Source organism: Perissodus microlepis, chromosome 11 (genome assembly GCF_051167445.1).
Source record: "Perissodus microlepis isolate ML-2025 ecotype Zambia chromosome 11, ASM5116744v1, whole genome shotgun sequence".
Lineage (NCBI taxonomy): Eukaryota > Metazoa > Chordata > Actinopteri > Cichliformes > Cichlidae > Perissodus > Perissodus microlepis.
The window spans coordinates 10,889,449-11,033,627 of NC_140471.1; the positions used below are offsets into that span (position 1 = coordinate 10,889,449).

At 37.6% G+C, this 144,179-nt stretch overlaps 4 protein-coding genes across 4 annotated transcripts; 1 reads left to right on the forward strand and 3 right to left on the reverse strand.

The window, feature by feature from the left end:
* Nucleotides 1-44,979: 44,979 nt before the first annotated feature.
* nrsn1 (neurensin 1) lies at nucleotides 44,980-52,432 on the forward strand. Its single transcript, XM_084943718.1, has 6 exons — nucleotides 44,980-45,090; nucleotides 48,661-48,776; nucleotides 48,946-49,038; nucleotides 49,167-49,285; nucleotides 49,555-49,742; nucleotides 49,881-52,432. The coding sequence occupies exons 2-6, from the start codon at nucleotides 48,678-48,680 to the stop codon at nucleotides 49,982-49,984; spliced, it is 603 nt and encodes a 200-aa protein (XP_084799844.1). The 5' UTR covers nucleotides 44,980-45,090; nucleotides 48,661-48,677; the 3' UTR covers nucleotides 49,985-52,432.
* A 1,819-nt stretch (nucleotides 52,433-54,251) lies between these two features.
* Nucleotides 54,252-74,159, reverse strand: LOC146377291 (doublecortin domain-containing protein 2-like). Its single transcript, XM_084943717.1, has 9 exons — nucleotides 73,401-74,159; nucleotides 72,480-72,534; nucleotides 70,207-70,283; nucleotides 69,835-69,969; nucleotides 69,055-69,204; nucleotides 67,997-68,051; nucleotides 67,385-67,562; nucleotides 57,608-57,678; nucleotides 54,252-56,245 (listed from the first exon to the last, which is right to left on the reverse strand). Exons 1-9 carry the CDS (start codon nucleotides 73,685-73,687, stop codon nucleotides 55,721-55,723), a joined length of 1,533 nt encoding a protein of 510 aa, XP_084799843.1. The 5' UTR covers nucleotides 73,688-74,159; the 3' UTR covers nucleotides 54,252-55,720.
* A 4,537-nt stretch (nucleotides 74,160-78,696) lies between these two features.
* Nucleotides 78,697-92,670, reverse strand: slc6a3 (solute carrier family 6 member 3). Its single transcript, XM_084944047.1, has 16 exons — nucleotides 92,352-92,670; nucleotides 91,591-91,698; nucleotides 91,071-91,281; nucleotides 89,972-90,103; nucleotides 88,292-88,508; nucleotides 86,801-86,939; nucleotides 86,465-86,599; nucleotides 85,047-85,150; nucleotides 84,288-84,412; nucleotides 83,925-84,037; nucleotides 83,590-83,718; nucleotides 83,286-83,385; nucleotides 81,598-81,698; nucleotides 80,747-80,914; nucleotides 80,528-80,599; nucleotides 78,697-80,431 (listed from the first exon to the last, which is right to left on the reverse strand). The coding sequence occupies exons 2-16, from the start codon at nucleotides 91,645-91,647 to the stop codon at nucleotides 80,408-80,410; spliced, it is 1,827 nt and encodes a 608-aa protein (XP_084800173.1). The 5' UTR covers nucleotides 91,648-91,698; nucleotides 92,352-92,670; the 3' UTR covers nucleotides 78,697-80,407.
* Nucleotides 92,671-96,155: 3,485 nt separating this feature from the next.
* LOC146377293 (lysophosphatidylcholine acyltransferase 1) lies at nucleotides 96,156-115,183 on the reverse strand. The gene is made up of 14 exons (XM_084943862.1): nucleotides 114,713-115,183; nucleotides 110,306-110,445; nucleotides 109,013-109,227; nucleotides 104,476-104,588; nucleotides 104,288-104,348; nucleotides 104,071-104,129; nucleotides 102,690-102,724; nucleotides 102,227-102,281; nucleotides 102,028-102,110; nucleotides 101,344-101,469; nucleotides 100,827-100,980; nucleotides 100,317-100,415; nucleotides 99,815-99,956; nucleotides 96,156-99,610 (listed from the first exon to the last, which is right to left on the reverse strand). The coding sequence occupies exons 1-14, from the start codon at nucleotides 114,833-114,835 to the stop codon at nucleotides 99,387-99,389; spliced, it is 1,629 nt and encodes a 542-aa protein (XP_084799988.1). The 5' UTR covers nucleotides 114,836-115,183; the 3' UTR covers nucleotides 96,156-99,386.
* Nucleotides 115,184-144,179: the final 28,996 nt, after the last annotated feature.

Below are 144,179 nucleotides of genomic sequence, written 5' to 3' on the forward strand. Positions count from 1 at the left end.
ACTGCTATTTGTCGCCACCCTTTTGTATTTACTCAATGGATTTTCAGGCAGTCACTACCCTTTTAGAAATGAATCAGAAGCTATGAATGGGATTCACTGCACTGCACAAAAGCAACTGACAAGGATGGAAAACCAGGGAAACAGAATTCATATAACTTTGTTTACTGTATGTGTTATTATTTGAAAGAAACAAAAAACGACTCCCTCTTTTCTTTCTTTTGCTATTTAAAACACTTAAATTTTTTTGTTCATTTGCTTTTTTTGTAATAATAAGACACTTCTAAACTCATAAGGTAAAGCACACAATATAAATTGGACACAGCTTACATTCTGGAGAATTGAAATGACTCAGTGGACAACTACAAAACTGTTTTTCCAACTTAGCTATTGTCCTTTTACATGAGGTGTCCACAAATTGATGCCACCTTTATCACAGATTTATTGCCTGTGTCCTGGCTAAAACCCATGGGTGTAAAGAAATACTGGAAAAATAATGCTTGCTAATGGGAGGGGAATGCTAATTTATGCAAATCAATCTATCAGCCATTAATGGACATTTTTTTATACATATAAATTTGAGGTTATTGTTTTCTCTCCTCTGTTAAAAGGCCATTTAGTTTTCACCTTGAATCTGTAGGGCAGGTGTGTTTAAATTAATTGCATCTCTTGTTCATGTTATTGTGGGCTGTTTAGGTTCCAGTGAGAAATACATTACTGCAAACTTCTGGGTATGTTAATAGGGGACAATAAAATACATTGGGGACATAGCATCTGATGTGACAGAGCAATTAGGGCTATGTTTTATGAGTGTCTTGCTGTCTTAAAATGTGGCCTACACTGTGGAGGATTGCTAATTTGGAAACATCCTTAGCCATATCCTAAGCATTGGAGCTCCTAAGAACATAAATTGCTGGCAGTCTTGTTATTCAGCTTCTCTTTAACATTTTGCTGGAACATGCATTTCAGGGCATGTTTGGTAAGATTATTTCATATTTTTTTTATTCAAGAATAATGCATTTTTTGCAGGAAGGTGTGTTGTTTGCTGTTGTTGTACTGTCAAAAGTTTTTTTTTGTTTCATTTTTGTACAATTTGTGCAGCAGCAGCTGCACATAGTGTGCTGATTATAAGCTGATGTTTTACCATCTACAGAACCGTGGACTGAAGCCTCACAAGATGTGTTCTCCTATGAAAGTGATCTTGGCAGACTCCCATAAAATACAGGCATCTCTTAAGATTAAAGTACTTTTTAAAAATGCAGTTTCCATTATTTGGGATTTTATTAATAAAAAGAGAAACATTAGGAAAAATCTGTGAAGAAGCAAAAGCAGGAATTTTCATAGTAAAGTTTGTTAAACCTTTTACAGTGTGTGAGATAATGTGAGAAACTACATCCTGGCATTCATGTAGATGATATGTAACTACATGTAATATTGCCTCAGATCAAGTAAACACCTCCATGGAAAAGGCACTTCCAGCAGCAACTGCCTCTACCAGCAAAATTAGGTCAGGAAACTCTCAAGGAACATGGCAACAATGCCTAGCAGGGAGTTTATGCTCAGTGTTATTGCCCCAGCAATCGGTTAGGTCTGCCAGAAATGACATCACAAGTACTGGCACCCAGTGTGCATTGGTGTCTTTTCAGCTTACGTAGCATGGCTGGTACGGCTGGCATGGCTGAGCTTCAGGCTTGAATGTGAGATTGGGTAGGTCCCTAGAGGCTTTTTTAATTATATATCAATGAAGAAGTATAGGGATTTCCAGATCGCATACAGAGAGGTTGCTGCAAAAGTTGTAAAAAACAAGCTGTATTACAGAAAACTGTTTCCTGTTTGGGGTTCTACTATTCTCACTTCAACACAAAGCACTGTTTTGTTTTTGTTTGATTTCAGATTTGTGAGACCTGTCTTTTAGAAACAGAGTATAAGGTTGAAGCATCAGTAAATGTTACTGGGCTATGTTAGGCAATGACCAACATGTCAAACATAACTGTGGCATGAGGCTTTCAAACTGTTGCTTTGTGCCAGGGCAAGCCTGATTCCTAGAGGCTTGAGCCAATATCCTGATGCCAGATATCACAGGACAAACTCAGTGCTCTTATATCAGTGCCCTGATGTGTTGTGGCTATTTTGGTGAAACCTACATAGCTTGAGATGGGAGATTTTAATCTAGCGGCTGATGGATTAATCCTGTTTCATTTAGTCACACCAAACTTGGAGTATGGAAGTGATCTTGCCTTCTGAGGTTGTTTGACAAAAAAAAAATCAGTGTGGCTTTTCCTGAAATGTTTTTACATTTGCAGTGAAATATATATTTGATATATCATCATAGATATTTTGTGCGGTTTAGCATTTGCCTTATGTGTGCTTTTCTCAGTTTACTACCTTTTGCTGTCATTTGATATGTGATGAATTTCACTCCGTAATCTTGTCATGGCAGAACAAACCCAAATAATCTGTAGGAGGCAGAACACAAGACTGTAATCCTCTACCCAAGAGCCAATCAATCCCTCTACTGCAAGTTCGATGACTCTACAAAATCATTATAAACATTACTTGCATGTGTTTCATATAAGACTGAACTTTTTTTTATAACCCAAGGGACATTTTAAGATATAAATAGATGCTTGGTTCTGTTTTGTTAATATATATATATTTTTTGCATGTATAATTATTTGTCTTCTTGTTTTTTAAAGGTAATCACAGTATCAAATTTAGTGTCAAGAACTAAGACAGAGAGTAAACTGTTTGGGTTTCTAAGATGCTAATGACAGTTGACATTTCACTGACATATCAGTCCACAATAACTGCAGTCTTTTGTGAATGAAAACTCAGTTTAAATGGGTTTTGAGCTTCAGGGAACATACCAGATTAGGTGAAGGTCAATTTTTCCACTAAGGAGCTGAAAGTAAATTTCACTCTGCCATTTCTGGTATTGGTCTGCCTTTGGATGCTATTTTATTCACAAAATTTTGTTTGTGTGGTGCAACTCCCCAGGCATTTTGAATAACCAACAAATACATGTTTAATAACTTTTCAGGATTTTCGTGTTGGTGTGTAAAGGTGTTTGGAGTTCTGGTTTTCTCCAGTGCATACAGTGCAAATGGTCCATCTATTTTTCTCATAATCCTGAACTCTCTGAAACCTTTAAACACACGTTTATAACAAAAATGTCTGGTGAGTACCTGATGATGCATAGAGGGAACATTTTGTAGCTAAACTTCAAAACAGATTATACACCAGAAAATTTGTAGTCTTCTGTTAGTTTTGCAACTAAGGGTTCACAAAACATAATTCAGCGAAAAAGCATGTGTAGATCCAGCATCTGGTTTAAAACCTCTAATCTCTAACAGATGCATTGTGTGACAAACTGTGCGGAAAGAGTTTGTGTGTTTGGTGACCATTCTTGGTCTTTAAAAGTTGCATTTACAATTACCTGCCAGAAAACAAACAAACAAAAACACAAAAAACTGTTTTTACATCTACCTCATGAAGGCATCTCAAGGATGAGACAAAAAAGGATAATGTTTTAAAGGTTTTAAAAGGCCATGGGATGCCATTATTTTCTTATTACTGGGCAAGTATCTCCATGCCGTTACAATAAGTTACGTCAGACTGTAGCAAAAAAAAAAAAAAAAAATTTGACATTAATATGCATAACCTGCCTATCAGATCAGAAGTATTATAAGGTGAAGGTGCAGACTGCTATCATGCTGGCCAATTTAACCCCTGCCTGTCTGGAAAACTTGTTCTTTTCCCGTTATTGCCTAATGGAGCATATTTAAGTATCAAGTTGAACATCCACAGACACACAAAAATACCTCTATGCAGAAAGGATGTATTTTGCCTTGGCAGATGAATCCTCCAACCATGATCATATCTGAATGAATTTAAATCCCCAAATCATCTGAAAGAAAGTAGGACGCAAAACAGCTGTAGTCATCTGTTTAGCTGTACCACTAAAAGCAATACCAATCCCCATTTCAAAAAGGAGAGTTTACTTGGAAGAATGGAATATGATTTATTGAATTAGAGAAGTTAATATATTTGAGGATTAGACTCTGATGACCCATCATGGCAGAAAGGAATCCCATTGATGATAGGATGTAGGACAGGAACCCCTGAATTATAGAACCTGGTGGTGGTGGTGAAGATGAAGACTGAGACTTGAACACAGCTCTGGCTGAGGTGTTTGAGGTGGAGATAGGGACAAGGTGGGTTGCACAAGAGAGTGTGAAAGGGAGAATAATGGACAGCACAGTTTTAAACCATGTGAAGCGGAGGTTAATTGTTCCAAGTGTGTGTGTGTGTGTGTGTGTGTGTGTGTGGGGGGGGGGTGACTGGACTACAATAATGTCAATTTTGAGACTGACAGCGTGGGAAAGTGGCAGACATGTAAACAGGAAAGCAGCTGAACACCCAAGAAAGCAGGCAGATGAGTGATTACAGATCTTCCTCGTTGAACCTATGCATAAGCTTCATTTTAAAATATCAACAAAAGTTGAATCTACAAAAACTTCAGATCGGAATACTTTTGTTGTTTTTGTTGTTGATTGTTTGACTGATTGGTAGTCCTATCTCTTCATTACTTTCTCTGCCTGCTCCATAAGCAGTATCTACATTTAATTCTTCCATCTTTGGCAAAAGTAAATGCCTTGGCTACAACAGTACTTAGTATAGCAGTAATTGAATCTTTACAATCTTTACAGAAGTCTTGGGTACTTTCTAGTTGTTTTTTAGAGAATACATTTGCATGAAGACTCATAGTTTAATGGAATGGAAAACTATAAGTTGGAGCAGCCATTTGTGTCATGTACTGTTACAAAGGATTTACTTTTTATTTGAGAAATACAATAAAATAAAAAATACAAATCAAATGTATGTATGTATCATACATTTCCTCTCTGTGTGTTAAATATAACATGTTTAACTAAAAGATAAGAGTACAACTTCAAATACTGTGGTTTACACAATGCAGAATATTTTAAAGTGAAGAGTGAATGAGAAAGGTTTAACTGGATTCAGCTGAATTGAACATTCAATGTATATTAGCCTAAAATCTAAATATAAAAAAACTAATTATAACTATGAATGTTAGATGTACATTTTTGATCTAAAGGACTGTTTAAAGATTTCTAAGACATCTGTAACCAAAAAGTCTGGATGTTCAACTATCTGAATTAACCTGTTTCATTGATCACAGCAGCATCAACAAAGAAAAAGGTGCTTTTGTAATTCACAATGATTTCTTTTCTGTAAGATCAATTTAGGCTATTTACTAATTGTAATGGAAATGAGTTGACCACTATTGTCATAAGCATCCATTGAGGCACAGTTCCAATCTCACTGTTTTTTTGCTGATGGCTAATTGTTGGTCTGATTGCTTGGCCTTCCAGTGCTGTGGTTTCCATGCTAATAAGCTAATTATTGAACAACAATGTAGTCTCAGATAATTCAATCACACTAGCCACTAATGAACATGGTGTCCAATAAGAACTTGATTTTTTAATTCTACTTGCTTCTGTACTTGACAAGATTCACTGCTCATTTTAGTGTAGATGTAATTTTATGGTGAGGTTAAAAAACATGCCCTGTAGTCAAATGAAATTTTAACATTTCAGAAATTGGCTTTGGAAAAGAGCTTGGATATTATCCATGTAGTGTATTAAATTTATATATTACTATGCATTGTTTTTTAATACTGAGGCAAAAACAATTTGTCATGATTTGAAGAATAGAAAAAGAACTTTGGGAAGAATATATATTTAAGTAAGTGTATTTTAAATACTTTCATTGGGATCATACAGGAAAGATTTTAGCTTGAACTCAAACAGTAAAGGATCCTAGGGGCTATGTTGTCGGGGGGATTAGCCCCCGGTAGGGTCTCCCCTGGCAAATTGGTCCTGGGTGAGGGACCAGACAAAGAGCGATTCAAAAAAACCCTATAAACAAAAGATCCAGGGAACAGTTCACCATGCTTAGGATAGGGTTATTGGGGCCCCGCCCGGGAGCCAGGCCGAGAGAGTGTGGCCGAGGGTGAGCATCTAAGCCCAGGGCTTAGTCGATGGGCCCCAGCTGGGCAAAGCAGGAAAAAGGGACATGGGCCTACCCTCCTGTACACCCACCACCCGCAGGAAGCGCCGTAAAGCTCAGGTCGAGTGTGTGCTGGGCAGCAGCCAGGGGAGGAAACCCAGGCGCACTAATCCTCAGATACCAAGACTAGCAACTGGGACATGGAAACGTCACCTCTTTGGTGGGGAAGGAGCCTGAGCTAATGTGTGAGGTTAAAAGGTGCCGGCTAGATATAGTCAGGCTCACCCAAAAGCATTGCTTGGGCTCTGGAACCAGTCTCCTGGAGAAGGGCTGGACTCTGTCTCAGTCTGGAGTTGCCCTTGGTGAGAGGTAGTGGGCTGGGGAGGGTATCTTGGTATCCTCTCGGGTTGCTGCCTGAATGTTGGAGTTTTTCACAGTGGACGAGAGGGTTGCTCCTTACAAAAGACAGTTCAAAGTACCCAGCCTTTCTGGAATCCATGGATGGGTTAGTTGAGGGTGCGCCACCTGGGGACTCTGTCGTCTTACTGGGAGACTTTAATGCTCATGTGGGCAACGACAGTGAGCTTGATGGGGGTGCTTGGGAGGAACGACCTGCCAGATCTGAACCCTTTTAAAGGACTTCTGTGCATAGACTGTACACAGACTGTCCATAACAAACACAATGTTCAAACATAAGGGTGTCCATAAGTGCACATTGCACCTGGACACCATAGGCTGCAGTTCAATGACTGCTTTTGTAATCATATTATCAGATCGGCAGCTGTATGTTCTGGACAGTGGGGTGAGCTGTCAATTGATCACCATCTGGTGGTGAGTTAGATTAGGTGGCAGGCAGGATACTGGACGGGCCTGGGGCCATTAAACGTATAGTTAGGGTGTGCTGGGAACGCCTAACAGAGGACCCTGTCCACAACATCTTAACTCCGGCAGAGCTTAATGGACCATGTTCAGCATCTCCATTGCTTAAGCTGCTGCATTGAGCTGCGGCCCCAAGGTGGTTGGTGCCTGTTGTGGTGGTAACCCCAGAACCAGATGGTGGACACCAGAGGTGAAGGCAACCATCAGGCTGAAGAAGGAGTCCTATTGGGCTTGGCTAGCCTGCGAGACTTTGGAGGCAGCCAGTAGGTACCAACAGGCCAAGCAGGACGTGCTTGGGCAGTGGCTGAAGCAAAAACTCGAGTGGTTGGTGGTTCGATCCCTGACTTTCCCCAGTCTGCATGCCAAATATCCCTGGGCAAGATACTAACCCCAAGTTGCCTCTGATGCATCCATCGGAGTATGAATGTTAGTTGGAAAGCACTTAAAAGTATAGAAGAAAGTGCTTGTGTGAATGGGTGAATGTGGCATGTTGCATAAAGAGCATTAAGTGCTCTGGGAGAGTAGAATAGCGCTATTTAAGAATAAGTCCATTTACCATTTCAGAGAGGCCATGGAAAAAGACTTTCGGACTGCCTTGAAGACATTCTCGCAAACCGCCAGCCCGCTCAAGAGGGGAAATTTGGTGTTCTACCTGCACTGTGTAATTTGCGGGTGGAGCGCTTCAGACTTCAACTGAGGATATTTTGGGGTGGTGGAAGGAATACTTCGAGGACCTCCTTAATCCCACTGACACGTCTTCTGAAGAGGTGTCTAGGGTTGCTGTTCCCTCGGACAAGCTAGGGGAGGGGCCAAGGGAAGGTCTGGGCTTCTCTTCTTAGGCTGCTACCCTGTAACTCAGCCCCAGATAAATGGAAGAAGATGGATCGATGCATATACGAACTACCAAGACATAGGCAACTTTTTAATATGTTAAGTTACAGTCAAAGTAGTGCTCTACACTCTAAAAAGCTCTTGAAATATATACTTTGTTTTTAGATTGAGGTTGAATGACTTGATAACTTAATGAAAAACTATAGATTTCAGTTGTTTACTTTGTTGGTATTTGGTGTGTTAAGAAACACAGTTTTTAACATTCAACAATAATGTCTATGCATTATTCAACACTGTTCCGTGAGAACGAGTTTATTTAATGCAGATATGTAGTAACTTGATCATTGTTGAGGCAAACTCTAAAGCTGCCACATTTACCTCATAATAAAGCTGAATGGGTCATACCAGGGTTTAAAAAGGATAAAGATTCAGGGCCTATCAAAAAAGAAACTCATCCTCTGACTCTACAAAGCAGAGTGCTGCAAAGAGAACAAAAAAAGGGATTTGGGGTCTGGGGATGTGTTCTAAAAGCTCCTGTTAATATTAAATACATTTAGTTCCAATTTCCTAGCACAGAGGGATTTAGTGTCACAGGGGTTCATTTCATTGGCCTTTTGACATGACTAAATCAAATGCTGAAAAATTCATTTTACTATTATTTGATGGGCAGGCATGATTCAGACTGGTGGCTGCTGGCAAAGGCATGCTAAAGCTTTATCCAGTATTTCATGTATTTTATTTGATATTGGAAAAAGAGAGAGAAACAAGAACAAAGGAATGAAAGAGAAGAAGAAAGAAAAAAAGTTTAGAACCAGAGAGTGAGAAAGAACTTCTCCAAAGAAATACACCAAACCAAAGACCAATGGCAATGGCATATTTATAATGAAAGCAAAGGAAAGCAAGCATGAGAGACTTTTTGGCTTTAGATGATGTCCCACCTCGCTGCTGGAAGCCAAATGAACATTCTGCTTTTTTTAACCATAAAATGGCTGATTCTGAAGCTTTTCTCTGGCACAGAGAGAATTAAGTTGGTTTGACTGGGCTTAGGCTGAGTTATCACATCCCCCAGCCGGACACTACACATACAGGCTGAGACCAGCAGAGAGGAGAGAGGAAGAAGTCTTAAAAGCAGGTGCATGATTCCTATGGCATAATGCTGAGTTGAAAAGGACTAGCTGTCTGTACTTTAGGCTTTATGGGTCTCTGTCATACAAAGCACAGCCAGAGGCCGTGTATCAGAGGTATGAGGTGGAAGGGTTGTGGTTTCAATACTTACTGTAATATAACTTGGAAGTTGTTGGTTGGCACCCGTGATCTTACTTAAACTAAAGGTGCTTTTAATTTCATGTGCACCAATACAGTTTTTCAAGCACTGAGACAATTAAATCCCCTCCCCCCCCCACACACACACAAAAAAACAAAGCATTAGTCTATTTTTTACTCAACTACACTTAAATAGTCGAAAAATACCTTTGACCAGGCAAAAAACCCAAATTATAAGCATGCATGCATATCCACGAGTAAAACAAACAATTTTGACATTATAGGCATAGTCAGTCATTCTGTTGAGGTTATTTAAGAAAAAAGGAATGATTAGCATTGATTAGAGTGTAATTACAAATTCAGAGCAGCCTTGAATGGTCTCTTTTACTAAAAAAAGTGAACATGCAAAGGAAAGAGACAACAAGGCCAGTATCTTAATAAAATATCATCCTCTTCCTCCTCACCTCAACCCTCATCTCCTGAAGTGATGTCAGGGCTCTTTCACAAGAAAACGTGCACAAACATGTTTATTTATTCCTGATATTGTCAGAGTTACTTACTGTCAGCAGATTAGACATGTGACCCTCCCGTCTTTGGACAGCTGACAAAGAGCTGGCTACACAACAACAACAACAACAGAAAATCACACTTTCTCTCTGATATACTGCTTACAGTCACTACAGATGAATGACGGAGTCTGTGAGTCTGTGAGGTAACTCGTGGATAAAAACATAAAATACCACAAATATTAAATTACATATCTGTTTTTTGAGGTAAGAAACAGAGGTAAGAAACAGAATCCACAAATCTACTGATATCTAGCAGCATTATTTTATACCCTTAATGCAAACACCAACACTGTGCTGGACACAGTAAGACAGTGTATTTAGTCACTAGCACTGGGTTATATCAGTCAGAGATGGTTACTTTTCCTCAGGCCACTGATTAGACATTAATAAATGATACTGACACACAAAACTACACACTGTGCCTCCTGAGGCACATGTCATAACCATAATCTATTTAAGAACAAACCTTGCCATTTTTTTCTTTTATCTCAACAATGTTGATGCTTTGTCCTGCAAGACCCAAATATCTGTATTTTGTACTTCATATATCAGCTCATCATTCACACAGGCCCAGCACATTTTCCCTTCAAAATGAAGACATAGTATAATCAGTTAGGTTTGATGGGCCGGATTTCGTTATGGTCTTTCATTTGCAAATTCTGCTGTTTCTTAAAGGTCCTGTGAATAACTCCTATGAAATCCTTTTTCATTATGGTCAATGTCCACAACCATTAAGTTTACACAGATCACAAATGGCTCAGTGAAAGTATGGGAATTGTGTGCACTTTAAAATCCTATTTGGACCAATTTAGCTTCTCCTTTTCTCCACCTCTGATGCTCTTATGATTGTGTTTTTGTCTGTGGAAAAAGCATTTGCAACCATAGAGTCACATATTTGTGTCCTGCGGGAATGCTTCTGTGGAATATTAACATTTTTTTCTCTGTAGGCTGGTTTACTGTAATGGGAAACTCTGTTGACCATGAAAATATATTCACAACTTTACATCAAATGCCTCTATATATGTTTTGTTGGAAGATACAAACTATACAAATGAGTATCTGTTTTGACTGTGAGTTTCTGTGTCCAGGTCTGCAAAAAATGCCAATCTATTTTGTTTAAATTTAGAGTTTATGAAATAGCTGTGTTTGTTTCTGACGTGAATGAGATCATATAATTGTCATTTTTCTTCATTTTTCTGTGCATTCTTCTATAAGAAGCTGTAATGGGTAAGAACAACATGAAGAGTTCTCTTTCATTGGAGGTTTTATATTTTTACTGTATTTATGTATTGACCTCAACTAGTTCACCACTATATCATGAATGGGTAAAAGGAAAGTGTCCTTTCTAATTTGAGATAGATTATAATTGTGCACAATATTAATTTAGCATGAGAAAAGACATCGTAAGTTGTTTTACCTAATGACTTTATAGTGTCATGTTATTTGCATATTTTCATATCAGATGAAGCTTTTCACTATTCCTGCTTTGTGTCGTGTAAATTATTAGATGTTTTTCAGGCCAGCCTGAAAGTCATAGTCATATAAATCATAAACAAACCAAGAATTATTATTCAGAGTGTATGTCTCACTAATAACGTTCAGTGGGAAATTATGTTTCCTTTTATTATAACCACATATATTTGATTAGGTTATAAACATTATTTCTATGTGCTTCTAGGTCCAGAAATGATTAACTTCCATCGGGGAGCATTAATCACACCATTAAAAACAGTAATAAATATTGCAGAACAACAATAAAGAAACAGAAGCTAACGACGTATAATGTGGTATATGACGGATTATGTGTCTTTTGTTTTTTAAACGATCTTCTAAAGCTAAATCTCTGCATGTAATTGTACTGTATTAGTCAGAGCACACATAACACCAACAGTACTGTCACACGGAATGAAAGTCTAAATTGACTTTTTTTGACAGGAAATAAACCTTAATATTTTCATGAAATTGAGCAAAATGACTGAATGAATCAATCAATAAAAAATGAGCAGTGATACAAAAGGATGAATATGCAGGTAAGCTGAATCTAGAGATATAGCAGTACCAGTAGTATGACAAATCAAAGGCAGTCCATGTAAATGACACTGCATATGTTTCCCAACGTACTGTACCATATTAACTCTTTCTGTACAGTCTGAAAGTGCTGAGTGTTCTGACTGCAGAGATAAAAGATTTCCATTAAGTCACTTAAGAGGAATTTAGTCACTCTCCCATTGGGTTTCACTCGAAGAGGCCAGATAATTCTTAAATATGCAGGAGTGGTTGATATTTTAAGAAAGTCATTTGTGTGAAATTTGACTTTGCTTGAAAAACCGCAGACAGCAAGGAATAAGTAAGAAAATGGAAGATCCAAGGGAGACAGTGTGTGGCGGAATAAATGATGGCGGTGGTGGTGAAGAGATGAAGCAAAAAAAAAAAAAAAAAAAAAATAGATGCAGAAAGGGAGCAAAATAGATGACATGAAGTATATAACTGATATACAATATATAAATCTTTGAAAGATTTTGGTTTTTTTTTTTTGCCAAGGACATTGATTGACAGCTCTCATGTTACCCCAAACAGTATGAATGATTTTAAATATGTGAATGATTTTTTTTTTCATAGATTTTAAGACATGTCAAACATCTGAACTCTGCATAATCAGGGAAATAGGATTTTTCTAGGATTTGATGACTAAGGATGAAGTATACTGCTGAATGAGTTGAGTTAAAGGCAATGCTGAAATTTTTGAAGGACCACGCTTGATTAAAAACACATTGTGAAGCATTACTTTTGTTTGTTTCCAAAATACAAAAAAAGGCTACAAACATTAAAAAAAAAAAAGTATTTTGTTATTTACTTTACCTTTAAGATTGCGATGCAGAACATCAGTAAAGCTAATCAAAGATGTAGAACAAGCATCCTAGTTGCAAACAAAAAATCAACTAAATGATGACACAATCAAGAACAGCTAGACTTTCCAGTATGTTTTGTCTTAACTTTACTGTGTGCAGTATTTCTCAATGCCATGTCTGAAAAATGCAATTTATTGAACATTTTCTAATGCATGGTGTGTAAACTGGTAAGTTAGCAAAATCCCTTTGTGTCCCATGGCAACTTTTCTGTTCTTAGCCTGTGTTGATAACATTGTGTAGACTGTGACCGATTGACGCTTTCTTCCCACTACAAATTTGCCAAAAATAAGCATTTATCTATTTGCAACATTACCAAACTACAATTATTCAAAGATCAGACGTAGTTTGACATCATCACATTTAAAAAAGTCATCGAAAACAAACAAAAATAGATAAATGTGGTTTTGCATGTTAATCCTGAAATTTTTTGATTTTTAGAAATGGATTGGGCTTTGCGTTCCACTTTTCAATTATTTATTTCCTCACATGTTTTTCCTGGGGATTTCGTATCTGACACGGTTTATCTAACAAAATCAGATTCAAGAGTATCAATGAGCTGGTGACATTCCAAGATTTTCTTCACAACCTGATGCTTGAGCCGTATAAATAAGGAAGGGTAAGTGAAAAAAGATAAAAGATTACAACTATATTAAAGGAATTTAATATACATGAGCAGTGTTGGGAAGGTTACTTTTCAAATGTACTCCACTACAGATTACAGAATACATGCCCCAAAATTTATTTTGAAACATATTCTGTTACGTTACTCAATGAGAGTAACGTATTCTGAATACTTTGGATTACTTAATATATTATGATGTACTATTGCTGTGTGATTTATTACTATTACTGAAGGTTATTTGCCATACCAATACCAACTAGATTTTAAATTCTTAATATGAGTAACAAGATGAGTAACAGTAGGGTGGACATTAGGTAAGGCTGCACTTTTTGCAGCGATCTCGTATAGATAACTATTCTGCACATATATAAAACAGGTCCGCGGATCCGAACCATAAAAGCATAAAACCGTAAAGGGACCTCTGGCTAATACGTCGGGTTCCGTAGCCAAAAACTAGCTTTATTTTGTTGTCTGGGTCAACTTTGCTAGCGAGAGACAGAGAGAGGCGTTGAAAGGCTGCTCCAACGGAACTTATTGTTTCGGAGGAAAACACGAACACAGTGTACAGTCGAGTCTTAATAGCTTACTTACAACTGGGCTCGTCAGGCACTCTTTTTGGCTGCAGTGGTTATTATTATATTTACATGCTTCCATCTCCCGTTTCTAGTTGGTGAAAACTCGTACTTTTGGACTCTCCTTTTTCTCCCTCCCTCGCGCTCACAGACACAGAACTGGTATGGCAGTCCATTCTCCCTGCAGCACTGACTACACTGCCCATGAGGCTACATTCTTTAGGGCTATGCCTGTAACACTCTGCCTATTGCCTTCATATTAAATCATTTTTTGAAAATTAAAAAAAAAAAATTCTTCACATCATTATGCGGGCCGCAAGTAGGGGTGACATGGGCTGCGGGATTGAGACCCAGGGATTAGAGCCTCTTAATGTGTGTTTTGTTTGGGTTTCCACCAGAAATTGGAATTGCCAAAATATGAAAAGAGGAAAATACCGCTGTATAATCCATTTATTTCAACAAAGTAACTGTATTCTGAATACCACCCTTTTAAACGGTAACTGTAACAGAATACAGTTACTCATATTTTGTATTTTAAATACATAAAGGCGGTACATGTATTCCGTTACGCCCCAACACTGTACATGAGTGTATTATGTGTCTGCAGAAGTGAATGTGTGACGTAACGGAGAGAAAGAAGGAGGGATAGTATGACTTTGTGCAGGCCTGAAAATGTATTTATTTATGTGGGGCACTTTGTGATATTAAACATTAGGTATTTCTCAATGAGCTTTATAAAGACACTCCCACTCATGAATACTATACACACATGGACATACACACACAGACACAAGCACAAACACATCTGCTATGTTCCTGTTCAGGCCAAATACCATTATTCTAATTCAAGACTCAAGCAGTTTTGGACCACAAGAGGCAGTTGTTGGATAGCCATACCCTTCAAATCCAGTGACACACAATCTGCCTCACACATACACATATGTGCACACATGGCTAGACACCCCACTCAACCCCCCATCATGCCATCTCCCCACCTTACCCCCAAAACACCCGAAAACAAAATTTATTCATTCATTTATTCATTCATCCAATCATTTTGGCCCCTTCACTATTTGAGAGGAGGTGAATAGGCCCATTGTGCTGCAACCTGTGTACCTCAACGCCTCAAGCACTCTGGCCAATTTTTGCTCCCATGCTGTCCCCTTAAGAGGAAAGAGCTGAAATGAAAAGCCTCGTCCTTATTTCTCCCTCCTGCTCTCCTTCCCCCCTGCCATCATCCTCCCATCCTCCTCTCCTCTCCAAAAACAACCCATAATGGGGGACTGGAGGCTGTCTATCTATTTTTTTTTACTGCCAAAAGAAGCGAAAGAGAAAGAGAGTAAGGGAGAGAGAGAGAGACAGAGAGAGAGACCAACAGTGAGCTCATCATCCTTGATTAGGCCTGTCACCACCAGGTAGGAGGCAGCAATTAGCCTTGGCCAGGCCTGTTCCACTGAGACATACGCATGCACACATGCCCACACGTGCTCCCTCACACACACATGCTTAATTACGCCGACACAACAGACACTCGTTCAGACACACACCCATACACTTGGGGGACCAACTGAATGAGTGCGGCATCTGTTAGAGAGTGATTTGGCTGGTGAAGTGAAAGAAAGGATGGATGAATGTGCAGTGAGGAGGAGAACAGCAGTGGCTCACCCGCATGGAGGGATGAGAACAGCAAAAGAAGTCATGGTGAAGGACAGGAGAGGAAAATGATGGAGGGAGGAAAAGTTTTTTTATAAAGCTAGGAGAAAGGTAAGAGGACAGGTGGAAAAGGACAATGTGCAAAGCAGGGGAGTAAATAGAATTCAATTCATGAATGTATAAAATGCTCAAATTTGGTAATGTGGTGAATAGTCCAGGAAGGAGCAAAAGAAACACTAAGCGTAGGAGTGGCTAAAGCAGAAAAAAACAAAACAAAAGAGCGGAAATAAAAAAGAGTAAGGCTGCATAGATTGATAGTATAGTTTGTAATGGGACAAAAGGAAGGGCCAAGCAAGGCATGAAGGGAAATGAGGAATGAGGAGGGGAAGGGGGAGTGGGGCAAATGTGCAAGTGAAAGAAGAAATGAGAGATGGAGGAGTAGAAGGGAGGACAGATGGAGTGAGGAAAGGGAAAGGAAAGCAGGCATGTAGCAAATGAGAGGTGGGGAGAGATGGGAAGAAAGAGCAAGGGCTGAGATGGACGAGGGAGAGGAGATTGGCTGTTTGGTTTTGATAGCATGTGCCAAATCGATTGTGGCTGACTAATCCAGTTAGTTATGGCAGAGGCATGCAGAAAAGGCGCTTATGGGGGTGTTAGGTTATTGGGTAGGGGTACGGGTGTGTGCGTGCATGCACGTGTATATGTGTGTGTGTGTGTGTGTCTGCGTGCATGTGCATGTATGTCCATCTGTAGTGGTGCGGCTGGTGTATATTTCCTGCCCTGTGTTTCTACATGTGTTTGCACGCGTGTTTGTGTGAAGCATGTCCAAAACAGCCGTGCTAGGAAAATTTGTTATCTGAGAAAATAATTAAATAAATGAATAACACAGCACACAACAGTTATTATTCGCTCATACATATTAATTAAAAGTGTTCCAACATAAAACTCATTTAAATGACTTTTATTATAAATGAAAGGACTGGCAACAAAAAAAATAAAGGGATTACCTTTAACATGGTATGACTCTTTTCATTCTTTTTTGACTAAATGATAGATTAATTAGATTCTTCAGTGCAAACAGACATGGACAGATGGACTCTGTTGGCAAATAACCACTTGCAAAGGATTTTCTTAAGGTGTCCAGTCAACTAAACATTTTCAGGAATTGCTGTATGTTAAAGAACAAGGAATTTCTTTGTCAGATTTCTTAAAAAAAAAAATACATGGTAAAATATTATTGCTAAACAGCAGTAGTGCTACTTGGTGCTTACCATGCACTGCCCTGGTAGGCTGCTCTTAACAATGAGCCACTTATATAGAAAAGGAACGCAGGCATGTTAAATCAATTCTATAAATGCCTGCATTTACTTCTCCTTAGAGGGGAAAAAAAGAAATTCTCTTAGGTCTAATAAATGCTGCCACTGACCATATTTCTGATTAGGGGCTTTGGGTGGAGGAAGGGGTTTGACACTCATTTTTCACAAACAATTTTTCCATTTTTCTTCACAGGCAGACAGTTGGCATTAGATTAGCACAGGCCTAACAGAGACAGGGCTGCTAGCAAATTGTGCAGCTTGAAGGGCAAACGCCCCTCTGAATTTATCAACTTATGGCTCCAGTGAGCTGCAAGGGATGGTGATGACCTTAAGATACCCTCCTTTTACCGTCAGTCCAAGCTACATGCAGAGGTTTGTTAGAGAGCCATAGGCTACCACCCTGAATGGGTAGATTGTTTTCTGTAATTTCATATTTAATAAATCTGTATGTGCTGCACTATGGTACAACTATGACATATGTCTCTGGCTTAATTAAATAATGAATACACATTTACAGCTTCTTACTATGTTGTTATTTAAAGGTACAGTCAGTTGTTTTGGTTTATTTAATAGAAAACCAAATATTATACTCATAAATATAGGCTACATTGATTTCTCTGTAATTATGTCTTCTAACAAATAAATTCAGTCTCATGAACTTAGAATTAAATACATGGTAGGGAGTGCCAGTTTGTGAAAGCTGCCAGTGGCAGAGATGGCCATTCCACCTAATCATATTTTATGTATGTGGTTAGAGATCTATATATGGAGAATAAGCGCCAAGTTTGTGTGCTGTAGAGGCAAATGTTAATTTGTTGCTGCATTTTGAGACTCAAGATATAAAGGGTCATATCTTCACATAATGGGTCTCCTTCACCAAAGAAGCAAAAACACAAAGGGAAAAGAGTGCAAACAATATTTTAATAAAACAAGTTCCCCTTTTTCCTCATCTAAAACCTCATCTCCTGAACAGAAGTCAGACAAAAATGTGCATAAATATGCTTATTTATGCTGATATTGTTGCAATTATTTATGGTCAGATTAGACATTTGATTAGTTAATAAACCAGCAAACAGTGGCTAACAGCAGCAAAAACGCAAGAACAGAAAAGTTCATTATATGATCAACAATTCACAAGTATCATTGCCATTGGTCAGAAGTGAGCTTCACTGACTCATCGACTTGTTTTGGACTTCTTTCAAAAAGTTTTGCATCCTTCTTCAGAAGTAAACTGACACCCTACACCAGGGCTGGACTGGGACAAAAAATCGGCCTGGGCATTTTGACTAGAGACCGGCCCACCAGGTATTATAGGAAAAGCCATAAAGCCTTTGAATGAAAACAAATGCTGTTGTGACTGTGATGTACACTGTCTCGTTGGTATATGCATGATTTCTATACATTTTACATCAGATGAAAACGTTTGTTGTAAGATTCAGATAATTTTTAATTTAAAGCTAGACATTTTACATGAGAATAAGAAAGAAAAGTATTTCTTTGTGCCCCCCTTTCCCCGTTAATGCCCTACCTGGCCCCCTGGCAAAACTTTGCTAGATCCGCCCCTGCACAGTTACCAGCTGTCAGCTACTTAGAAAAGGATCCTGGTGTTATTTGTCTCTCAGAAACAGTTCGTAACTTCCCTTCAACTCATTCATGTCACCTAAAAGGTAAACCTGTATCTCCATCACCTGTTCAGCTCTGATGATTCAGTAAGGACATCTCCTGGTTTCATCCTCAAAGAAAACAAAAAACATTGGCCCATAAAAACGAAAAATCACCATCAGCCCACCAGTGCCCTCACATACAGAGCACTAAAGGGCCAGACTCCAGACTTCTTCTTTTCAATCTCTGGCACTAAGTCTTTGGAACAGAAATTATGTTATGCTGACTCTGTGGAAAAACCTGTAAAGACTCTTTAAAAAAAACTCTATTAAAACCTTGTTTAACCAGGATTTTTTTTGAAATTGCTGATTTTATATTTATTCTGTATCAAAATAAATTTTACTTATTTTATACTTTATGGATAATTATGGATAATGTAAAATACAATTTTATTGATAGATCCAATGTTGTTCAGAATGTTGTTTAAAGTAAAAACTTTGAATATTATAATATGCAAGCTCCTTTGACTACGATGACCTGGATGACTGAGAACCTTCACAGACATTACATGCATATAATTTAACCATTTTCTGATCCTTTTTTTCATACTGTAAAGTAATTATCACCCAGTCTAGATAATCAAAAGACTTGTTTTTAGTCTAAAAGTCATTCTTACTACTTACTTACTTACTTACTACTCTTACTACTAAATGAAAACATAGTTGTTAAAATGGCAATGTCACAAATAGCACCAGTCTTTGTGGAAACCTGTAATGTTTTTTAATGTTTAAAGAATGAGTAGAGTCAAAGTTAACATTTTATTTTCACAGATAAAGTTGCATCAAATGAAAGACAAGGACGGCATCAGGCAACATTTTTACAAACAATAAAAAGAGACAGACAGGGAACAAGTTAACATAATGAACAAACGCTCTGAAAACCCATATGGTTTACCTCAATATAACATTTTGCACTTAACTTTGAAAGCATGGTGTAATGGCCATGGATAAATTGGGCTATTACAGAGGAAATACACTAAGCTTTTATGTTGTTTTTTTTTATTTCCGTTTGTTCCAAATTGACTTAAAGCGTAAAGGATTACCTCTATCAAAATGGGAAAGGAACTTCCTCAATTGCCATCTGCTGCACTGAACGACTACTTTGTTACTTGCTGCTATTTCAGAATAACAACATCATATTCCCTTTCCTGATCATTTAAGTTCTTATTAAAATAATGATTTTCGTAATGGTAAACATTTTGAACAGGTATGTACTGTAAGCTAAATGTAAAATAAACATTTTTGTTGTTGGTTTGACCTTGGGGTCAAGAACAATGTTAATATTTTGCTAGAATGACTATGACTCCTATCTGTCCACATGCAGTTGAGATGTGTGCACATGATGTACAGTGTTTTTTCCAATGACGTTTTCTGAGGTTTTGACTTGTGTCTGTGTGCGACTCTGTGGGATATAATTTATTCTTAATGTAACCAACTCCACCTCATCCTGTTTCTCCTCACCTGAAGCCTCAGAACTCGGGACTTTAACATGCTAAAACATTCATAAACATGCTTTTTTATTTCAGATATTGCCACACTTGCTTATTAGCATTAGAATTAATATGTGACTCTCCCATCTACTGACAGCTGATAAATCTGCTAGTAACAGCTGTTTATAAGCTAAAATAACATTAGGCTAGTGCCCCAAAAATCACACTTTCCATCTGATAAACTGATTGATTACATTCTTATATTGTATGGGAGTTCATTTGTTAATTGTAAAAGTCTGACATTAGATCCATTTTCTATTTACTTTAGAACTAGTTTCAGCAACACCATCTAACAGTGGCTAACACCGGCAAAAATAGCAGCACTTACAGAAAATTTCATGATCTTCAGGATCTTCAACAGCTCACCTCAATCACTGTCATCAGTCCAAAAGGAGTCTAAGCCATATTAGACTCCTTTCATAAAGTTTTATCATCTCCTTTATTTACTCTGACTGGACCCACATTTCATACAGATGCATGATGGTCAGAGAGTTTGAGTTAACTTGGAGTAAAAATGCAAAATATTGTAAAATATTTGAAACAAATGCTTTTTTTCATAATTTGCTATTAAGTGTTGAAATTGTTCAAATGCCTTAAAACAGTGTTTACAAAAAAATATTTTTATATACAGCTGTAGAAACTTGCTGGGCATCCTCATTTGTTATTGGGAAAACAGAGTGGCCAGAGTCAGTGTGACCCTTTTAAGTCTGATGGATCAGAATCTTTGTTTAGTCAGAATAACATCAGTTAGACTGCACTCTTAATACTGTATTAGTTTGGATTATTTCTGCTCAGTGAGAATTAATTGGGAGGCTCACCTTTTTTAGGAATTGCTGATTTCTATTCAATGGATTTTCACCTACAAAAAACCCTGACCTGCAGTGAACCCAAAGCTTAAAAATGCTTATATAATGTCACAATTATTAAACAAAAACAATCATATTAATGAATAATAATAAATAATCTTAATCTATTTTCTCCACCATACTTACGGTAAGGTGTCAATCCGTGAGTCAAACCTCCTCTCAGTTGGGTGAATATAGTGGTAGTCAACATGTTGATATGTTAATGAGTTGTATAAAAAGGTAAATAATTAAAAATTCATAAAAAGTACTGCACTGTAATGAAAAACATTGGACATTTCATGAGTTGAAAGTGGGTCAACATAAAATTTGCACTGCTACTGTCCCTGTATTAAATCATCCTGAACCTTACAAAGTAAATGTTGACTCAGAGTTAATCTATTTCATAAAATTTGAAAATTCAAATTGTGTTTTTGATTGCTTCTTTGTCAGACTGCATTTCCCTTCTGACTCATATCTGGCAGGACGCTGAGAGGGAGAAAGCAAGTGAGAGAGACAAGGAGAGAGCTTTGTGCATTACAATGGCTGGAGCCAAGAGCTCGAATTGATATGGCTCGGGACCACCATGGTCCTCCACCAAACTAATGGCTGCTTCAGAGGATGCTAGAGAAGAAAAGTCCATCCATCAATCTATTTTCTTAACCGTTTATCCAACTAGAGTCTTGGGAGAGCTGGAGCCTATCTTGGCTGAAATTTGCCGGGAGGTGGGGTACACCCTGGACTGGTTGCCAATCCATCATAGGAAAGGAAAAGTCCTTCACCTCAAAAGAGCTTTCTGTGTCACTTTCAACTGTTCTATGGCCCGGGGATCACTATTTAACTCTTGCCACACATATTCACCCAAATTTCAAGCCTCGTTTAATTTAAACTATCTATGCAGTGCCAATCTGATCAAACAGATCAGTTAATTGAATTTTGCTCTTTGATGGTGACACTACAATAGACTATGTATTAAAAATAATAGGGCTTCAGGAACAAAGCATACAAATGTTCTTTCACCTTCAAACTTTTCCTGCTTCCTTTTTATTAATGAAGCACTGAAAGCAAGCTATAAAAATATCTTGGAGTCCAAACATGTTTTGTAGAATCCTTAGAACATACAATAGCATTGAGATGACCTCAGCAGATTGGCTATCCTATTTTAGCTTAACTACTGTACATTTAGTTGGCATCACAGATTATGAAATGCCTACCGAACACCTTTAAATGTCAGTTTGAAGAGTATCAATTAATCACAAATCTTTGGCTATACAATTACAAAGGAAAGACAGGCAGTACAGATGAAAAAAAGAAGAAGGATGGGGATTATGGATATAGAAAAATGCACCAAAAAGATGCACAGGATTTCAATTTAATAGTTTGAGATGACACTTTAAATCCATTTAATTCACCATTGCAACACAGTTTCAATTTTCATCAGATATTGAGAATAAATAAGTGTTTCTACTCCTTTTTTGATTTACAAAAAGACAGAATAGTATATAAATAGCATATAGTATATAAAAATGACACAAGACTAACCAAACCCTTGCTCTCAAACATAATTATAACACATCATGGCCATGAATCATGGCTAGTAAAGCTATTCAGCCTGGTGTCACTTGGAATGTGACACATAAAGAAGCATAGCTGCTATCTCTTTGCATCACATTTGAATATTTAGTGTTACATCTCGATTTTTTCCTGTCCAGTTTTAATGGTGTGTTAAGCTTCATGCAAGCAAGACTGATCTACTGTTTTTTTCCTAAACTAAATAGGTGTTTTTTAATGTAAAAACCTGATCCTAACAGTGAGAGAAATGTAAGGTCAATTGAAAAATTGGCCATTTTTGATTCCTTGGGAGTGTTAAAGGTTGCATCTTTTGATAATAATCAATATAATTATTGTAATGAACACAACATAGCTATCGCCATGGACCTCTGGGAATTCAGTGGGCCAAATATAGAAGTTCTAAACTATGTGATTGCTTTTGCTGTTATGGCTGCATTCAATTATGAACTCTCCCTCATAACCTCAGGTATTGCGAAGCACAGCAAAACCATGGCTGATTCAATTCACTACAAATAAAACCTGGGACAGGGTGCCCGCAATCAATGGATAATTTCCACGTTACATGTCCTGTGGAGTTCTGTGGTGTCAGATGCAATCAAAAGTGTCAGAACCTGTAAAACTTCCTCTCACCTTGTGTGTATATAGGAAAGCGGGTGTGCTCAGAGGGTATGTGTGCACATGTTGCCTTGCCACTCAATAACCACACTGTCGCGCACTGCTCTCTCAACAACAAATGGTACCAACCACTGTGTTGTGAATCCAATTTTCAACACCCAGTAGGTGTCATTCTGTACTTTATGTCAATAAATCCGTTTCATTTGCATCATTATAAGTATTTATATTGACACTAAAATACTTTTACTTCTCAGAAGGCAGAGTGTTCCACCTGTGCTATTGTGCTATGGCTTTACCAGAACATAACTTTAACAGAACATGCTACGTTTAAGATAACATCACATGCTGCAGGTGCATTAATGAGCACCTCAAATGCTCTTACAGTTATTTGCAAAAAGCGCACATCGTCATTGCAAAGACTCTTTTATTAAAATACTGCTAGAAATTGCACAAAACCTTAACAGTAATGTCTTCTCTGAGTTTTAACATTAAAACCTCTCACAGCAAAGGGGTTTTTTGGTTGATTATTGACCCTAACATAGTAAGAATGTTATATTAACATAGTGCTATGTATCTGTCACTCTAAAAAACATAATGACCGATTCTAATATTAATCATCAAGAGGTGCTATATCTCTAATAGTTATGAGGTGTATCTTTGCTTAACTCTTGGAAGACATAAGAATAAGAGAAATGATTAAATTTCTTTCCTTTTCCTGTGCTTGCTAATGGCATTACATCTCTTTGTTATGCCTTGCTGGTGCAGACAGCAGTCCCTTGGTAATTAAGTACAAATGCTAGAGAGAGAAAGAGAGCGAGGGAGGGAGAGGACGAGAAAGAGGAAGGCTCAGCTGGTTCCTTGAACATAAAAACAGGTCTAATTAACAGCGCTGGCTTCACACATGAGATTGACTCAAAGGGGAGTGAATTGCAGGCAATTACTCATACAGCAGAATATCATTTATAGACAGTTCATCTGGAAACTTCTCCCAGTTTATTAATTTTACTGCTATGATACTGGAAAATGTTAAGCATGGATATATTGCAATTTATAAAATGATGTAACAATGTTAGAACGACCGAGAATCTTCTGTTGTGAAGACAAAAGTACAAATCTGTTTTCCGTACAATGTGGGCTAATTACCCCTCCTTATTTTGACTTTAGGATTAAGTTGTTCCATTTTTACAATGTGGATGTTACCTGATGTGAGGATATTGCTTCGTCATCAGGTTTGTCTGACAAAAGATGGAGAAAAAAACCAACGAAAAAAACCTCTCCACTCTCCCTGTCTCTTATTTTCTTTTCACAGTGAGACATAATAAATGGCTAGTCAGCATCCCACCAGAGAATAATATAACTCCAGCTGTTGCTTTCTGTCCATGTCTTCCATGTCTACCTCCACCAGTATTTTCCTTTTCCCTACATCTTTTTTTTTTTCTGAACATGTAGTCACTGGCAGACACTCCCCACCTCATCCCACATACACACATACACCTCCCACCCTTCACTCCCATCTTAACTCTATCAGTCCCCCCCGTCTGGAACACTCTCCTTTCCCTTGTACCAACCCTTTCCCCTCTCACTCCATCGTCAGCACTCAGCATCCTCCCCCACAGAACAGAGAGAGAAGCCAACATTATTCTAGCAGAGGAGCAGGTGAGGGTTAAAAGGCGACCATGGCCCAGTCTTCCAGGAATTAAAGGGAAAGAGCTCGGGGAAGCTGGGGATAAAGACAGGGCCTGTTTAAAATTCTGACACCTCTCTGCTATAAAGTAGGATTTCTGAGCCACTTGGGGCACAGAGAGGAGGAAAAGCGACTTAAGCAGATGCAGAGGGTAAATGCAGGGCTTTGTTATTTCTGACAAGCCCACAGAATGGAAATGTCATTAACTGACTGTAAATATTCAAACTCCATCTCTTCCATTCCCACTGTCTGATGGAGGTTTTTACAATGTTATTTTGTCTTTAGGCATTTGCATAGATAATACAAATTGTGCACTGAGAAGAAATTCTCTTAAACCTACATCAATAATTCAAGCATATAGGTTAAAAAAAAAAAGGAAACAAAAAAAAAGATAGGAATATGAAAGCCTCCGTACAAGAATTATTCATTTGCATTAATTTTGTGTGAGGTTTGCTGAATTATGCAACTAAAAAAGAGGGAACAATGTCTTCCATAGTGTAGTTGCAGTGTACAGTTTTGTGTAGGCAACCGTATTACATTTTGCTGAAACTGCTTCATAAGAATTTTATTCAATTTCTCTAGAAGACTTTTTGAGTCAAACGTTTTTTCCACCAAGTGTATGTTATTTCGTTTGTAATGTGCATTATTTTATTGACCTGTTATGCATATATTATGTTAAATTATTTACTTTTAAAGATTCTATTTAAAACCTGCAAAAATTCAAACAACAAATCTCAAGATTCGGGGTTTGGGCAACTGTAAAGCCTTTGCATGTAAGATCAGACATTGCTCTGCTCTTACATGGAGTAGAAGTGCATGTTTGCCTGTCTACCATAGCGTGTCCATATATTGCACAGGGCAACATGATAGTAATACAGATTTCCCCTAAGGATATATAACAAGATAGCAAGAAATACAGGAAAGGGTGAAAAAAAGCAGCAAAGAAGTGGGACTCCCAAGTCCAAACCAAGACAAGACTAGCCTAGGTAATGTACACAAACAAACTAGCCACAAAAGACAACCCAAGCAGATGACAACATTTGCAGCCAACACCTTCAAGGACAAATGGAATACTGCTGGCAGCCACAGAGCACCTCAGGGCAGCCAGTGGAATCACTCTACCACCAACAACATATATTTATCATTTAGCCCTTGGCAATTCAGCCTCCAGAGACATTTGGAATGCCTCATCAAATGATGCCGATGTTCCCTTTCAGTGGTTTTGTGTTGTTTGCCCAAAAGCTGCAAGGCACATTCATCTTTGGAATAAGCCAATCCCCTTTCTTCCTTTCTCCCCTTGTGGATATGTTGAGAAGCCTGCTGATGTGGGTTATTTGTCCCCCTCATACTGAACACAAGGAGTGAGTGTATTTGGGTTGATTTTGTTGCAATGTATTCTACGCTACTGCATGAGATGGTTATTGGGAGACTTAAAACAAAAAAGAAAATGAATGTTTTTCTAGCCTGTTTATTTATTTATTTACTTTGTAGAGTTAGTTAGAGATATCACTGCATCAGTCAGTAAGTGATTGCTTTGACAAGACTGAGAAATACCAGAAACTTTATCACTAGAAGGTTCTGTACAGTAATATTTAGCAGACATGAATAATCATCTGAATTTTTCTTTATCAAAACTTATTGTGTGGATTGCCATAAAATGTTATATTCAAACCCCCCAGCGAATGAATCAGTGACTTTTGTGGCTGTGACCAATGACAGGCCTAGTTTTCACCTAGTTTTCAGTGAAATATCCTCATAAAATGACAGAACACTTTGACCATTCCCCTTACTATGTTTCCCCATAACTTTTGCAGTTTTGTTACTTCTAAGATTGATATGTATGATGAAATAACTAATATCTAATAAATGCACTGCCTTGAAACTTGTTATACACACTCATGTTTCCCTAAAGATAACACGCATATATTAAGTGGTTCCTTAACTTAAAAGGTATGGTAAGGTGTCAAAAGAAAAAGAAAAGAAATTGAGAATTTAGTATTTTTTAACTAAATACAAAAATTTTCACACGACTTTGTCCTTCTTAAATAAATACCAAGACCTACTGCCATTCAAACTCCTGCACTAACATGCTAAAGTAAGGCTTTAGCCTGTAAACTAAGATGACGAGGTTATCATTTTACCAGCTGATCAGCATGCATTTCAATACTAATGTTAAAATGTAGTACACTGAAAATTTTGATTTCTAAGTATGACTCCCAATCATGGCATTACCTGCCTTTTATCTTATCTTGCCAAACCAGGAGAGTAAAAAATAGACAAATAAGGGTTAAAAAAAAATCTTTATCTGTAGCAAGCAGACACAAAATTGTAATGAAATAGGCATGCTCATTACTCGTCCATTTAAAGTCCAAAGATTTCCATTGTACATGCTGCAGTTCCCTGGAAGCAGCTCGTTATAAAGAATGGAAAGGTACTGAACATCAATAGCATGCATGACTTCTTTTATGAGCCTTGCACACAGTTAAATTGGTGACATTTGGCCTTTAATGGGCTGGCTGAAAACTCATATCCTTTCTAACTACTGAATGAGGACTTCTAATGAACACCCAACCAGCTAAGAGAGTTAGTGGCCAGTACTCAGTGAACTGAAAAACCAGGAAAGGCAATTATCAGCGCTCCCAAACAGCACTGATCGAGGATTGCTGCCCAGAGCAATGTTTTTAACCTTGATTTTAGAACCCTAGATTTACTGCAGCTGCTATGCAGCAATTTTTATTATTAATCATATAAAATTTAATCATACTCTTTTTGAGGACATACTAACAGCACTAAATTGAAATTTAAAAAAATATACAGCCACAGAAAAATAACTACTGCAATATAATAATTATAATGATGATGATGATGATGATTAGAACTCCAGTTTGGGCTTATCGTAGGTTTTAGCCTGCAATCATAGCATAAACAACTAAACCTCGAGATCAGCTAATTCATAAGCTGAAAGGTCACGAAACCCTAGCTTACTGACCCAGCTAAAAACTTGCTGAGGGGGAACATATACCATGTTTTATACTTCAGCATTACTTTTCATGCCTTCATTTCAAGCACAGGACTTTGCTATTGATCTATGAGCCTGAAGATTGGACGTTGCGATTAATGACCTTAGATGAAAGAAGTATTCCTCTGAGGTCCATTCCTTGAAATGCCACTAGATTACCTCCCACCTTCCACCAGAGCTTCATCATGAGTGTGAGTGATGCAGGGGCAGGAGGACTGAAAAAATGATGGCCCCTGAGTCGCAAGAGAGCTGTGTAAGTATAAGATAAGGTAATTTTTGCGAAGAGCTATCTCCATCTCTCTTTTCGTGTCATTTACTCATTCTCTAAATTTTCCTTCTTCATCTTTCCTCTTCTTTCTGCCTTGCATCCTCACTCCCTCTTTTTACTCACCCCATCCCATTTTGCTTGGCTCAAGTCCTCAATTATTTTCAGACTGCCAGGCAAGGCAGTGCAGGGGCACAGGGGACCATTTGGACTTAGTACATTAAAGAATTCATGATTTGAAACCACCACAGCCCACGCTGACGACTCTATGATATGACTTTTCAGTGCCTGAAGCTCCTTCCTTCTTCCCCCCTTTTCCACCAGACTGGCTTTCATTCCCCCTGACGACTGACATTGATCTATCCTTGAGTCTTTTAGCTCCAGGACTCCCATACCTTAAACTTCTAAGTCTTGACCATTAAAAGAACAGAGAAGCCAATATTTATGAATCTGTCTGCAATGATTTCCTGGTCCGTTTCTTGTGTCACCATCTGTAAATTGGCTTGTTGGTATTAGGCACATACAGCGACAGACTTGACAGCAAACTGCTGAAAAAGTGATGAAATGTCTCAGGGAAACACGATGTAATGGTGTTAAAGAGAAGAAGGGATAACACAACACTGAGCAGTGTGTGCTGGACAAACAGAGTTTAACATATTTGGAAAAGGCAAAGTAAAACAATACAGGTCATATCTACTGACACATTAATGTTTTCATTTCTTTTTTTTCTTTCTAATGATATAAGTTGAGTATTCAATAATTAACATTACACTCTAATAGATTAACTTGAATGGTTTTGTATTAAGCATCCTGTACCAGTGGACTCAAACAACGACAGCTTATCAAAAAGACAAGTAGGAGGGGGGTATTAATTTAGTCAAATTCACAAAATTGAGCTTTTTAAAGTTGAGGTTTGCTTGAAAAATGTGACTTCCTCAGGTTTATGTACACATTAGCTAAATTAGGGTTAATTATTGCACAAACAGTAGGTTTAACATTATGTTCAGAGTGTCAACATCACAGCCAGTACCTGTTCTCTGCGGGAGAGACTTCAGATTTCGCTCTCAGTGGGACGGTGCTGACACTGCACACATCTAACGTCGCTACTCTACTTGTAGTGACTTCATTCATAAACTGCAATGTGTGAAATAACACATTCAAAATATTTGTATTATCAGAGTCCCAACAATATCTAAATGCCACAGCCGTAAAATGTATAGTCTTTTACACACTTAGCCATTCACCCTTCACAATTTCATTCAAGCCCCACTGTGTATCCTGCTTTTAATGTTTTGTGTGTGTGTTTGAACGACCTGCTCTTCTGTGAATACAGTAAAGAGCATGGTCTGAGCAATGTGATGGGAACATAGTGCCATCTTCTGCCCAGACTTGTTACTGCTATTTTCTTGATTACACTGGTTCATGTCTGCGACATCTGGTTGCAGGGACATAATGTGATGTTAATCTCCTGAGACCTGGTCTTATTTTTACCTCAATATTCTGTTCAACCTGGTGCTTTTATTTACTTGTGTGAAATAAGAAGAACTCAGACAGACACCATCTCTGCTACGCACACCTAGTCAACATACTGAATGTCCTAACATGTGTTTCCAGACTGCAGGGGTATTCTTCCATTGCTTGGCTACAACATCCAATACCAAACAAGCCTTCCTCACTGTGGGCGGCATGCTGCTCACAGTGTGAGCTCCCTAATGGCTATAATGGAGGACAAGACCATTTATTATTACTGGCGGGATGAGGTATGTATATGGCTACAATTAAGGAGAAAAACATCCTGGTGCTTGTAAAGGGCAGTAATGTGACTCTGGGAGTGATGGATGCAGGAGGAATGAGTCTCGCAGGCCTGTGGGAGTATCTTATTATCTGAGGCAGGTGGGGGATCCGTCATTGAGGAAAATTAGAAAAGGGAGCCAGAATGAGCGGGAAAAGAAAGACATGGGGGAGAAAGAGGCTGGAAAGATAGGTATCTTGAAATTGGAGAGAAGGAAAAGGAGATGAGCCAAGAAACAAAGTAAGAGATGTTAAAACAAGAGAAGGTAAAACACAGGTTTGCTCTGCTGGTCAGTTGCATAGTGACAGTAGGCAAGATAAGTGTAGCTAAACTTGCTTTGAAGCAAATTCATCTGTTATTACAGATAATTGGAAATCAAATTGAAGAACTGCCCTTGATGTAATGCTTTCCATGTGGAATTCACTTATTTACTATTCCAATAATTAGATTATTAGTAAAGTTACTGACGATCCTTTCAAATTGCTGGTAATAACGCCCCCTTCTTGCCATGTATGTGCTCTATGTGGAAAAGGATTTCTCTCTCTCTCTCTCTCTCTCTCTCTCTATCTCTCTCTCTCTCATCATTTTTCCTATTCAGAAATCTGTTTCCTTAAAGAACAGGAAATATTGTCTATCCTGCATCCATTTGTTTATATTTTGGTATCACTGCAGATATAAAGCCATTAATCTGCGCCTAAGAACGCATTATTGTATGCATGAAAAGGACAGGCACCACTATCTGTGTGAATTATTACAAACACCAGGGTCCATGTTCACTACTAGCAAGCAAATCTCAATTAAACTGGCAGGTGAAAGTGAAATGCATAAAATACCATGCTTGCAGAGTTACAGCCAAATGTATTACTAACTGTAAGTGTGTTTGTTTCTGTATGTGCCTGTTCACATGGTCCCCTATTTGGGATGAACAGCCATATGCATGAATTCATTCTGTGGGGCAGCAAATGCCAACGAGCTGCCTAATAGCACCATTAGGCTCTGACAAATGAAAAAACAAACTTACTCTAAAATGGAGATTCATACGTTTCAGTGCCTTTGGTTTCTTAACCATCACTCCTGGGTCGATCTTACAATTATCTATGGCTGTGACATTTGAACTGCAATTGATTCAAATGGAACATTCATGCCCATGGATCACTGTTATTCAAATTGTACGACAGATGAAATTGTAGAATCTAATGTGGACTGATTTCATTATCATTGGCGCTTGGAAATGTCCAGTTGGAATACTTAACATAATCAGGCAATCAGGGAAGGTTAACTCTACACTGTACTTAGACTTTCAAATACCAATATTTTATTAAGCTATGATTGGCTGTTTGAGCTAAAATCAAACTGATAAAATAATGGGTGCACTGTTTCACAAATACTGCTACTCTTTTTAACTCTACATTATAGATATGTGTGAGTCAAATGCATTACAGAATTACTGCCTAATGTGAATTTTTGCTAAACGTAGTAGACCGTCTGTGTATTCTTGAGGCTTAAATGCATGATGGGCAATAAAGATTATTGCATCACAGATTTTAATAATTTTTCAATACAAGTCAATTTTAAAATAACAGAAATACACACACAAAAAAAAGATATTTTCCCGTTGCTTATGTAAGAAAAATGCAGTTATATAATCTCAAAAAAGTAGTTTGTACACAAAAAGAAAAAGATGCATTCCTTTTTCCCTTATCTTTTACTTATCTGGATAATCTGAAAATTCCTAAAAATGTCAATAAAATGTCAGGGTCCCCTATCTCATGTACATACTCCTGACATTTCGTGAGGATGTGGTGGAAACTTTATACAGTATATACCTCTGTCTGCGTGCACTGGGCTTGATTCTGTGTATGTGCACAAGTGTCGCCGTGCCCATGTGGACTTGTTAAATCGATTTTCTGGAAGATGTACGTGATTTGCAGTGTCAGTTGTACACATTGACAGGCAGCCTAGTCTAATGTAAAAATGGATAATCCCCAGCCATGGATGCTCCATGATAAGAAATTTATTGTCATTTTAATGTGTTTTCATTGATATAATCATCTGCCAAAAGCAGGGAGGTGAAATTGAGAGAAACAGAACAGCACAAAGAAACACATAGAAAAGCACACTGAGACAATTAGTCATAAAATAAGGCAAAGTGAACATGAGCAAGACTAAAAATCTATTTATTTATGCAGAAAGAAAAAAACTACAACAGTCAGACAGAAGGAGCAAGTGATAGAAAGAGGCAGATGGGGGACATTAAGTCAAAGTTAAGTAACCATCGTCTGCTTCTTTATCTCACCCAGATATGGTAATCCAGTGAGCCTCTGATATTTGTTTAACAGCCTGGCTTGTGTGTGTGTGTGTGTGTGTGTGTGTGTGTGTGTGTGTGTGTGTGTGTGCGTGCGCATATGTGTGAGATTGAGAATAAGAGTGAGAAAAGGCCCAATCGTGCTTTTTCATCTTGCTCCCAGTTACACCAGCTCAGCTTAGCCAATGCTGAATGAAACAGTTATAATCTCATTGTGATGGAAAAGTGAGTATAAACTACTTCTAAGGCATTCAGAAAAAACACAGCTGTGCATATGTGTGTTAAAGTAATCTCAGTAAACAGATATCTGCATATAAATTTGCAGGATCCGTAGGCAAGGGACATGACTTTTTATTACTGATGTGCTTTCTGATGTGTGGTTGCAGTGCCACTACTATTGAACAGTCAAGTCTGAACAGACTCTGGTTGCATAAACAGGTCTAAGGGAGAATTAAAGAAAAAAAATAGCTTGCAACATAGTAAAAATTCTACTCACTGGTCACATGATGAGTCTCTGCAGCATTTGTAAAATGATGCATGGAAATATCAGCCATTTGAACCAAGGCCATTGGTCCCAGAAGCCAAATGCATGTTTTAGCTAGGTTTGTTGACTCTTCAGACACAGAGGTCTAAAGAGCTGACTGGCTTTTTTCAGCTTGCTCAGTCACCATGGTAACTTTTTTTCTAGCATTAGGCTGATAGTAATATAAATTCTTAGCTGAGGAAAGACTTTTTGATACTACAGACTTTATTTGTCTGCCAAGTAAACACACTCAACCTAAATTGTATCACACACATTTAGTTGTTGATGGTAGTGATTTTATGTAACTTGTACTTGATAATACATATAAATACACTGCGGTGAACACATTTAGACGCCCTGCATTCTTGTTTTGTTCCTGGAAATATATGGGCATTTCCAGGAATGGTATACTGTCAATGAGTGGTTAAAAATATGAAAAATAAATAGAGGATGCTTAATTTTAAAATGGTAGATTGTACTGTTTTGTTTGTTTGTTTGTTTGTTTGTTTGTTTGTTTGTTTGTTTGTTTGTTTGTTTGTTCTTTTCAAAACATATTCAATTTACATTTAATATATAACCAGACTTCGGTTATATTTCTTTTGAACCTAATTTTGTTTCTGTGAATCAAATGAATTTTTTATATCATAGGGCATCCATGTGAATCCTCCTTGGAAGAAAAACAAAAGTCAATAAAAGCATGAAAGTTAATAAACACATGTGTAATGATGTTTGATTTTCTGTTTTTAATTGCCAACTTGATTTTGTCTGTCCCAGGTCAGATAAAAAGTATGTTAAGTGTGAATGAAAAACCTACTCTTGCAGCTATAATGTATTGAGGGATTTCACAACCAATCCTGTTTTATTTCCATGCACAGATTTTTTGAGTTTTAATTCTAGGGATTTAATAAAAGTACCGCTTTAACTATTTAGGAATTGCCTGATGTCTAGAGCCCATGGACATCACCAATTGCTGATTTTTTTCCCCTTTGAGATGCTCTGCTAGGCCTTTACTGCAGCCACCTTCAGCTTCTGCTCATTTGTTTGTCTCTTTGCATTTAATTTTGTATTTAATAAGAGCCATCTCTACTGGATTAAGATCAGATGAATGACTCAGAGTTTGAAGTATCATCATAGTCACAACACTACCGCCTCCTCCATGTTTCACAAATAATGTGCTACTGTCATTGTCAGGATATCGTGTTTGTTTTTTCCTCCTCTGTGCTTTGGTTTCCCTCTCTGGAGTTGGTTACGGTGGGTTCGCCTGTGGATGAGTTTGGATGCAGATACCATTCATTTCCCCTGGTCTTAAATGCAGCAGACTCATTGAGTTTGCTGTATTTAGGATTGATAATTGTCCCAAGAGCATCATACACCCTTGTGGTGGTAGTGACTACTCTGTGATCCATAGCTCAGTAATAATAATTCTCTTTCCGTTCCAGCTCGCCTTTTCCAAGCTTGGCTCCTCGATTCCAGCCCATTTTTCTCCGTGGCTCATCCTCAGTGCCTCCAGTGTGCTCCCCGCTGTCTCACTAGGATTCTGTAAGCTGCTTTCACTAACTGCTGTCCGCCTGCCCACTCTCCGCCACAGCTGCTCACCTAGCCTGTTGAGTAGATGTACCAAACCCCTCCCAACCTTGGATCCCCCTCACAGAAAAGTAAGAGTGTCTAAACTCACAAGGCAAATCTGTCTCTCAGAAAATTCAGCTAACTGTCTCCTCTCCTTCCCCAGCACCTCCTCGAGTCTCACTGGTTTCTATTAAAAGGAGTACCTGGTACCTATCAGTCTGTTCGAGATGGTGTTCTGCTGCCAGTCTGGTAAATGGTGGAGAAGATCAGTCAGTATTATCGATGATGGGCAACAGTTTGGTCATTAACCTTCTCTCGACCACAGCTTCAAAAATGTCTTGTTTGAAGCCAATCACAGACCCATTCCTAGTAGTTTCATTCTGTCTATTTTTGTCACCAGCGCCATCGCTGGTCTCCCGTAGACTACAGCAAAGTATGCTGCACTCGCCACAAATGAGTGATGAAAAATCACCAACATTTTGTGGACACAATGAAGCATCCCAGCTTCCTTAAGAAACAGAGCCTTCTCATCCTCTTTTCATTCACCAGTGCTCTGTACTCCTTCATAGAGAGTATTTCTCTAAATTGCATGACCCTAGGTTGTGCTGAACCTGAGGCGTACAAGGTTGACATGGATGGAAATGGCACAGCCCCTTGTGAAGCACTGCTTGTGCACATCACCAAATCAGAAGAACATTGATCAATCTGACATTGGCCTGTCAGGAAGTCAGTAATCCATAAGAAAGTTGACATCTACACTGATATTTTCTGTAGCTTCTCTCTCAGTAGCAGGGCCTGATGATGTTGAATGAGAAATCAATGGTGATCTTCATCATACAGCTGTTACTATCTTGATTGGAGAACAATCTCTGCAGCATGGAGATTATTGGGTCATCCACTCCCATGTTTGGTCTATATGCAAACTTCAGAGGATCAAGAGATTTTTATTTTTTTTTACCTGAGACAGCTATGTGGGGCCAAGACTAATCTCTCCAAGTTAGTTGATAATCATTAAGTGAGGCTGACAGTGTTAACTTTTTTAACACTAGTATCTTCTCCTGTTTGAGTTAATAGTAAATGTGACAGAGGATCACAGACATTTGGCTAGCACAGGTCCTTGGAGCCTTGAGAATGATACGGTACCATGAAGCCCAGCAACCTTGCCCTTTATTCACATGTGTAGTGCGAGAGATCATTTGTTTTCTGTGACTTGTGTATTAGTGGGGCATGGACTTACAATGATTATGTGTATCCCATTATTGCATTGCCATAACAATTGGATGAATATATAACAAAGTTCAGTATAAACACAGGCCCATTTCAACATGCTGTTGATGGCACACTTGCAAGTTCAGACATGGAAAAAGACCCATTCTTACTCACTGGCTTACACATGTGATTATGGCCACACTCACCCTTTGCTGGCAAAATGACTTTTTGCAGGCCCTGATGGCTAAAGTGAATAAACCTCCATTAACTTTATTTTTTTCTTCCCTCTACAGTTCTCTCAGATTTTCTCCCATCTCTTCTGTTTATTTCTTAGTTCTTTCTTTGTCCCTTAACCCTCTTTTCTTTCTTACCACTCCCTTCTATCCATCTAACTCTCCTTCTGAGCCCTCTCTCTAATATCTCCCCTGCAGCCATTTTTGGGACCCTACAGGGAGGGAAGCAATCTTAGATTTATTTTACCTCCAATTTCCAATTTGAGAGACCCCTGCTGCTCGAGGCGAATCTTCAAAGGGCCTGATGTGAGTCGTACTGTTAAATTAAAGTCTGTAAAAAATGGCAAAATATTTCAACCCCCCCATGTTCCTAAATAGAGCAACAAGAACCAGAACATCATCTACGCTCTGTACACAGAACAGCATGTATTACCTCCCTGAATAGTTTCTAGGGATACAATCCCTGGCAAGGAACATGACTTAAAGTGAACATGAGACAGAAATGTGCCAAAAGTGAATAATAATAATAGAAAAAACATAACTTGAACTGTAATCAGAACTTTTCATGTAAATAGTAAATCCCTTCAACAGGACAGTTAACATAACAAGAAGCATTTCAGCTACATAAATGACTTTCATGCCACTATATTAAATACCGTGTTGGGAAAATGCTATATACTTGCAGTCAGTGCCACAGTGATACATTCAACAGTTACAGTAGGTGGCATTAAAAGACAAATTAAAGCTCTCCTGGCCTTATTTCATAGCTGATCCGACCCCATGCAAAATAAGACCCAAACTATTGCCCGAATGTCCTTTGATGTGCCATCACCACTGAAAAGAATACAGTCTGCCTTGTAGTCTCCATATGTCAGTTCTCAAATCCTTCCACAAAAGAGCCACATACACGCCATTTCTTTTTTGTTCTTGATCTCTCAGAAACACAAACTGTCTCTCTCTCTCCCTCTCTTTCTTTCAAAAACAAACACTCTCTCTTTGACTGGCCTATACACACACTGTACTCTTGCATTTACACTCGCGCAGCACACAGTCCTCTTCTCACAGTATAAAGCCTGAAGACAGGTGTTGGATTAGCTTTCTGGAAGAAAAGAGCTCAGCTCCTTTCATAGGAGTTGAGCTGGCCTGGAGAGCCGGGGAGGCAGGTGCACCATGAGAAGAGGGAACGGGAAAGAAGTGCGTGTATGCATGTGCGTTTGTGTGTCAGAGGATGCAGCCCAGTCATCCTATCTATTGAGAGGAAAAGAAGGGGCTTTTGGCAAAGCTGGCTCCTGTAATTGGAGATCCTGGCGTGGCCAGAAGTGAAGCGTGGTTGGCTGTTGCCACGTGGTGACAGTTGCTTGCCAGCCATCCTGTCTATACACATATACAAGCACACTTTCATACACACAGAGAGACAAATGCACACTTGGACGTTTAAACTTTTGAATGCCTTCCACTGACTAACAGTTGCTCTAATCTGTTTAGATTTTCCCCACAAAAATTGTTATGTTCATCATGAGAATCAGATCATTTCTGCATCATCTCTAAAATGAAAAACAATCTTTTTATTATTAATTGTAAATCCAACAATCATGCAATCAGGAACCTGGCCAACCTAGCAAATACTTACATTGCAGACTCACAGACTTTGCAAACATGCACAAGCTGCCAGCTTGTAACCAGGGTAACAGAGAGAGCAAAGGAGGCCTCTTCCAGATGCTTTTGTTCTTAAGGACAACCCTTGGAGACTGTCTGCCATATTACCATGGGACTCTAGCCCTCTCTCTCACTCACCCTCTCCCTCGCGCTCTCTTCTCTCTCTCTATCACCTTTAATCCTCCAATTTGAGGCTTTTTTCATTTAAATGACCAATTACAGAGATGCAGAGAAAAGGGGGAAGCGCAACAAAGTAGAGGGGGTTTGAGGAGGGGAGTAAACTGAAGGGCAGATGGAAAAGTACAAAAAGAGCTGAAGATAGGCAAGCATACTGCAGTGTGGTTGTGTGTGTTTGTGTGTGTCTGTGTGTGCATGTGTGTGTGGGTGGGTGGATGGGTGGGTTGTGTGTTGGTGTGTCATATTAAAACCCAGAGGAACCCAACCTTACCCTGCCAGCTGTGAGGCAGGTGCAAGGTTACATTCTACACTCAAGTTGCACTCCAAAAAAACTCTTGCATTTGTGTTTAGCAAATAAGTGTGTGTGTGTGTGTGTGTGTGTGTGTGTGTGTGTGTGTGTGTGTGTGTGTGTGTGTGTGTAGGTGTGTGTGTGTGTGTGTGTGTGTGTGTGAGGCACTTGAATTTTGTCTGAACATTCAAACATAAAGTAAAGTAGTAGCTTTTGTTCATACATTTGCTTATCATAAAAGCAAAAGAAGTTTGGATCTTCACATTTACGGTAGCTCATGAAATAAAGTCTTCAGCATAGCGTGGCTCCTGTGATTTTACCTGGTTTTTTTTGCATTCTGATCTTCATTTAATTGGGAATGGAAGATAAACTCAAAGTGCTTAAGGTAATAACACACAACCACACACTTATTAATTAATAACAGGTCCTCCTTTAGCCCTGAATAAATAGCTGCAGATTTGAAATCATGTTTTTCCCTCCGCTGTATTTCAGCTATGGGTTGATCTTTTCATGTTTGCTTGCAGTGCTCTTTTTGCTACATGCTACGTGTTCTTCCTAAATTAAGAAACTTAATAAACCAAACCTTTCTGGGGAACTGCTCTATCCTTTAAAAAAAAAATCTTATATTTATTATACTTTTTTGGCAGTTCTCAGTTAAATGGCTTGAAACAAGTGTGTGAGAGAGAGTGTGACCCTGTGGGGTGTGATTCAGCGTGATTAATTGTTGTTAAGTGCGCTTCTTATAAGAGATGTTGTGCCTGCAGAGGAAAGAGACTATTACAGCTGAGACCCATACATCAAGCCTGATAGACCAGTGAAAGATGACCACCATCAGTGCACATGTGCACAAATGGTACAATTAAAACAGCTAAAAATGTGGGGGTAGGTAACTACAGGGACATCAGGCTATTGACCCAGCAATCTGTGTTCATAACTGTGTGCGTGGCAGGGCATGTGCATTAAGTGTTACTGGCTATTAATAATTTTGTGTTGGACGATGTATAAGATGTATACCTGACAGCTCCTTTCAGATGAGGAGATCATATTTCCTCTCTATTTGCCTTCAAACCCATAACTTTGAAAATCCCAGTCTTCTCTGTTTATTAAAGCATGATGGGAGCATATGGATAATTATAATTAAGGATAAACATCATTATTAGTTTACTGAAAATGATGTAAAACTGATCCTTTTTTGGTCACAATACATTACATGGATGCCATTACTGAAGGGCCTCTGTCAGAATTACATTAGCATTTATAGATATGGGATTTCTCTCAATTACTTCTTCCCATATTACCATATTAGGGCTCATGGCCCATATAAGAATGAAGCTAAAGATAAACCAATTAATTTAACCAAAGATTACCACTCTATCTTACTTTTTTTTTTCTCACCACAATTCTTTCCAACTGAATAAATGCTGCCTTGGTTTAATGTCTGTACAGCTATAACTTTGACAGCTTTTTCTCCAAAGAGAAAGATCACCTCCATCACAATGGCACTTTTGCCCCCTCCAGTCAGTGGTTTATGAAATACAGCATGGTCCAAGTCCAAGTGGAAAGTCCAAGCTTCCAGCTGTGGAATGGCAGATTGACTGAGGAATCAATAAGATGACAAATAGGCCACAACACCAAGGCTAAGGATTCAAGATGGATAAATCTGGTCTTCCTTCTCTCCATCTATCATACAATATAAGAGAGGTAGGGAGAGCAAATGCAATGCAGCTACGATCACTACTACAAAATCTTTCTTATCTTTTGTCTCACTTGAAAAAAAAAATAACAAGAAAACATTAATTAGTTTCTGTGTAAGAAATCTTGAAACTTCAGTTCAGAAATGTTGAATTATGGATGCACACTTCACAATTGTAATAGCTTTTGCAAAGAATCAGCTTTCATTTCCTCTGTGCCTCCAATTCTCATCATAATATAATATAACAGGAAATAAATAAATCACATTATATCAAAGAGCTATTGCACAAGCCTTGACATCGAGGAAAAGCTCCAGTTGCAGATTATTTTATTTCATGAGCAGAATGTTTCAAGTTTTCATTGGCTGCACCAACATCAAATGCTGTAATACTTTTTTAAAACTTAATTTAAGTATTAAAATCATAGTCTACCTTAAAATGACTGTCAAACAGTACACATAATAATATCAGTAAATGTTTGACGAATGTAGGTCAGTGTCTAGATAGTATGTAATGGTGCTGAGGCTAGATAGTATGTAATGGTGCTGAGGCTAGGCTGAATTTGTTCACTGTTATTGCAGTTCCCACGAAGTCCAGTAGATGTCAGGCTTGTTAGCAGAAAGTTAATATTGACTGCAGTGTGGGTGTTGACGTTGGTAGATTAATGGCAAATAATGTATTGCCATGAGATGCTTAAATTATTTATCTGATATTTTCATTTATAACATCTCTGTCACCATGGGATTTTTTTCTTGTTAAGATTTAGTGGCTAATGGAAGATAGATTTGTATGTTGTACAGATAGCAAAGCCAATTGATTGAAATTGTGATTTTTTTAGACTGGGTTATAAAAATATAACTGACTTGATTTGCTTATATTATGTCTATTAGATCAAATTATCCAGAATTATCCAATCATAATGAGCCTTACTGTGTAGTATGAAAAATATTTATTTAAGGTTGTGCCACTTGAACACTCCATCATGAAATGAATGGTTGGTAGAAAAAAAGGCTAATTGGACAACATTTTCCTATACATGACCAGTAACTTACAGAGAAGGTTCACCATATAAATCAGAGTATAATGAAATAAATTTGCAGCGGAAGAACACAAGACCACAGACGAGAACAGGGGAAATCATAGAGCAAAGGAGAATGAAATGGCTTCTGTTGCAGCCACAACACTGAATCAGCCATGAACATCTCTGTATACCAAAGTACTCTAGAATCAAATGTGAGGCCATCTGTCCAACAGCTGAAGCTTGGTCAAAACTGAGTCATGCAACAGGACAATGATGCCAAGCACAGCAGAAAATCTACAACAGAATGGCCAAAAAGGAAAAGAATCAAGATGTTGCAGAGGTCCAAAGTCCAGACCTCAACCTTATTAAAATGCCTAGAATTAAACCTTAAGAGAGGTGCATAAACAAATGCCTGTAAACATTTAAAACAGGCATTTGTCCCTTCACTTGCTTGCCAAGTGAAGGGACACTTCAGTAAAATCTTTTTAAAATGTTATTGTTCCACTTTCCAATGAGAAACAATACACCGGCTTATTAACAAGTGAAAGTTTATCTTGAAACATTTGACTTTTAACATGGTAACAATGACACCCTGCTAACAGCACAATATTATAGCTATGGTGCTGTTTTACTCTGTAACTAGATAATGAGAACTTTCCAAACTTTATTATTTATTTTTTATTTTTTTACATTTCATTGAAAATTTACACCCGTCAGCCACAACATTAAAACTACTTGCCCAATATTGTACTGTTCCCCACCATGCCTATCATGGTGTTCCGTTCAGTTTAGTTCAATTCAGTTTATAAAGCTGCCAACAGATAATATTATTGCCATGGGTTTGTGATCTGCAACAAAATTTACATGGATGGTGGGTTTTCTCAGAGTAACATCATCATGAATGCCTGGACATACTGTAAGACTTCCAAACAGAATAATACACAGAGTATCACGCTCCATCTCCACAGCTTGTGTCTTGTGTTCCTTCCTATCTTGCTACTATCTCAGATTAAAAAAAAGTAATTAAGTGTACCATGTTGCTATTAACATAATACACAGGGAAAAGTCCATACATCTTTGTGTGATTCTTTCAAGAAATGGGTGTGAAGCTTGGATGCACAGTGTGAAGTAGACAAGGGTGTAACCAGTTTGCAGCTTTTCAGGCAACACACAGTAAGTGGTAATGCATATCTTAGAGAGCATTCTTCTATAACCAGCAGAAAGCACAAGAAAAAAGCACTGTCTGCTTTTGAAATTTAATGCTAATGTATATGCCATTATGCTTCCTAAATGTACTCCCATGCAGCTTAGTTTTTTAATACAACATTTCATTGTATCTTATATCTGTGTCATGAAAATTTTATGGATAAATTTGAGCATCTAATAAAATGCATTATACAAACTTTACAAAACATAACCTCAGTTTTACTCTGCATGAGAAATGTCCACCTCAGTAGTACTTAAATCTGCATGCAAATCCCTTTTTATTTAAATAAACACAAAGTTGTACTTTTTAAAATACTGTAGTATATTTACAGGGGATGAGGCAGTTAACCTTGAGGTGAAGGCAAAACTCTGGAAGTCCCCAAAAGTATCTTTACTCTGATTTAGCAAACCTGTTATCATTACTGTCAAACCATTTCAGGGCTGCAGGATAGCTTGTGGTAAAATTGGAGTTTCCTTCATAATCAGCTGTCATACACTTATACACAAAAGGCATCTTGAGTCATAATAATGTTGGCAGTATCACTGCTAATGTAGGTCACAATGTCCTGCCGGGTTGCCAGGTACCATCACCCTATATATCAGTTAACTTAAGTGATATGCCAAGAAGCAAACATGAGCAATATGAGATGCTTTCTTTCTTATATATATTTCTTATACTATTTACTGTAGTGTTAAAAGCTACGTGCCTTCTATAGCTACACAACCTGCATCCATTTAGTAATTATTGTACTGTATTTCACACTAAGTGTGTTGTAGGTGAACAACCTGTTAGCCAAACAAACACCAGACACACAGTATTTAAGTAGCATACCTTTAATATAAACATTTTATTATTTTATTCTACTGTGACCAATAATCCGCCCTGCTCTCTGCAGCTCAGTGCTGTCTCTCTCTAATGAGCTATGGTTTGCCATCAGTCATTACAGGAAGCCTGATTATCCAACTGGCATTCTGCACAGCTCACAGAGAACTTCCTGAAGGTGACCTTCTCAGGTTGCCATAGAAACCTCTCTCTCAGTGAGATAGAGAGAGAGAGTGAGAGAAAGGCAAAGAGAGGGAGGGACAGAGACAGAGCAATACAGAGAACAATAACAGAACATTTTGTCCAAATAAAAAAGCATTAGTATGCTGTGGTGTCATTACACAGGCACATCATCTGGCAGTAGAGTTGTCTTGTTAACCAGTGGTAAACAGATAAAAAAAAAAAATCTCCTATCATTATTCAACAGCCTTCCATTTACTTTATTTATTGCATTCATTACCTTAAAAATGTTACTGTGAAGGTTCATTATTTGTCATCAGGTTAGAAGGTATTCTTTTCCTTTTTCCTTTTTGTGTTTTTGGGGGTGACGTGCACACCTTATACACCATGTTTATCAATGAGCTGCACCATAGAACTGAAAAACAAAACAGCTGCTGGAGTTTGGGGAGAAGTATGTTGTTCCCATTCTTGACTGATATATAACTTAAGCTTGTCTTCTTTGTCATATTATTTGTTTCATGATGTGCCAAAAGCTTTGATTTGATGAAGGGTTTGAACTGCACACAGGCCAGTTCAGCACCCAGACCCTTGGACTATGAACCTGATGCAAAAGATAGTTTAACATTGTCTTGCTGAAATGTGAAAGGCCTTCCCTGAAAAAGATCACATCTGCAAAGGAGCTGTGTGTTGCTTTAAATACAGGTTGCTGTTAATATACTTTTGAGCACTGATGATATCTTTTTCAAATGTGCAAGCTGCCAGTTTCATAGGCACTAATGCAACCCCATTCCATCAGAGATGCAGCCTTTTGAACAGAGCGCAGAAAAAAGACAGATGGTCCCTTTCCTTTTTTATAGTCTGGAGGATGTGGCCTCCATGTTTTCCCAAAAAGAATTTCAAATTTCAATTAATCTGACCACAGAACAGTTTTCCACTTTGCCTCAGTCAATGTTAAATGAGCTTTAACCCAAAGAATCCAGAAGTGTTTCTGCTTCATGTTCACATATCATGGCTTCTTTTTTTTTTCATAATAGAGCTTTTACCTCCACATGTGGATTGCACAATGAACAGAGTCTGTGCATTCATTTGTATAACTGACACAGAGTCTTTGGAAGTTTATGTTGAGGAACATTATGCTGAAACTATTCCACAATTTCCATGCATTTCTTTGAGATTGGTGAACTTCTGCCTATCTTAACTTCAGAGGAACTCAGCTTCTCTAAGATGCTCTTTTTATACACAGTCATTTAACTGACCTTTTGCCAGTTAACCTTATTAGTTTCAAAATGTTCCTCCAGGTGTTTCTTTTTGCTACCATCTACTTTTCCAGTTTTTGCTGTCTCTATCCAAACTTTTTTGAAGTATCACTGCCAGCAAATTCTAGTTTTTTTTTTTCAGTTTAAAAAACTGATGAGGTTCCAAGTCACTGGATTCAATTTTAATAATGCTGTGCACAGCATCGCAACATTTTTGCGATGCTGGTTGTACATGTAATACTTTGATCTTACATTATTACATTTCCAGTGCAACAAAAGCATGAAGGCAACTTTACTTTCCTAATACAGGTAAAAAAAAAACATGTTGATTTGAAGCATAAGGTAACTTGACCTCTTTTTCAAGACATTACAGCATCACTTCATATATATCCAATGACTTTCATAGTGGATATTTCACTAACTTTCCACTAGAAAAACTTAAGAATTCCTTTACTGTGATTTGCCTGCGGCACAGAGACTTTTCAGCGTGCACTATCAGTCATTCAAAATAAAGAGATGAATTTTCTCAGTTACCTTTCTGCCAAATCACTCTTTAAAATTTGAATGGTCCAGCCTTTGTTTGTTCTCCTGTTGTTTCTCTGCTCCAGTCACTTACAATTACGCCTTTTGACCAAGAAAAGACAAATTTTATTAAACCTGTTCTGCCTTTCTCCACAACCACGTCAACAAAACAAACAATGACAGGTTTTCTTTATACAACTTAAATTCCAAAGCCTGTATCAAAAAAAGCTAACATTTTTCTAAAAGTTGAAATAAAAATGTCATTACATTATTAAAGCAAGGCATGAGCAAGGCAAATGGGGAACTCAGTCTCCCATTCTTATTCTTTCTTTATTCCGCATTGACTTTATTTCTGAGGCGCAATATAGTTTGCTCTTTTAGATTCCACCTCCTTCATGATGATAGCTGATATGGTGACTAACACTTCCTTCAGCCATTTATGTCACCAAGTGAGCTAAAAATAGAGAGCTCTGGAATGTGACCAGAAAATATATGTTTTACATCACTCTGTACCATTGCATGTTCTCTGACTTTGTTCTGACTTGTTCCCCTTGAACTCTATCTATCTATCTATCTATCTATCTATCTATCTATCTATCTATCTATCTATCTATCTATCTATCTATCTATAAAATTATGAATGAAATTCTTTTTTTCTAATCCTTCCATCCCTCCTGCCTAGTTATTTATAATCGTTACTGAATCATATACTGTCATGGATGGAACGCCTGCGCAGTAGACAGCGTAAAAATGTGAATCATCGACAGAGAGAGAGGGGTGACTGTAGAGTGATGGGACCCGGCTAAGGGAAGAGCAGCGAATGATCACTCTCCGAGCTGGTAATGACAGGTAAATGGCGATTTATCATCATCATTATCATTATTATTATTTGGAAATATGGGGATAGTGCTGTAGCATCGGTGCGGGTTGTTGTTTTTTTAGTAGCACACCGAGAATTCACATTTTCTAAGAAGACTCCTTCAGTCGTGTCCTCCTTGCACCGCTGCACATCTGGAAGAAGCTTCCGTGTTGACAATGTCAAAGTAATGTTTGTTTTACTCACCGTACATTCATTTGTATCTCATTTTTTCTATGTCGAGTATTTCTGTCTTACTTTAAACTCGTTTCGGGCGTTGCTGTCTTAATGACATGGAACAACGTTTCCCCAATACGTTTCTTCGGCGTATGTCATTTCATGCTAAAGGATTAGCTACTTTTTCTCAAGTGGTTACAACATCAGCCAACTTGATTTGGACGTTTTTTGTGTTGTTTTTTTACGTGAAGTCCACATTTGCAAGGTTAAGCTTCAACGGTGCAGTGGGTCTCAATCTCATAGGGGGTTGGGAGGGCGAATGGATGAAGTCTATTTTCAGACTGGCGTCACATATTACGTCTGTGTGTTTTCCTGCTGGGTTAAGGCTGAATGATTTTCAGCACCACGGTCAGTGGTGCTGATATGTTTGGACCGTTATATCAAGACATTCTGGTTTGATTTGTCCTAACAGCTCTGATTTTTAACCGAGATGGGTTAAAATGTTTGTGTTTGATTTACTTTTATTTTTATGTCTTGTTTTATCTGTTGTAGAAAGGAAACACACAACAGCTGATTGAAGATTAGTTAAAGATTGGATGTTGTTTAAAGTTATTCAAGCCATTCTAATTAAAAATGTTTGTTTTCTTAAAAGCTATTATAACAAGTTCCCATTAAAGTTAACAGACTGAATTAAATTTGAATTACACCTTGTTGTTGACTCAACAACTAAGAAAACAGAAAATTAAAACTAACAGTCAGTCAGCAAACTCAAGCTTTCATTGTTCATTTTTCAGGTACATGATATATGAGTACAATATAAATATTCTTCTTTACTGTGTACAATTAAGCTGTGTGTGACAAAGGTAAACGTACTAGGGAAGAGTGTGCCTCATCTGTATGCAGCATTTCAGATAAGAGGCACTGGCTGGGTAGAATAGCAACATGAGAGCTGTTGTTTGCACAGAGAGAGAATGTGTCCTTTATCTACTTACTTATAATTACAACAATGAAGAGAAAGTGAACTAACCCTTTGTTGATATTTGTCATATGGTTAGTTTACGCCAATTAAAAACTTTTTGAACTATTTTGTGACTATGGAATACATAAATAAAACAGACTAAAGTATAAACATCATCAGGTCCACTGATTATGTAATGGTAACTATAAAAGCTAAGTAAAAATAAGCATACCAACAGTTTAAACAAGAGTTGTGTAACAATATTAATAGCACTGTGGGTTGGAGGTTAAAAAATACTTGACATGTCCACTCAAATTTCCTCCTGTAGGACTCATATTCATATTGCACTATCACTGTACACTTTGCATTAGTAAATTGATTTAATATGATTTACTCTACAACTCATCCACATATAATTTGGCTGTAGAACTTTCATTTAAAAATGTTGTTTAGATATTAACTATAAAGCTTCAGATTACGACTGATAATATTGTTTACTGCCTCTATTAACATTATTTGAATGACTATTACAAAGGTGAACATCAGGTTTATAATATATGTGAAGTGTAACAGGAGTTTGAACATTAAGATCACAATCTGTTTCAATTACTGTTAACGTTTTCTTCGCTAGATGGTTAGGTTTGGGCAGCTTAATGTTGTGGTTTACACCATTAACCCTGCATATTATAAATGTCCAGTGCATGCAAATGTGAGCAAGAGGTCCTTCACAAGAGGTTTGGATCACTGATCTGCAAATAAACCATTATTACCTAAGAATGATAGCATCTAGGAATGATTAAAACCAAACTAACAAACAAACAACCAATATGTTTTATAAAATGCAATGTGTGCTGATGTGTGTGAGGTGTTATCGTCTGACATTGACTATGATGTAATGCACAATACTATATTATTAATGATTTTTTAAATTTGATATCATAGAAACTGATGGAAAAAAAGCATATGATATAAGATTACTAATTAGTTAAAAGTGAAGTTATTTAGTAATTTAGTAACTATGAATTTATATAGATGATTACTATATATTACTATATACTATTATTATTGTCATTATTATTTTATAGTATTGTTCTGTTTGTTTATATCCTGCTGCTAAACTAAACTAATTTCCCCTTGTGGGACAATAAGGAAATTGAATTGAATTGAAAAAAATAATGTTTTTCTTTTAATAACAATATTGTAAATAATTTACTCGCTAGTTTGGTATAATGTGGTTCCAGCTACAAGAGGTATGTAATTTCATGTACTATTATGTCTGACATCTAACTGATGAGTTTTACTATATCAGGCCAGTGGTTTTCTTATGAGGTTAGACACTTAGTTTTTTTTTTTTTTCATTATTCCAACCACAATGCATTGTATACCAGTGTCTTACTGGAAAGAGCATGATCACATTTTAACATATATGGACTCAATATTTCCTTCCCACAATTATACCCTTTTCTTATTTTAATTCAGTCCAGCAGAAATAGTTGATTTAGTATTAGCTAACAAAAACATGAAGCATAATTGGTTTGTACAGAGCAGAACTGTGCAATGCAGTTAGCTCTCAGTCAGTGGGGGATTAATGTTCATCAAATCTATTCACATATGGTCACAGATATTATTAGTTTTTAACTAAAACCTAATAGTTACATATTTCACATATTTCACTGTTGAGGCAAAGTCCAATATGCAGTTATGTTTGTTAATATTTTTTCTTTAAACATTACAAAAAAGATTTTTCTATGTATGTCAGCACCCTTTGCATTTAGCTGAAACATTATTGGATCCAAAGAGTAATATGTCATGCTTTATTTTATAACAGCAGACAAGCAGAATGCATCATTAAACTCAATGCCCTATGGCACCCATTCCTTCAGTACATTGTTACATAACAACAGTGACTACATGCTTATGTGTACAAAAGCATAAATGTACTGCACATGTGTATGCAACGATGCATTTAAACAGTTTGTCCAGAAACTGTGTATGCAAACAACAACAAAAAATAAAATAAACAAACTGCCTTTTTTAACTCCTACTGCAAGTATGATGTATAAAAACAGAAATAGCCTCACCCATGCGGCTTTGGCTGTGGTGAGCAGAAGGCTGTACTATTAGGCTTTAGTAATGCCACTGATATCAGGCTGCTTTCATGGTAAATCTAAATCTTTGAATATGAAGATACATCCCATTATATTTAAATCCACACTTTCCTTTTGACTGTCATTTTTTTTCTTGCCTTGCTGAATTGAGAAGTTTGTGAGCTAGATTTTCCCCCATTGAAATGAGGTTTCCAATATTGGGAGATATGTACATTATATAATTAAGAAGAGGTGCAAAAGTTTAGTTTCCTCCCAGATCTCTTGAATTAAATCAGGCTTAAAGGTTATTGGAGATGTGTGTTTTTTATGTGTGTTCTCAGGTAGACAGACGTGAAGGATGACTTCTTGCTCAGAGATCTGTGGGTCAGAATATAGTGAGCAAGTTCAAACCGGTGGGAACTACCAGCAGTATGGAGTCCGCTCCTACCTACACCAGGTAACAGTGTAACCAGACTCAGCACCCACACAAAGTAAGACGTCTCCTATGAAACTCACAAACGGATAAACACTTAAGCACAAAATCACCAAACCTTCATTTCTTGTAGGTTTAGGTTCAAGATATGAATTTTAAGAAAGCCTGTACTTTTCTTTGATTCCTTATCCAGTTTTATGAGGACTGCACAGCTTCTATCTGGGAACGTGATGAAGATTTTCAGATTCAGAGATTGCCTAGCAGGTGGAGCTCTTTACTCTGGAAGGTCAGATTAACCCTTAGCTTGTTCAAAACAACACCAATATAATGGAACTAAAAATAAACCAAATTATTTATAACTATAATAATATATGTTTTTGACTTTCGTTGTTTTTTGACTTTTTCTTTTCACAGGTCTGTCTCACGTTCGGTACCTTGATCTTGTTTGCGGGCCTCATTGTTGTTTTGGTAGGTTATGCCACTCCAGCCAAGATTGAAGCATTTGGTGAAGATGATCTACTCTTTGTTGACAGGTATAGAAACAGTACAATGTACGAGTGGGAAAGAATTTAGGTAACCTTTGCTATTCTGAAATAGTAAAGGTTACATAGACTTAAAATTAACAGATCATGAACTTTATTTGAAGTGTTACTTCTTAGTCTTGACAATAATGTCCAAGAACAGTGTTCTAGTAGGACATGCATATGTTTAAATTTAGAAATAACTCTAAATAGTTGTATAAATATTGAACAAAAACACTTGGTGGCAAATAAATGATTGCTTTGAACTGTTCTTGTAACAGCCATGCCGTCAGTTTCAACCGTGCACTGGATGTTTGTAAGCTGACTGGTGCAGTGCTGTTCTGTGTGGGAGGCACCTCCATGGCTGTGGGTCTCCTGCTGTCTGCCTTTGCCAAAAGCTACTCCAAAGAAGAATTGTTTCTGCAACAGAAGTTTAAGGAGAGGTTGGCAGATCTGCAAGCAACAGTTGGTAAGTTTTCATTCTCTTCTTTCCCAGTATAACACGTTCAAATTAATGTAAGCAGAATAAATGTAAAGGTTGTTGAAATGGCTCTGCGTTTGTATATGAATATGAATATCTAAATCACAGTAACTGCTTATGCCACAGGTACTCCAATAATGAGAGCACCAACTCCCGGAGAAGGAAAGGTGCCAGTCACACTTACCAAAGTTCAGAACATCCAGCCAGTGACCACAAAGTCAGAGCCCTGATCAAGGCTAAGATCAAGGCATAAAGTGAAAGTTGTAAGAGGACCGGTGTGTGTATGTCGATCCATGTGTGCAGTTTATCTTTTTAAAAGGTCAGCTTACATAACAGATAGTATTGGTTCCTCATCTTATTTTGTTTGACATTAAAATGAAATTTAAAAACTTAGAAAGGATGAACAAAATATAGGGGATTTATTTATCAGATGTTATGAAACAATAAAAAAACACTCACTTTAATATTAAGAAAACATTTTCTTTTTATTTCAATGGAAAAGACATCTGCAGAATAGTGACACAGTGCAGTAGTTTCCACAGAGCTTGTTTTCTGTTTGTTTACTGTTGAGAGAATTCTTACTTTTGTAAAAGGCAATGCTGTTACTGCTGGAGGGCGATGGGCAGCAAGTGGCATATTTGAAATTTTTGTCCCCCATTCCCAGAAATGATCAAATGTACCAGTTAACACTCATTACCTCTGACTAGTGACCATCAGGATGAGTGCATGTTTGGAATTATTAGCTGTTAAAAGTGTAAATGTACTATATTTACCTGAAACGTTCATCCAGGCTGACAAAGCACGACATCATTTTATAATACCTTTTTTTCTCCTTTCCAATAAAGTAGTAACTCAAAGGTCTTAACCTTTCTAAAGGTTCACAGTGTCCTAACAGATTAGACATAAATGCAGATTAGAAGAGACAGTATGGGGAGATTCTGTGTCTATCTTCTGTCTTATTAGGCCAGTGACCTTGTTTCCTTCAGTAAATCTTCAGACAGAATCAATACACAAGAGCAGACAGGCTGATGAAAGTTACATTGAACCGGACAGAGCATGCAGAACAGCAATGATATGTCAGATTACTTCCAACATACAGCAAATAAGACATTCATCATGTCTTCTATCTTTATTTTTAAGTTTTTAATACCTAAACACTGGCTTTCCTTTCCCTTTCCATTGTTTCCTTTTCACCCTGTGACAAAAGGCTCATAGACACACACAGATCCATCAGAGCAGACGCTGTTTTGAATCAAAATGCTAATAGCTACCAGACATGAGTCAGTGCTACTCATGAAAATGAAGATGGGTGCATCGAGAGAGACAATGTGACACACAGGTTACATAACAGAGGGAAGATGAGAGCACGTTCAGCTCTCCAATGGGATCGCAGCAACATCGTATCTGACAGCACTAATGGATGAATTAAAGAGATTCAATAAATGCCTTCCTACTATCACACACAAAATTTGAAACTCCATAATTTATATCACAGTCAGCAATGTTTAACACCGGAGAGCTGATAGATTAGAGAATTTGCTTATGTACTGGATGTGAAACTGAAGGAGTGATTATTAAGACGGTTCCTGTTTTATTCATTCCTTTATGTTATACAAGTATTCACACTGTAACTGTAACTTAGAAGCACAATAAGCTGGTAACGGCCACGTTTTTCTGCTTTTTAATACACTGTGTCCACATGTGTTGTACATATATTTATTACAATTACTGTAATCCTACCCTACCACTTTAAAAGCTTGTTTTTGTTTGTTTTTCTTAACATGTATCTTTTGTTTCATCATTATAAACAAACCTGTACTGTAAAAAAAATCTGTACTTGGTTAGAACAATTCTACTGTCCAAGATACAAGCTTCAGTTTTTTTTTAAACCATATCTCATCATCGAATTCTTGCAGCACAGCTTGTATATTTACTCTATAAGATGTTGATTTGCTGTGCTGACTACTATTGTCAATGTAAGTTGACCTTTTCAATATTATTCTAATTACCTCCAATCTTCTTTCTACTATTATTTAAAAAGTCCTGGTGTCATTTTAACACATTTACTCTCAGATGCAACACAGAAGCATAGCTGTAACTACAAAAAAACAACAACCTAGTAATAAGCAAGGCATTTCATTTTCAAGATACACAGCCACTGAGCTGCGGGCCTTCAGTACATGAAGAAAAGCCAAGCTGTTAAACAAGCCATTATGGACAAACCTTCTAGTGCGGCCAGGACTTTAACAGGCAGTGCTGGTTTGTAATGTTATGCTGTTTCCTGCTGCATTACAAACTCTAATCCATAATGGATATTTTTTTCTGCTATATATCTAACTTGAAGTCTTTCCTGATGTAACAGTGGATCATCCCACTAAATAAAAAACGATGCTACCCTTATTTGCGAACAGATCGGATAAAGAACACATATAAATCAGTGTCTACATGCAGTATGTCTATTTTTCGAACAGCACAATAAAACTGACATATCGGTGGATCGAAAATGTGTGAAAACTGTATTGCAGCACACTGTGCAGTAAACTGACACACTGGTGGCTTAATTGTTGATAAAACTTTATACCTCCCAACAGAAGTGAGAGGTATAAAGTGGTATAAAGTGGGAGTAGAAAGTGGCTTAGTTTATGTCTCCCTACAGAAATAAAAAATACTTCACTGTTGTCACAAGGGTCAAATGTTTTTGATCTTATTTTAATCTTTAATCTTCCCTGCTGTTTTCATTTAATATCTCACAGTTGCCATCTATGTGTGCCAAACAACTGACACTTTTACTTCCTAAATTCCCTGCAGGGTTATTTAAATATACTGTACAATACTAGCTAAGCAGGACTTTGTGTTCTTTAAAATCTGGTGCCTTCCCTTTTTTTCTTAATCAAGAAAAAATTATAATTTATAATTATTGATTCAAACCAATGTTTAAATAATTATATATTTAAATTAATTCAAACAATATGTTAATAATGTTCATTTTTACATTGTAGAAGCCCCCCTTGTAATCAGTCTGAAGGGTGTGTTATTTAGGGCCTTACTGAACACGCCCACATGCGTACACACTCAGAAAACAGAGTAGCTGGTGGAGGAGATAACACAGAATTAATGGTGACGCCAGAAATAGCATCTTGAGGATCATCACCTCAACCAGGCAGGCCTTATGACTCACACACTCCTGCCCCCACCTCCTTTGCTTTCTGCGTCTCCTGCTCTTTGCTCTCTCGTTCTTCCTCCTCCCTCTCAGCCAGGTTCCTTATCTCTCTTGGGATGGTGACTCACAAACACATCGACTGCATGAATCCCAATTTGAACAGCTGCAGGGATGAGCGGGCAGTGGGGCCATCATACATACTGAATTAGATCAGAGTTCATATTTCCTGCCTGCAGCTGGTGGTTTATAGGGGATTTATGGAACTTTGTTTCAGGAAAAAAATGACAAATTAAAATCACTGAATGAGAGTGAGAAGAGTGGCTCTCCAAAAATATCACTTTTCTTCCTGTCAGGATGAAAGCAGCTAAAGACCAAAGTGCAGTTTCACAAAGACAGACTGAAGATCTAGATCTAATGCATAATGAGACATTAGTTATAGTAGGTCTCTAAGTCCATATTAGTCTATCTAAGTCTTCATAACAACAACATAATGACCCATGCCTAGAGTTTTAAGGGTTTTAAGAATGTTCTGTTAGGAAAATTCAACCAAGAGCGTCCCACAAAAAGTTGGGACGCTGTAAATAAAAACAGAATCCGATGATTTGAAAATCTCATAAACCGATATTTTATTCACCAAAGAGAAAAGAGAACATAGTTGTTTTACTATTTCAGGAAAAATAGTATTTTGACTTTGGCAGCAACACATCTCAAAAAGTTGTGATGGGGTTGGAAATATAAATGCTACTAAAAAAAGAAACAGCAGGAGGAACATTTTGCAACTAAGTAGGTTAATTGGCAACAGGTCAGTAAAACGACTGAGCATTTTACAGAGGCAGTGACAAATTGTCCAATTTGTAAAAAAAAAGACTCTGAATAACGTCCCTGAATGTAAAATTGCAAAGACTTTAAATATCACATCTACTACACAGAATCTGGTGAAATCTCTGTGCGGATGGGACAGGAATGTGATATTCGAGACCTCAGGCAGCACTGCATTAAAAACAGGATGGATTCTGCATGGGCTCAGGAAAACTTCCAGAACGTGTTGCTGATCCACAAATGGAGGTTAAAGAAAAATCTACATCTGTGAACATGATCCAAATACACTGAGTCAAAGTGGAAAGCTGTTCCACCATGAAACGAATTGAACTTTGAGATTCTTTTTGAAAAGCATGGACATCACATCCTCCAGAGTATAGAGGAGAGGGACCATCCAGGTTGTTACCGATACTTAGTTACAGCCTGCATCACTGATGGTGTGGAGGTGCATTAGTGCCCATGCTTCTATGCAGATGGAATCTTTTTCAGATTGTATAAGACAACACTAAACTGCATACTGCATCTACTACAACAAGGCCTTCTAATAGAAAAGTCCAGGTGCTAAACATTTGGCCCATCATGAAAAGAAAAGTGAGAAAAGTAGGACTGAAAACTACTGAGCAGTTAGAATCCTGACTCTTTTTTCTTCTTCTTTTGCGAAATAGTTTTCTCAGTTTAAATATTTGATATCAATCTATGTTCTAAAGTGAATGAAAAATGGGCTTATGGGACATTAAAACATTTAAATCTCTTGTATTTACATTTTACACGTACATCTCAACTCTTGTGGAATGGAGAGTGTAGTTCCATCTCAGTGAACCTTTTAAAAAAGCTTTACGCCTGCTGTGAAATTAATTTCCAATATCATACATCATCATCACTTTTTTTAAATGATTTTATTTTTACTATTCCCATTGACAGATACATTTCATCACTGAAGTATCAGTTACAGAAGACAAAAAAACTGTCTTTTTTTTCCCTCAGTTTAATTTTTCTGGAAGCAGATGGACATTGGCATAGCAGCAACATTACAAAATAATATGACATGAAACTGCCTTTAAAAATTAGACATTGAAAATATGGTTCAGTGACAGAAATCAACATTAGGCGTAACAGTAAGGTTCTGGGCCTCCACTTGCACTTGTAGACTGGGAATAATTCTGTAAGTCTCTGGAACTGCATTACAGGGATGAAACATCATTGTTATAAAAGATATTGACTATTGTGATGTGTTGATCCTGGCGTTAGAGGGGACTAAAAATATAATGGACAAAAATCTTGCACGAGTGTTCTGGGTATGTTAAATTTATATGATGCACATCACTTTGATGCTAACCGAATCATTCAGTGACAACTTTAGCCCTACAGATGGAAGCACTCATTTAGGAAGAAGATCGGAATTTTTTATAAATTAGCTTACCATTCAAAAACAAACAATAATATATGTCTCGTTAAATACATTTGTATGAGTTTCTATGAGAGGCATAATCATTCTTTCAAAAAATTTCAAAGGATAAATATATTATCATTTCTCTGCATCACTCACAACAGTGCTCACAGACAGTGTGTAAAGAAACAATAAAGCAACCTATTAGTTAAGAACATTTTAATGCAAAAATAAGAATATATTACTATGGATTTTATATGTGTATTCTGTTTCAAACATGAAAGTTATAAAGTTTTGATCCATATGGTGTTTCTGTACTTGTGCCATTTAACAGACAACCATTTAAAGATTTAGGTTACATGCTCAGCATTGCAAAACTGCTTTTATATAGGAAGAAAAAAATTCTCAGAGTGCGCTCTGATCTTGCTTTGTTTTCTATAAATTTCATCTGTCACTTTCATTATATAAATAGATTTTGTAACTTCATATTTTCAGTATAAAGAACTTGGTGTTTTTTCCTATTCTTTAAATTTTTCACTTTCGTCTTGCCTCTCTTGATCACCATCTTCCCCTGTGTGTGCACTCGGCATCTTTGCTGGTTCATTTTTTCTCATCTGTATTGAGCTCTGCTTCACCTTCTACCTCATTATCTTCTCCACTGACCTCAGCATTCACCTTGCTCTCTTCTTCTTCACCTGACTCTTTGGTAGTGCCCTCTTTTGTTTCGTTCTCATCCTCTTCTTGATTACTGTTGCCTCTGCTACTTCTACTGCTATCGTTCTCTTTAGTCTCGTTATCTGACTGAGTCGTCTCTGGATCGTTGCCGTTTCCCGTCTTTTTCTGTTCCTCCACTGTGTCTACATCATTAGTGTGATCCGTAGTGCTTTTTTCCACCTCAGTGTGGTCTTTATCTTCCTTCTCATCTTCCACAATTTTCCTCCTTTCACCTTGAGAAGACATATTGTTTCCATCCTCAATCTCCTTACTGTCCAGAGCCTTATCACTGCTAGATCCATGCTCTTCACCATTAAACACCTCCTTATTCTTTTCTGGATCCTCCTTCTTTTCCTCTTCTGGCTTTTCAACATTCTCCTCTGTTTCATTTGTATCAGTAGCATCAAGTTTCTGTAATGCAGTATAACCACAGAAGCAATTAATATCTCTAAATATTTTAACAGTCGCAATATGTTGAATTCTTTCTGTGATTTACACTGTTCTGTTGATGCTGGTGCTATCTGCCTCTGTACACCCGCACAGTAGATTTTAAATCAAACATCAAGAATCAAGAAACAATAAACAGCAATCAATTATTGCCATACTGTAACTGTTTAGGAATTACAGCCATTTTTATACATAGTTTTTAGACGCCTGAAGTAATTGAACAGTTAACTGACAAGGGGTTTCATGCCAAGGTGAAACCAGTCCGTCCCCTCATAATCTTATCAAAAATTAAGCAGAAAAAGATCTGGAGATGAATCCAAGTATTTGGTATCTTTTCCCTCGAATTCTCAATGTGATGTCCCAAAGACATGAAAAAAACATGTGAAACAAAAACCTATGAGACCTATGCACTGGCCAGCTCAGCAAAACCAAAAGGCCTGGAACACCATCGTTTGTTGGTTACGAAAAAGGCCTTCACGACTTCTAGACCAGTCAAGAAAACTATCAAGGAGCTTAGTCTAAAATGAAGAGATGCTTTCATAAATGGAAAGAGAAGGTGCAAATCTGTGGTTCCACTGAAGAATGGGAAGAACATATCAGACTTTTTGCAAATATCTAAAAGAGCCTACACAGTTCTGGAACAATGTTTTCATCTGTTCTTTGGTCAGATGAAATCAAGAATCATGGAAAGGAGCATGGAGAAGAAAAGGAATAGCCCATGTTCCGAAGCATACCACATCATCTGTCAAACATGATGGACATATGGGAATGTATGGCTACTGAAACCAGGTCACTAGTGTTTATTTATGATGTGAATGACAAAGTAGCAGGATAAACTGTGAAGTGTACAGGGTTGTACTCTCTGCTCCGATTCAGCCAAATGCTGCAAAACTGATCAGACAGTGCTTCACAGTGCAAACTGCAAAAGCAACCCAAGAATATGTCAAGACAAAAAAAATTGATATTTTTCAATGGCCAAGTGAGTCACCTGACCCCAACCAAATAAAGCATGTTTTTCAGTTAACTGAAGAAAAAGCAGAGAGACCCACAAACAAGCAACTACTGAATGTGGCTGGAGTAAAAACCTGCCACCTCAAGAAGGAGGAAGAACAGCATTTGGTGATGTCCATGGGTTCTAGACTTCAGGCTGTCAGTCAGGTAGACTAGACTACCACCACTGACTTTCATTATTAGTATTAAGAACAATCCTATTTAAAAATGCTTTGTTTAATAACTTGTGAGTCTGAAAATGAGGGATTATGTATAAAAATGACTGTAAATATATATGTAAAATAAAAAGAGAGACTGAGTAGTGTATGTTTATACCGCTTCAGCTCCATTGTCTTGTAGTGTTTGGCAATCAGCATTTCCTTCATCAAACTTCTGTTCCAGTTCATCTAGGAAAAACAGACAATTTTAGCTCTGCATGCAAAATCAGAAGCTCATTTTACAGAGAGGTATTTGATTCCTTAAAGTACAGAAAAAAAACAAGTTAAAGCATGTTTTCCACTTGTGTTCCATCTTAATGTGCAATATTGAATACTGAAAAGGCTTGTTGTGGCCAGTACAACATAAAGGAAAGGTAAATAAAGAGTGTCCTACTATCCTGGTATAGATGCAGTAGACTTAACTGGACTCATTCAGAAAAAAAAATGTAAAATACAGTAAAATAATAATAATTGACAATGTTAATGATTACATGTAAAAAAAAAAAGCAGATGAATATAGTGTCACACCTGTAAAAACTTGCCCTCAAATCTTGTCATTCTTTGGGCATAAAAGAGCCAAAGTGTTCCTTTATGTGCCCACTGCTCATCTTTTCAAGACCCTGAAACCAAAATTTTCGCACTCACTGCAAATTAATTCATTTTACAAACCCAGAAAATCTGTCCCATAAATATGGGTGCTTTTATTCATCCTTCAGTGGAAGACTTGTTGAAATTATTCAGCATTTATTCAGCAGATGTTGCCAAATTTGAATACATGCAGCACAAGAGTGACACCTGCTGGTCTAAAGGAAAAGCACCCAAGATAATTTGTTGCAAGTAAACAACTTTCCCTAGACAATGGGAAGTGTGCAGGAGAGAGCCAGTAAACATTTTATAAGCTCATTTAGTGATCTAAATTTTACACTGAATGTCTAACATTGTCTTCATCTTTATTATCACCACTGCAGTAATCATCCTAATCATCACCACAGGTATGCAAGGTAGATGGTTTTCTCCTTTAACCATTGCTTTTGTATGATATCACAAAACAAATATGATGACCCATGATAATCATCCAACAGACTAGAGGCCTGTAGAAGAAATCCTCCAGTTCCCCCTGAAGAAACACCGTTTCATCATTCACAATACAAACAACTGTAAAGTGAGACTGGGAGTCCAGGAATTTAAATGAAGACATCGTACTACAACTCCAAACAAGCTCAGCTCAGCAAGGCAGTTCTGTTGGAGTGTGAAAATGGATACGGGGCTTTTCTATTTTCATGTGAGCATGTGCTTCAAAGACCTTGGAGTAATTAACCCTAAACATAAGAGGAAGACAAGTATACGCTCTGATAAACAACATAATTACACACTTGTTTTGAAACACTGGATGAGACTGAAATTTCTAATCAGGAATGAAAAAAAGAACAGTGCAATTAATATCTTTAATATTAGTTTTCCTTTCTACACATACCGGTTAAGGAAGAAAAATGACTCCAGTAGAGATTAGAAGAGTTTATGGAGACATTTAATGCATTTCAAATGCAAAACTGATTGAAGTTTAGCCATGGTGGGAGATGAAACGTTATGGTAATAATAACAGACCTCTTTAAGAATATTTTATGGAAATCACCCCACATTCATTAGGAGTGAGGGCCAAGCGATTGAGTGTAAGCAGTAAGCAGAGGAGGAGCTGCTATGACTCTAAACATCTTAACATGATTTAAGGATGAGGAACAGGCTCATGAAAATGCTAAATCAAATTAAATATGATATTTAGAATCTCCCCCTTCTTTCTCATTCCAGTATATCCGGAGAGTCTAGCTTTGCAAATGGTTGGACTGCATTATGTATGTGTGTGCAACTGAGTGTAAAATGTGTCTGACTTTTCCTTTCATAATCAGGCAAACACACACACTCCCTCCTCCACAAGGCATAAGCAGACAGAGCACACCCACATTTCAGATGATGTGCTGCATCCATTAGTAAGAAGTAAAATTGCATGCAACTGCAAGCAGATATAATTACTCATATAAACGACTCTTGCTGGCATTATCTTGGAAGGTAAAGTTACAGATGATTGTCGCTCCAGAGAAATGCAATAAAACACAACTCAAGATGAAGTGAAAGGCTAGATAGATTGCACATGTGCATACACAAATACAGTCTGCTTTTAGCGATGCAGGGTTTTTTGCTGATCTAAATCCTGAAATGCATTGTTAAAAAGTTGCCAAAGGACATTTCACCAAATTCAAGTCTTAGCACAGTAGCAAAGCAGGTATTTTATCATTTTGCCTACCAGATGTAAAGGATTGCTGAAATCATGTGATGTTCTTAGAAGGTGTAGTGAAGAGGTTAATACAGAATTTAATAGTCAAACATGAGCAAAGAGATGCATTCTACAAGAATGTTTCAAAGATTTTCCACTCCTTCAGGAAGCACTTCAAAGTCCAATAAACTTCTCCACAGGACATTTTTAACCACTATTGCAAAGGAATCTGTGAGTGAGTGGTATAATCTCTACACTGTTCTTTTTGTTGTTCTGCAAATTATTCTCTAATTTGTGTTGGGACTTTTTAGAAAACCCATTAACCCAGGTAAAACTCTTCTTTACCTTGTTTTTTTAACCAAATCTTCCTTACAGAAAAAAAACTACTGTGCTCTGTCTAGTATCTGCGGATACTAGGTAGGATAGACACTTGTTATTGCAACATTTTCAGTGCTGATGATCACCAGGCATAATAACCTCTGACAGGGTGACACTTGCAGTAGGTTGTAACTCAGAGCAAAACAAATCACTGCTTTACACAGTAAAGCCAGTTTCTGCTGATCCCTTATTCACAAGGGGGTCACTCTGCATGTTTGATTTAGCGAGATGCCCTTCCTGACACAACCCTCGAGGGACTCGTGTCTCCTCTCAGGATCAAGCTGTAGCGCTTTTGTTAAGCGAGTGTGTAAACTACTACACTGTGGATGCACCACACTACATCACACAGTGTGTGCTTTTATTTATTTATTTGCTTGGCCTCCACAAGCCTGGTCTACTTTAGCATTAACTGTACTGCAGCTAATAAATTCTCAAGTCTTGAAATACTACTTAATGGACCTAAATCACTTCACACATCACTCCTTGTATTTCACTGGACAGTACAGTAAATTGCATATTTACACCCAGATGATTTAATCCACTCAGCATGTACTTGAGTTATAGTTGGGTGTAAAACAACATGCACAGTGATTTGGAATGCTGCCACTCTGCATGTGCGCTCCGGTCACTGACCAGGGTCCTGTTAAAACATGCAATGACTGTATGGCTACATGGGAGACCCAGCTGCTGCTGGCTTTACATAAATCTGAAACACAGAAAAGCTGAACAGCTGAGAATAAAAATGGTTGGTCTAACTCTTTCATTCTGTGATACCACACTAACATGACTTGATACTTATAATGCTAATGATTTGTAAATGAAGATTTGGTGACTCATATGTCACTTTCTCCAAATCAACCCTAAAGACTTTCCTCATAAAGACAGCTGGAATCTCCCTTTGTTGGTATTATTAGAATGGTAAGATCCACCAGTTTCGGAGCTTGACTCAGTACAATGGATCACTAGCTTGGCATTTGTTGCCATTGCTAAATATTATTGTTATATAATGGAAGTGCAAAACCTTGCCATGTCATTTTAAAAGATATGGTATATTGAAATGTCTTGCATTAAGAATAGACACAAGCTGTCTACACTGTGGCATTAAGTATTTCTTATGTATAGCCTTTATCTTTGAGATTTGTTTCCAAGATACATCTGGAAAAAAAAATGCCATGCACTTTTGCGTAGAAAATTCCTCATATGCTCTGTGCTTAGATAGCTTTGACATTAAATCAAAGAAAACCTTTGCTTAACAATGTTGCAACCAGACAGCCAAAGTAATATTTATAAAGGTCACAGCTTCTGTTAAATGTTTAAATAATTCATGGAGCTTTTTCCCCTGCACTGTTCTCAAAGTTGCCTGAAATCTTGCCATTGACCGTTTTCATTAAACAAAGGTTTTAATCTGAATGAATGTCTAAGTGCAATATGAACACATATTAAAATCTGATTTCTTTTCATTTCTACACAACTGAAAAAAACATGAGAGCATGACCATTTTTATTCCAAGTCCAAGTACTTATGCTGTTGAGTTGTAATCATCAAATCTAAGAAAACACTGAACGCAATTCCTTTCTCTAATAATTCAAGCACTGATAGTCTTCTGTAAATTTATTTAATTACTAATTGATTTATATCTTTTCTGATAGTTGTTCATGTTCTCTTTATCCTCTAAACTACATTATATGGACTAGAACTAGAAGAAAAGACAGAAAAACACATTTTAAAATGTATCGTTGATGCCATTTTCTTGCATTCCTAAACCTCTCTTTAACAAATAATATAAACTTTAGCTAACCACCAATGTCAGTTATTTACCTTTGCCATTTACAGTGTAAGTCAAAGCTGTTTCAGTCTCTCAGACTAGTATTAACCCCACGAAGACTTGTGATCATATCACAATCACTCACACCAAGCTTTGAGAAATGCTAAAAAAAGGCAAGCCTGAAAAGTAGAGATTGAACATGATAGACATGAGGAATATTTGTGTCAATAAGAGTGTCACACATCACCTTAACACACAGCACATGTTGTAAGAACTTAGCAAATGAAAAAAAAAAGTGGTGCCATCATTCATCCCTCACTGCTTAGCCTCTTTTTTGACACAGGCACACGATTTGAGATGCACACTCTCTTTGTGTACATGTCTCCTGCCTCCTAACACTGGGTTGAACCCTATTTCACCCTGACAAGCATTATAGATACATATGCTAACAGGGCTAATTCCCCCCAGCAGAATCACATTTTATGACACCAGAGGCTGAGGTTTGATCTGGTTGGTTGGCTTGTGCATACGCAAAGGCATGCAGAGACAAGCATAATCACACAAACACACATGCACACAAGCTCATTCACTCATGTCCAGCAATTTTTATTTCTCTCACATTCAACTTTCAAATAATACAAAGAATGGTTTTGTTCCCTTTCTTATTTAAAACTGACTTCAAATCAAAGCCCTTTTGAGAAAATGTATGCTGTACATCCTTCATAAAACATACTTAAATACAACAGAAATTCAACTGGCTTCTGCTACCTTCAAAAAGATAAAGTACAAGAAAAGAAGGGAGCCATGCTATTCAGACATGAAGGTTCTGTGTAAAGTGAATGACCTTGAAGTATTAATGCAAGTGCAGAAATCATGTGTGCGAAATTCAACATCTCTAGATTTATATTTTTAAATAAAAGGCATGATGACCCATGTTGAAATATTGGCTGCTCTGTAAGTAAATAGAAGTAGAAATAGAAAGCCCATTCTTAGCTAAGCTGATGCGTTTTTTTTACCCTATTTCTGAGGGTTTCAAGCTGCAAAGAATCCAGATTTTCCACAAATTTTCCTATAGTAACTTCCTATAGTAACTAACTACAAAGTGGAAAACAATGTTTGGCTTCCACTTCTAATCATTATTTGTACTGTAGCTTGCATTACATCCACTATTTATTGCAGTGTGTGCTATTATTTCTTCCTACAAGAAAAAGCATCCTGGATTAAATGTATTCCACAAATTTAATCACACAAAAAGTTCTTTAGGGAACAAAATAAACTTTTCAGTACCACCTGACCCTTTAATTAGTGCCCCATCCACCCCCCACCAACAGTGTTAATGTAATAAGTAGGCATGTACACAGCATGTAAAAGTTCAGATAATCAGTAGAACCCTGCTCTGCCTTTACCTTTCCTCTCTCTCCTCTTGTGCATACCTTTTTATCAGTAATTTCTTCTTGAAGTACAAGGCTCTTTTGTTGATTTTCAGAGCAGCAATTTGGCTCCAGCGAGGGGCCCAGGCAACTAAAAATCTGCTTTGATGACTCTAAATGGAGAGATTATCCAAATGAAAGGCAATTATCCAAACCCCACCAATCCCTCTACCTGTTAATATCTCTCTGAGCTTTTTTTTTTTTTATTCCATCCAGTACTCATGCTTCATCATCCCTTGGTTATTCATCAAATTCACTGTTTGATTCCACCTGTTTTCCCTTTTCCTCCCTTCTCCACCTCCATAATGTTCTACTCACTTCATCATCTCAGCTATTCCCTCTTCTCTCCTTCTTTATCCCCAATCACCTGTCTAAACACATCCTTTTCTCCTTTTTCGGTTACGCTTTTCTTTGTCTCCCCTTTTGGTTCTGCTGCATTCCCCTTCTTTTCCCAGGAGAGCCATCAACTGAATTAGCCACAGAGGCCATTTAAGAAAGAGAACACTGATAAACATCCCATTTCTATTTTGAGGCTAGCAACAACTGCTAATTGCTTCCATTCAAGCTGTTTTTGAAAGAAAAGGCTAACACTGACTAAATTGGACCAATAAGTTTAAAGAATAATAAAGACCAAACCAACAAGCCATGTGTCTTTTTGGTTAAGTCTTTTAACCCACAGATACTGGTTATGTTTCATGCCTTCACAGTATAGTCTGGGTTAATTCCCTTCATATTAAGTGTGTTTTGAACTACAGGTCAATTTAGAATGTCTAAATAGCATCTCTGAAATGAACAAATTGTTAATAATCCTTAATTAATGTTTCAGAGAGCAGGAAGAATGTATCGTTTAGGCTACTGGATGGTATCTACCATCACACAATAGCATGCCCTGTTTTACTCAACACATGAAAACATAACAAATATAATGAATTTAAACATATTTTATCAAAAGCGGAAATCACGAGAACATTCTGGAACAGTTGGGAGTTATTATGCCTAACCACTAAAACCTTACGTATGTGGCATTTTCACATATGCTTCCCACATTCACTGAAATGGCAGCTCAGCCGCATTTCAGTGAATACTACATAACTGCATGATGCTTGATTTAAATATCCTCCTCCTTATATTTTATGACTTGAGAAAGGAAATCCCAGAAATATGACACAACAGGTTCTGGTGCAAAAATCTTTGAGCTCCCACCTCTTCCAAACAATCTTATCACTGCACTCTCTTTGAAAATGCCAAGAGTACTTTTTTAATGCTAAAACCCAGATCGCACTGGCATAAGACATTAGCAAATTTGACCTTATGTCTCTTGGCTGGCTGGGAATACTTTGGTGAATATTAATATATATCCAAAATCGTTTGGGTCAAATTTGACCCTGAACAGTCTCAGGGTACAACAATTTATATTATACTATACAATTTTTAAATACATCTCGTGTATTTTGGGTCACTTTATAAAAAGTCTTTAATTCAGGTCAAAAGCATGACATTTAGGGTACGTTTTCTGCTGTCAAATGTCAAAAAAGGCTACATTTGACCTGAACAGGATGCAAGGGTTAAGCTGGGTGTCTTTGTTATATTAAGGTCAAATTAATTTCATTCATTCCACGTTTGCTGCACGAGATGTCACACCTCCTCTCCCTTCTCTCTGCTCTCACTGACCATTGTGTTCCCTAATGAAACAGCAAAGGTAAAGGCTTTACAATAGACGGTGAGTAATGGGGACTGGTGAACACACACACACACAGACACACGCACTCAAAAACTAAACTCCATGTTGTAAACACAGTGAGTGCACTGCAGAGGGAGAATCTCCGGTTACAGGGTCACTCGGTCTCATTCGTCTTTTTTTCCTGCTGTTATCGGCTTGCTTGTCCTTTCAGTCTCATCCCTCATTCCAAAGCCATCTTTGACAAATACATTTATAATGAATTGATGCTTTTATAATCATATAATATCTTTTGTCTTGGTTCCAATGTTCCAACACATCAGAGATCTGAAGTGTGGGTTTCATGCTTTGTACTTTCCACAGCCTCTGCCAATCTGGCAACCTTTTGGCTGTGTTCCTTTTGGCACCAGAGCGGGGTGTATTTACCTCATGCCCGGCCAGGGCAGGATTTCCCAAAGGGAAAATAACACCAAACACCTCTGTGCTGCTTACAATCACCATAAAAGGTGATATGAACACTGTGTTCCTGTTGCAAAGCCAAATATTAACACAACACTGAATTTAACCTGCCTAAGATAGTAGGCTAAAGGGACATTTTTATTGTTGTTGTTGTTGTTGTTGTTGTTGTTGTTGTTGTTGTTGTTGTGTAAGCCAGTATTTGTTCATGTTTCATTTGAGAACCCAAAAAACAAAACAAAACAAAAAAAAGCAATAAATAAAAAGAATAAAGATGTCTTTGGGAATTAAATATACTGCTTAGAGTGAATTCAGGACCATGGACAGAGACAAACACTCTGTCTTTCTATGAAACCAAACAAATAAGGAAAATATTGTGTCTCACTAACATGAAAGGACTAAGAAAGCATTGTACAGGTCAAACGGTGAGGACTGCATGAGAAAGTGAAATGTCCTCAAAGCCATTTAAAGATCTTTTATGTCAGATTTTGTTTTCTGAGATGTCTGTCTGTTAATGTAATTTTTGCTCAATGTCATCCAAAGGGACCAATAATGCAGTATGCTTTTCTGTGCCTGTAATATGACGTGCCACACAATCTGATACAGGCAATTTTGAGGGTGACATTACAGGCTGCAAATGCAGACATGAACATACCGACACAGAGAACACACACACACACACGCACACATGTTCCTCAGTTCTCTCGTTTGATGCAAAAAGCCACCTCCTCTGAACCACAGTCACAAATTCTCCATGCTCTTTTGGGGGTTCTGCTGTCAAATCCCCTGCCAGAGAGCAAACAGGCAAAATCTATTAAGAGCCACAACATGACGTAATGTGGTTCATGCCACAGAATCAGTTATAACAAGGTCAGCAGCAGTCTGCAGAAGATTTGCTTGCCTTTGACTGTAAAAAACTGATAATCATAAAGACAATGGATGAATGGATAGATGGATGAATAATAATAATAATGAGATTAAGAGTCCCAGAGCAGCAAAACCTCCTAATTTCCAAAAAAAAGGATGGCAGGTGCCAAACTTTATGTAGGACATTATTATATACGTATCACAAGAAGATGACGTAATGTGTTTGTTGTAATAAAGGTTAATGTCATCATGTTAGACCTACTTTTAATATTTCATGGCAAATATTTTGCAGAGCAACAGTGCCACTGTGTGGACATTTATGAATGCAGCAGGTTACATAAGATTCCAGTGACAAAGCATTACATCATATTTTTGTGTATGTTAAACTCTCAGCAGTACATAAACACCACTTGTGAAACATGGGATGGCAAATTCTTAAAGAAGTAGATTATTCTGATACCTTCCACTTGCACACATCTACCATACTCTATAGATGAAAAATGAATACAGAAAGTGGTGATGATGATGATGACAGAATCACAGGAGCATGAGTGTTGCTAACTATTGGTTCTTGGGTATATTGTTACCCATGAACTAAACTATTTTAGTTCTTGGGTATTAATATGTCAAACAAACTTTGATTAGATTCCTTTTGTATGATTTTCATTCACTAGCTCATTTTTATTAAAATGTGACTTTTTTGACGGTGTTGAAACAAGTAAACACTACTGATTATAACTCTATGTTTAAATATATATTACAAACAAACTACTTAAGGATATAATTACAAATGCAAGCCCCAGAACAATATGAGCAAGAGGAGATATGACATTAAACTAATTAAAGCAGCATTTCACTGCTATATTTTTTATCCAGTGTAGTCAAACCCTTAAATATAAACCTATACTATATACAGTAGCAATGCTTTCCTTTTTTTGACTTCGGGATGAATACAGCCCCGCTGAGCTTAATAGCCACCATGAAAACAAACAGGTGTAGATATTAAAATTTCACTTCTATTCACGGTGATCTTTTTCGTGTTTTTGCATTACCATTGTCAGATGCACCAGGAGTCAAGCTCTGTCTGCTCTTAATCTTCTTTAAGGAGAGCAGTTTGGCCTGAGAAATCTCTCTTACAATGGAGGACAGGTGTTCCTTGTTGTGGCTTGGAGGCGAGGCCTTAGGAGACTCTCCATCTCCACTGTCACTGCTCTGGACCATTGACTTACCCTGCAGAAAGTAGCAGTCAGATTTAGTTAGTAAGAAACTTCTCAAAATCATGACGATGGAGAGTAAAAAAAAGACTTACGTCTTGGGTTTGCTGCATCAGTTTATCCAAAGGTGGGATTTTGAAATGAATGGTAACGGGGTTTTTTTAGAAACATGACTAAATATTTTATATTCACAATGAAATACAATTCTGCAAGTCCACTTGATCCTAAATTTAATTCAGGCTTAAAATTTAGGACTGGGGAGTCTAGACCACCATGTTTTTACATCATTATTTGCTAGCCATCCCTAAATAATTAAACCAGCAGAATTTTTCAGAGAAAATTTTTTTCTCTGTGCTTTGCATGTTAAAGAATCCTGGAAAAGTTTTGGATTATAAAATATAAATAAATAACAGCTCACAAAATATTGGAAACGGTATGTGGAGTACTGACATTTTCACTCTGTTTTGAGAACCTGTAGATGGGTGGCAAAGAATAAGATTTCATTCTGTGAAAAAAAGAAAACAGACAAAAAGTGTTGACATATATATTTGATACTGCAAAAATGATTAACGAATATTGACTTACATACATGAAACCCACACATAAAGGATTGCAGTGTAATACATTTGAACATGACGTGTGCAGGTATATATCTATGTATATTTAGTGTGTACATGTGTGTGTGCATGTACATGTCTATAAATAGGAATAGTAGTGGCAGAAAAGTTATTTTAAGCTATATAGTTTATGTCTTGCATATTTCCACAACCATATCCATAATCACATACTGTGTATGCTACCGTTGTATATAGTGTATTATCTTACTTCTTTTTTATTTGTTTGTATTTTATTTGTATTTTTGTATTTTCCTTCTGATATCTGTACCTCAGCTGAGGTAACGCAAAAATTTCCCCGTCGTGGAATCAATAAAGTCTTATCTTATCTTAAATAACATCTGTTCACAAACTTCCTAATATCTATGTTTGTTTTTTAGTCTGTCTATAATTAAGAAGCTCTTCATAGTTGTGTGTACGTGCCTATAATATCTATCTTTAATCATAATCATTTCAAACAGAACACCTTCATACAGATGGAACATGCGTGAGGATTGTAGTTTTCAAGAGAATTAAAAGCAGATTTGTAGCCCTAAAGGAGTAATTAGTTGCCCCAGTGGAAAAGATCTAAACACAAACTGTACGGTTTCCAAGAAGCATCCCTGGTCACCATAGTATTCTATTTTTAAAGTTCCACAGCTCTTCGTGAATGAGTCAAGACTACACATAGTGATGGATATTAACGGTGTTCATGACTCACTGCTATTCGTGTGCAATTCTATTGTAAAAATGCTTGTGTTTATTTTTAATGCAGGCTAAATCAAATGCAAAATTTCAAACCTAATGACATCATTTTGCAGATCTTAGATGTGTGACAGTTTGGTAAATGTCAAGTCTTCATTTTTGTTTTTAAATCAAGCACTCAGTGTTAAGATAAAGTGTTACTTTCTTTACCCTCTGACTCGCCTCGTCCCTCTGGGTTTGGTGAAGAGCAGATCACTGTAAGGAAGCTTCTTAAACTTTTCTCTTCCCACAGCCACATAAAGCTGACCGCTCTCTAGCTGACTCCCCTCAGCCACCTGTTGGCCTTCATAGGTAAAGAGACTAGAACACACAAAGAGAATCAAAAGCCTTATTGTTTACATCATGTGCTGGCTCCATGTGATCGTTTATTGACCTGGTTGAAAAATGAAGCATACCGACTTTTGTTGTGCCAGTAGAATGTATGTTTCATATAGTGTCAGAGCAGATAGACTACCAGTTAAAAGTTTAGACACAGCTTCTCATTTAATGGTTTTTCTTTATTTTTCTGACTATTTACATTATAGATTCTCACTGAAGGCATCAACACTATGAATGAACACATATGGAATTGTATCGTAAACAAAAAAGTTAAATAACTCAAAACATGTTTTATATTTTAAATTCTTATATTTGGTGTCTTTAGCATATACCTACAATATAACTGAATGAGAAGGTGTGTCCAAATTTTTGACTGGTAGTGTATATTTTTACTTAACAAAAGAAAATCCGTTTTAGCATCGGTAGTAAATACATTTTGAGATCAAAAATCAAATCAAAATTCAATAATGCAAATATATGAAATTGGGAATAATGTGCTGTAACGGAAGTGCATGTGTTGAAAGTCTGATGCAAATTAGTTTATATAATAAAGTTTGCAAAGAAATGCAGTACATTTATGCAGTTTTTTGTTTTTTGAAATTGTCCACCTACCTTCTAACTCCCCCGAGGACTTTTAAACCCATCTTCTCTGTAATCATTTCTAGTATCTTGTCAAACTGGCCCAGTATCCTCTGGTGGACCAACAGCCTCACTGCGGAGTTCAATATATCACCATTTGCCACCACACTATGGAAGGGAAATGCACAGTTAAAAAAAAAAAGGCAGAACTTTGGTGCAAACTGCTTCACTTTCCATTGTCAAGTCCAGTTTTTCTTACACTACCTATCTACTACATCTACTTCTTTTCTATGTCCAAATTGGTCATATATTTAAATTGTGTATTTAATCCAAATAATGGGACAATTTAAGAAGATTTTTTCCCAAAGTGAAGTTAAAAACTTGAAAAATGAAAATTCAGCTTACAATATGGTGCATGGCTCCTTGATGGGTTTCAGGAATCGAGCTGACACAATGAATCTATTTGGTGGAAATGGTTTAATCTAAAAAAAGAGAAAAAAAGAAACAGTCAAAAAGCATCAATAAGTCTATATCAAACATACAGCTGTTAATTAAATTTATCTGGAAGAAAAAACCTATTAATGCAGTTTTTAATAATGCACTAAGCTGAATGAGTAATGTTGATGTTTTGTGATAACAGGACTAAGTTAAAAGCTTGTTGGTGAATCACCTTGTCCACATGGGATCTGGAGGCTCAAAACAACAGACCTGTATAAACTTTAGGGACTTTGCAGACCAATGCTCATACTGTAGTCCAAACAGAATGGGCACTTTACTAACCCTTCATCCTAAATACTGGATACAAAAGACTCATCAGGGTTAATAATAGCATGCAAGCTCTAGAGTCAAAACTAGCGACAACAGTTTGACAGTAATTAAATTGCTTTGTAAAATCATTTTAACCATATTTTTAGCACACCAAAGTACAAAATAAAGAAAGAGCAACATCAAAGCTTTTACTTCTAAAGGGAAAGAAAATCCGCTATTGTCCACACTAAAATCATTCGTGATGTCCGTGACAGCAAAAGAATGAGCTCCTCTGTGATGTGAGGCTGCAGAGAGTAAGCTCTGCAGGTTTTGTCCCACAACACCTGTAACCTACTGTGAGACTTGCATCCTAGGGGAGAATGGGATGAGGGAGGAGTTATATTAAAAGTCTTCTGGTGTGTGTGAGTGCAACCTGGCAACTGAGGTGTGAAGGTCAGAAGTAAAATTAAAAAATCTTAGATAAATAAAGGGCGGTGAATGTTCAGTGGTACACCAGTTTTCAACAGCAAGCCAACTGCACACTGCACACCGGGAGAAAATGCTACAACATACTACAGAGAGAGGCTTTGGAAACCACAGAAGATGATAAAACACCACAATCGAAAATCCTGAAATCTGCTGTTTGCTAGAGAATATAATTATTTTTATTTATTTTATGTTTTTTGTGAGACCTAGCTAACCAATCCAAATCAGGAAGAAACCAAGCAAGGCAAGGCATGCATCAGTCTCTAGGGACATCGCACAAGTTTTTTTATCTATCGATTTGTTTATCAGTATCTGATCTTTCATTCTATAGTGGGCAAAAAGTCCCCACAGCTCGTTTCAGCGTCCTTGTACATAGTCCACTTGGCAGCAAAAAAACCCAAAGGAAACTCCTTGTTCTTTTAGTGCATCATTTAAATGGAACCTCTGTCACATCACACACCTACTCAGTTATATCTCGAGTGTGCACTCGCTAGATACCAGTGAAGTAAACAACAATTAACAAGGTCATCTATAATGAAAGTTCTTGCAGCGGGTGATGAGACATAATCAAGAGCACGTTCTCTTTGAACGATAAACACGTTACAGTCAAGAGGAGCAGATGATGACAGCTAGTGTCTTTAAAGTTGTGGTCATAAGTTAAAAAAAATAAATTACAATCATTTTAAAAATGGGCTGCACACTTTTTAGAATACCCTGACAAAATTTGGAGTGCCCCATTATTTGCTCTGACAGCAATTAGCATGTCAAATTCTGCACCTCTTTATTTTCTGACATCTTGTCCATAATGCAAATGAAGTCAGCAAAATTTGTTATTTTGGGTTCTACTAGACCATTCTGTGCTTTCGCCAGGATACATTTTATATTAGTTAAAAAAAAAAAAATAGGGGTCATGAACCTGTGGGCGACCTGACTTTAAGCTCCTTTGGCTCTGACTTCATTGATGCATTAAAGATGTATTAAAAGGAGGGATGATTATGATCCATAAATCAATAATGCATGGAAACTGAGACGACAACACAGTGATTCCTCACAGAGAACAATTAGGGGGAATGCTAAACATAACACCTTTCTTCAAGGATCTTCATAAAATCTTTACGCTGTGGGTGTTCCCAAATATATTTTTCATTTTGAGGCAGTTTTGGATGTTAAAAACTGGACATAACAAGTTTGTAGTTGAAATGTAGCCACTTCAACACACTAAAGTGTCTGAAACTAAATCTAATGCAACCTGTGGACTTGATGTAGTAAGAGAGCATTTGAGGAGTCTAGCTGGATTATTGGAACTGTAAATTATATAAACCATCTCTTCTAATTGTTAGTTTGAACCCAGCTATAAAAAAAAAATCCTGGGAATTCCAGGCTGTTAACACTGTTACCCTATAACAGCATGGATCTTACTGACTTTTGAAGCTGCTTTGCCATACCTGCATTGGAACGGTCTGCATCATTTTCTTCTTCCTGGAGCCAATCTGTAGATAACTAAAAACAAGAGATAACGTGAAGTAAAGGTTAGGTTTCCTGTTCTGTAAGGTATTCTGCACCCCACACATGCAGAATAACGTTTTTCAGCAGTTAGGGATGAGAATTTGCTAACTGCTGAAAGCTGTACCAAGAGTTAAACAGCTAGAATTTAGCCACTTGTCGCATAAAGTCAAATACCAAAATGTGCAGCTTTTTACTGCACAAAATTTAATACATTTTTATACAGAGAGCGTTAATTTCAATTGTTCCTGCATCATCACAACTGATATTCCAAACATTTTTATCTGAATATTTAAAGAAAAAAAAATCCTCATGCACTTTCTCTGGTTTTTACTGTAAAAATAAAGGAGGATGGAGACAGTATGCAATCTTTTTGCATCTGGGATACATTAACTTCCCCTCTGCTGCTTCTCCATTGCATTCTATGAATAAGTGGCTGCTCAAATCTCATTATCTGCTGCATGAGGCCACTTATTTTTAGGCTAGGGCAGAGTACACTTCTCTACAGTGCTGATCTCATTTATCACTGCCGTGAGTCAGCACTGGTGCAAAACTTTAAAGCCAGACTCAGCTCCGTGTCTGACAATTGGCTCGATTTGCGTATATGTATATTTGCTAATGTCAGCTACAATGATTATGAAACAGTAGGGATATTTCAAAAGAAATTTGCATGAGTCTCGATTAACAATGATTGCTAATGGCCAGCTTTCCCTCTTGAATGCATCAGCAACTGGTAGATGGTTTATTCCTGGTCATCTACAGCTGTATGCATCTAATGCTTATAGACGTCTGTATAATGACACAGCGTGAAAGCCTTATAAAAGTAGGCTAGCTTATTTGCCTAAACCACAATTTATGCTTACTCTAGCTTTTTGAATTTTTCCCTCCCAGCAGCGACGTACTGCTCCCCGCTCCTCAGGCTCTCCAAGCAGTCAACTTTATGACCTCCTCTCGGTGTGTAAATGTTTCTCACGGCTCCAAACGGGGCTTGTATGCCGCCCGTCACCTCTCTTAGCAAGGTTTCAAAGTTGCACATCCTCTTTTGGTTTATCACTATCCGCCGAGCATCGTAGTATGGATCGCCGTTTCGAAACATGAAAACGTTCTTCACCACGGGTTGAGAGAGAAAGTTTGGCCTCTCCGAACTCATCTTTGTGCGTAAAAGCGGGCGGAGAGAAAAAACACGTTACAACAAACTCACGGTTCAGAGGTACAGACCATTATAACGTCATTAGATCTGTTCCATTCTCGTCAAATGTTCTGGGTTGAGTAAAAATGGGTATTGGAGGCAAATCTTCAACCAGCAGATTGGACAGAGAAAAATCCAGAGGAGGAAAAAACTGCTTTCTGCACTTAAGAAAGTTGCTGATTAAAAGTATGATGGAGCGTATAAAAGTGCTGATGTTTCCCTGCGTTACAAATGTCAGCTGTCTGCAGAATTCCCGCTCCTCTGCACAGGAGTGTGTGGAGTAACCGCTACAGCGTGAGCACCGCTATAAACCGCAGGTGATGGTAAAAAGCCCAGCGAGTCTAAGTAGTTCCCTACTCTATGTAGACAGGGTATCATGGGAGCTCAACTGTTGGGATGTATCTATGGGAACAAGCCGTCGTCCCCTGGCCGATTAGAAGGGACCTTACACAGCCATAATCATCAGGTAGTCAATCATTAGCTGATGAGATGGAGACCTAAGTGTTCAAATGCGCCCCGTCAGTGTGTGGGGTAAGATAACAACATATGCCCAAAGAGGTCCGTGATCAGAGAAAAATAATAATAAAAAAAAAAAACAATTTGTAACCAAATACTCCTGGTGGGCAGGTGAGGACGTTAATGAGGCACCATGAGACCAGGTCGAAGCCGGGTTGCTGGTGACACCCTGAAAGCGGGGTGAAAAACATGTTTGTCTTGTGAACTGTAATTATTCTGGAAACGCAGCTCCTAGATATGTGTACCTTATGTACTTTTGCTCAAAAGTGAAACGCCAAATGTATTCATACAAGTCAAAAGACCCTGATTCATTTTAATTAATGCATGCAATGTTTCTATTAGAACCAATACTACTAATGATACTACTAATAAGAAGAAGAAGAAGACGACGACGAACAACAACTATTACTAATGCACTGTCTGTGGTTGATTTCTGTGAAGTTCTAAGCTTTCCACCTTATTTTTATAATTTTGCTGAGCAATCCGCTTGTTAGAGGTCCGTCAGATAATTCAGAGCAAAAGTTCTACACAAGTAATTATAATAAATATAACTAAATGTAATAAATATAGCCACTGTGGTGTACTTTTTTGGAGCCATTTCGGTGACATTGTAGGTGAGCGTTTGTAAGTGCGTGCATTACCTTAGAAGATGATGCATAAAGTGTAATTCATTTACAAAGAGAATTCACGCCTGGGCCAATAATAGCTTACACTATGATTATTATCCGAATACTGAAATTTGAAGTGGAACAAAAAACCACCAAGTTTTGCATCATATTTTTAAACACTCCATAGTAGACAGGATATGAAGTCAGTTATATTAAAATGGGTTAGGTTCTTTATTTGAACTCTTCATAATGAGTAAGCTCTGTCCTTGCATTGATGGGCTGCATATAGTGGCATGTAGTGCCCTTTTCCAACCAGTAGAGGGCAGTGGACACCAAATAACGGATCATAACCACACACCTGCAAGATAAGACGCCGAAAGAAAGTATTTTCATGCAATAAAAAGTAATTTGTGTACTTATCCATTCACAGAGGGTTGCCTCTGTTGGTTCTGTAATGTCATTGTAGTACAATAGTATGGTGCATGAAAACGTGATGCATTTAGCAATACTCTTATGACATAAGAAGTTATAGAGTATTGTCTCAAATGTACAATTAACTACAGGCAGTTTATTTGTTTTCTGTATGCTATGAAATTAAATTGATTCGTTTATTCTTTGAACATAAAAGACCTCCAGTTTGAGACTGGGAGGAGATGCAAACCCAGCCTCAGGTGGTCACAAGCTAGTATACTCCCAATGCTGGTTCCAAGCCTACATAAATGAGAAGGCTGCATCAGGAAATAACAAACCTTTGGAAATAAGGGAGCAGCTAAAAGTACCTCTTTTTTTTAATTTGGAAAAATGATTATGTTCCTAGCATATTTTTTTCAAAAGACATCTTTATTTAAGACTTTCAGTGCACAAGGTTTACACAGTTTTCAGTTAAAGTGACTGGAAAGTTGCAGAATGTGTATATCCCATTAGACACAATATCAAGAATAAGCCCAAATAATATAAGCACAGTGCACATCAAAACAAGAAAATTCCATTTTCTTCCACCTTTCCTTGTGTATATGTATGTCTTTTTTTCAATCTCAACATCAGTGGCAAGACATGAAATTATACATAATTGCTGTTGTTTATCGGATGTGATAATGGCACCTTTTAAACCCTATCCCTGCACAGCCCAAATTGCTTTGCAATTGCCCTTGCTTGACAACATTTGGAAAAAACTTGATGGCAAATATCTGTCATTGCCTGATAACGCTAGCGAGAAACTGAGGTAGGGTGGCATCATGAAAACGTAGAAATTCAGGTATATTAAGGATCTACTTCCGTATCAAATAAAATGTAAATGTACAAAAGTGCTTGTTTGTTGTTAAAACCTTAAATAGACTGGCTAAAAAGGATCAGTAGAGATAGCAGTTGATACAAAAACAGTTAAGTGCTGTAACTAAGAAAAATGTGTGCTTTTATTTTGTAAACCTGGCACATTAAGGAATCATAATAAAATGATAAATAAGTGAAGGCTTTTATTTTTGAAAATCTGAACAATTTCTGAGGATAACATTTCATTTTTTTAAGTTAACTGGGAGTTTTAACAGCTGGGATAAGCTCCAGTAACGTATGAAAGACAGTCCTGTTCTTGTATTAATCACCAGGGTATGTCACATAGAAAGAGACGAAAGAGGCAAAACTGTGTACTACAGATAGGAATACAAACTTTATTTTACTCTATCTAATAATATTACATTACTATTACATTAATGTAGCAAAAGGTTCAGCTAACTTTGCATAAAAATAGGTGGTAGAAATGTTCTTCAAGGAGCTATTTCTACTTTCTTATTTTAAGTATGTTTCAGAGCCTGTACTTTTTCACTTCACTTGAATCAGCACTTCAGCTTTTATTGTAGTATTTTTTGACACTGGTATCAAAAGTACAGATATTCTTTACTTAGTTCTACTCAAGTAAAGAACATCTGTACTTTTGCCACTTCTGTCTACTACTCAGCCACTGACAGCAGTTCAGCATGTCTTAAATACTCTTGAAACTGAGGAAGAATCAAGAACAATGTAAACATCCTCCTTTTATGAGATGGTTAGCATGAGGGTCTGTGCAGACCTCCTTTTGCGTATGGACCTGCCCATACAGATGGTGCACTAGGGCTCTCAAGAACCTAAATATCTGCTCTGGCTGGAGGTGTGGCTGAATCATTTGCCACCTGGGTTCAGTTACTACACCTGTTTCCCATCTTCAAATTACTGCTTTAGATTTGAAGACCAGTTCTTACCTCAATTTCGCTGTCATACCTGCTAGTTGTCATTTACCGCATTGTGTTCCCATGGATAGATGGCAATGTCATGAATATATAGTACCTGCTAGTATTTTTAGATTTTATTATTATCATTATTAGTAGTAGTAGTTTTCAGTTTATCCAGCTATAATGTGTAGAAGTTAATTAATACCAGTGATAGTGCTATTGATCACTACTTTCTTATGGACAGCAATGGATGATGATCTAGTTTCTTCATGAGCAAAAGCTGTTTGGTGCAAGTTTCAGGTCTGTGGTGAAATTGCTTAACGAACAGGACTTCTCTACATGCCTGAGAAAATAACCTTGAAGGCAAACTAGCCAAATTTAAATATTTAAAGATAAATATTCTGATTCCCAGAACTTCTTCATTATGCTCAGTGTCCCATACATATTTATATATACACTCAGGGTAAGAATAAAGTGTACCCATTGTCGATTCTAAGATTTTACATATCAGGAATCATAAAAAGATCATCTGTCCTTTAGCAGGGTCTAAAATTGCATAATAACAATACATAACAACGGCATCATTTATTTAACAAAAACTAAGCCAAAATGCAAAATTATTGCATGAAAAACTGAGGTGCTTAGTTTTTCACATGCTGTTTTTGCATTTTGACTAAGATTTTTTTAAATAAATAATGACACATTGTAAAATGTCATGTACTCTGGTGATCTATTTCCTCATTTAAATGAATTGAATAATTTTAAAACATGCTAAGCTTTGATAAAACTATGATATATGATGTCTTAGAAATGAGAACAGATGCACTGAACACTAATGAAACCTTTATTTTAAAATAACAACATTTGGGAATCTTTAACAAATGCAGAATGTAGAATGTTACATTAGTGCTTCCCATCATTAGTACACATCAATTAGCAAACCGCAAGTAACTAAGTAAAGTCTAATTAACAATGAAATTGCAGTGAATTAATCATCTTTTCATTCTGAATGACAAATCAACCCTTACAGTGTCATTTAATAACCAGGAAGTTAAACTTTTGATCTCTTTTGAGAGATCGTGCTTTTTAATCATCAATTGTACCCAAATGTTTGTCTTGGTGGATAAGGAATATTATGTTTCTGTGGACTGCCTCTGAAACCATTTGTCTAACGCACTTGTTACAGTAATGAACACCACAGAGTCTGGGTCACGCTGACCAATCTTGAAAGAGCTCAATTATCAGTGCTTTTCACAACATGCGGGCTGTGTTTATGTTTTTCAGTTTAGTGGTTATCTGTTTAGTCAGAATAAATCACTTGAATACAGACATGCCTGGAGGGTAGATGGCTAAAATGTCTCTTTTGGAATACCGAAGACAACGTTATGAGGGATCAATAAACCTTCTGGTTTTCGTGCACAAAATTGTTCGAGTGGAACCCTGACATTTGTGCTCCTAATGATCATACCAGATTACATCATTTTTATTTAATATTAAAGTAATAGCTTCACTGATCAGCAGTTACTTAAAAAAATTATATAGGTGCTAACTTCTATAAAGCCATCACAGTGCCAGAAAGAAAGGAAAAGAAAGTATTATCGTTATTGTTGTTGCTGTTGGTTAAAAGAGAAAACAATGAGGTATATTTAAATTGAATTAATTATACTTTATTTGACAGTACAAAACAAAATTATACAGTTGTAAACACCACAAGGCACAGTACAGCAGCACAGGCATACAATTTGGGACATAGTGTTACATGTACCATAAGGAGTGATAACAAGTCATTATTGACCTGTTTGGGAAGGATTACTTGTTTTCTGATTAAACAGAAAGAGTTTGCAAGAGGAAGAAAATGTATGTAAATCTTATATGAATATATGTGCGTTTGTGTGTTTGCAGTTATTTAATATCATACAGTACAATACAAGGCTCTCTACATTACATTTACTTACACAGATATACCAGTTTGTTACATTACACACTATTTATTTGCAGTTCAATAAAAAGCAGCTTTCAAACAGTCTTGAAATACTGATTAAGACTGTGTAAACTGTGAAATTAAAGCTTTATGCTTTCTGGAGGAAATGTGACAGTCATTGTCGCCAAATCACAACCTGAAACTTTTGAGGAAGGGGTGGGGACACGATTTGTTACAATGTGTAAAGAGTTAATGATCTTCTAAGATGAGCTGTGTACAGTTTAAAAGAAAGTACGTCCCTTGGCAAAATATTCTCATTAGATGACGAGATATCTGAAATTTTTTTTAACTCACTGTGCTCTTTGGTCGATTAAATCAGCAGCGTGGCTAATGCTTTTTTTTTGTGTGTCTATCGGTACGTTCTTTTAAACTTTAGAACTGGTGTTGAGCTCATGTGACTCCAGGGCAGCTGTAATAAATGACAGTTTTATCTTCAGCGTATTTTGTGATTTTTAACTTAAAGAATTGCATTGTGATGCGAAGTGAATGAGTTCAGAGTAAAAGCTCCTTTTTACTCTCACGTCATTTTAGTTTAATGAAATATTGGAATTGGAAATAAAGTAAAAACCTGGTGAAATATGCTCTGCAGGAATCCTAACTTCATAACAGTCTTTTAACAGAAACAGCAAACAGATATATAGCGACATTAACATAATATGGACTGGGATTGAGTAAAACTTTGAGCACTCAGCATTTCAATTATTTCTGAGCACTGAATATTTGAAGATTTTTCACCCAGAACAATAACAACAATAAAAACATAAAGGTAATGAAAATAAAGGCCACATGCTGTTTGAACTTTATCAGCTAACTGAAAATGAAACAAACCAACATAAATAAAATGCGACATTGTTGTGTGTAGCACCTCAACATCTTCCACAGTTGTCATGTTGACAAATATCCATGGGCATCTAAACATACAGCATTCATTTTCTTGGAGCTTTCATTGGTCGTTATTGGGAATGACTAATGCAAAAATATCCAAGAAGATTTCTCACACTGCTACTTAGCAAGCTGCATTCAGGGACCTTTGCATTTATGGAAAAGAACAGGCTGAACACCACATGAACTGTTTAACTGAATCCCATTCACTAGCAGTAATTAAATGGTGGAGATGTCCAATGCACAGCTTCACACAAAATTAAAGAACACTACGATTTCATTGTGTGTTTGTGTGTGTGTGTGTGTGTTTTTTTCTTGGCACTTTTAAACTTCCCACCACCATTATCATTGTTTTTAAATAAACTGCTCTCCTCTTCTTTGTTCCTTGGACATTTACTGTGCATGCATTCACTCAGTGTCCATGCAGTCATCCTCTCTCTTTCTCTCTCTCGCACTCTCTCTCTTTCTTTCTTTCCCACTCTCTCTGTAGCCCTCAGACCACCAACCAGTGATGCAACTGTGGGGGGGGAAAAGTGCAATACGTCAAAGAAATAAATTACAGCACTGTGCTCCCGTACAAATTACCATAAAGTATGATTGAATTAACTCTTACAGTGAACTGCCGGACCTCCCCGTTGTCTACCAGATGATGCTCTGTCTCTGGGGTGATGGCATAAGCCAATCTCTGTTCAAGGGAAAAGAGTAATTAACTCTTGTCAAACACTCCACTTAATTGATCACGAAAGAGCTCCATCATGACAAAGGCAGCTAAAGATGGAAGATTAGTATGGATAAGAATCATCTGAAAAGATTTTGGAGCTTATAGACTTACGTCGCAAAACTTTCCAGGCAGTGTGCACAGTTTGTAGATGGCATAGAGAGGCACCATGGTCATTGAGGACATGGCCAGACACCACCCAAGCATGTTAGCCCATGCAGGAAACATGTAGGAGCCATAGTTTGGGGGGTTAAATGTGGCAAAGCTCACCACAACCATGAACTATGGGAAAGAGATTTATGAACACACATGACCTGAAAAACCACTGATTAAAAGGAGGTAAGATTATTGCAAGACAACACTTGTGGCTGATGTTAAAATGGAAAGCATAGTAAGAAATGAACTCAATCATTCATTCTCATGATGAGTGAATCACATGCCTTAGCCACCCCAGGAAAGATGAGAGACTAGGGAATAATAATATCCAGTGAAGTGGTTTCCTTTGTGTACGTATTTGGAAGAAGATGCTGTAGTAACAGTGTTTTGCTGCTGACATATAGTCGTGTGAGTGTACTGCTAGACATAAGCAGAGGGGATACTGTGAGAAAAAAGGATATGAACAATCTGATTTATACTCAGTGTGAATGTGAATCAAAAGCTAAGCAGTGAGATAATGATAGGGTTAATGTATGGGGGTTGAATAGCTACTTTATTCATTCAGCAGGTCTGTTGATTTTTTTGTAATGCAAAATTAAACATGCTTTTTTATTTCTGGTATTGAGGTCACATTTTGTCTGTGGAAAACTAAATTCTCTGTTTAAAAGTCAAACTTTGTTTGGTTATCATGATAAAAAAAAAAACACTCACTGATGAGAGGAGAATCAGATCAAACTACAGTCTGAGTTTTATGCATCTTTTGATTTCACATTTTTTAACTTTCACTTGCTGGGGTTAGTATGACTCACCAGGAGGAAGCAGGGACTGACAAACTTCCAGCATAGCCTCCAGTACCTGCCTGGTCGGTGGCCAATCATCTCCTCAATGTCATCGCTGAAACGGTCCACTCCTAAAACACACAGAAATACTCAATATTACCATGACATGGTTAAAGAAAAGCATAGTTACAGTACTGTATATTAGCTTGGAGCATAAGAAGAATAATCTCTCTGTCTTTCTCTCTGCACAATTCCAAGAGAAATTTTGGTATGAGCATTATCAAAGCAGGGTGTGTGTTCATGCTCCATGTGTATACATTTAAATTGAAAGTTAAGTCTAATACAAAAAAACTGTAATACCAGAGGTTATCAGGTATCAGTAAAAATAGCAAAAATACAGCATACCATTAAACTATTTGCATTAACCAATGTCATTCTGCAAAGCTAACCATTATGAGCTGCTGCACCATTTTTCACCTTTGTCATGATTTTGCTTCTCTTATTCCTTGGCTGCATTTTGCCTTTGTGCCTTCCTGTCCTGAAGGGATCTCTCACCGCAGAGGAATAGATCCGGAACGACTGCCAGGTATTCCGCACTGCTAGATGTACTTGCAGTGGAGTGCAGATCAAAAGACCACAGTGGCCGGGGTCAAGCATTTCTGTCAGCAGTTATGAGTATTGGGGGGAAAAGAGCCAGAAAAAGGCCCCCTAAAGCCTTAGGCTTGATTTATCTGACTTGCCAAGGTCAGGACCCACCAAAGTGGGGCAATATGTTGACCTCATTGCCTGGGGCCTGCTTAGCATTTAGTCTTTTATGCACCTCTTCATAGTCATACTTATTAGACATTAGACAAGAAACTCAGTCTCTGACCTTTAAATTGTTTTTCTGTCTGCTGGTGTTTCCGAATAGGGTCTAGAATTTCCACTCAATTATTGTTATTTTTTTTTAAACGTGCTTGTTTTTCTTTTAAGCTGTTATTGCTGTAGGTGAAAATCCATGAAAAAAAATCAAACACACATAGACTTACCCCTTCCTTCTGGGGGGGGGGGGGGGGGGGGGGGGGAACCCAGATGGCTATCATTACTGCAATTATCTACAGAACCACAAGAGGTCACTAAAGAGCACACAGGGGTCTAATATTTGTCTTCATGAGCTCCTACCAAAACTAGAGGTGTCTTTCTATACAGTGCCTCTTACCCTGTAAATATAATAATTTTTTTTATTTTCTTCCTCTGTCTGATGTCATTCACAAATAATTTAATTTGTTATTGACAAAAATTATGTTAAATGGAGTACCATAAGAATCTGGTCACATGGAGAGAGTTTGACTTGCACACAAGAGCCTGCGATCTAGATATCAGGCAGCTGATTCCTGCCGGTTCCCAAGATACAATTTTCTTTATACAGTTCTTCATCACTGCTGAGTGAGCACAAAGATTCACACGGGCAATGGTTAGAATTCGTCTTCATCTTGCAAGCACCACAGGTACTGTATATGCTTGTGGCTTGGGTAGAGATTTGGTCAGAGAGTGAAGTGGCCAGTAGGAATGGATCGTCTGACAGCAATATTCTTACATCTAATAGAAATATGTTGCATTGAGGCACAGATGACTTATGCGAAAAGATTTCTCATCAAACCCTTAATAAAGCATCAGCTTTGTTGGCCATGAAAAAAAAATCATCCCCCTGCCTCTTTTCTTCAGTCCATCTTTCTCACCATAGAACCACGCTATACCGATGGCTTCAATAAGCACTCCAAACAGAATCGATGTTCCTGCTGCAAAGTGGTCCAGCAGAGTAAACACATACATCCCTCCCTGGAGAGGAAGAGGACAGAGGAGGGAAAGAAAATAATGCCTGTAAGTTTTCTACTGTTACCTTGTTTTTAGACAGTTTTACAGATATTATGTCTGTACGTATGCAAACACTAGTGTTTAACCACAGCGCAACGATAAATTCTAACTAGCACACTAACATGATGTGCATGCCATTAAACACAGACTCCTCAATAAGAGACTTACATTTGTAACACAGAAGAGGGATATGAGAAAAGTGGAAACAACAATAAAGAGGGTGAACAGCTCTCTGTGCTTGTGGAGGAATTTGAATTCATCAATTAGCCCCGTGATCACTGATTCCATGCCACCCATCTACAACAAAAAACACAGCAGTTAGAAAGAAAGAAAAAGTCAGTCCTGAGCTGTTAAGTCACTGAAGATGCCCGTCGATGCTTGGATAGTTACTGCTCCTAGACTATATATTTGAGAGTAATGAAAAACAGTAATTTGGCACAGAAAAGGTATGCTATTTGGCTGACCAAAGGGATGTAACTGTGAGTGTCTGTGTGGATACTCACTGCACTGTCAATGCCCAGAGTCAACAGCATGATGAAGAAGATAACTGCCCAAATTGATGACCCGGGTAGTGTTGCAATGGCTTCGGGGTAAATGACAAACACTAATCCAGCGCCTAAAAGAGCACAAAAACCATGAAAAAAAGAGTAAAGGTGAACGGCAGCGCAAAACAAAATGTAGTGCTCAAACTATTTCCCCTTCTAGCAAATATAAAATAAAAGTAAAATAGGAGGTAGAACAAAAATGGATGTTGTGGATTAGCCAAAATCAACAGCCTTATAGCCTTCCCGTCAGTTTTATGACATTTTAAACTCAAAATTAAACAGTTTACAAAGCTTTGCATAATCAACAACAAACAATCATACCGTCTCTTGCAACTTTGTCTAGAGCCACGTTGTGCTTTTGGGACATGTACCCAAGGAAGGAGAAAACCACAAAGCCAGAGAAGAAACTTGTTAAAGAGTTGATGGAGCTGGTAATGATGGCGTCCCTGGATCAATAAAAGAAGGCAGAAACACGATAGTCCATAATAAGAATGTAAAACACTTGGTCAATATATCATCAGCCAGCACACAGTCAATATCTACATAACTGACCAGACCAGCTGTGAGTCAGGGATGCACTTAAAAAAAAAAAAATATGTACAGGCTTGACATCAGCTTAGGAAACCTTTGACTGATCTAGATCTAGATAGATTGCTCTGTCATATTTTCAGTATCTTGCATCATGTGACAAACTAGTGAGTTGTTCTTTTCATTAAAAAACCAAAAAACAAAACAGTGATAACCTTCTTAAGGTTAAATGGTACGTTAAAAGCGAGTTTATGCTTTTATGGAATCCTCGAAGAGTTAGTTATCAGAAGCATTTTTTTAAAGGGCAAAAAGGGGGAGATAAAAGCCACCTGTGGGACGCAGATGATTTTCAAAGAGTGCAACAGTTTTGATTGGTGTAACATCTAAAGTAGTCTGCTGCACAGCTTGGTGTCAAAGACATAGAGGGTTTCAAGGAGCTTCAAAGGTTATTGTAATTCACCTGCTTATGTTGCATGTGTGCTTGCAGAATCAGCTTCCCCACCTCTGTGTGCCTCCGTGAATTCCCACCTGCCTCTCCCCGTGTATCCGTACCTGTAACAGTTGTTGCTGAATTTGTTGTAGCTGGAAAAGGCAATTAGCACACCAAACCCCACTCCCAGCGAGAAACAGATCTGCGTTGCTGCCTCAATCCAGACCTGGGGAGAGAAAGAACAAGCGCACTTGTGTGAAGCGGCAAACAAAAGGCACAGGAGAGGAAAAAAGCCATTATTAGAGATAATTGCAGGAAACTCATTCAACAGCAGCAGATGAAAGACGCTTGTGAATACGGGGGGTAATTTTGCAAATTACTGCTCCATGCATCTATCTAATCTAATTCTCCAATTGCTCCCGTGCATCTCTCAATCTCTGTCCTTGCTTTCGCTATCATAAATGAATCCTTTAGTCACGCATGTGGATTTATTGGGACCCTCAACACCTAGTGTTAAGCTAAATTAGATATTTATATTGTGATAGGAAGTTTCATGGATAAGAAAAATATTTGAAATGAGTGACACAAGTAGTTTTCTCAAATTTCTTTATTGCCTCCAGGGAAGGTAGCAATTAAAACAATGCTGTGTTTGCTTGCACTGAAATAATTCCACATTCAGGCTTTTGGCACAATAAAATTGAAGGGTTAATTTAACAGTAGACATAGAGGATAGCAATAGTAGAGCCCAATGCTCTTGTTATGCTTCTTGTTTGTTAAGCAAATAAAACTTCATTATACTTTTTTCTGTTATCGCTGTTTCAGGTTCTCTTAATCTGTGGACTTGAGCTCAGAATTTTATGTGTCAACATTTTTTTGTGTGTGAGCAGGTCTGTTGTCTAAATCACTCTTTGTGGAACCATAATTAAACTAAACTAGACTAAAATAAAATAAACTAAGATAAAACAGAGATTTAGACTTTCTTTTATTGATGGCCACTTCCATCTTTTATATACAGCCTGTATTTTCTACCCTTTTTTCTGAGTTCATTGTTGTTTTGTTTTTTTCTGTTTTGGTTATTTATCTCAGAAAATCCATAACTATGCCAACAAATCTACAGCTATAAAATACTTTCTTGGATTATGTTATATCACATTTTGGGTTGATAAGAATATCATTCATCAAGATCTAGGACTTTAAATGCTAAATTTATCAGCGTTAGTTGTTGCAGTATGTGTTGGTTTTGACCTATACACTGGCTTTGCATTGGATGTCAAGCAACATGTACAAGTTACAATTCCCTGCCATGAGAACTCCTGTTAAGCACATTAGTATGATATGTTAAAAAAATAGTTGTAGTTGTGCATTCTTCCTTTTTTAGTATTGGAGTCTCTTTACATGCAAGTGTTAATATTAAATACAGGAAATACAAATGAAAATGTAAATAAAGCCACAGTATTTCCCCTCATACTATATCTTCTTCTTGTGGAACACTGTCACTCTCACTTCACTTGTGTCTCCTCTTTCTTCTTTTGGCGCTCACCTTGGCGTCACAGAGTCTTAGGAAGTCCACGGAGAGGTAGGCCTTAATGCCATCAATGGCTCCAGGCAGGGTGACTCCACGGAGCAGCAGCACAGTCAAGACCACATAGGGCATGGTGGCTGTGATCCACACAACCTGAAAGAGTCACACAAGGTACACCCACACACACACATGATACACACAAGAAAAAGATACATGCATGCAGAACAATCATGCATTTAAAGATGGTGCTGCATTTGACTGCTATGCTGTTAAAGTCACTGTGCACCATGACTCACTTAAATTTTTAGTTTTGCAAATATAACAGTAATTAATGTCTGCTATCTTATATGTTACCTTGCCAGAAGTCTTGACTCCCTTCCAGAGACTGAAGTAGAGCAGAACAATAACCACAGCTAGACAGGAAGTCAGCTGCCAACGTGGACGACCCAGGTCATCAATGCCGTTACTGTCCTGGATATGGAGTACTGCCCTTCTGAGAAAGGAGAACATTCAAGCAAGAGGCATGGTGACTCCTAAATCACCATTTAGTGTACACTGACTGTCTTGTATGTATGAGCACATTCAAATTTAGAAAGACTTCACTTAACAGAGGTGTGAAGAGACAGGATGAGCTCAAGAATACTGGCCTAAAAAGCTGTCACACATTGTTGACACCAATCCATCGTCTGCACTGGGCTTAACATTGTAGCTAATTTCTGAGTTTTTTAGTCACCATAGTTACTGCACTCAATCCAAAGGGTTCCCTTTTTTTCTGACGAGAGCTTAGCGTCTTAAAAAAAAGAATAAAAAGAACATATGCAACAGAAGGTGAAGCAACACCTCTGTTGACTTCTCTCCAGACATTTAAAAAGAAAAAAAATAACCTATTTTATTATTTCTGTCATGAAAATGTATCAACACCAATTAAATATATGTTTAAATATGTTCCATATGAACTACAGGACGTAAAATACCATTACTAAAACACACACATCTAAAGTACATACAGTACAGCATGTACTGAGTAGGATATTCAGGGTTCACTGATTCCAGATGTAATCATAATAAAATGACTAAAGTTCATTATAATATTATTATTCATATCAGAAACTGAAGTATAAACCAGGCTCCAGATACCCTTCATAAGATTGGCTTTACATCCAGTCCCTGTTTCTGAAAGATGATACTTGAGCTTCACCTAAAGGGAGATTTGAGACCTCAGGCTGTCTGACCAGATGCTGCACCAAGTGTCGCTACATCTGTTGCAAGTGCTGAAAATAATGTATTATAATGAATTACATTATCACAAATGGCAGCTAAGATGGGAAAACTGCCTAAAGGTGACAACGTTCAAAGTCTACTTTATTCTAGATAGTTACCAAGCATGTGTCACGTTAAAGACTAAATTCAGTGGATATTGTTTTTGCCTTGATCCATAAATTTAGAGGCAGCCTAACAGATGAGACTAAATAAGATCAGCCAATTTTCAGCTGATATAGTCAAATTGTCTGCAGGTGGTTTTGCATAAATAGCCCACTGCCATTTTATCTAACGTGGATGAAATACTGCATCTGTCACAGCAGAACAACCCCTTTCACTTGCTGAAATAGGAGACACCTGGTCAGTTTCATAAAGGAAGGCAATATTGGCTAAATGCAGCCAAACTGTGCATTTCTGATTCTCTGTTATAATATATCTCAGCTATTTAGGCTGCAAAGGCCTTCCATTACTGCACTGCAACCAAACACATCATACCTCATGCAGTAGACATGTGCAGGACTATCTAAGCAACCTTTTTTACTCCTTACAAATAGTGTGCTAAAGCTGAAGATCAGGCTAACTTACTCAAAATACTCCTGAGCCGGGGTGGCTTTGTAAATGTCACTGACTGAGCCGTTGTCAGCCCAGTCGGAGCAGTTTGGACTGTTCCACGTGTTGTTGCAATGAACCCACGGTAGCTCGCCAGTGAAAGAGGAGAAGAGGTAGAACATTGCCCATGAGATGATGACGTTATAGTAGAAACCAACATAGAGGGAGATGAGGATCACTGTAAAGCCTACGCCTGTTGAGGGAAACATAAGTTATGAATATCATAGACACTAAGGATACAATACTGAAGAATATTACTACTAATACTAATAATATTACTGTCTTTCTTGTGACCAGACATAACATATTGTTAGTGCACACCATAAAGCACAATCTTTGGGTCACTGTGAGTATACAGTAGCCAGAGTAGCCAGTGCTACATGCCTGCAGTCTCACAAAAAAAAGAAACAACCTTCAAATGCTGCCTCTTTATGCCTTAATTATCAATCCATCTACCCTTTCTGTAAATCAGAAACAATGTCCACTCTTCTAAGGCTGTATTTAAATGTTAACCTTTGCTAGGAAGCATAACTGCAACTGTGCCTTATTGATTTCTTTGTAATGTGGATGTGATATTTGTCCAGGGAGCCATGTCTCTTATTAGCGCCACATGCGGCCGTGCTATCTCTCAATCTCCCTTCACCAACCCTTTCCAAGTCCTTTTTTCTTCAAATGGATTGATACTGGGAGGAAACCAGCTTTTTGATCAGAATAATTACTGTCAATACGGGCATGTGTACGTGTATTTGAATAATTACTGTTATCCCCCTGCTGAGAGACAGAGAGAGAGTGAAGCGTGTGATTAGAACGTCAACGTACTCTGTGTGGTCCCTGACAGACGGCACATGCTCCAAGGAACACACATAGACGAAAAACACGAAGCAACACGTACACACTGCGGGCCACCTTCAGACCAACAAGGGCACGATGCCACACAAGACAGCCTCATGGCTTCTCACTGTGGAGCAACAGATGGTCTGCTGTTATCAGAGGTAACTTCTTCTAAAAAATCAAAGGGAATTCAGAGAAAGCGACGGATGAATGCACACAAATTAAAGCTTGTTTAAAAAGCGTAAAAAACAGAGCCAAGTAAAGTGTATCATTATATTTTCAACTCATGACTTTGCTTAGAAACGTGAGTCGGACTTCATGTTTGTTTCTCCATTAGTGTATGTTTGGATGGCATTTCTCCTGAACTGCGCTTTGCTTAACGGTGTGTTGAAAAGTACCCAGAACAAGCATCAGCCAGTGTTACCTGCCACTGGGTGACACAAAAGGATGCGGACAATCAGAATAAAAGTCTAAAAGCCCAATTTTCATTTGCTTTCCATGTGAGTGCCAGCAGAACCTGATGTTCCGGGAGGGATAAACAATGCCTGTCGCTGCTCAGCTCAGAGACAAGCAGACAAAAGAGACTGGCATGTGGACAGGCAGGCATGTGGGCAGGCAAGCAGACAGAAAGACACGTAGGGATTAAAGGGAGAATGTTAGCAGACAGACAGCCATGTAGGCAGATGGACATACAGAAAAATGTAACTCGTCCCATGATACATTTATTATATTCCTAAGAGGGTGTGCGTATATCCTCGAGTGTTTGCATATGTGAGTAAGGGTCTGTCACATTTGATTTTACCTTCATACATTTTACTTTCCTACCTTTAAATATGGGACATATCTTCCAGACTCCTGCTGCCCCCTCTCTGTTATACTGACCCAGAGCCAGCTCCATGTAGAAGAGTGGCATGCCTGCTATCACCATGAAAAACAGGTATGGCACCAGAAATGCACCTACACACACACACACACACACACACACACACACACACACACACACACACACACACACACAATTTTAAAAAATAAATACATTTATTTACTTATGTCTTGCAGACATGTTCACACCTGTAAATTCAAAGAACAGCATCAGTTTAGTGCCAGTTTACAGGATCATATGCAGTGTCAACGCAGATTATGAAAATGTAGTATTTAGTATTTTTACATTTTTCTTTCTATGTCAAACTGCCACTGTACGATAGACAGGTTACTTTTGCCCTCTTTACTCCAATAATTGACTATTCTAATAAAATGAAAACACAATTTTCAAAAGAGGAGGCTCATATATAAAAGTGTAGTTTGTCTTTGAAGATAAAGTTTATGCCTCTGACAGAACTTTTGTCATATTTCCTTACATACATATTAGACTTAGCGACGTGAAAGGCTGTGTGTTAGCCTTGACCATAGCTGCAGCATAATTTACAGCTCTTAAACATAATGAGAGCTCTATGTTAAACAGCCATAATTAGTGACACTGATTGTTAGAGCTAATCTATTCAGAACAGCTGTGGTGGTTTTTCCCCTATTTTGATCTCTGTAAAGGGTTGAAATAAGACGAAAACAGCGGCCATCATACACACAGATCTGAAGCACACACAAACATGTGCATGTAGTACATGCATGCATAAAGTACTCTAGCCTGTAACTAATTCCTCCTTTCTCCGCCTTCTTCTCTCTGTGTTTCATTATTTTTCTTATTTGCCTTTGCTCAACACAGTCACCATGTTTATGCCCTCCTACCCCTCTCAATGTGGCAGACTAATCCCCTGGACTGGGGCAAAAAAAAGAAAGAAAGAAAGATAGAAAGAAAGAAAGAAAGAAAGAAAGAAAGAAAGAAAGAAAGAAAGAAAGAAAGAAAGAAAGAAAGAAAGAAAGAAAGAAAAACACAGTTTCCTCACATCAGTCTCTTCATCAATCTCACCTCCTCCATTTTTGTAGCAGAGATAAGGGAACCTCCAGACATTTGCCAGGTCCACAGCAAATCCAATCACAGACAGGAGGAAGTCAATTTTCTTTCCCCAGGTCTCCCTCTCTTCCTCCCCACTGGGGTTAGTCTGAGTCGGAGTTGGAGTCACTAAGGTGGTCGATGTGAACTGAACCCCATTCTGTTCCTTTACAAGTATCAGCTCCACCTGAAGGGTCACCAAGTTTAAAATCAATCATGCATAATGCAGAATGGAATATTACAAACACATTCACCTTAATAAATGTTATTCATGGTGATGTATTAAAAAATGTACTGTAAAATACTATTATTTGTACTATTTTTACCATTTTTGTCATTCTTTAAAAAAGCATCATATTTGTATAATGCTGATCTTTAGCACTGTATAGTTTAGTACAATATAATGAGTCACACAGATGAGAGAGCAAATGCAGTCATTTCATAAATTGAGACCTTTGCACAGTAACAGCCCTGTGTGTCTTAGATGTGTACCGACCTCTTTTGGACCCATCGTGTTGGAGGTGGGTTTTTCTGGGGCTACAACTGAGGACATCACGGTGCAAAATGGTAATAGTTGAAATCTCGGTAGGTAAAGCTGACAAGTCTTGAGCACAAAATGAGACAGAAAAAAAAGGAGTTTTTTTTTTTTTTTATTCCGTTTGTGAAGAATAAGGTTTTTGATTCAAGTATAAAAATCATCAAAAGGATCACTGGGATGAAAATTAAGGATTAAGAACAATATACTGAGATGCTTTTAAACACTGAAACTGTAGCAAAAATATACATATTTTTTTTAAAAAAAATTAAATGTGGCATAAGAAAGAGAAAGAGAAAACACAACTGAGAGTCATTTGATTCAGACTGAGGGTAACAAGAAGGGATGGGGGAGCATGTCTACAAGGTCATCACAGCATGCTCGTTTTATTTCACAAGTGCTGATAACCATTTTATTTGCAGAATGGCCTAGTATCTTGATGATGCACACTATCTACCAACATGTTGTACTCCAGATTTAATTTTGGTTAAAAATTATGTCACAAAAATACTTTTTATGTGAAAGTGTATGTGTTTTTTTGTTTTTGTTTTTGTCTAAATCTTTTCAAAAGGATCACATCAAATGATTGTAATTAAATTGCAATTAATTAAAAAATTTTTTACTAACAACACAAGATATAATGGATATATAATGCTATTAATACAGGGAAATACAGAGTTACAAAGCACAAAACATTTTAAACTACAAAATGATATTCTTACCTTTTAGAAATAATAGCTGAACCCCGATGTCAGTTTGGATTCAATTCCAGTGCTGATGTTCTCTAGTGTGCTGTAAACTGATGCTGATCATATTTACGCAGACCTTCCTTGATAAGTTAGACTCAAAGCAAGAGATGTTAAGCACAAACAGAAGGGGGGAAAAAGATGATAATTAAGAGAGAAAAGGATGAGGAACTGGCAATCTATGAGTTATAGAAAGCCCTCCCACCCTCCTTGGCTCCACTGACAGACACACAGAGCCCCGAGCACCCTGTGGGTTTGTATGGAGATCTGTCTGCGGGACCACTCTTGAAATATGAGAAACAATCAACAACACCCCCCCATCACCGTCACTCTCCTCCCTCCCTCCTCGATCAAGCTTCATGTCTTCCTCCTCCTCTCTCACCCATCATATATCCATGTAAGTGTGAGGGGATAAAAAGCAAATACAATATTGCAACACTTATTCCCAGATGCATGCAGTTTCAGCATCGTTATCATCCTCTTGAATCAGATACATTATAGCTGTATCACATAAGCACCTAATCTTTTCTGGCCCACGGATAAGACAGCAGTGAGAGCTTAAAGCTTAAAGCTTTATAAAATAAAGTGCAATAAAATAAAAATAAAAAAAACGTAAATAAATTAAAATAATAATTTTATTAATTACATTGAAAAGCCTTAATTTTGCATCTAACCTACAGCTGTATTGGTAAATGGACTGATTCTTATATAGCGCTTTCCTACTCTCCCAGAGAACTCAAAGCACTTTATGCCACATTCACCATTTCACACTTTCTTTTATTCTTTCTATCCACTATTCACACCTTCATACTCCAAGGGATGCATAGTTAGTATCTTGCCCAAGGCATGCAGACTGAAGGAAACAGGAATCAAACCACCAACCTTCCAATCAGTAGATGACCTGCTCTACCTCCTGAGCTACAGCCACCCTTTATATAAGGTAGAGTGGTTGTGGTTAAAGCTGTTCATAGACTTTCTTGGTTTTATGTTCAGGGAACTCAACTTTAACAGCAATACAGTTGGCAGCAATTCATTGCAATCTCAATACCCAAAGTACTAAGGTGATAGAAGAAAGACGGTGGTAGAAAAAAGAGAAAACCATACAGCTCCTTCAACCTCCAAAATAAAACTATTCAGTAAATTAATTTGCAGTGGGTCTGAGGCATTATCACCAATATATGATTTGAATAAGCTGCCATAACAATAACAATTTTAATATATAATTAGTAAAAATGTATTTTAATTTGTCTTAAAAAATGTCTAAAAAACAAAAATAAATACGCAAAAGGGTTGGCTTGGCCAAATCAGCATGAATACAGAATACCATTATGCAACAAACTGCAATGATTCAGTCTCTCAAAATAAAATCTCTAACTTGGTTTCACCTGAGATTCAAACTAGCCTATAACAATACCTGTCTCCTGGAGTAGCTAGCATTAGCGAAAACCCTCAAAAGAAATGAAACACTGTGAGCAGCAGCAAGAAAAGACAACCATATCTAATAATAATATGCATCGAACCCTATCCCACTTGAAATCAGTGTCAGTCGCACAAAGAACAACACACACACACAAACAAAATACTAATTGAACTAAATGAAACTTTGCTTTGGGGTTTAATAGTAAGAAGTGGAGTTAGAAGTAAGGTGTTCTGGGAGGTTTTAATAATTTTGCCTCTTATGTGTAAAACCCAAGGTTAACATGAAAGGTCTTTCTTAGTTGATACCCCCCATTCTACCTTTAAAACGATCTCAGTGACCAAGTGATACACCGTGTCCAAGCAAAAATGTCATTACCTGTAATGTTCAGCAGGCAAAACAGAATCAGCACTGACACTTAGACCCCTTCCATTTCAGATTTAACCACAGCAGGACCGGGGCATTGAATAACCCAATCAGCCTGCTCCCCTTGGACGGACGTATAACTCATGTTTAGAATGGCAACTTGCTGTTTGCAAGCCAATCGTGGTGATCAATTGTCCACCAACCCCAGCTCAACTGACACAATACACAACGCACACACCTTTAAAGTGCAATCATCCTTCAAGCCTCGTATCAGAAGTTGTTGGGTCGATGTAAGCCGTGCTGGAATTATGAGGTTTCCGACAGAGCTTGGACAACGATGAGTTGAACATAATCGAGTGTCTTGTTTTCATAAATGCAACAGCTGAGACCCAGAGGAGAAGGGTCACGAGGAGGAGGAGGGGAGCAAGCAGGAGCAGAAGATAGGCGAGGGTGAGGAAAGAATGGCAGAGGAGGAAGTGAAAGGCAATGCAAAAGGGAAAAAAAATGAGAAGACTATACAGTATTACTGGCTGGTAACTACTACAACCTGAAACTTTCCTTTTCGTTCTAATGAGTTTTCTCCTTTGAATAAGCAGTTACATCTAGATGATGATTTGAGAGGGTTAGTAGACGCACAAGCCCGTTTTCTCCTTGTGAGCGCCGTCTGCTTGATCATGAAAGGAGGGAAAAAAGAAACACGGGAGAAGGAATGAGGACAAATTCTTAACCCATTGAGTCATGAGCATAAGCACTCATTTCAGACAATAAGAACATTCCTCCCCTCCACAGACTAACCTATTTAACCTCCTGAGCATCACAGGGGGGACTCCTGAAAGTCTAATTCAATAATAAATTATTTTTGAAACAGTTTTTTTTACTTACTTGTGTTCTCTAATTGGGAAAATACCATTAGCACTTTTCAGTTACATACAAAGCCTCTGGTAACCACAAAGTAACAATAATAAGTCTTACATACAGTTATTGAGCAAATGGTTTCAACTGACTGAAGAGTCTTCAGCCATGGTAATTGCTCAGGGAGTACATACACACTGAGGTTTTGTACTAAATGTTTATGCAAGCATGGTAGCATATTGTTGCTGGATGTTTTACAGAATTGCTTAGTTTTGCTACACACTAGAGGTCACACTATAGAGGCCCCTAAGTAACAACAGTGCATGGAAAATAAATTTAATTCATTGAATTACACACTCCTGTAACTAAAGGAAAAGTCAAGGGACGACCAGTATTGTTAGCATCCATCCCCTGTGAACTCTGAATGTCTGTATGTAACCCATTATGTACATGGATAGTGTGTCACATGCACATAATTTATGTCAAAACATTTCACTGTGGCTCAAAGTGGTGGAACTGGGTGAACAGAACAGAGATTAACGTCTATAGAGAGGTGACCAAAGTATGTCTGACAAAAAACAGAGCTGGAAGGAAATTAAATGGCTGAATATACTTGTGCAAATCGTTTCATAAACATGACCTCAACTTATTGTGAGTCACATAATTTGCTAGATATTTAACTTAAATTGTACCATTATGGATTTCTCCTACCCCAGTCTCCGTCATGCAGCCTACTACGCAGCTCAACATACTGGACTTGACTTAAAAAAAACAAAAAAAAACAAAAAAAACACTGCATTTTCTCTGTGTTTCCTCAAGAGGGAGGCATTTATGCAATAACAGGTCAAGAAACTAGATGACTGTATGAACATGTGGCCTAACTATGTTTCTATCAACCTTATAATTCATGGTTATAGATGTAAGGCATATATGGAAGATTAAAACAATTTAAGAATTGATACTGCAATTACACTTTTCTCAATATCTTTAACATGCGTTATACAGTAAAGCTAAATTCATAATTACAAATAGAATTTTTTCACTGCAAAGGCTTTCTTGTACTGATGTAGAAGTCATTGCACCCCAACCTCACATAATAAAACCTGTTACAGAATGACCCAATAACACTGTGACAGAGACAGGAGGAGTGTTGATGCTTCTTTAATTCCATCGGCGAGTCACATTAACAAGTTATATCATAGCAGTCCTGAACAAATTCAAAACTCTCAATCATCAAAATGCATTAACAAAATAAAAACAAAAACTTATTCAGAAAAAAGTTTGAAGTAAAGCTACAGGAGAAAAGTAGTTCAGTTTCATGGTCCATATACAGTGAGCCATCAGAAAGTTAATATCGCTCTTTCAGAGTACACAAGTCTTTCGTCTTAGGCTCACTGTTGGATAAACTGTTTAAGCAGGCAGTAATAGCATACAAGTTCTCTCATAGGTTTACATTTTCTCAGACTGATACAAAGTCAGGAAAAACACTGCCTCTACTGAGGTACCTGAAATGAAAATATGTGAGTGGAGGGAGACAAAAGTCATGAAAGGAAATTGAAATAGTATTTTCATATAGCCCCAATGCAGAATTGTTCTGAATATAAATACTGACTATATAAAAAGCAGATCTTTGACTTGAATACATATAGTACATCATCATCCTCTGACCGTCCAGTGGAGCTTTCCATTTAAAATAAAACTGCAGGAGGGGTTACTGTGGCTCAATAAATCGCATTCTGTCAGGTGCTGAAATATTGACTTCCTGTTTCAGCCGTAATTCAAAATAAGATTCCCCATTTATATACAAAAACAGTATGGTTTCAAACATACAGAGTGAACTGTTAACTATGCATTAGAAAAATCACATCACTAAGAAGTACATTTAATACTTATCCATTTCACGGTGCAAACAGGTTTAAGTCATTCAAATCTTTACACTGATGCCAAGTCCCAGAAGTTCACAAATTCAATTTCAGGCTACAAAATTTCCACAATCCTGAGATGTTGCAGAAAAGTAGGGCTAAAAAGGGAAGGGGGGGGGGGGCAGCTTTCTTTGTGATCTATACTTTTCTCTGTGCTCCCTTTACTGTAACAAATACATGAGAAAAAAAGAATCACATTAAAATGACCTACAATACTGTTGTCTACAAATGCAACATGCTTTAGAGCAATGTGAAATATTTAAGAAGGAAAAGCTACTAAAGTGCAAGCACAAATCGATAAAACTTCAATGACAAAGTATGGAGACAATACCAAAAGATTGTCATGACATGTGTGCAGTCTGGAGTGTCTGTATGATGTGGCCCGTCATGTGGCGGTTCTTCACCTCAGGGCTCGACATATGTACACACTCACACTTTACTTAGTTCAACCTGCACACATCACACATTAGTAAAACAAGGAGGGGGGGGGGTGAAAAAGACAGAAAACAAAACTTTTGAAACCTTAATTCCTTAGGAAAATGTCCACTGGAGATCAGTGCCGAGTGGCTTCCAATTGTGACAAGATTGTCTATACATTCTTGATTTTCGCATAAAAAGTCTACAGATTCAAGGCTATCATCACGAATAGTAATAATATAGCAATAAACCTTTCATAGTGTAGGAGGAATACAGCACAAAAACAACTGCATTATTACACAAAGAAAAATAAAATGTGGCTCATTTATCAACAATAAAATCTGCAGAGAAGATCACAGATCTTTGTCATGGCAGTGAAAATAAAAATCAGTCATATACGTATATCAAAAATTCACAAAATGTCCTGCATTTGGAATATTCAAAATGCATATAAGAACTCTTCAAAAGCATACATCTTGAGAAGGCTTAAGAGATGTGAAATATTGCTTCACTGAAAGCCATAATGGGATACATATACACTATGAATGATCACAGATGAGATGGGAATGTGATTTAAAATAATCTCCCAAAATCCCTCATTTTATTTGTTTCCAAAATAAAAAAAATAAATAAAATAAAAATAAAATAAAAATCTGACCAAAGAACTAAATGAGGAACTACTTAACCTTAAACTTAATGTGTATTAAATCTCTTCACTGTCATTAAAATTGAAATCACAACCTCACCCCCTTACTGAGTGACTAAATCAGATCCCCTGGAGGGGGGGGGTGTACCAAAAGTAAAATTACAGGCGGACATTTCAAACAGACTGGTCCCTCAAATGTCACTAAATGCAAAGGTGTTTGGATCTAAAACATGCCTTGGCGTGTATGAAGCACAATGTTACAGATGACTAAGGAGCAAACTCCATCCTGGAAGTTATTAGGGAAGGTTAATTGACAATAATATGGTCCTACAAGGTTAACAGTGTAATGCAGAAAATACACTTTTGCCTTTAAAATATCCAACTAAGCTACTTAACTGAATGTGCTTTCAGCGGTCACGTACAGTGATGTTTTTCCACTCTTTTCAACATTACACAACTAGCTCAAAAGGACAGTACAAACCTAGAAGGTGACGTGAAATCATCAAATGCATTTTTGGTCCAAGTGTAATTTCTTTTAAAACATAAAAAAAAAAAAAAAAAACTTATGCGGGTGAGAAATGACCAAACTGGAATGTACATGCATATGATCCATTGAACGCCAAAAATTGTGACATCATACAAGTTTTTCAATTTTGTCTCTGAACCCTGAGCGAAATCAAATATTATATTTATGTACAAATACACCCACACACACACCAGGCTCATAGCAAGTACGACCACAAACTTGCAGAGACCCTAGTTAACCTCAAATGTGGCTATTGAAGCTAAATACTTCAAGTAGTCCAACAGTTGTCACTGGTACCCTCAGGCCTTCCTTTTTCAACACAATCCTCAATCCTGCTTAAATTAACTTGAGCCCATCCTTTCTGCACTTTCTACTCAAAAGGCAGCTATCATAAAGAGAGGAAATGGATAAAAGTTACAAATCAATGATAACCAAATACAGATGACTGGGGGCTCATTTTGTTCAGTTTCCCCTCATTTATATATTTAAAAAATAATCAAAAAAAATCAAACAAAAGGACAGTCCATACTCTGTTAGAGGGAAAAGAATTTGCCCTAGAAATTTTAATATGTGCCTGCGCTTCAAGTATTCAAGTATTGTAACCCTAACAGCCATTGTTTGGCATTCTGACAAATCTTACTATGGAAGAGGAAAGAAAAGTAACAAAATAAACTTTTTAGAGGCTGAAAATCTCATAAATTTCACGGATACAATGGTAATAAAAGGTTATGGTAAACTCGATTTTTGTATTTGTGATTAATGAAAGATAGTCCCTTCTTATTCAGCAATTTACAGCTCCCCTTACACAACACTCCTCTCACCAGGAGAGGGGTTTGCTTTCCCCATCCAATTTCTCTAAACTCTTTTAGTTGTGTTTCTTGAGTCCATCTATTGTGCCATCGTGGTCGCTGAATTCGGGACAGATACCATTAGCCGTTTTGCTGGTGGTGGCTCCTTTCACTTTCAGTGTCGACAGGCTGGGTTGGGTTTGGTGATCATTGTAGGGAGCACTGTGGAGGTCTGTGTTTTCTGTGTACAGGTAGTCATCAGCAAAGTCTTGGTGGTGCTCCACAAAGTTTCTGAACTTGTCTGCGAAAAGACCACATGGGGGTGCCAGACACAAAGGCAGCATTAGGAAAAACTGCCAAGAGACTGAAGCCATCTTAAAATAAAGTGTCCTGGTTGTCAAATCTAATCCAATGCATGAGGGGAAAAAAACTCACTTTGATCACTAATTGTAGCTCAAAAGAATACAGTGAAATATTTTTATGGCTGTTTTATTCAATTTCTTACCAAATGTGATCTTCCCTGTGTCGTCCACGTCGATGGCGGTAAACAGATGTGACACGCTGATGTGACTCACGCCTAAAGCTGTCTTAAGTATAACTGCTAACTCGCTTTCTGTGATGGCACCATCCTCCTCTGCCTCAAACATCTGGGGAAGAGGAAATATGATAAGATTAAAACATATTCTCCTCGGCTTTGCTTTAGGGCCACTTGAACAGCATATAAGGTGACAGTCCTTGCTCAACTCAAATATCAAGCAAGTAAGAAGAGAAGATTATTATGCTCTTCTCACCTTACTTCATCAAGCTGATTTATAGATACCCAAAGTAACTGATCGGCTTCAGTGAAACCCTAAATGCACACTTCATCAAGCATTTTGAAAGGCTTTGAAATATGGGACAAATATAAATGTACTACCCAGAAGATGCGTTAATGGAGCAAATGTTATGCTGGTGCTTATGAAGCACAAAACTATTCTGCCAGTTGGTCAGATAAGCATAAATCTTACCTTAAAGGCCAATTTCATTGTTTCCAGAGTTTTGGCAGGCCTGCATACAACAGATAAGGCTATCACATATTCTCTAATATCCATTCTGTTATCGTCATGCTGAAAAGACAAGAGACCACAATAAAAATGAAATCAGACTGTGAGCAAGACTGCTATGTTTCACAGAAGCATCTGGCCGATAGCCATTTAGGTCAAAAACACATTGCAGCAACAAATCTTTTCTTGTTTAGGTTCCATTATGCAAATATGCACACTGGGTTTAGTTTAAAGAAAGCGCACACAATCCAGTTTTCTAGAAGCACTTTCTCATCAGACTACTTCAATCACGCCCCAAACTATAATGAATATTGCTTCAGTTGTGCATTTTTCTAAAACTGCTGTTCTGTATTTGCATAATAAAAACTAAACGTGAAAATAATAAAACAAAATGCACTCAAGTAGCAGCAGTAACCACTGTGAAAGACTGCAGAGCAATCATGGTTATCAGTAAAAGGTCGCTGCAGTTTTTACCTCGTCAAAAAGACCAAACATGTCTCGCAGCATATCTGAAACTGGCACATCAAGGAAGTGTGCAAAGTCTTCCAGTCCCAGCTTCTGCCCCTCAAGCTTCCTGGCTCTGTTCCCATACTCCTGCAAAACCTTCTCGGAGTTCTGTGGTTTCAATCTGGGACAGCGAGAGGAAGAAACGGGTAACTTTAAATAATAACAAGAATAACAGTGTAAGCAAGGAGAGAGGGGGAAAAAATGAGAAGACTTGTGCTCCTGAGAATGAGCAAGCTATGACAACTCTAGACTTTACAGTTATACTGTATAATATTTATGTGCTCCGTTCTACTCATTTGCATTTTTCCCCCAACAAGCTACATGTTTTTCATTGTTTCGACTCTTTCCTTCTCTGATAGGCAAAACGCTAAATCCCTGCAGAGTCCCTGCAGTGTTTGGAGAATATTTTGCCTTCCTCAACCTTGTGCCCCTTACTTAGTCATCTTTGATAGGTTTATTGCCTTGGAAAGTTTGAATGACTCACCCCAGTCTCCTGACAAGCTTGGCAAACTCCAGCAGACAGGTGTCGACTGGCAGCCTCAGCTGGCCTTCTGCCATGGCCAGCTGGCAGTCTTCAAATGAATAATCTGTGATGGGTACCCCCAGGGCTCTGTGCACCACACAGGAGAGATAATGATGGGACATCAGTTTGTGCAAATCAATATGAACTTTGCTTAAGGCCAATAACGCAGAGAAAGTATCTGATACATCTACTTTGAAGTTGAGAACAATGTTCCAAGTTTTCTCCATGAATCTGCAGAGCTGAAGTTTCCCATTTGTAGCTCAAAGCAATAATGCACAAAATGTAGGAATCTAGTAGGCAAGTATAGCCCTTACACAGCATAAGACAATGATAACTAGGTGGTTCACATTCATTTAGGATTGTATTTTACATATAATTATTATTCTTCTAAAGAAAAATGCAAAGTTTCTAAACAGTGTATACTTTATTTAATGATTAGATGACAATGGAAATCTAAAAGATGTGGATTAATACAACTTTACAGCTAGAGACAGACGAACTATATACGTATGCTGCATTCACCGTTTTTAAATGAAGAGGCAAAATTGGAATAATAGAATAACCTCAGTCAACTTTGTGTTGTGTACATAATTGTGTACATAAATTGTTGAAATGTATATAATATGATCAATTATTTCAACATACTTAGCCATGATACGTCTCACATTGATGGCGAAGAGTGCAGGATTCTTCTTCTCCTCCTCTGAGGGTGTATAGATGGGAAGAAACTGTAGAAAGCCCCCCCAAAAATATCTTTTTTAAAATCATTAGCATCTCTCTCTCTGTCATATTTTTTATACGGGTAGATACGCAATTATCTGTATTGACAGTAATGCACACTTACCTCTATCACAAACTCATTGTGTAACTGGCAGAGTGTCAGCCATAAAATTTGGAATCTGGATAATAACAGGACATCAACAACAACAAAAAATTACAAACAAAAAAAAAAAAAAAAAAAAAAAGGAGAGCCCTGCACAGACAACGCGTCAACTGAAAACCTCTTACATTTTTCTTGTTGTTTATTTAATTTTCTTAATGCACAAATTTTCAAACCCTTTAATATTTAAGTTCCAGCTGGGAAAGCTTAAGGTAACGTGCGAGAATAAATTAATTAATTAAAACACTGTCAAATTATCAAGTCATGTGAGATTGTGTGTAAATACTAGGCAATTTCCATATTTGTCATTTTGAGTTTAGTTCTTGATTTATTTATGTCTGATTTTGACTTAAAACAATGTTAGTTACAGTATGTAAAGAATGCACAAAGTGTTAAATTAAGAAACTGTGTGAAATTCTGTACTTACGCTCCTGGGCCTTGCCATGTCCATGTGATTGAGTCCTGTTAAAAAGAAATAAATAAATAAATAAACCACATGAAGAAGAGACAAATTATTAGTCTCTCAAACACTTATTTTTTATTTCTTGGTTCAAGTGATAACTTTGCTCCAGCTTTCTTTCTCACAGGCAGCTTATTTTCAATCAGTTTAAAAATGATTACAGTGTAATTAGTTTATGGTAAGTTAAGTGTGCAATAAAACACTCAACTCTAGCACATTAAAATTCAGTTTGGACAAACATTTTTCAGACACCCCCAAAAAGCATTTCATAAAGGTTTCAATATGTTACAGTTTTGATGCATTTACTCAGAGCGAAAACATTTATTAGCTTTAGACGTCACCTGGATACGTGCTTAGGTTTCCAAAGCTAAGAGATTCATTGTGCTAATGATTCTTTAGCCTTTTAAATTTTGAAAATAAGGTTGCTCCAAAAAATGGAAATGCTATGTTTAACCCCTTAAATGTAAACACTGTAAGATAATGTGTGTCAATAAAATTCAAAATCCATTATGCTTCATGGCAGACTGAATTATTATTATTTTTTATTACCATTATATTAAAAAGTCTACTGTTCTCACATGACACCTATTAAATCCAAATGAGGCAGCCCAGGAATTAATATTCACACAGACTAGCTAGAAGTTATTAAAAATTGGCTTCTGTACTTTGTTCTAATGCTTTGCGGTTGAATACAGATGGGCAAAATGGGCATCACTAGAGTTTTTGCTCAGCTAGAGTGATTTCATATGGCTGAAAAACGAAGTTCTTCTGGAATCGCTTTTAACTCTTTAAAGCTGTGGAACCCACCCCCTTTCTTTCCTCTAGCTGTGGACACCGACTTCATTTTCATCAGACATAATTTTCATATGTAAAATTATGTCTCAGAAAGCTGTTATGCTTTTGAATGACTAAATTCTGCAGTCATAGTAAGATAATTTGCTGTGATATCAGCAGAACTCTAAGAAAATGGTGCTGTGTAGCCTTGCTGTGCATCACTGCACTACTGCACAGTTATTATCATTGTGCGTGAATTTCGGCATCATAAAAGTAAAGCCAATAGTGCCATCATGAGGAAAAAAAAAATGGCAAAACAAACTGGCATCAATCAACAAAACATTTAAGGTATTTGAAAATTCCATAACAAAAGCATCATGGTTAACCAGTCAATTGGTTTGAGGAACAAAAAGGGGGATGAGTGCTTTTCCGAATAAAATGAATTAAGGCCACAGGACACGATTCTAGATTTGTTTTGTTTTTTTTCTACATTTCACAGCTCCTATTTCTAATCTATCACCTAATGACAAAAAGGCTTAGGGGGAAAAAACAACTTTTTTGCCAATTTACTTACCAGTTTATTAGGGTAACGAATGACCACAGGCTGCACTGGTACAGCTGGGATGAAGGCCCCTACGAGGATTTAAAAACAACAACAACAAAAACAAGACAGGAGACTAGTTTTCATTTGTTATATTTGTGAAGGAAACATGCTGGTCTAAGAAAAAAATTAGAATAGCAATTACACACTTTAAAAAAAGAAAACAAAACAAAAAAACATGGGTACTTACCAGGCTTAAAGGTGATTAGGCAGGATCTATTGGTGCACGTTCCCTCTGGAAAAATCATGATCTGTATGTATGAGAGGGAAACTAGTTAGTGGTTGATGTTTACTGCAATGTCTGGTAAAAACAGATCATGGCATTCATGCATTTAATAGGTGCAACATGATGACTCTTGCATAACTTCACTAACTTACCTGAGGCCATTCTCCTCCAGAGCGGGCTCTGCGTTTGATCTCCTCCACAGTCTTCTTCCTGGAGTCCTGGTCTGACCGGGAAACGAACACCGGCCTGATGTACTTAATCAAAGCTTGAAGCAGAAGGAAGACAGTGGAGAAAATTCAGATAGAAATTACTTGAGAAGCCATTGCTGCAAACAACAAATACTTCTATTTCCGCAATAAATATCATAATCGTAAATGTAGAACTGTCAAACATCAAAAGCACAAATGCTTCACTACACAGAATAATTTAATTGGGCAGAGATATAATCTTTTGCTAGCACAAAACTCAATCAAAAGTCTAAAGTTTTTAACACAACAAAGGAAAAACAGTATCCAATAATGACTGGGATTAGATACATTTCAAGCAAAAACGCATAATTTTATGAAAATCTGTAAGATCCACAAAAGGTTTGCAGGATTAAATCATTGTTAAATATATCTTACATTGTACTTGCATTTCCTTTTGCTGCAAAAAAAATTAATGGCGTACTTTATTCAGTGAGTATAACTCATAAATATACGGAAGGAGATACACAATTACAAGGAACACAGCTATTAAGGAACAAAAACTGTCACACAGTCGTGTTCCATTTGATGTCAACTTCCCCTTTTGATGACAGATTAGGAAACCAATTCTGTACAATAACCCCCACCCACTCAGTGACGTGCTGGCCAGTCACGGGAGCACAGTCGGTGACAGACTGAGATTACCCAAATCCACCACTGAATGACACAAGAAATCATTGCTGCCTGTGGTCATCTTTATGTACAGTTCCTCCATCTAAAGCACAAATACACAATGCAGTAGTTGCATGCCTTTAAGATCTGCACATACTGTACAGAGACAATAACAAAATAAGTATGATAAGAGAGGGACCTCAATTAAAACTTTATCCATATTCAATTTTGTTTGATATATTGGGATATCTATATATTAGAGCTATTTGTATTTATAAGAACCATTTTGTAATTAGGGGTGGGGGGAAAAAATCGATACTGTGTAGTATCGTGATATTTTGTTTGCTAATAATGTATCGATACAGGGACAGCAGAAATCGACATTTTGTTACAAAAAAAAGTTTTTGTGGACTGGAACATGCTCTGACTTCAGAGCATGTTGATCCTTTTTCTGAGCAAGAATCCTTCACTGTCCAAATGTGTTTAACTTTTTTTTTGGCAGAAATAAACATGACAGTTTACTGATTTTAATTTAAGACATTTTATTTTAATTAAGTTTAAAACTTTTTTATTTAATGTAAAATTATATTTTGATTTAATTTACTTTCAAATTCTTCAGTTGCTGAATGGGCTGCATAGTTTTCATAAATTGCATAGTTCAGAATAGCTATAATTGTACCAGATGGTTGCATTCAGTTAAGTTGGACTAGACTGTAATACAAACCGTTCAGTTTGTCAACAATAAAACTGACTGAAATGAGAGAAAGACTGAGTGTGAGACTTTGATATTAGATAAAATTAATATTGATAAAGTTTACCTTTATGTACAGAATCTGAATATCGCAAAGTATTTTAAAAAACTTGCAATAATATCGTATCGTGCGTTAAGTATAGTGATAATATCGTATCGTGGGATGTATGGTGATTCCCACCTCTATTTGTAATATATTGTTTTTTAACTAGTTAATTTTCTTACTGCCTTGAGCAACTGTTTCCCCTGGGATTAATAAAGTATTCTGATTCTGATTCATCTAATGTTTAAATATAAGCCACGTTTCCATTGTAGGAACTCTGAGCAGGCAGAAGGTGGCACTAAAACACACAGGACATAACTTACAGCCCTCTAATCAGCCCTTTCAGTTTGTTTTCATGACCATGAGACCATCATCAGATGATGGGATAACTGATTTGAAACACCTCCGGCTGCAATGTCAATTTAGAGCACAACAAAACAGTAATGGTCAGCGCAACTATCGATCTGTGAAAAATAACCAGGGACAACAGGGGTAATGGTGGCTGTATGACTATTTGTTATGTCCGTCTATATGATATGATTCTTTTTATTTTGTTGACAGTGATACAGTTTTTGTGCTGGCAGTAGTTACACCCTGGAGCTTTTGTCAGTCCACTGCTGCTGGCTTGGTTGATGATAATCACCTGCATTTGAAACTGAAACTTTAACCTTTACATACTGACACAATCTACAACAACAGTGCTGAACCAGTTAACTGTGTGCATATTATCAGCTACAGAGCAACTGTCCAATGTAATGCTAGACCATTTATTTATTTGTTTGTTTTTCTAAGCCCTATCACTAAAATGTAAGGTGTAATGAGAACATTAACACTTGTTGCCACCCACTCCACCTTGCCTGCACTCTCTTCTTCACATCTATAGAGCACCGTCTATTGCTTTGGCTGGTTAACCCCTGGAGTGTAAATTTATCTACCCTCATAGCTTCACTGTTACACCTATCTCCCTCTCATTCACTCAATTTCATTCCTCTTCTCTCCAGGCTCTTTACCACCTGCTCTCCTCAACTCACTATAGATCACAATGTCACCTGTGAACACCATAGTCCATGAAGACTCCTATCTGATGACATCTGTCAACCTGTCCATCATAACTGCAAACAAAAAGGGGCTCAGAGCCGATCCCCGATGTAATTCCACCCCCACTTTGAACCCGTCTGCCACGTCTACTACACACCTCACCACTGTTTTGCTGTCCTCATACACTTTCTGCACCATCCTCATATACTACTACAGTTCCTCTCTTGGCACCTTATCATATGCTTTCTCCAGGTCCACAAAGACACAATGCAGCTCCTTCTGACCTTCTCTACTGCATCTACAGCGCTCTTTGTGCCGTAACAACAAAACTGCTCATTTCACAGCCAAAAAAGTACTCTTGCTTAATGCAGTGAAATTATTGTTGGTGCATAATAACTGAAAGAACAAATTTAAATATTCGTCCAATATATGTGCAATCTGTGCACTAGTAGACGTGCAAAGGGACATGTGCAATGACAAACAGGAAACTGAGTAGACAAAGACTAGGGTTAAAGACTTTGTAGAGCAGAAGCATCTTTTGTTTTACAGAGACAAAAAAAAAAGCCTCTCTTTGCTCATACAGAAAGTCAAGAGAAAGAGAAAAGTTTGAGAGTAGTAAGGGAACAAAATGAAGAAAGAAGAAGGTGAGACCATGACAAGAAGAAGAAGAAATGATTTCAACTGTGAGCTGCCTGCTGACAGGAAGGGATTACATCTCTCGCAAGAACCCTACAAGTCGCTCTGCACACGTCATTCTGGCTGATCAGGTCTTAATGCTTATTCTGGATTCCACGTGGCCATGCCCTTGTGCTTGGTTCCTACTGCAAGTCCAAAAGGACTTGTCAACCCAAAAGAACATTAGAGGCCCTTTAACATTTTAGGGAAAGCCAATATTGAGATAGTAGAAACAATAGAATAACAGCATAAAATTCAATATATTTTTACAATTTCAAATGCATTCATTTGCATTTTTTACACTTTAGCCCAGCTAATCCAAATCATAATAGCTGACTGCATATTGTTTAAACAGACAATTTGCCAATAAACAAATATGCTGAAATATGGTCGTAATCCTGCAACACAAGTAAAGCTGCTTTAACTTGGCCGAGCTTCACTCAGCCTGGAGCTAACAATGTGGCTAATTACTGACTCAGCAGGCAGAGCAGGAGGAGAAAGGAAGGCAAAAATAACACATAAACACCTTCACAGCATGTTCTGCTTACGGGGACATAAGAACCAGTGACTGAACTGGCAATTGAGAAGACTGTTGAACTTGCAGCCTAGTTGATAGGATCTGACTTATATTATTGTACTGAGTGCGTCTAAGCAAGTCCTGCCTGACCTCTGTATGTTACTCTGAGTTGTGCAAAGACAAGGCCACACGGCTAGCTAAATAAGCATTTGGCTTTGTGGGATCTATGTCTGGCTATGAATAAAATTTAAAAAAAATCATTAATCTGAGTGTCTTTTATCCAGACACGTATATTTTGACTTGGCTCCTTTTGACATGTTTGTGGGTTAAAGAATGTTGTGAGTACAGTGTAACACTGAGCATTCAAGTTTGACTTTTTTTTCTTTTTAACAAAATTACCTTGTTTAGTCACAGTTGAAAACTCAAACGTATTGTTCTGGAGTATAATATCTGCTTTCATTACAGCATAGCATCTGTATTTTCTTTGTCTTTTTTTGAGGTATAGCACTGCTATACCAAGCTACACTAGGCTGAACAAAAACCAAGCTACACTTGCTTTTAACTTATCAAAATTAAATGCAAATCAGAGTGGGCAATCCCCTGTTGACAGCAACGGCAGCAAAGTCATGGGAACTGTCTTACTGATGCTGTACTGATAATCTTCCCCTTTGTACAAGCCACATACCACAAATATCATCTTTCCCTCACGTGCTGCTGAAATGCATCTAGTAACTCACTGTCATGAGCAATGAGATTTTTTTTGTGTGTGTGCCTGCATGTTCGTGTGTGTGGTGGTGGGGTTACTTACTTCCCCAGAGAGGTATATCCTTGCTCTCAGCCTTCATGACAATTGAGGACATTGTCATGGTGACTGGGATGGCATCAAAGTAAGAAGAGTGTGGTGCCAGGGTAAGGATAGGTGCTTCTGTAGGCAATGCCCTTCGCCCTTTCACAGTCATCCAATGGAACCCTCCCGCAAACCACATGACTCGCATGATTATTCTCAGAATGATGTCCACCAGTCTGGAAACAAGATCATCCATGTGTGAGAAGCACTTTTCACTTCTTGCAAATAAAAGAAAACACTTTAAATGATATAGCATAGTTTATTAAGACAGCAGTACCAATCTTCACAATAGAGTCATAAGGGACACAGGATTAGTGTTGTAAGTTGCTATGGAAAATAAACACTGTCAATAAGTGGTGACCAGAAGGGAACTGACACCATAACCACCTGTAATGCACAGTGTGGGGTCTAGTTCTTCAAATGTATTACTTCTCATGCTGTTTCTTCACTAACATTACCGGTGAGATCTCACAACTTAAGACAGAATTATATCCGTCATCTTTCCAGTCAAGGCCAATCAAGAAACTATCTATAATGTAAGTTTCACTAAAAACACCTTTTACCAGAAGTATCACAAAATTCCTATTTGACACACAGCACTTTAAGTACATCAGAGCTTTAAATTCAACAAAAAGTGCTTGGTTGGTATCATCATAAAGTGAGTAAGACAGCAAAGACTAGCTGGAGAACTGTGTGCTTTAACCCTGCAGGGCCTGCTGTCAGCAGCCAAACTAAACTTGATATTAACGATGCTCATGATTCTTGTCTTAAAAATCAATAAATTCCTCAATTCATACTGGCTACTGTCAGGAGGAAGTGGGCACCACCTCCACAACTAAATTATAGAAAGACGGTGCTGGATTGGCAAAAACATGTTTGAACATGGATGCTATCGTACAAACTCAACAAACATAGGAAGTCACATACTTTGACAAATTTCATTGTGCAGTTCCTTCGAAAACATAAAATGAGTAATGCAAGGGAAGCACATCACAAATCTACCATAACAATGCACATTCGTTTAACGGTACTAGACACTGCATTCTACACTCCCTCATTCAAGAGGGGTCGCCATAGCTCCATGTTTGGATGCCCACAACTCCAAAGGGAAACCAGGGATCTTTTATTTCTTAGGCCAATGTGCAAATTATTACACTATGGAGCCACTCCAGCTTAATTACTGAACTTTGAGTCAGTTCTACCAGTTGTTTTTTTTTTTTAATTATTGAAAGCTATACCTTAAAAAACACCCACCTTCTCCAGAGGCACTGGGGTTCAACGGTGGTCTCGGAGCGCCCCACTGAGGCAATGAAGGCAAAAGGCCAGGCCAGCAACATCATGAATGCAGCTATGAGTAGACGGATGGGGAATAGCGTGACTGTCATTAACGCAATCTGTGAAATAGAGAAAAAAACAAAAAGATCAGTTATTTTCTATACTGCTACAGTTCTTATTTGTAAAAGGACGACTTCAGCCTACAGAATGAATCCATGACTGAAGTGATCTCTTGCAGGATGGGTATGTCAGCAACTTCATAGCTGTTCAGGTTGCCAAACTGGAGCTTTAATGGTCGAACAACAATGGTCTCAGGCTGCAGTTCAAACAAGTAAAATGACTGTGTGTGTTTGTAAAATAAGCAACATACACAAACTGGTGCCTAATATGCGTGTCCTACACAGTATAAATGGCAGCGAGTTTGTAGCATGGCCTCTAAACATAGCTCCTATAATTTAAGACTACGCAATACAAATTTGTCTTATGGGTTTACTTCCTATACTCATACGCAATATCCTTTAAAGCTGACATGTTATATACCAAGTTGTGCATTCTTAGAGGCTCTGATAATCCTTGCACCTCACTCTAAAGATTCAGTTATGACTGTTTATTTAAAAGCTATTCATGACCCTGATAGCACACCTTATCTTTTGTCAATATTTGTCCTGATAGCAAGCGCTGCTGTTAAATATCAAGTCTAAGTGGCCTACCTTATCAGGAGAGAGTTCTTATCTAACAGCAAATTCAGTTTAAACTGCATTTTAAAATGCCAAACACATTCTCAAAAAAGGGGGCTGGGGGTTCCTGTTGTTAAGAATGTCTTAACCTGTGCACTGTTGAAAGATTAATTCAAAGCACAGGAATACATGAATGTCAACAGGCAATGCTAGTAAAGGGACTCTTTGGAATTTAAGAGGTATAGCAATGTACTAAAAAACTTGATTTTAGGGCTTATAATGTAATCAAATATAAAAATGTTATCTAACAGACTATATGAATCTTTTTTCTGTCCTAATTAAAGTCCCAAGAGGCTGAAAACAATGTACACTGTTAAACCACATAATCATACATATGTAACAGAAGGCTAAGTTAGAAAGTGAGCTCTGTGTTAAACATCAGCTATACACGCAGTTCCACACTAACCTCAAAGATGATTTTTTTGTGCATTTGGGGTTTTTTTTCTTCCATTTTTAAATATCAGCAAAAATACAAAAACAATAGAGTGATTTTAGCCTGTGTTTAAGGAGATGCCAAAAAATTAATAGTAAAACACTTCTCTGAATTAGCAGCATTGACAAATAAAAATCCAAGCAAATTGCATATGCCCAGAGGGTTTTTGTTTAACCACTCCCTCTCGTTTTAGCGCTGATGAGTTAGAAAAAAGAAAAGAAAAGAAAGAAAACCCTTAATGTTCACTTGATTTGTAAATATATACAAACAAAAGTATAAGAAAAAGACAGTGCTTCTGGGAGTGGACTTTCAAACAAAAAAAAAATGAAGCTGAGATTTAGTTTAGAGAACAGTGATGGTTCCTCACAATGCTAATGCCAACACTAATACAGTACGCAGTGCTCTGCCAATCAATCTATGCTCTATCAGACCTGCAGTCTGCAATCTTTTCTGTGTCATTTCATGTTCAACATTTATAAACTACAACTTTTACATGAGCAGGATCATACCCCTCATACTATTATTCAGTGTGGATGTAGATGCTGGATACTATAGAGCAAATGCTGAAGGCCATTTAGTTATGAAGGGGCAGGAGGTATTGTTTTCCAAAGCACGATACACAACTGATGTGCCCACTCTTGATGTCAGACCACATAAAACTTCTAATTATACTAAAAAGTTACCACAATATCATCGCTCATCGAGTAGTGAATCACAGCGATTATCATATACGGGACAGCATTTTGCTGGCGAACCCCATGTTCTGGCATTCATGTAGGAAATATTATTTAATGGTGTGGTTTTGTACAATTATGAGAAGCTGTAAATGTTTCCACTTTCACTACACAAAGACAGATTTGGGCCTTTAGGTTAGGCTTGTCAAAATCAGACTCCTAAGATTAGCAGAATGCATTGTAACACCTCACCAGCTTTTGAAGCTTCTCAGGAATAGTTCTTTGGAATAGAATATTGGCTGACCACAATCTAATCAAGAACATCACAAAATATTGCCATAAAGTCACCCTACTGATCAGCTCTCAGTCAATTAACTTGACTAAAGTTTACAGACATTGCATGAGCAACTTTATGTGGATTGAATGGGTAAGTATTGAATTACAAAGCCTCTAAGGTTGATCCAAGATTTAGCCACATCAGTCATTTGCCCCATTAGTAAGAATTATCTACCTTATTACGATTGCCTCTTTTTATAGAAATCCACTTCGAGCATCAGCAAAGCAGTGAAAAGAATTTATTCCTTTTAAAAATATGCAAAAGCAGAATAATTCTCAATTCATTAACAGCCTATCAGTTCCCAAGCCGTTAGCCTGCAAAACTATATAAAGTTAAAGCTTTATGGTTTGACAGCAACTCCTCTGATCCTGCTATTATTGTCCATTACTTAATTAAATTATCACCATACAACTGAGGCAGTCTTTCGCATTTGTGAAACACCAATGCTACACAAAAACTTCTTCAGTTTGTGTGTTTCACTAGAAAGACTGTGACAATGTCCGGTTTTACAATAAACAGAACATACTGCAGTTCCCTTGCTCTCTGAAGTGAAAACAGACTCTGTGGGTTGATCATTTGGATGTGAAAGCAAGACCTGAGCACGATGCTCTCTGTAGCCTCTTTGAGTGTCACTTATCAGTTGTCCAGTTGTTAGACTCAAAGTCTCATGAACAAGTTTTTATTTCTTCCCCTTTTGTTTATATATTAAACTTGCTGGAGAAACCACACTTTTGTTTTAGTCTTGAGGAACGGCTAATAAATGTAAGCCTATTCTCTTGGTTTTGATCCACCTATCTACCACACATTCTCAATTCTCCCTCCAGTCTCTATGGGGGAAAAAAGCAACAAATAAAGAGATGTGCTTGACCTTCCCCTAGTCACTATGTGTATCTGTAACACCATACTCTATTACAGAATGGCAGAGCTGCCTCATTCATAAACTCTGGCCTTCCCATTCCACTGTGCTGTGTTACTGAAAATACCTAACACATAGCTGTGCTGCAATTCCACATTGTTTACTAACACAGCACATATTACATTATCTATGCTAAGAATAAGCAGTCAATTGCAAGTAATTGTTTAGAATGAACGCACAGATGCACACACATCTCTGTGTCAGCTATTTCGAGAGATCATATGAGGTTAACTACAAAGGGCCCATGTGTGTCTTTAATTCGCAAGCAGTCCCAGTTTTTAAGAACATGACAGTCTAATACTCAAGCTTACAGATGATGACTGCAGGTTCTCATTATCTGTGCCTAATGCAACACGTCGCAAAAGTGGACAAGACAATACGGAAGGAGGTAAATCTGTGCAGGGTTCAAATTTCCGCTGAATGATGTCTGTACTTCTCACTTAAACAGTTTCATGACTTTAAAGTGAAACTGATCAGTGTAAGCCTAGTGGCTGCAAACCTGACTTGCTCTCCAATTAACTCCTTTTGCAGAGAAGCCCGAAAGCTCCAAAATCTGATTACGTGCAGCAGCAGTCACGAATAGCTGCTATAAAGTTTTGCTCCATCTTCAACGAGAAAGGCAAATTGTTTGAACATTAAGAGCTGTGGGGAAATCAATTTTATTTGTAGACAGGAGGAGGGTTGGAAAAAACGTGTCTGCCGGTTTACAACCCCCCTTCTCCAAATCCTCACGTGTTAATTGAACCGCGATAACCAACGAAGCCAGAGCAAAAAAGAAGAGAAGCATGTTTAAATAAACGACGTACACAAATGTTGTCATCCAATATAGTGAAACCCACCAAAAAACCTTTCTAATAGCCGGAGTAACAATTAAACAGCAACAAGCTAGGCCCCTCTTGGACAGGCAGCCATGCTCAAATAACTGACTTTCGTTCTCCTATTAGAGAGACAGAGTGATTTACAAGCTTTACATCAGGTAGTCATGTGTAAAATGGGACATTCTTTTTACAGTTAAGGCGATTTTTTTAAAGACCCCCAGCGCTTTCAATGGGGACTCAAGTAAGGCAGTAGAACCGACAAGATAGCGGAGAAAAAGCAACATGTATGTAGCTAATGTTAGCTGACTAGCTAATACTAGCTCAACTGAATGCATGCAATCAAGGGAATCAGTTAAATAACTGCCAGTATGACTCTGTGTCGCACTAAAGTGATAGTGTTCCACGGGCAGCTAAAACTGCATGAATGCAAGAATAGGTTAAAAATGCGTGCAAACACATACACAAAATTACCTTTGCTTTTTCCAGTGGGGTGAATTTCAAGACGTGCACAAAAGGGTTTCTGACCGGTGGAGCTTGATCCATTTTCTTTCCATCTCCTTCCATCACACATTGTCTGTTACTCGGCAACCTCATTTTTTATAGAGGTAATATTAGTCGTGGCTGCAGCTGTATTTCTTAATACTTCAGTCAGAAAACTGATTCTGCTTGAAAGGAAGGCTCTTCACGCAAAACGTAGCGTCCCTTATCTGTCTTGGACAGTGGCTAATTGAGCTGGCAGTGCAGGGCTATTAACGCTATCTCCCTTTCTTGGACAGCATGGAGGGATGATGACTGGCTCGAGGATTAGCTGGGGATGTCTGAAGTCGCCGATATCGCAGGAGTCCTTCCTCCACACCGTGCTCCCCAATCAAACCAGTCCGCTAGCTTTGGATGCTAACGGAGCCGCTGTTCCACTCGTCATGCATCACGCATGCGCAAGACAATCTTTCTTACCCATGTCGATCCCCTGTGCCCAGCATGGTGTGATGCTGCGTTCACATTTAACAAAAATGTCGTAATTTTAATAATTTGATCAATTTGCTCTACGTTTTGTTTGTTTATTTGTATTTGGGAGGATATTTATTAATTTAGTTTCACTTTTTAAAAAATGAATATTTATAACACAAGCACACCTAAATACGGTGTGCTTGTGGGTTAAAATTTATATAATATAATAGAATAGAATAGAATGCCTTTATTGTCACTATACAGTTGTACAATGAGATACAGAGCATCTCCTACTCAGTGCAAACATGCTGGGGGGCGGGGGGGCACAGTTCTGCAGCGGCTGTGGGGGGCGGCTGTGTTATCGGTGCATGTGCGAGTTCAGGGTGGTTATGGCTTTGGGGAAGAAACTGTTTTTGAGTCTGTGGGTTTTTGTGTTGATGCACCTGTAGCGCACCTGTAGCAGGCTGAACATGTTGAAACCCCAGGGTGGGAGCCAGGGCTGGACTGGGACAAAAAATCGGCCCGGGCATTTTGACTAGAGACCGGCCCACCAGGTATTATAGGAAAAACCATAAATCCTTTGAATGAAAACAATCGCTGTTGTGACAGTGATGTACACTGTCTTGTTGGTATATGTATGATTTCTATACATTGTACATCAGACAGAAACTTTGGTTGTAAGATTCAGATAATTATTTAATAAAAGCTATATATTTTAAATGAGAATAAGAAAGAAAAGTATTTTATTTGTGCCCCCCTTTCCCTGTTAATGCCCTACCTGGGCCCCTGGCAAAGCTTTACTAGACCCGCCCCTGCACAGTTACCAGCTGTCAGCTATTTAGAAAAGGATCCTGATGTTATTTGTCTCTCAGAAACAGTTCATAACTTCCCTTCAACTCATTCATGTCACCTCAGTTTCACGATTGAATGAGAGAAGAGACAGCTGACAGCGTAAAGACAGAGAAAAACTCCAGCTTTGTGTCTTTTTTCATGCTAGCTGAAGTACGGGACAAACTGTGTTCCTTTTCACCTCAATACGAAACGCGTAATATTTTCTCTGAATATGGGGCAATTCCGTTTTTTAGGGGATGGTTGGCAACTCTATTAACTAACCTTATGAGTAAAATAAAGTTCACTATCAGTAACATAGCACCCACCCAGCTGTAGAAACTCCGTCATGCTAGCCAGTACGCAGTACAAGTTATTGTAACTGACGGTTTTTGTATTGTAACTCAGCACAACGAAAATAAACTCCACCTAAACTTGGTTTATATCTGATCCAGATAGACTGCAGGTCATAACTTCTTACCTGAAGTTCAGTTCACCTGATACTCGGACGGGCGGGTCTCTGCTCCTCCTGCCTCCCCTTTCCCTCATCCACCTGGCCTCTTGTGGCAGCTCCACCATAGCCACCACCAAACAACTGAGTTATTTTTACACATCTGCCAGCATCTGGCCAATCCATCACCTTTCATTGTTTAAAAAACGAAAAATCACCATCGGCCCACCGGGCAAATGCCCGGTATGCCCGATGGCCAGTCCAGCTATGGTGGGAGCTGTCCTTGATAATGTTTGCTGCTCTGCTGAGGCAGCGGGAGGAATAAATGTCCATCAGGGAGGGGAGAGGGCAGCCGATGATCTTTTGTGCTGTCTTGACCACACTCTGAAGCTTCACTCTATCCGCCTTCATGCAGCTGCCGTACCATACCGTGATGCAGTAGGTTAGCAGGCTCTCAATGGACGAGCGGTAGAAGGTCAGCAGCAGGTTGGAGTTCAGCTTATACTTCCTGAGGACTCTCAGGAAGTGCAGCCGCTGTTGGGCCTTCTTGACGACCGCTGAGATGTTGTCTGTCCAGGAGATGTCAGCAGAGATGAGGACACCAAGGAACCGGGAGGTGTGGACCCTCTCCACACACTCCCCGTTGATGTAAAGGGGGGCCAAGTCAGTGCTGTGTCTCCTGAAGTCAACAATGAGCTCTTTGGTTTTCTTAGTGTTCAGTGGCAGGTTGTTTTCTGAACACCAGGCTGCCAGCTTCAGAACTTCCTCTCTGTAGTCTAATGACGTCTATGTGTGTGTGTGTATATATATATATATATATATATATATATATATATATATATATATATATATATACACTGTTCATGATGTGAATGTTTTCGAAACGTCCTCAGTGTTCTGTAGAATGGTAGAGTAGCGTGCATGTAGAGTTTCCCGTGACAGCAAAAGTACAGCAGAAGTGGAAAGGGAAACTACCAAGAAGGAATTCGATGTATCCTCTGGGCAGAGGAAAAGGGACACTTGGTGGCGGAACGAGGAAGTACAGGAAAGTATTCAAAGCAAGAGGTCAACAAAGAAAAAGTGGGGAGATGAAGGAATACTGGGAATGTAGGTGTACAGCAAAGAGGGATGTGGCAAGGGAAAAGGGCTTGACTCTTGAGAAGAATTGTTGTAAAGGTCAGGAGGAGTTGCACTGTGTCTTTGTGGATCTAGAGAAAGCATATGACAAAGTACCAAGAGAAGAACTGTGGTACTGCATAAGGAAGTCAAAAGTACGTAAGGGGTGGTGCAGGATATGTATAAGGAGAGTCAGACAATGGCGAGGACAGTGCACAATGAAGATTCATGGATGTAGTAAAATAGGTCATGCAAAGGGTTTGCGTGACAGAGGAAGATGCTAGGGATAGGGTGAGATTGTGGCAGATGGTGCGTTGTGGCAAACCCTAAAAGGAGGAGCCAGAAGAAGAATAAGAGAGTGAATTTGAACAGAGCTTAACTTAACTTAACTAAACGATAAACTCTAAAGTATGAGATAGCAGTCTTTTCTGCTTTGCAAAGAGACCAATTGCAGAACTGTAAATATGTAGCTTAAACAGATTTGAATTTAAATGAATAAGGTGACATAGGCCTGAACATACAGACAACATATCCTATCAGTTCAATAAACAATCAGTAATCAATAACAGGCAAAAAAAAAATAACCCAACAACAACAACAAAAACCCCAAACAAACACACATTTCATTTGTCCCAAACATAGTTCATCACACAGTGGCTCTTTGTTAGTCAACTAACCAAGTATGAAACAACGAAATCTAGGACTAATGGTTTGCATTGTGACTATTCTCAACTAAACAAACAAAATAAGTATTTTCCATCCATTTTTTTAGGCTTTAGTTCATTTGGAGATTCATTTGTTTGTTTCCATAACTTGTCCAAAATCTGCATTGAGGTGTTTTGCTATTTATGTTTCTTTTTCTATTTTGTGTTTAAATGGCTAATTTAAGAATCCCACAGGGGAAGTTTCACAGAATTGTCATTAATAAATTAATTCCTATTTATTTATTATTTCCCTTCTTATTTTTGTCAGAATAAAAAGAGATGTGCAGAAAACGTTATCTAATGAGCCACTTTTTGTTATGGCTTTAAAGAGTTCTGTTCCAGAAAGTATCTAAATCAGACATGTTTAGATGTATATTCTTTCATGTGCATATGTAAATATCAAGTTTGAGAAATGTTATAATATAGGAATTATTGGTCCTAATGTTTGTATCATCTGGAGAACTTTTATGGTGATATATATTTACACTGTTTACCCTATTTGATGGCTTGCCTTAATGCCAGTTTATAACCGATTATATGCTTCCCTCTAGTGGTGAAAACCTCACAGTGCCATCAGAAGTACAGTAATTCTGACTTACTAGTATAAGACAACACACTCAATGATATGTGTAAAGATGCTTACGTATACACACAGCTGTTGATGCCCATGTAGTTCATAATACACGTCACTTTCAACATAAAGAGATAATTTTAGTGGAAGATTATATTTCCTTTGATTCTCAACAGTCATCATGCTCTCCTGATTAATTGCCAAAGATATTTTAGACAAAGATTTGACAAATGACATTAAACCATTAAACTGAAATCAGTCAGCAGAAAAAAAGAAGAAAAAATATAAATACATGTTATTTAATTCAGTGTTTATTGCTGGCTTTATTGCTTAAAAATGAATAAAAGTTTGAGTTATAACACCAGTTGCTTCACTAACTCCTTTCCATCCCATGTCAAATGATGTAAAAGGCCGCTAGTGAGAGCAGAATGTGAGAGGGTGTGTATATGTATGTCTTAAGTACCTACATGAGAATATGTTCATTTCATTTCAACACATTCATTTCAGATAAAAGGTGTGAACAGGGCAGTTGACACGTTTAAGACACGTTTATTTGGAAATAACTTTTATTTAGTTATTAATTTTTCATAATAAAAGACGCGACACAAATAGACTACGCTGTGCAGAAAACTCAAAGTATCGCATTTATATTTGCCAGAGTGTTGAACTGCATTGAATTGTGTGTGCACAGCAGTTTTTAAAGTTTCCATTTTGCAAGCCTATTGATTCAAGTACATGCTTGTATAGGTACTCAAGCATAGTGTGAAAAATGATGATGCATGTTGGAGGCTTTACTTTTATTGTGACACTTGATTGCTCCTCATTCTCATAGCAGTCATGTTTCTCTGTTTTCTTTTCTTTTTCTTTTTTTTTGCTTATGGCTTTTCCAATTGCAGATATGTCAAGGACAACCAGTCAAACACGTACACACACAAACACATACACACAACGCTCATTTTGCAGGCACAGACAGACTAGCACACACCATTAAACTTCATATTGTAATTTGGGTATGGACTAGCATGTAGCCAAAGTGCCCTGTGGGCTGACCGTATCAGGTCGTGACATTTGCATTTGACAGGAATCATATAAGACAGGGTTAATACTGGATAGGATGGAGAGATAGAAGAAGGGGGAAAGAAATAGGGGAAAAGGTTTCCCCCATTTCTGCGACAGCTCATTCCCTCTCTTTCCATCCTTCAATCCCATAGCTGAGGTGCTTAAATTAAAAAGGAAGAAATCCAATTTAAAGACATGGGGTAAACAATCACAAAACACTTGTTTCTAGAAGAGAGACAATTTCCCGGTGCCTTGTCCAATTTCTTATGGCCTGGAGGGCTGCCGCATGCGTTTTAACAACTGGTTCTACACCACTGATTAAAATTGTAATGTCGGTGTTGAATCAATCCATATGACATTTTAAAAATACACAGCTATCAGGACATTTTATATATACAGCATTTTTTCTATTGTTTTCATTTGGAAACAGAAAGGTGCAAGGTGGTGACTTGCACTGGGTGTCAGAACTCTGCCTTGCAACTGTTTGAAGGGGAGAGAAAAAATGAAGTTTCAACATCCTAAACAAGTATAAATATGTCACTATAATTGCATATGGTGTTTACTCAAAAGCCACGTGTAAGGTATGCACAGTGAAACCTGTAACAGGACAATTATCACTCTGTTTCTGCTGTTTTGTGAACAATCAACATAATTTGGAACCAGTTAAGTTTACTGTTTTTTTTTTGTCTCCAACAGGATTCTGATGGGATCTTAAATTCTTCCATTTCTAAACAGGCGTTTCAGTGGCTTTAGTTGTCATCACCACCACAACATTTCAACCCAGATTCAAAACGGAGGCAGCTTCATGCATTTGTGAATTAAAGTGCAGTAAAGCTGACTGAAGGCAAACTCTGTCAAATGTGAAATGAAAGAAGGTTGAGTCTGTGCTGATGAAGTCCAACGGTGGATAAGTTCGAATACCAGTTAGCAGAAAATTTAGAGAACAAAAATACAAATGAACAGCTATGATGAATGAATGAGGTGGAAATTAAATAGAGGGAATAAGAATAAGAACAAAAGAAGAAAATCTAAATTTCTATAGCACTGTTATATAGTATCCCCCCCCACCCCACCCCCCAGGCCAAACATCTGAGGCAGAGTGACAGATGGACCGTTGTTTGCTTCACACCACAGAAATGTTTTACCAGCCTTTGCGCCCATGTCAATCAATGGCCGGCATGTTCCAAAACATACTCAACACACAAAGAGAACACTTTGGCTTGAGGAAATGGATTGTGCCCGAGATTGGCAGGGGACTCTGCAAGTGTCAATCACCAAAGGCCCTTTGTTTTATCCCTCTTCTATTGCTTCTATAACAAAGACCTGTCTTTTTACTTTCATTCGTCTTTGCATGAGTAATACGCATTCATATGACTTTTCTTTGTTTGTTGTTGGTTTGTTTTACATTTGGTTCCAAGACAAAAAGTGGTAAAGAAAAGAACCTCAAACAAAAGTGTAATGCTGTAGGTTTATCCCAGAGAGAGGATTTTATCAGAACCTACAGGTAAGAGAGGAATTCACAACCGTCCATTTCTGTGCAGCAGGCTTTTGTGAAACCACTAATCTACACATTGCATGATATGCTGATGATGAGTGCAGGATGAAGCGGGTAGGGAGGGGAAGGCGGTCTGATCGCTACAGTTTGAAACCGCAATTTCACACAACGAATGTTTGAAATCTGAGAAAGCTGCCGGTGCCTTCTCTGGCATTGCATCTAAGCGGCTTCTCGCTGTTTTCTTCTTTTTTTTCCCCCTCATCTCTTTTCTCTCATCTCGTGTCCTTTCTTCCTGTCTGGCCTCTCCAGGTGCTGTGCTATCTCAGAGCTAACACAGGAATCCATGAGCCGTGTACATCGACGGCCCTTTGAAAAAGGAAGCCACTTTGCCGCTCATCTTGGAAAGCACCTTCCATCGTCCTCTGTGTTCCTTGCAGAGATGAAGGGAGTTCCTGAGAGAAGAGCGGGTTTTGTAACCAAAGCCACATGTTGGGCAAGACAGCCAGTTGTAGGACAAGAAAGATCTTTGTGGTGAACACAAGTGCTTGGCTGTCCTCTGGCATGCCTGTCTGTCAGCGTTGCTTTGCCGACTGGACACCTGTACAACTGTAATATTACACATGCAAAAACAAAAGGGAGAGTGGGGAGTTATAAGGGGAGATTATACAGACAGTGCTTGTGCATGTGTTTACTTTGTAATATATCACTAAATGGTGCTGAGTGCCCACTCCTGTTTGATGGGGAAACAACCTCCCTTTGTCTCAAAAGGATCTCTCAGGAAGTGAGAGTATATTTTTAACACTCATAAAAATGTTGCTGGGATATTTCAGAGACAGCATTTGACCTTGAAAGGCACAACCAGTGTGACCATGGAGTGACTGAATCACTGATCATTTTTTGGACTTTGGTTATGCTTTGATATTTTTGTTGTAAGCTTCATATTAAATAATTTTCTCAAGCCGTTTAGAATGAAGTCAAAGGAACAAAGAGATAAAACCCCCCCACCAAAATAAGAAAAAAACCCCAAAAAACCATACACTTGAATAATCAAAGAAAGAAGAAAAAATAGAGACACAAGCCAGTATGGAAATCAAATGGGTGTCAGTGATTTGGAATGTGACTGCATCATACTAAGCAGGAAGGGGAAACAGATAAAACCTGAATGCTGCTCTTTCGCACAGACACATACACACACAACACACATATCTTGTGGTGCTATCATCAGAGGGGAAGTGTCAGGTGACAGAAAACACGGATCAACCTCAGTGGTAAAACCACGAGTGTGTGTGTGTGTGTGTGCATTTGTATCTCTGAATAAGAATGAGAAAGAAATGTACTTCTAAAATTTCTAGTCTTTACTTTATTAGCCAAAGCAGGGTCTTCAGGTTGTTACAATTATTTTCAAGAAGAAGATCAACAAGTGTATCTCTGCTTTCTGAACTATACAGCTTTATGGTTTTGGATACCTGCTAAATTATGGCATAATTGATTATGTATATGATATAGTTCAAATGACACTCACTAAAAGACACGTCTATCTCTGCAGTGGTGCACATTTCTTGATACGTACACGTTACTTTCAGATGAAGCCCATAAGACAGTCCTTGCTTTGTATCAACCCAATTTACCCTGCATTTGGTGTGTGTGTGTGCCAAATATGACTTTGTTTCACACTGACCACTGATAACAAAGGGAAGTCGAAACTCGTGGAATTAAATTCCAAAAAATTCCTGAATATTAAATTAATATTCAGTCTACATGTTGAGTGGGGACAGATGATGGTTTTATTCTGTAGCCTGACATGTCGTTTTAACTGTGGAAGACAGGTTTGTGGTTTCAAGGACAGTTTACTGTAAATCACTTACATTATCAGGTAGAATAAGCTTGAGCATTATGTTTGTTTGTATTAAATATGCTAATATTACTTTCTTCCAAAGGGTTGATGAGGTTGAACAAGAACATTTTAGCCAGATCATTTTAATGTTGTGGCTCACAGTTTAACATTAAATCTTCAGTAATTTAAAGTTCATCACCACTCATTCAAAAGCAACAACACAAACCCAGACTCTTAAAATGTATTACATTAGAGGGCACCACAAACAAAATTAAAACAGTTGAGACAGATTCAAAAAGATAACGCTTGGGAGAGGAGAGTGGAAGAAACAGAAGGTTAATTCTTCTCTTGACAAGCAGGTTGGAAAGATTAGACAGAAACAAAATTACTCTACTTGGATTGGTACAAGTGTCCAGGCAAAGTGGGAATGGAAGTGTGGGTGGCTTGCTGATGAAAGGCAGATGTCACATTTCATGTGTCAAATGTCCTTGTTAGGTTTTTTTTTCCTTCTTTTTTTTCTTGGTTCTTCACTGTCTCCAAATCTGCCAACACTTCAACAAATGTACCCCATTTTCTCTCTCTCGTCCTCTCTCTGATTACCTTTCTATTTTCTCTTCTGCAAGAGGGATAGTGTTTAGTCTAATTGACCAACTATGGCGATGACAAAGGTATCAAAGCAAAGGGATTTTGATTTTTCCTTTTGAGACATGCCTGCTTTTTCATTTTGTCAGTTCCTCATCTTCTTCAAACCATCCAGTTAAGATCTTTATGTAGGTGGCGAAGATATAAAGGTTAGAGTTTCTGCTTAAAGTTTAGTATTTTATCCCAAGACTTGCAAATCTAAACTATGCTATAGGCTGAAATACTTAATTTATTTGGATAAAATAAGCGACTTGTTTCAAGGTTATTTCTATCCATATGTCTATGCACTTATCGGACTACAGTATGTACAATGTGGACTTTTTTTCTTTTGCTGCAGTACTAACTGTGAGCAATTGGAGGAGCTCTAGTGATATTGTTTTGATCACTCGGAAAGACCACTGGAAGGACCACATCTGCATCTGTATACATGTGCATGCAAACCTTGACTGTGTACCTATTTTTGTATGTTTGTTACTTCTGCTGCCGTGCTGACGATGCATGCATTTGTGGATTAAAGTTATGTTAGTGCATGTGTTCAATGTGCACAGCCTTATACATATTTTTTGTATACACAGGGCCATGTGTGTCATATGGGTAACAAGCGTGAGTAAATTCGAGTACAGCAATGAAAATAAACAACACTTATTTGTGCTTTGATTATAAGTGAACTTTGACTCCATTTGCTTTATTGACTATTTTCTTAACGCGTTTAGTTTAACCACTTTTACCAATTTGCATCACTACACTTATTAAATATTGTTGTAAATGTGATAAAAAATTCTTAAGTTATGGAAAAAGTTTGTTTTTTGTGAGGTCATATGATCTTAACCTTTGAGCATCGGTTCATCAGCTCATACTTCAGTTAAGTGAACTTTTATGCCATATTGAATTCAACTTCCTTTGTGTGTCATGTATTGTATTCTAGAAATGATAGATGTGATAATAGAAATGATGTGAGGTCACAGTGACCCTGACCTGACATCTAACAAGTCTATTCTAAGTAAATAAATATGATAATTCAAAAAAAAAGATCCTATAAAATTCTCAGATATCAAATTTGAAGTAAACACACGTTAAACCTGGATAATATCAGTTGTGTTACAGAACTTAAATCAGAGTAAAAAGACAAAAAAGTGATTCACATTAAACATAAATTTCATGTAAATTATCTTTGAAACAGAAAAAAAAAACAGAATCAGAAACGGAAAAAGAAAAGAAAGTGTCTTTCTTGATAACAAGAACAAAAAATAAGATGTTCTAAAAACTAATAATGTACACAAAATACAAAGTTATAAATTGAAGATGCTGCACAATCAAAAGCATATGCCAAAAACTGAATGCTGTAGGAACCTCAATGACCTGCCACTAACATTTTTTTTTACATCAGAATTGACCTCCAAAACAAACAACATACAGTAGAATACAACAGCCTGTGAGGCAATTTAATCCAGGAGACTGAATAAAACCATGACTGAACTGACACTTACTTTTATGCATTTTGTTTTACATTTTTAATTTTGTTTTACTTAATTAATTTTTTGGGTGAAAAAATGTGTGCCATGCATAAATGTAATGAAAGCTAAGTTTCATAAAGTATTACATGAAAGACATTTTAAAAATGGTATTAGTGTTTAAATGAAGGAAAGGGTACATCTGACAGTCAGCGTGTATTTAAGATTACAAAAACAGATTATCACTGCCAAATCTCTCAGTTAGTATTTTGCAAGAGAAATATGTCTCTTTGTACATCTAAAGCTCAGCTGTCTTGTAGCTCTTACATGCTGTTGAAACGGTCTCAGCACAGTGGTTGATATTGGCCTTGCAGCAAAGAAAACAATGCCCCTACATGGTCCTATCAAATTCTTACTTAAATCCCCTCTTTTAACCCGCTTTCATTCTGTGTCATTCTGCCTTGTATCTGGCCTAGACTTACAAGTCTCTGACTGTGACATAAGGGACTCTGCGTCGTCCAGTCCTAACCGATTACACAAAGATGCAAGACAAAAGGACAGCAAAGTGGCCTGCACATTTATTTGCCTCTGTAAAGTGAGACGGAAAGAAGGACAGAAATTCAAAGAGTGATGGGACGGAGAGAGAAAAAGAGACAGAAAATGGAAAAGAGTGGAACACGAACAGGAAGAAATGATTATTTATGATTATGGGTGTTAATAAAGTCAAATATACAATAAAATAAAAAAATACTTTTAAAAAAAGGAGGAAACAAAAGGCGAGAAAAGGGATGCCTTTCTTTGTAGTCACTCTTGTTATCGCTGGTCCAGGCCAGCATCTTTATTCTACCAGTAGAAAATGCTAATCATCAATCTCAGGCTGCGTGCTACGTCTCTGTTTAATAGCTGATAGGGAGTCTCCACAGGCTGCTTTGCTTCTTTGTTTAAAATGACATATAACGGGACTGAGCCTTATCAGTGTCTCTATGCATTCTCTCTCTCTCTCTCTCTCACCCTCCCTCCCTCTCTCTCTCTCTCTCTCTCTCTCTCTCTCTCTCGCCAGTGTAAAAAAGCAAGCTGCAATTGATTTTGAGCCAGGGATAACTTAATTCATCAATTTAACATGAAATGAATATGCCCAAGAAAGGATGTGGGGACATTAGGCAACCTTTTCAACAATAACAAAAGAAGAGGAGAGACAGAGAGAAAGGGAGCGAAAGAGAGCAAGGGGATAAAGGATTGAAATTTTCTGGTATTATTATCACCTTTAGAACCCATATTTTCATCTTCATAGCAAATCCATCAGCAAGGGAGAGGTACTAGAGCCAAAATCACAATGTATTGTTAAACATATCAATAAATCTAGCGTACTGATAAAAATGACCAAAGTGACTAAAACTATAAGAGGAGGGGGGCGGCATATTATTGCCAGGTTGTGGTGCCGGTGTTCACCTCTACTGTACGAATAAAAAGGAAACACACTTCTTCTTGCAAAGTAGTTGGGTCCTTTACTCCTGGTAAAAGTCGGAAAACCTATCATACTTTTTATACTGATGATGATATTATTAGATTTTATATTACTTTGTAGTGCTAACCATAGCTTTTTTCTTGCAAGACGCTTAGGATATAACTATCAGATGTATCAGATAACAATTTATCAATTTCTATCAAATTAGAAAGCATGTCAATAGCATTGCGGAGTTGGCTACCTTACAAGCTATCAGCAGATATACTAATCATAAGAAGCTTTGCAGGTTCAGTAGCAGATTGAAGTCTTGCACTCACAAAGCACCATCTGGAGTTTTTGTCCACTGTCGACATGGCAGTGGACAACATGGTACAACTGATGGTCAACAATGACATGACACAAATCATTATGCTCAGATTTGTGTGTATGCACTGTTAGTAAATAAGGCCCAAATGATCTCAAACACACTACCAATACAGTAAAAGCAATGGGGTAAAAGCAGGATAGAAAAACACACAGTGCTTAACATTGTCTCAGTCATGGCCTCCGCAGACCACGAACCTCAACATTACTGAAGTGTGGGATCATCTTGACAGAGGATGGAAACCTGTAGAACTGTTTATGAAGGCCACTTAAAGAAATTATGAGAAAGTTTGCCTAAGATAATTCAAGATGTGCTGAATAAAAGTGGTCATAATAAATAGTGATTTTCAAGCTCATGAGAACTGTACAAACTCTATGTTTGCATGTTTCACTAATTTGGTGCACTGATTTGCCATTTTCCTAGCAAAATATAAGAAAGACAAGTGACCTAAGACTTGTGAACAGTACTGTAGGTGCATACTGAAAAAAATGAGACAAAAAAGAATAAACACAGAAAGTGGTCAAAATTGGAGCTCAGAACTAATCTATATAATGAAATCCTAGCTTTTCTGGATGTTTAATGTATTGTGTCCTGTGATGATAAGCCTTTGGGCAGTTTTGTATCTCTCTATTTTTTAACGTTTACATAGGGATGTATTTTAATTAATACTTTTGTATACTTTCTAAAATTTGTGCCAGTGCTATGTAGTGGTCCCACAAATTAACTAACTGATGTATATAACAAAGTTCAAATAAAATAATTCAATAAAATATCAACCATTTCATATTAATGCCTGGCTATTTCAGAAATTGATCTATTACACTTAAGTAAGTGTACACTTAAGAACACTTAAGTTTGATAACTTGTGCACTGACTCTACCTAGATAATGATTTTGGATCCAAGTCAAATATTCTAGCTTCATATTTCCTCACTGTCTTGCACTTACAGGATGCCACTGTTTATGATGGTTTCGGGTCAGCTGCTTGTCTGTCACATGATCAAGAAGGAAGGAAAACATTAACGCTGAACATGGGCTGGAGCAGGTGAAAGCTCTTGGCCTTACTGTCAGTACTGAGAGATGTCATTACTTATTCATGAGTCCTAAATGCAGAGCAAATTAGATGGCCATGGCAGACCCTAAGCCATGGGTTGGGTTACAATTCCTTGTGTGTAGTAGGGGATATTAGATAAAAGCAGTCTTGTTGAAACAAACTTAGTGAGTAGCTGTGATATTCGCCAAAAGTTGATTCTGTTCATCTGGACGTAGCATTTTAGATGTTATATTGACTTCATCTACATAGCCATTTAAAAGAAACAAAAAGAATATCCAATTGTTATTAATAAAAATGTTTCTTTCCTCTTGTACGAACACATATGGAGTAGGGATGGGTGGGGATGGAGTTTTGTCTCTGGCTTTGTTAAACTTTGATAAACTGCAAATTGCTCTTTACACAGTGAGAATTCAAACATTTGTGCTAAAAAATGTTCAGTAAACCTTTGTTTAGCAAATTGCAAATTTTATTTAACAACCTGCAAAAGATGGAGTCTAAATTATTACCACTTGTTTATTGAGTTTATTATCTTTAATGTCATTTGAGACCATTATCATTATTGTCTAATGATTATAGCTTTCCTTGAACAAATGAGGCAGTAAAGTGAAGTTACAGAGCCACAAAGTACCCATAAGGAGGAGGAGGACGTGAGGGTGGATTGTCATGGTAAGCAAACTCTTCTTGGCAGAATTGGTAGAGTTCATTTAAAATTATTGGTTTCTGAACCAGCTTTTAAGTATGGTTCACAAATTTTCAATATTGTTGAAGTTGGGGCTTTCCAGAAGTTTAATGTTATCCTGCTTTATCCATTCCAAAACCAATTTTGATGTGTGTTTGGGATCACTGTCCTGTTGGAACACTCAACTGTGTTTCAAGTCTCCAGCTATTATGATAAAGTTTAAGAATTTGGAGCTAGCCATCTTTTTACGTTATTCCATCAACTTCGTGCAACGTACCAATACAAGTGGCAGCAAAACAGTCCTAGAGCATGATGCTACAGCCACCATATTTGACAGCTGAAACAATGTTGTTAGGTTTGAAATCCTAACCTTTATTCCAAACATACCTCTTGTAATTATGGCTAAATTGTTCATTCTGTGTCTCATCTAACTATATATATATATATATATATAAAGGTTTTGGCTTGTCCATATGGGGAACTACAAATTTCAGTAGAGTTTCAATGTTTTGGATTTTGGGGCATGGGCTTCTTTCTTGTCTGGCACCCTCTCAGTCCATGGCCATGTAAAACTTGCTTCGCAGGACAGTGACACTGTTCCTAAACTTTCTAATCATTTTCCTCTCATTTGAGGGTGATAGTTTGGGTCTTCTTCCTGACTTTGGGAAATTGATGACACATCCAAGAGACCCAAATTGTGTAAATCTAAATCTCCTTCTTAGATCTTCACTGAATTTCTTGGACTCTCCAAATTCTTTGGAGTAATGTATAATCCAGCAAGTACTGTCAAACAAATCCCTTTTATGATGTCAAAGAGACACTACTGACCTAGTCAAACATGATCAATAGTGATAAATTAATAGGTCTTGGTCTTTTTTTCTGCTGACGTGTTGTCATCTGTAGGACCTCTGTGTACAGGGTATTTATAGTCCAAATGCAGATCCAAATGGTCGTTGTGGGTGGCTTTTCAACGTCAAACAAACGACTAATTTTAGACATCATTTATATCATTATACTGCTTCAATAGGCTCTGTAGTCACATGTCTCCAGAGGGTGGAGGGCATGTTTTATGTACAGAAAACATGAAGGAATGCAGAGTGATCAGTGGACATCTCCAAGATGGCGCAGGCTCTTGACGCTAAAACAAAAATGAGCAGCTGCACAGTGGATTTCGAGCAGAAATGTCCCAAGTTTCTCACAGGTAGCTTGCAAAATGTGCGCACCAACAAAGACTGCCGAGTAGATAGCCCAGTTCATACATACACACTTGCACAACCTTTTTAATCCTGCTATCGAACACAACCACATTCACTTCCTCTTACAATCAGCTCTTCACAATAAAACAGGTTACTTGTAAAAATGAACCATATATAATGAAAATACTCTTTTAAACATATTAAACACATTGTAGTCCTTTTAAAGGGAATTCCAAAATGTTTCTAATACTATAACTATTGTTATTTTATATTTTAACATGGATTTCAATATTTTTAATATTTCAACACATTTTAATAAATGACAATTTTAACCTGGTTACAAAAGAATCAGATGATTAATTAAAATAAATAAACCAGTAAAAGAAAAAGAGAAACATTTAAAATAACCCCCCTCCCCACACACACAGATGTACTGAATAAATCAATAATCTATAATTTCATTATATACATTTTCACTGCTATGCAGATGACACCCAGCTCTATCTGTCCATGAAGCCAGATAACACACACCAATTAGTTAAACTGCAGGAATGTCTTAAAGACATAAAGACCTGGATGGCCGCTAACTTTCTGCTTCTTAATTCAGATAAAACTGAGGTTATTGTACTCGGCCCTGAAAATCTTAGAAATATGGTATCTAACCAGATTCATACTCTGGATGGCATTACCTTGGCCTCCAGTAACGCTGTGAGGAACCTTGGAGTCATTTTTGACCAGGACATGTCCTTCAACGCACATATTAAACAAATATGTAAGACTGCTTTCTTCCATTTGCGCAACATCTCTAAAATTAGAAATATCCTGTCTCAGAGTGACGCTGAAAAACTAGTTCATGCATTTATTACTTCCAGGCTGGACTACTGTAATTCATTATTATTAGGATGTCCAAAAAACTCACTGAAAAGCCTTCAGCTAATCCAAAATGCTGCAGCAAGAGTACTGACAGGGACTAGAAGGAGAGAGCATATTTCTCCTGTTTTGGCTTCCCTTCATTGGCTTCCTGTTAAATCCAGAATTGAATTCAAAATCCTGCTCCTCACATACAAGGTCTTAAATAATCAGGCCCCATCTTATCTTAATGACCTTGTAGTACCATATCACCCTATTAGAGCACTTCGCTCTCGCTCTGCAGGCCTACTTGTTGTTCCTAGAGTATTTAAAAGTAGAATGGGAGGCAGAGCCTTCAGTTTTCAGGCCCCTCTTCTGTGGAACCAGCTTCCAGTTTGGATTCGGGAGACAGAAACTATCTCTACTTTCAAGATTAGGCTTAAAACTTTCCTTTTTGCTAAAGCATATAGTTAGGGCTGGACCAGGTGACCCTGAATCCTCCCTTAGTTATGCTGCAATAGACGTAGGCTGCCGGGGGATTCCCAAGATGCATTGAGTTTTTCCTTTCCAGTCACCTTTCTCACTCACTATGTATTAATAGACCTCTCTGCATTGAATCATATCTGTTATTAACCTCTGTCTCTCTTCCACAGCATGTCTTTTATCCTGTCTTCCTTCTCTCACCCCAACCGGTCGCAGCAGATGGCCGCCCCTCCCTGAGCCTGGTTCTGCCGGAGGTTTCTTCCTGTTAAAAGGGAGTTTTTCCTTCCCACTGTCGCCAAAGTGCTTGCTCATAGGGGGTCATATGATTGTTGGGTTTTTCTCTGTATCTATGAAGCGCCTTGAGGCGACTTTTGTTGTGATTTGGCGCTATATAAATAAAATTGAATTGAATTGAATTGAATTGAATAAAGACATAAAAAATTCTGTTTGTTTATAAATAATCCATATTCCTATGAATCATGTTGATAACAACAATGTTGATATTTGTAGATAAAAAACAATATTTATTAATCGTGGAAATTTCCTGCACCTGTCATAGACATCCACATGACGTCCCGAACAATTATCCAAAATTCCAAAATTAAAATGTTGAACACCATATTGACGCCCAAGTTGGGTCATGGTTGGGTGTCCAAATTGTGGACGTAGTTTGGACGTCGTACAGATGTCCAGAATTTGTCATGGACCGATGGACACAGTGTTTACATCCAAAGTTTAGAGGATATATTTGTTTATGCTTAAGGCATAAGGTTATACATGAATACAACTGAATATAAAAGCAAGAAATAATATACTATTATTAGTTGAATGTTCAATTATGTGCTACCTCTAAGTCAAATAGACAATATATTTCTGCTCACTGAACACAAAGAGATACCTGTTCTCCTTCTCTTCGGACACTTTGTCTGAACTCGCCAGGCCTCCTTCTTTCTCTGCTGAGTGCATTAATGGTATGTATTTGATCAGACATGAGACATTTTGAGCGAACTGTGTCTTTCGTGATCCAGTATTTCAGTTTCTCAATTTCCCACTGAATACAGCTCTTGTGTGATCAGAGGTCTGTACACAGCAGAGGGTGCTACTGTTTCAAAGCAGCTGGAAATGATCTGTCATCAGAAGAGAGAGATGAAGATAATAACTGGGTATTATGGGATGTATCTGAAAGCGTAGGGACATCATACACGCTCAACACATGCACATTCTGTGTGCTTAACCGTGATACTTGAAGACTATGGCTTGGAAACAAGCCAGATGGCTGAACTGGTATAATATTACTTCATTAAGACAAACCAAAAAATACAATAATCATGTTAACGCTGCATGACAGCCACGAATAACCACTATGAAGCAACTGCCCTCTCTTACCCTTGCAAGAACAGAGAGCAGTTGTCGGCACTGATATAGTTGGCCATGGATAAAAATGTAAACTTAGTTTCAGCCTTGTAGCTAGACAGATGATAGCTGGTAAAAAACATTGTTGCCCCATGTACCCAACGTGATTTACAAATTCTCCGCTCTGTTTTCCATCTACCAGACTCCCAAGCAAACAGGCCAGAGAGGTTACACTACAGGAAATGAACTGCATATCACGTTACTATTTCTATTTGATAGAGGCAGGTGTAAAATATGCATGGCTGGGACAACCCCACCATGCTATTATTGACTATTCATTTTTCTTTGCTTGTCATTGATGTATGTTGGCAAAAGAGTAAGTAATGCATATGTAACCCACACATATATACACCTTTTTAAATATACATTGGCTAAGAACGAAAAATACTGCCCCAGTGATTTTTCCACAGTCCTTATCTGCATTTGCAGGTTGCCCAGATCCATCAATGTTTATGAAGCTAAGGCAAGTGTAATTCTAGCACATTTATCCACCTGGAACACCCACGTGCATGTAGACATGCACATGGAATTTGTTTTTTTTTTTCCTTTTTCTTATTATCCAGCCAAGACAAAAATCTTGAATTATTTTTAGAGGAAAAATTCCCAAATATTTTATGCTAGATAAGAAGAAGATATGGCTTGGGGAGGCTCCTGGCTGGACATCATGGGAAGATAACTAGGATTTATTAATGACCTGACACTGGAAGAGTCTAAAGTAATTAGGCTCTTCCCTCTCTCTTTCTGGTCTGCTCGCTTTCCCGTTTTCTGCTTTGGTAGATGGGCAAGCAAATTTTGGTGATAGTTTGATAACCAAAGCAACAAGAGCACCCAGTGAACAACAGGGAAAAAAAACAAAAACAAAACAAAAAAACAAAAACCGATGAGAATGAATGAGTATAGAAAAAAGAGGGATGCCACTGATGTTATCAAAGTTCTTTCAATTTGTCCCACAGAAAGCAAAGCGCCTATCAGCTGCATTCACCTGTGAATGGTTAATTGTCCAGCACATGCATATGGGTGAGTCATTAATAACATTTGATTAATGGTTTAATTCTCTCGCCCATTCTTTTTCACTCTCTCACAGACACAGCTTAAAGACAGAGAAGCTGATATTGAATGAATATACATTCAATTGCTATACAAACAGACAAAATAGCCTTTTTCTGACATGTATATTATGTAGATGTAAGAGTTTTTTCATTTGTTTTTTGTTTTTTGTTTATGTGATGTGTGACACACAACCTATATAAATGGTAATGCACTGAATTTGAACCAGTTTTCAGAATCCCAGATTTTTGGACTCTGAAAATTCCAAACTTTAATGTTTATAAAATAGTGTTTTCAGACTCTGTGACTGTGATGTGGGAGAGAGTCACTGTAGTTTCAGGTTTATGGTTTTCCTACCGAGAAAAAGAAGAGTTTTCAAATTTAGCAAGTCACTAAAGTATAATAATGAATGTGCATTGCTAACATAAGTTACAGAGTGGATGCACTCTTTTTATGGCTGTTTACGGCGACAGCCAACTATGACAAAATCACTCGGTAAAGAAAATGTCATAAAACATGTGCTATACACTGTGATACATTGCACTCCTACAGTTTCAGAATAAATTTTCAAAGGAGCTAATAAAAAAGGCAATGGACAAATATCGCTAGACAAAGAATATGTCATATAATTATCTCCTCTGTGCACACTCCTGCGAAGCGGCTATCCCCTTTAAAGCCCCATTTGTCTCTTGATCCATTAGCAGAACCGTCTTGAATATCTTTCTATCTCTCACAGCTGCTCTAGGATGGAGAGAAAGCATCTGAGATACATTACAACAGTCAGTTGGTGTGTAAATTGTTCACGTGTGATGCTATCCATCCCCTGGGTGCTCAGCTATCCTCCAGAATATATGTGTGTACATGCATGTTAGAATGTTTGTGTCTGTAAGCAAGAGAAAGTAGAACATTGTCCATCGAGGGTGAAAACCCAAAGATGAATTTGTGATCTTGACAGCTATGTATGCGCATATGTACATATGCTTTTGGTCAAACTTTGTGTACCCCACTACATGAGTGTGTGTGCAAGTGTGAGTGAGTGTGTGTGTGTGTCACACAAGGCACCTCACAAATAGAGAGCAACAGCAAGTCAATGTCCACTTATCACAAAGAAGAGGATAAGAAGATTATCTGAAAATCAAAGGCTGACAGTATCTAAACTGGTGAAGTGAGATGGACTGGCAGTTTTTGCTTCTGTCAGTCTTTTTATTTTTAATGCCCCTAAGGTCTGTTGTTGGTCTCTTCACTCATCCTGACTTTTGTCTCTTTCCCCCCAAGTGTTTTGATGTTTTTAAAATAATAATCATGTTCAGAAATATGAATTCTTCATGATGAGCTGAAACTTTGTTTTAATGGATCAAGTTAATGCTTGCTCAATATGGGACTTAGTGAAATGTTGAGTGAAATGTTGAGATTAGGACTTTATGACTGTGTGGTATGATGTTTTTCTGATGATAAATGTATCTACTCAAAAATAACTAAAAAAGGCAACCTAGGTTAAACAATAGGGTTAAACAGAACTTCTCAGGATTAAAAATAGGATTTACAAGTTTTCAACAGTATATGATTCAGTGCCAATACAGGAAGGTGTGAGCAAAATTTGTTTGATGTTGACACTGTATGCAAAGGTTTGTGTCTTTAGAAAATCAATCAGTGTTCTTTTCCTCAGTGTTTTTTTTATACCTTAATAATCCTTCCTGAGAATGAAAGAGGTTATTTCCTACTAACAGATGTTAAAATCACCAATTCTTAGGGACTTGAAGGAGCTCAAAAGACATTTAGCAAATAACAAAAACACAAAAATGTGTATTTTAAAATGATACAAATCTTGGCATTGAACCAATAATAGAACAGTGACTGCATTAATAGTAAATGTCTAAGAGTTCACATTGATTTTTTTTTTAAAAACTAGCAGCTTAAGAGCTTTTAATTTCTTCTATGTTATTTTTTATGCATCTATTATTGTGCTAGTAGTGAATGTGTATTTCTGTACTGTATAAAAACCTGTTTTCTGAAAATAAGAGTGGGGAGCTGTGTTACAATATACATACTTTCATATCTGTGTAATTAGGTCACTAAGCATCGGTGTGTGACACAAATGAAGCCAATATAATCAAGCCAAAGAAATAAATTCCTAAGCCTCTATACTTGCGTGTTGTAATCCACAAAGCCATAATTGCCTCAATTTGCTGTCTTAGGTTTGTAACAAGACAGACTAGATGTTCTTCCCCCAGTACAATGATGGACCTGTGATTTAAGATGTCGTACAGCAGTTTAGCTGTAGTGTGTGTGTTAGACAGACAAGATGTTCTACAGCCTTTACAATGACAGATCTGTGGTCAGAGCTTCACAGCTAGAGTGTGTGCATGTCTGAGCGTGATGGATCAGCTCTGGGTTGACATGATGTCCAACAGGAGTGTAGTACAAGCTCCAACAAACCACGTTGCTTCTGGTCTACATGCTCTGTGCATTTGCAAAGCTAACTAGTGCTTCTCTCGTGGTAAGCATTACTTCCTACCATTATGCAGGTTTCGTTTATTTCCCTAGCATGCTTCCTAAGTTTTTCTTTGGTGCTTACTCTTCATTGATTTGTTTTATTTTAAAAGACATGCAACTATTTGTTTTTGCTTCTATCACAATCTGTCTTCGCTGACTTGGTGCAGTGCTAATATAATCTCATAAAGTTTTAAAATCTTCTCATTATGAAGCCTTTTAATTGACCTTTAATTTAAACTGATATGGCACTTTTTGATGTCTACTTCCCCATAAAATTACCACATTTGTGCATATGTGGGTGGATGGATGGCTATTTATTTATGTGGATGAGTAGTGTTTTACTAGGGAGAAATGTGTCTGGATAACAGACATCTCTCTTGTACTGACCCGATTCAGCTTATTGTCATCACAACTTAAATCCCCACAGAAAAACATTGTCTGTCTTCCTCCTCAATTTAGTTAGTCTGCAAGGACTGGAGTGTCCCTGCAGAACATGACCAGAGTCCAAACAACACACTCTCAGATACACACACACACACACACACACCCGCATACTCACACACAAAAGGCCATTATAAAATGCCAATTTATATTTAATATGTTCCTGTTTGAATCTGTTTGGGCCACAGTGTTACAAATGGAGGCGACGTGGTTAAAGTATTTATGCTATGCAACCCAACAGTCTATCTATTAGTAATATGGGTGTAGTGAAGGGAAACATATTCTTTGTCTCATATCCCATTTGTTGTCAGGATGGATTCACTCACTGAGCGAAATGCCATACGGGGATAACAAGAGGATCACGAGGGGCAGAGAAGAATCTGTGGCTGTTTGTGTGTGCATGAGTACACTCAGTAATTCAAATGGGTTGACTTAGTTTTTATATTTGAATGTGTGAGTGAATGTGTTTGTTGGAGACTAAAGTGAAATATAAGTTACTGTGTTGCAATAACATTGTTTGCTTCTTTTTTTCATTCTATTTACTTTGTATTTACTTTGTATCTTTTTGCCCAGCAGTGAAAAGCAGTGGAAAGTATGAACGTCCATCCATTTGCAGGACCCTTTTCAGGGTTGCGGGGGGGCACTGGAGCCTATCCCACCTATCTTAGGGCGAGAGGCAGGGTACATCCTGGACAGGTTGCCAGTCTGTCGCAGGGCTTACACATAGACAAAGAGAACCAATTGAACTCAAATTCACACCTATGGGCGATTTAGAGTTTCCAATTAACCTAAGTGCATGTCTTTGGACCTTCTTGCAGTGGTAACCACCGTGCCACCATGCTGCTGGAAAGTATGAAAGTTAATACCTAAAATCCAAACTGGATATCATTTTGATGTGTCTTTACAATAAATAAATGAAATGCTAATCTTATGTGAAAGCTTTGTAGACTGCAGCACACAAGTGAAGCAACCTGTGGGAAACACAGCAAAAAGTTTGTGTATAGCCTGAAATCATGATCACATTAACCTTTAAAAACAAAAGTCACAGTTAGATGGGATACAGTGTTGTTCTTCTTGTAAAGACACAGAAGTACTGTAGGTACTGTTGTAACATTGGGTCTATTTGTTGAATCACTTTAGGAAACAGACAAACAGTGGTAGTTGTAGGAAAACATCATGTAAACAAGAGGAACTGGATGCCGCATTAGGCTAAATGACAGTTAAATTTAAGGCATGCAGTGCTGGTAGCGATATGCTACGTAGCAGACAGAAAAACAAAAGGAGAGATGTTTACAGTGGTGTGACAATGAGCCATGCGGGGAGAAAGGTAAGAATTAATAGCTACAAAATGAAATCCTGCTTAGGATGCATGTTTACCTCTGGTTAAATGCATATTAGATGATTGGGTAGAACTTTAAAATAAAAGCAAATAAAATTTCAAAGCCACGCTGAGTTGCACAGGGGCATATTGTAATCACAACATGGTGGAACATAAGTTAAAAGTCTTTCAGAATTTATATAACATAGAAGTGACATTACTTTGGATGTAAGTGAAGAGGAGAATTTGCACGAGGTATAAATTACTTATCAGGGCACAACATAAGTTTCTCAGTACTGTTGGCACCAATCAAAATTAATTATTTCTGTTGTTAATTTTTTATTGTCTCAACACACAACTGAAAAAGTGCATTAGTCACTTAGCATCCATTTAATTTTTCATGGCAAGCTGCTTGGAAGGACAAAATATAGTCACCAAAGAGAAAACAACTAAATGGAACCACATGATGCTTCTACATACAGATGTCACACATCAAGGAGGACACCTGTACTGGTAGTAACGTGAAAGAATTCAGTGCTTTGGCACAATTTCTATTCATTCATGTTCTGTATTGGACTAAAACAGAAAATATGTAGTAGCTTTGGGGAGAGTAAATTTAAGATTTCTCTCCTTGGGAACTTTTATGAAAAACTGCTGCTGTCATCTTTTTTCCATTACTGCTGACTGCTACTTATGGAAGCCATATTGTGGAAAATTCTGTAGATAAGAATTCAAGTAGTTCATGAAAAAAACCTTAATTTTATTTCTAAAAGAATATATTCTGAAAATAGTTGGTGAATGTATACTTCCTCCCAGGGGAATCTTCATATCTTATGAGTATTTCATCACAACGTTCTTGAACTCGTCCACAGCACAAGGCTAACAGTGTATGACAGGCCCTACTGATATTAAAGATATTTCCTTTCATGTTAAGCCACTGAAAGTATGTTCAGTTAACTATCAATTCTTTACTTTTGTACAGTTATCATTCTGTATGGAAGAAATGTTCAGGGTGTCTGGCTATAACAGTTTGGTTCCTGGGGAACTGCAGCTTTTTAGTCTTGTCAATAATACAGGCCTTGATGAGGCACAACCTGTCCCCAACTGTGAAGGTTTCATCCAAAATTAATTAATTCCCTGTTTTATTAATCTGAAACCACAAGCTGAGATGTTCAAAGCTGCAGGAAATCCAGGACCTGTGGTTCAGAGGAAGAGGGCAAATAAGAGAGAGGGAGAGAAATGATGTTTGCCAGCACATTGGTTCCTACCATCGTAGTCTTCAAAGTTATTAGGAAAGTCATCAAACTCTAAAGAAGTGTATACAATACATACAACCTGGACTGGAAATGTTCATAAACAGTAAAATACTTAAAGTTGTGCATCAGATATAATAATAATCATATTTTTTAGTTTAAAAATGTAGTAAACAAAAAAAATGATAAAATATCTATAAAAGGTAACACATACTTTAGGTACATGCATAACACGCACATCTAATGCAAATGACACACCTTGTGCTGTTTTAGGCTCTTCACAATTGAATGGCCCAAGAGTAATATATATTCATCAGCGTCATTTTTCACACCCAAACGTTGAGGAATGAAAACAGCCCATCCATGCACGTATATAGACACACTCACAGCTTTGATGTATATTTCCATTAATTTATCGGGCAGGGGTGTGGGATGCCGGGAAGGTCACGGGACGTCATGTTTTTAAACTGACAGTGTTTTTTAAGGTACTTGTCAGTCTGGGACGACTGAGCAGAAAAGCTGCTACCCTACATCCACACTGTGTGGAAGAGGGAGTGTAGGGAGGGGAATGGGCAGGCATACAAGTGAGAAAGCCAAGGGGAAACGTCAATGGGATGATAGAGAGGAAAGGAATTGGAAGAAACTGTGGGCATGGATTGAAAGCAGGAGGAGAAGTGGGCTACAGAAAGCAATGTGAAGGGAGCAAAGATGGAGTGAAGGGTGGAGCACGTTTTTCCACGGAAGTAAAGAAAAAGTTTTAAAAAGACTGCATGCTTGGTAAAAACATAATGGCTAATAATAATGATGATAATAATAATATGATATTACTTTGGATTCATCTCTCAAAGGCCTCTACTGTTAATAGGGCATTGAAAATGTATGTGCCCACTCACTGCAGAAGTGATTCCACTGCATCATCTGATCTGTGTGATAAATTCCAGGATAAATTAATTGTAGCACTCAGCTTCTGCTGGAAATTTGATGTGTATTATCTGCTTAAATAAAGGAGGACATATTAAGATGTGACCACGCCTTGTATTTAGAAATTTGATGTTCATGAAAATGAACATCAAGTTGGTAAGTTGGTATGCTTATTCCAATTATTCATTCGATTCAAGTAAAGGTTAGGCCTCTTTGCTCTTTGAACAGATCTTTTTAAACTACATCCTTCTCCATGCTCCTGGACCTCCCATGGCTGCCTTTGCCTCCATTTGCATTCATTTTCATGATTGCTCCATGCCTGTCTCTTTTTCCCCACCTCTCCCTCCTATTACCTGCCTGTCCACTTGACTTTGCATCACTCTGCAGACAGAATTCACCATACTCGCCTCCTTTTCAAAACCACAGGCATGGTTGAGGGGAGCTGTAGTTGAAATCGTTCAAGTGTGCTCATTCGCGTTTTTTAAGGCTTGTCATTTCACAATTCTACCTTTTCCAACGCTGCTGTCGAATAGACGGGGATTAATAGGCATCACCTCAGTGCTCCTCAGAGTGGATTTTTGCCTTGCCTTTGAAATTATTAAAAGAAAATTCAATTTTCTGTGGAATACATGTATTTTAAAACATCTTTTCTAACTGACAGGATATCTTATCTATGACATTTAAAAATCAAGGCAACTAAGGTTTTTTTTTTTTTTTTTTTCCTTTTTACTGCACAGGTGAGCTTGACACAAATGTTTTTGCTTTTCATCTACAACAACTTTTTTCTCCCCAGCACAACTGATGTAAAATAGAGCAGCAATCAGACAAGCTGAAAATCTAAATATCCATGACTATTTCCATATACTGCTAATGTTTCAGTAGAATACATGTTCTGTGATAGTCAGAATATGAAAACAGGGTGGGGGTGTCTATAAAAATTGCTTATATAATGTAGTTTAAAATGCAGATTCCAAAATTACTATAGATACTCATTTGCAACAGTATCAGTATTAACAGCACCGTCTTGGCCTCCTCCAGCTGTCACACAGGTAGAATCACAGTCTGTTGCCTCACCAGCAAATGAACACATGAACAAGAGTTCCCTCAACACTGAACGTTCAGTGTCAATTTGAGAGGTCAGTATTAATCATTTATCATATATCTCAACCTGACTGGTGGACAAGTCAACATAAGCCTTTTTGCTATTAGCGGTAACCAGATAGCTATGTTAGCTGTCTGTTTAGCTATCGTTAGGGTAGTGACTAGCTATAGTTAATTTTATTTAATTCAACAACCATTTTGCTACTGGCATTCTTCTATTCTTTCATCTGTACTAATAAATTTCACTTGCTGACTCCAAATCTAAAAAGCCTTTTCGTCTAGCACGTCTCATTTTTCAGTTATGAAGTTTTAAGTATTGGATCATGTGACAGAAATGGCAATGTGTTTTATCATTTATGAAAAAAGGTGTTCATGTTTGTCATGTTATCAGTTAATAATTACAGTAATGTCACTGAGGAAGCACTTTTTACATTCTCATCTCATCATCAATCTTTGCGATGTCAGCGATGAACATTTAAAAATATTTCATCACGATATAAAAGTGACAGAAAACCAACTTAATTTTGTTGGTTCTTACAAAGAGAGATGGATGTGGAGCACAAGTGTAAAAGTAAGTTCCTCAAAAAATTGTTTTATTTTGAGCTAAATTGACAGAAATGTGCTTTAATCTATCTATGGCATCATCTTAGGTTTGTTTTCAGAATAAACATTTTAGTAGAAAACAGTTACAATTTCAGACATTGTGTTTATATATTATATTTATTTTCAAAAATGTCAAGACATCAGTGATATATAGCTCAAACATATAGCTTAAACTGGATTCCATTATCTGAAATCAGTAAAGCAGTAGATAAAGAGCTCATATGTTCTCAGTGGCACACAAAAATTATGTTTTGAAGACCAGTGTTATAAAACAATAACGTTAAATTTGGAGATGGGCAGCAAATGTTATCAGTCTCGCCTCTCTAGAACGTTCATAGAAAGGGTCAGTTGAAGAGGATAACATAATTATTTGCTTCTCAAAAACCCCAGATTAAAGCTGTAAAAAGTCTAGCAATAGCTAGACAGAAACGGTGGCAACCTACTTTACTAACTCTATTTGCTCTGTTTGATCTTGACTGTGTTGTAGACCAGTCAAGATCAAACTCCTTGTAATGCCAGTCATAGTGTGTATTCAGGCCCTCTAGTTTGGATCCCAAGTGAGAGTAACATAAATGGTAATCAAAATGTTAATGGCTCACACAGTGTCATAGTGTTATATACACAAACCTCCCCTAAAACCTAAATTGTGAATAAAACATAAAAGCACTTGCTCCATAATGCTCTTCTGCCCTTTATTCGATCCCCTCAGCTTCTCTCTTCCCCTCTTCTTTCTTGAATGCCAGATAACAACTTACGTTTCACTTCTTTACAGGTCTTAAATAGAGAAAAGGTTAATTTCTTCAGTGTGTATAGACCTCATTTCAACTGCCAGGGTTATATCCCTGCCCCCATCTTTTAAAGACAACATTTAAATTTTTAAAACCTACACGTCCTAACCAATTTAAATCCAACTGATCATTCTACAAAAGCACATGGTGCAATGAAAAATGCATTGCAACCAAGTTTTTGATGGTTGGGAGAAACAGATGCTGGATGAGCAGATGTGTAATGAGGAGAACTTACAAATTTGGGGTCTAAGAAAACTTCTGAGATTTTGTTAAAATTGTGTCAAGTAACATATCCAGGCTGTCTTTGTGAACTTGCAAAGCAGTGTGCTAATCATTTACCCTCCACTTAAAATTGCCTTTTCTTTGTGACAGATCATTTTCAGCTAGGCGTTCTCTATCAGTTGTTTGTGGGGTCTCCACTCCTTCAGTTGAGTTAGTGCCTTTGAGACTTTTATCTGATGCCTGTATTGACAGTATTGCTTCATTAAACACCTTAAACACCTCCAGTTAGGTTTTTAGGTAAGAATCAGGTGTTAAATTAACATAATGAATAATTACCACTGGTAACACTTGTCAAATTTGCTTTGACAACAAGGGTTTTGTCAATTAAATGTACAAATCGTTTATGGGACATTTGCTGTGTTTTGGCTGTAGTTGTAGACTCAAGTTATACACATATAAAATTAAGAATAGGGTGTATCTAAAAAAACATCTGGTTTCAGAGTGCTTTAATTCCACAGTTGTTCATGAGCAACAATCAAAACATATTGTTAGAAAGAGGGGATTCGTGAGTTTCACGTGGTTGCCTCCAGACATGTTTGTGACAGTGTGGGAAGAGTTTGACTATCATATGGACATACACATTAAATTTTGCCAACTGTATTTATTTATTTTTACGTCATCAGACAGCACTATATTTTATGTGCTGTGCAGTGTTTTATCCACCCTGAATCACCAATTAACCTAACAAAGGAAAACTGGATATGTGCAGTGAGAATCTGCCAATCATCTCTTTAAATTTCCAGAGAATGAATGAAAGAATCAGAAGAGCCAAGAGAGTGGGAGGAGAGGAAGCAGAAACTCATTCTCTTATTTTGAGACCGACGGAAACCTGTCAAACTTTTTGACTATTATAAATGGAATCAAATATAAAGGTGGTATAATTGATGTTATTTCTTTTCCTGCTTAACGTATTAGAAATGTTTCTAAATCCAATAGTAAAATGGTCAAATAGTTGCATGTGTTTAAACTTGTGAAATGCATTCAATTACTGTTTATGTCTGGCAGTGTGCCATATTCCATACATTTGTCTGCATGTGGAAGTTATTGAACATGTAGTGTAGTATCCTGTATGCTCACTAATTTTACATGT

Bases quoted from the DNA above. Each gene is read 5' to 3' on its own strand.
- LOC146377293 (XM_084943862.1), bottom strand. From the start codon at position 114,835: ATGAGGTTGCCGAGTAACAGACAATGTGTGATGGAAGGAGATGGAAAG. The intron at 109,228-110,305 runs GTGGGTGTTTTT...TCTTGTTTCCAG, and splicing joins CCCCAGTGCCTCTGGAGAAG to ACTGGTGGACATCATTCTGA. The intron at 100,416-100,826 runs GTAAAAACTGCA...TTGTCTTTTCAG, and splicing joins TGTTTGGTCTTTTTGACGAG to CATGACGATAACAGAATGGA.
- LOC146377291 (XM_084943717.1), bottom strand. From the start codon at position 73,687: ATGAGTTCGGAGAGGCCAAACTTTCTCTCTCAACCCGTGGTGAAGAAC. The intron at 70,284-72,479 runs GTATGGCAAAGC...CTCTTTTTTTAG, and splicing joins TGCAGACCGTTCCAATGCAG to ATTAAACCATTTCCACCAAA. The intron at 56,246-57,607 runs GTATAAACATAC...ACTGCATTACAG, and splicing joins AAGACAATGGAGCTGAAGCG to AAACTTGATGCTACTGATAC.
- slc6a3 (XM_084944047.1), bottom strand. From the start codon at position 91,647: ATGTCCTCAGTTGTAGCCCCAGAAAAACCCACCTCCAACACGATGGGT. The intron at 86,600-86,800 runs GTAACATATAAG...TGACTCTTTCAG, and splicing joins GAGTCAAGACTTCTGGCAAG to GTTGTGTGGATCACAGCCAC. The intron at 84,038-84,287 runs GTATGATTGTTT...GTGCTCTTTTAG, and splicing joins AGACAAAGTTGCAAGAGACG to GCGCTGGATTAGTGTTTGTC.
- nrsn1 (XM_084943718.1), top strand. From the start codon at position 48,678: ATGACTTCTTGCTCAGAGATCTGTGGGTCAGAATATAGTGAGCAAGTT. The intron at 49,039-49,166 runs GTCAGATTAACC...TTCTTTTCACAG, and splicing joins GGAGCTCTTTACTCTGGAAG to GTCTGTCTCACGTTCGGTAC. The intron at 49,286-49,554 runs GTATAGAAACAG...TTCTTGTAACAG, and splicing joins GATCTACTCTTTGTTGACAG to CCATGCCGTCAGTTTCAACC.